The sequence below is a fragment of the Aquarana catesbeiana genome, linkage group LG06, assembly GCF_042186555.1.
Source record: "Aquarana catesbeiana isolate 2022-GZ linkage group LG06, ASM4218655v1, whole genome shotgun sequence".
Lineage (NCBI taxonomy): Eukaryota > Metazoa > Chordata > Amphibia > Anura > Ranidae > Aquarana > Aquarana catesbeiana.
The window spans coordinates 13,376,415-13,490,680 of record NC_133329.1 but is presented as its reverse complement, the minus strand read 5'-3'; the positions used below and the strand labels follow the sequence as shown (position 1 = coordinate 13,490,680).

The 114,266-nt window shown below is 46.3% G+C and overlaps 3 protein-coding genes across 3 annotated transcripts in view; all 3 read left to right on the top strand.

The window, feature by feature from the left end:
* The window catches only part of LOC141148160 (uncharacterized), a 13,916-nt gene extending 6,329 nt beyond the window's left edge, over positions 1–7,587 (top strand). The window contains exons 3-4 of the mRNA XM_073635342.1: positions 657–730; positions 5,282–7,587. Of these exons, the coding sequence (XP_073491443.1) occupies positions 657–730; positions 5,282–5,829 (622 nt within the window). The 3' untranslated portion in view covers positions 5,830–7,587. The remainder of the gene's footprint in view (positions 1–656; positions 731–5,281) is intronic.
* A 7,912-nt stretch (positions 7,588–15,499) lies between these two features.
* LOC141147502 (uncharacterized) lies at positions 15,500–42,350 on the top strand. Its single transcript, XM_073634734.1, has 4 exons — positions 15,500–15,874; positions 28,375–28,495; positions 39,368–39,441; positions 41,496–42,350. Exons 1-4 carry the CDS (start codon positions 15,559–15,561, stop codon positions 42,047–42,049), a joined length of 1,065 nt encoding a protein of 354 aa, XP_073490835.1. The 5' UTR covers positions 15,500–15,558; the 3' UTR covers positions 42,050–42,350.
* Positions 42,351–55,488: 13,138 nt separating this feature from the next.
* On the top strand, positions 55,489–76,128 carry LOC141147501 (uncharacterized). The gene is made up of 4 exons (XM_073634732.1): positions 55,489–56,181; positions 70,762–70,885; positions 74,465–74,538; positions 75,558–76,128. Exons 1-4 carry the CDS (start codon positions 55,866–55,868, stop codon positions 76,088–76,090), a joined length of 1,047 nt encoding a protein of 348 aa, XP_073490833.1. The 5' UTR covers positions 55,489–55,865; the 3' UTR covers positions 76,091–76,128.
* Positions 76,129–114,266: the final 38,138 nt, after the last annotated feature.

The following is a 114,266-nucleotide window of genomic DNA, read 5'->3' as shown; positions in this document are numbered from 1 at the left end:
AGAGAAAAATACATAAAATACAGTAACGACAAAACAATAGAATTGTATGTAATAGCATTAGGTTAACACTTAAGAAGCATAGAACCCATCTGGTAAGTGGGAACACAATGATGTAGGTATAGTTGTGGTCCTCAACATGTTTCGCGACATATGTCGCTTCTTTAGGAGGAATCAACCAAAACATCTAAAGAAAGATACAATCTCATAGTTACAAAATCAAAGAACAAATAAAAAGTCAGTAATGTAGCTAGGCTACCAGTGAACCTTTGATTATGGAGTATTGTGATAGTCAGCGCAACTCACCAATGGAAGCCCAAAATGGCATCAGACGGCATTGGAAACACCTGTTAGAAATTCTGAATAAAGCCCTACAGAACAGACAGTGCACAGTCCACATGGGCTTTGCTGCTTAACTGCAGACAGGAAAGAGAAACTTTTATTCAGGGAAAGACATTGAGCATACCATAGATGCAGCTACAAATGTATAAACGCTGCCATCTACTGGTTAAAGAATATATCTCTACGAAATACTGATGTACAGTAGTTGTAGCACAATTACAATTCTGTATTCCGACAGCATGGCCCCTTTGGTTGAAACTAACTGTATATGCATCAGTACAGCTTTAGAAATTAATGTTTTCATCCCTTTTGTTTAGCGTGAAGCACGTAATTCCCCCCGAGGAAATGAATGAATTGAAGAGCGTTCTTCATACAGCCAGAGAGCTGACTGGTAAGTTCCAACTTTCTTTCTCTGAAATAAAAATTTGGACAAGAATTTTTTAACATAAGGTGACCAATGTCTCAAACCTTCCTCTCTTTGCTTGTCATCCAGTCTTCCCTCTTGATATAGGAAGAAGTATTATTTTTTTCCAACTATCCCTTGTCATCTGTGTATGCAGAAATCACTGCTGCTAATATACAGGAATGGCAATGTCCTGTCCATTGTGGCCACCAACGCTGTCACTTGTCCAGTCAAACATTTTTATTTATTTATTTTGTATAGAATAAAAAGGCCTTAAAAGCTTGGCCAATTTTTTTTTTTTTGTTTGCTGTCTGTGTCTCATTAATTACATCCTATCCATGCAGTACAATAGGAATCAAGGTGGAACTAAACTCTCCCAATCAACACAAACTATTTTTAATCCTTTTGCTGTTAGCATTAATAAATAGGAGGGGTATATTATATTTTCTTGTGTTATATTTTGTTTCACATATCTTCAGCTGCTTGGCCTAGGCCAAAATACATCCCAGAAGTCTTCATGGGAGGAGGGGCTTTTTCAGCGAAGCACACCCTCCTGCCTGCATGCCAGAGCTAAGGACAGTTGGATTCCAGGAAGAAAACGCTCCATTAATCATCTGCCTTACTCAAGATGTCCACTGCTAGAAAATGAGAGGAGGGTGTCTTTGTCAATAAAATAAAGCATGGAGACGCTGATGGATGGGTTGGCTTTGAATACTAAAAATGATGTGTTTTCATAGATTATGAGTGAACGCGGCTCTAGGTCAGTCTCCCATCTCCACCTCCACTAACACACAGACCAGGTTCTGGCCCCGCCCATCACATATTCCAATGGGCAAAAAATAATTCTGGTTGGCCGCACATCCAGTAAAATCACCTTTATTTCAGCAAGTCCATAAAAACATGTCCAAAAACACAGATAGAGGGAAAAAGCATCACCAGCTAACGCGTTTCACGCTCCCTTAGTGCGTAGTCATAGCTCACATACAAATGTCCACTACAGAGATATATATACACATATATATGCAACAATTACTTGTGATTGGAACAATCTGTGTGAAATAATTGGTTTGCGGTTGCCAATAATAATAATAATAATAGGGATGTGAACGCAGAAACTCTAATAAATATAAGAGATATAAAAACATCATAAGAACCATATAAAGAACAGACTGAATACGAAATAAAAATGGAACCCAATTTTTTTAAAAAGTTAGGAAAAATTTGAAAAAAATGTCTATCAGGGTCGCCAGTAGCAAAAGTTTGAAAAAATGGCTATCGGGGTTACCAGTAGCAAAAACCCAGGATGCACATTATTCATTCAGAAAATTTTCATACATCCCATTCATGGTTGAGCCCTGCAGGTTTCCATGTTCCCAGACGGAAAATCCAGAAAACATCCTTTTTACAAAGTCTGAACTTATCACCACCTCTCCTGGGGACGATGACATTTTCTACACCCTATATAGATACAGCTGAGTGGTCACCTGCATGACAACCATTAAAGTGATTAGCTATATTGGTTGAATGTTTCTTGGTAATGTCATAAAGATGGTCATGCAGGCGATCCCTCAACCTGAGGGTAGTACGGCCAACATTCTGAATTTTGCAAAAGGCTGCACGCAGTTGCATATATCAAATACGTAGTGTTACAATTAATGAAGGAAGTAATGTCATAATTTCTGTTGTTACTAATAGAATGCAAAGAGTCTCCCCACTTAATGTGTGAAGAGTAGGGGCAAGTACTAATGCCACATGCAAAAGTGCCTTTGGACTGAAGCACATAGTGTTTTCAGTTTGTGGTGCTCGGTTAGGCCTAGTTTACACTTATTCAAACAGGCTTTGTTAAAGCTCTCTAAACGCCTGTGAAAGCTCCTGTCACTAAATAAAATGGTTAGCTTACAGTCCTTGCTTTTGCTTGGTGATTCGATGAGGCTTTGATGAGGCTTCGGTGGGGCTTTGATGAGGCTTTGGTGGAGCTTCAATGGGGCTTTGATAAGACTTTGATGGGGCTTTGGTGAGACTTTGAGGTGCTTCAATGAGGTTTCAGTGGAATTTTAGTGAGGCTTCAAACAAGATTTGCCATAGACTCCTATGGAGGCTTTGAAGACGTTTTGAAGCACCACTAAAGTTACATGGGGTATAATTTTTGAAGAGAAGCCGAAGCAAAGCAAAAGCAAAAGCAAGGTGTAAGCAGGACTGTACGCTAACCATTTTATTTAGTGACAGGGGCTTTGACTGGCATTCAGAGAGCTTTAACAAAGCATGTCCGAAGCCTTGTTTTGAAGCAAGTGTAAACTAGCTGTTAATGTGCGTTGAAGCCGAAGTAAGTGTAAATGAGCACTTAAAGTGATTGTAAAGGTTTTTTTTTTTTTAAATAACAAACAAATGTCTATACTTACCTGCTCTGTGCAAGGGGTTTTCACAAAGCAGCCCCAATCCCCTTTTCTGGGGTTCCCCAGTGTTGCTCCTGGCCCCTTCTCTTTATCAGGTGCCCCCACGGAGAGCTAATTTCCATGAGGGCACCCATGCAGGTGCTCTCCCGAGTCCTGCTGCTGCGTCTATTGACACAGACAGCAGGACTCGGGCCCCACCATCATATTAATGGGCAGGAATCCAACATGAAGACCATTCCTCTATTGGGAATCCTTGCTTTAAATGTGTAGCGCTACCCCCATAGGAGCCGCTGGAAATTTGCCCAGGTTCATTTTTCAATGATTGTCCCACAGCCAGGCACATGATCACAGTCACTCTTTTCCTCAAAAAACAGTCTAGGGGTGTTGCTGTTTTTGTCGTTTTCATTTTTGGAGCAACTGGGATAGTGTTGAGGGAATTAAACTGGGTACTCCAAAAACAGAACTACTGTATGTGCAGATGGATTACAGTAAACTCCTTTCTGAAAAGCTGAAGCAGAAGTCCTTGCAATTGCAAACTGTGAACTTGTCTTTGTAGTAGAAGCAGTTAAAAGCAAGCTTCTTTCTTTAGTCAAACAAGAGCATTGTCCCCTGACAGAATCAGATAGACTTAGCTCTTCAGGAAACCAACCAATCTCCCCTTTGGTCAACCACACAGCTGACTCTCTAGCACAAGAGGGGTGGCAGCAGGCCCACAGTCTCTAAGATCTCTCACAGCAGTCTGTACTCACAAAGCTCTGGGGAAAGTTTGTTGCCTCCTCCCAACATCCAAGTCACACTTTCCTCCAGTGATACCAGACTAGATCTTCTGCAGACAGCCCCATCAGCCTGTAGTCTCAGCTTCCAAGCATTCAAGTCGACCACCTGAGGCCTCATCACAAATAAGGATGAGCTCAGGTGTGTTCGCAAACAGCACGTGCAGAGCCAGCCAGGAAGTCGGCACTGCAGAGCGCTAATCAAAAACAGTGAGACATTGTCCCGATGCTCGGCTGCAGAGATCGGGAAATGTCTCACTGCTTGTGATTAGCGCTCCCCAGTGCCAACTTCCTGGCGGGCTCGCACGTGCTGTTTGCGAACACGCCTGAGCTCATCCCTACTCACAAACAGTTAGCACAAGCAAGCGTTGACCTGGAGGGAAGCAAGCTCTTCAGGCTGGACTTCCCCTCTGCAGGCAAAGACCCAGCAGCTCTGTGTCTCAGAGTATTTATACAGACTCTCAGCAGTCTTCAGGGCCCTGGGATTGGCCATGGCTGTATCAGTATTCTTGCTGCTATTTGTATTGCTTCACACCTATGTTCCAGAGAGTTCTCCAGCTCTCTGGAAAGCAGAGGAAACAGTCAAAACTAGCAGCAGCTGAAACATTGAACAGACCTAACTAATCGCATACAGCTGCAATGGCTACAGTGAGCACAACTAAATTTACCTAACACAATAATTACTGCCATGCTGGTTACAGTGAAGCGAGCTAAATTTACCTAAATTTAGCTAACAACAAATACTGGAAAGATGTAAAGACCCATGTTCGTGAGTTCGCTCCCCCACTCCCCCCTCCCCCTACCCACCTGCACAAACCCCTCCCGCCCTGCTTTCTACTATCTCTTCCCTGCTGCTCTTAGCACTTTTGGGCAACTTCCTCTTCCCCACTTTACTTTTATTCATCTAGAAAAAGAAAAGGAACGGGGCCACCGGGCTATAGCAACCTGCTTAACCACAGTCAGATACAAGAGACAACCTTGTAGATGAAAGAACCTACATCAGAAACTAAACAGGAAAACCATAGGTAGATATAGAGAAGAAAACCACCTATCTGCTTTGTTTTTTCCAACAGATGACCAAATAGGAAAATGTTGCCACTTAATCAACATCACCCACATGCTGTACCTTTTTTGCACGTACCTTTATCTGTATCTGTATTACTGTTATTTTGAATATACTGTATTGTTGTTGTGGTCTCTGTGGACCTATTCCCCGTTATAAATAAAAAAAAAAAATACAGCTCCTCTGAACATAGTGAGCCAGAACTAATTCTAACTACTCCTAGCACCTATCTAGGAGGGTGCTACACATGTGACCAACACATATGAACTTTTCTATATTTGAATGTAACTCCTTTCTCTTCTCCTTTCAGGGATCTATCCCATTGTGGTTCTCACCCACAAAAACTATGGGAACTTAACTACCGTTGAGTCCTCTTTCAGGGACATGGGCATAGAAAGGATTTTTGCATTTGAAAATTACACCCGTGAAGACAACTTTAAAACCAGAGGAAGACATGAGGAAGTGCTGAAGTTCCTACAGGAAGTTATTAAAGATACTCAGTTTCGGGTAGAACATCAGACACGGAATCCAGTGAAGGAGATGCATGACCGCAAACAGTTTGTCATAAATTACGTTCACCAGAGAGAGAAGAAAATGGAGCAAGAAAATCAGGATAGAAAGAAAGCCTTAGAAAGAGCAATGAGGGAAAAAGAATTAAAAAGACAAGAGGAAGAGTTAGAAAGAGAGAGACAGAGGAGAAGAGAAGCTGAAGAAGCTGAGCTGAGGAAACGGAGAGAAGAGTTGGAGAGGCAGAGATCATTTGAACAAGCCCGAAATAATGAGGAAATCCAGGCACAACAGCAAGCCAAGAACAAAGGAAACAAGAAATTTCTTGGATTGTTTAATAAGAAGAAGTAGAGATCATAAATAAGAATACTCAAAAACATTATAGGCATTCTAGAAAAAAACATATTTGTGCTATATCTATAAGCATCAGGTTGAGGTCTTTCATGGAGTATAAAAAGGGGTGTCTCTGTCTACTGAAAGACACAAGCCTGGTACTGAGTAGTACAGTCTGGAAAACTGTTCTCCACCTCCACAGAATTTTCTACACCTCCATGGAATCTACTGCATCTCCACAGAATATCCTACACCTCCATGGAATCTTCTACACCTCCACAGAATCCTCTACACCTCCACAGAATCCTCTACACCTCCACAGAATCCTCTACACCTCCACAAAATCTGCTACACCTCCACAAAATCCTTTACACTTACAAATAATTTTCTACACCTCTACATAATCCTATACACCTCTACAGAATCTTCTACACCTCCACATAATCTTCTACACCTCTACAAAATCTTCTACGCCTCCACAAAACCTTCTACACCTCAACAGAATCTTCTACACCTCTACATAATCCTCTACACCCCTACAGAACCATCTAACCTCCACAAAACTTTCTACACCTGCACAAAATCTTCTACACCTCCACAGAATCTCCTACACCTCCACAGATGTTTTTCTACAGTTACACAGAATCCTCTACACCTCTACAAAATCTTCTTCACCTACAAATAATTTTCTACACCTCTACATAATCCTATACACCTCCACAGAGTCCTCTACACCTCCACAAAATCTTGTACACCTCCACATAATCTTTTACACCTCTACAAAATCTTCTACGCCTTCACAAAACCTTCTACACCTCAGCAGAATCTTCCACACCTCTACATAATCATTTACACCCCCACAGAACCATCTACACCTCTACAGAATCTTCTACACCTCCACATAATCTCCTACACCTCCACAGATGTTCTTCTACAGTTCCACAGAATCTTCTGCACCTCCAAATAATTTTCTACACCTCTACATAACCCTGTACACCTCCACAGAGTCTTCTACACCTCCACAGAACCATCTACACCTCTACAGAATCTTCTACACCTCTACAGAATCTTCTACACCTCCACATAATCTTCTACACCTCCACAAAACCTTCTACACCTCAAAACCTGGTTCTCTGTCTATTTATCACAGCGCTTCTTCAGTGTCACCTACAACTCTGTCTCCTCCTCTCCATTGCCCCTTTCTGTGGGGGTCCCCCAAGGCTCTGTTCCTGGACCCCTTCTCTTCTCTATCTACACCTCCTCCCTTGGTCACTTGATAACCGCCTACGGCTTCCAATACCACTTATACACTGATGACACCCAAATCTATATGTCTACTCCTCACCTCACTCCTTCAGTCTCCTCTCGCATTACTAACTTACTAACTGACATATCAGCATGGATGTTGCACCACTTCCTTAAACTAAATCTCTCTAAAACTGAGCTATTAATATTCCCCCCCGCCCATGCCAGCCTCCATGACTTTTGCATCAAAATCAACAATGCAACCATCAGTCCCTCCCCTCACGCCAGGGTACTAGGTGTAATCCTAGACTCTGACTTGTCATTTCAGCCTCAAATCCAATCGTTGTCAAAAGTTTGTAGAATTCACCTCCGTAACATCTCTAAAATTCGCCCCTTTTTAACAAATGAAACCATCAAGCTCCTCATTCACTCCCTTGTTATCTCTCGCTTTGACTATTGCAACTCCCTTCTCATTGGCCTACCTCTCCAAAGGCTGCCCCTCTTCAGTCTATCATGAATGCTGCTGCCAGACTTATCAACCTTACCAAGTGTCTACCAACCCTCTACTCCAATCCCTACACTGGCTCCCAATCACCCAGCAAATTAAATTCAAAATACTAACCACAACATACATAGCCATTCACAACTCTGCCCCAAGCTACATCACCAATCTTGTCTCCAAATATCACCCAAATCGACCTCTCCGCTCTTCTCAAGACCTCCTGCTTTCAAGCTCTCTCATCTCCTCCTCCCATGCTCATCTCCAGGATTTCTTCAGAGCCTCTCCCAACCTCTGGAACTCGCTACCTCCATCTATCCGGCTATCCCCTACTCTTGCTACCTTCAGGCGATTTCTGAAAACTCATCTCTTCAGGAAAGCCTATCACGTCTCCAACTAATCTCCTACCACTTCCAACAGCTCATTCCCCACAGTTACAACCTTTTGTACCACCTGCCCCACCCTATTAGATTGTAAGTTCTTCTGAGCAGGGCCCTCTTAATCCTCTTGTATTTTATTGTATTATAACTGTATTGTCTCCCTTTTATATTGTAAAGTGCTGCGTAAACTGTTGGCGCTATATAAATCCTGTATAATGATAATAATAATAACAGAATCTTCTACACCTCTACATAATCCTCTACACCCCCACAGAACCATCTACATCTCCACAAAACCTTCTACACCTCTACAAAATCTTCTACACCTCCACATAATCTCCTACACCTCCACAGATGTTTTTCTACAGTTCCACAGAATCTTCTTTACCTCCAGGGAACTTTCAAAACCTCCACAGAAGCCATCCATGGGTTTTTTCAGTATTTTATTAGCATAACTGAAGCAACAACAAAAGCCTGGAAACTTGAAAGAACTATTTTCTGAACTCCGTATTTTAAGGCTGCTTCTTCGGGTGGATATACCTGCCTGAAATATATAAGGAACATCATAATTTTTTTTCTTCAGATGGACTGCTACGTTTGTTTTACTGTACTGTGTACTTTGTACTAGTGCACACTGCACTGCTACTTATCTAATTAAAGAAATACATGCTATGGGTATTAAAGCTGAACTCCAAGCAAGTTGCTAAATACACATACACAATTTATATAAGAGAGTTGTTTTATCTGCCAAAAGGTTTCCAGTACTGTCCATCCAGTCCTCAAATTTACCAAGCGGCCCCACACAGCACAGCCAGGTAGAAGGCATGACTTACAGTTAAAGCGGACTTCCAGCCGTTTTTGTGTTTATTAAAGGTCAGCAGCTCAAAAAATTGTAGCTGCTGACTTTTAATAAACAGACACTTACCTGTCCCATGATCCCGCGATGTAGCCGCCTGAACCCTTGGTTCTCTCCTTCGCCTCCCCCTGGCATTACAAGTGTCGGCACCAGGCTTTGATAGCTTGCGGCTTCACAGCCAGGTAAGCATGCGTGAGTTGCGCTGCACCTCCTCAATGGTTGCGCAATCTTTTGGGACCTGTGATGTGTCCCAGAAGATTGCAGGAAGGGAGGAGGGGTAGGAGAACTTCCGCTTGAGTCACCTAGGCAGCCCAAGCAGAAGTGGAAGCAGGTACCTCTCAAAACTAAGTACTAACTCCCCCCCACCCCAAAAAAAAAAAAAATGACATGCCAAATGTAGAGGAGTGCTTAAAGCGGAACTTCCCCTTTTAAGTGGAGCTCCGCTTTACAGCTGAAGTTTAGTGCAATTAATAAAAATAAATTATAAAAGCACCAGAGACAGTACTTCCCATGAATGAAGAGTACCCCATGAGCACTTGGCTGCTGTTAGGTTGAAATCTGAAGTCCTCTGCCCCACAGATACCTCCATAGCTGTGATCTTCTGGTGCTGCAGGGATAAACCCCGTCATGCCAAATCTTAATGCCTAAGCCCAATTTTGCAACTTTGACATGTGTTAACAAAACCGTACATATCATCACAACTACTCTGTGCATCCAGGTGGATTATACCGTGTTTTTTCAGGACAAATTGGGCTTTTTTTTGGTGGTAAATGGTAATGGATATCTCCTGATTTTTTTTTTTTTTTATTATCAAAGGAAAAATGGCCCAAAATCGTAAAAAATAATATGTTTTTCTTAACATTTAGCTGTATATTTCCTGCTACTACCATAACCTACAACCAAACAACAACCCAAAATACATTTTCCTGCTCTGGACGATCGCAGTGATATCACATGCATGTATGTTAGTTGATGTTTGTACCCGGAGTACAGCCCAGAAACAATAATGCACATTTTGCTTTTTATATCCTACCTAACACACACTGACACTGATACTAATTTAAATTAAAAAAAAAAAATACAGTCCAAAAAATACTGACCCTGACCTTTTATCGTGGCCTTGACCTTTGACCCTGATCCAAACACTAATGCCCCGTACACACGATCGGATTTTCCGACAGCAAATGTTGGATGTGAGCTTGTTGGCTGAAAGTCCGAACGTGTGTATGCTCCATCGGACAATTGTTGTCGGACTTTCCGCCAACAAGTGTTGGCTAGCAGGTTCTCAAATTTTCCGCCAACAAATGTTTGTTGTCGGATTTTCCGATCATGTGTACACAAGTCCGTCAGACAAAAGTCCACGCATGTTTGGAATCAAACAACTAGCGTTTACAATGGAGATATCATGCACGTCTTGTACGTTCCCAAGTTCATAATTGTTGGCCAACAATTGAGTGACCGTGTGTATGCAAGACAAGTTGGAGCCAAAAACCTTTGAACATAAAAACACGGTTTTGTTGTTGAAAAGTCCGATCGTGTGTACGGGGCATAACCCTGGCACTAACCTGGCAATATATATATTTTTTTTAAAGTTTTTTTTTATTATTATTTTTTTTTCCTAAACACACTTTTTTCTCTCTCTCTGCAAGGACACAGAAAGATACAATGTATCTCAATCATCCATTCACAGAGACAGAAAACACAGGGGACGGGCTTCACAGAGACTGATCACTGTGATTGCCAATCAGAGACTACTACAGCGATCAGGTGACCCAGAATCGGACATTCTGGGTCCTGATCGTTAGAACGGGGCCCGGGGCAGCACGCTTCCAGCACAAAGGGAGATATGCAAATATGCAGGCCCCATGGAAAAAAGCCCAGTCCACATATTTGTGCTACAGCGGTGCCAAGGGGTTAATATGAGTAACTATAGGTGTGTAAAGCACTCCTCAAGTGCTAATAATGCCCACCCTTTCCACTCCTGTGCTCAATTCAGTGGGAACCAATAGGAGGGGGAGGGGGGGTTTGGAATGGGTGGACACAGTCAACACAAGTGTCTTTTAAAAATGCAACCGCTCAAAATTAACTGTAATATCACTGCTATGGGTGTATCTGGGGCAAAGGAATTCAGATTTCAGACCAGCCCCAGCACAGCTTAAAAATACATTCACTAGACTTGAGCTTAAATAAAAACCATGATACTCTCCACCCCCCACCCAGCCTGATAACTGGACAGTGAACAGTCAGAAGCAGATCGATGAAGCCATCTCTCTGCTCACTCTGATCTCTCCTGCTATCAGTATGCTCTAGTGAACATATTTGTAAGACACACCCTTGATTGGCTTTCAATTCTGCCCCTTCCTCTCCTAGTCTGAGTGTTTCTGTACAGGAATTTCCGAGAGGCCAATATCAATTGACATTCAGATACTTACACTCGTTTTAACAATGTAATAATGAACCCAGTTCTGAGTTCATTTGTGTCTTCAGCTTTACATTATGCTCACAATTTGCTGTAGATGCAAATATGAAAGGAGTAGTTGTACTGTGTATGTGAAGCCGTGAATAATGGGGAAATTCTATGGATTAAAATAAAACTTCATCATCTGTAAGTGTTTTACTTCTTCTATACCCTTGATGGATTAATGCAGATGGCATTAAATTGGAGACCTGGACATTGCTGGGATTGTTAAGGATCTGGGGCACCTAGAAGAGAAGAATGCCAAATGGTGGGTGTGGTCAAATTGTGCACAGTGGGAAACGGGTATGGTTTAATAAAATCTGAACTTACTGCATACACTCGCTTGAGCTGGAGACCACAATGGAAGGATTTAAAGGGGTTACTGGTAGTTATTTGGTGGTTCCGCGGGTGGATGGTGCTGCTGGTCCCCTTTTTTTTGGAGGTTCTACTGCTACCTTACTGGTGTGACAGTTTTGTTGCTTCAGGAGAAACAATTTTTGAATTGGGAAGGAGGAACGCCCCATGTCCGGAATAATGCAACTCTTGATGGGAGAACACAATTGTTTATTGACAGTATATATAAAGTATAGATTGAGTCAATGCGTTTCAGGAGATCTGCCTCCTTCTTCAGGGCTGCTGGTATGTACTAACGAAGATGGCTGGGCTCCGTGGTGGTCCTAGAATTACATAAGCTGGCATCACATAAACTGGCATTCTGATCCCACTACGGAGTCCACTCATCTTCATTAGTGTCATACCGACAGAAATTATGGTACCACCATGGAGCTCACCCATCTTTGTTAGCACGTACCAACAGAAATTCTGATATTAACATGGAGCCCACTCATCTTCGTTAGCAAGTACCAACAGAAATTCTAGTACCACAAGAGAAACCACCCATCTTCAATAGTGCATATCAACAGAAATTCTGGTACCACCACAGAGCCCACTCATCTTTGTTAGCACATACCAACAGAAATTCTGGTACAGTGGAACCTTGGATTACGAGAATAATCTATTCCAGGAGAATCCTTGTAATCCAAAGCACTCGCATATCAAAGCGAGTTTCCCCAAAGAAGTCAATGGAAACAAAGATAATTCGTTCCACATTGACTTCTATTGCATGCAATACCACATGTGGCCAGAGGTGGGGGCACCAGAGAGACTTGTAAATACTCGGAGACCTCTCGGCTGCACTCGGAAACCCTCAGAAACACTCGGGAACTGAGTATTTCCGAGTGTTTCTGAGTATTTTCGAATGGCTCCGAGTGTCACCGGCGCCCCCGCACCTCAAATGCAGTACTGCACACCGCAAAGGCTTGAATCCTGCTTGTTTTGCGAGACAACACTTGCAAACCGAGTCAGGATTTTAAAAAAATAGTGCTCGCATTGTGAAACGCTTGTTAACCTTGTTACTCGCAATCCGAGGTTCCACTGTACCACCAGGGAGACCACCCATCTTCATTAGTGCATATAAACAGAAATTTTGGTACCACCATGGAGCCCACTCATCTTCGTTAGCACGTACCAACAGAAATTTTGATATTTCCATGCAGCCCACCCATCTTTGTTAACATTTACCAACAGAAATTCTGGTACTACCACGGAGCCCACCCATCTTCATTAGTGCATATCAATAGAAATTTTGGTACCACCATGGAGCCCACCCATCTTTGTTAGCACGTACCAACAGAAATCCTGGTATCCATTAGTGCATATCAACATCAACAGAAATTCTGGTACCACCAACGAGCCCACCCATCTTCATTAGTGCATATCAACAGAAATTCTGGTACCACCAGGGAGACCACCCATCTTCATTAGTGCATATCAACAGAAATTCTAGTACCACCACGGAGCCCACCCATCTTCGTTAGTGTGTACCAACAGAAATTCTGTTACAACCACGGACCGCCCCCATCTCCGTTAGCACGTACCAAAAGCCCCGAAGGAGAGGGAGGCGGTTCCCTGAAATGTGTTGGCTCATTCTGTGCATTTTTTATACTTTCTTTAAACCATTGTATTCTGCCATCAAGAGTTGCATTATTATGGGCACTGGGCGCTCTCCTCCCTCCCCATTCAAGTTACTGTATACATGGCACTAACATGCCACACTACTTGTACCTAAAAAATATGCTTCAATTCCTGTGCTGGTGGTCAGGAGTACATAACGCAGAGTGCAGGGGTCAGAAGTATGTAACACAAAGACCAGTGTACAGGATACAGCCTAAAAGGGACCCCTCCTCCCAGTAAACACCTACCTAGTACAGACCCTCCCCCATATTCTTCCCCTTCCATAATTTCCGCCTACCATGAAATACAGTGGCGGTGCTTATTGAGGGGAAGTCCTCCCTTTGGTTGTGATACTGCACATTAGATCCAAGGAGGAACTTAGGGGAGACTTCCTCGGCGCTGTACTTTATCTGAAAGTCAAAACAATTTATGGTGCATTTACGCTTTATAGAGAGGGGGCGGGGCCGCATTTCCATGTCTGAATAGACACAGGGAGCTGCGGTTCAGCTCGGGTGCCCCCATATCAAGCTGCTTGCTGTAGGGGCACTCAACAGGAGGGAGGGGCCAGAAGCGCCAAAGAAAGACTCAAGAAGGGGAGGATCTGGGCTGCTCTGTGCAAAACCATTACACAGAGCAGGTAAGTATACGATTTTTGTTATTTTTAAACACAAAAACAAAGACTTTAGTATCACTTTAATGGCACCCTAAACGCGGGTGGTAGTTGTGCCTTTTGCACGTGACGGAATGTGTGAAAAATGTGCTGGGTTCCATGCCAAAAAGTGGTATTTAAGCTTCTTTGTCACGTTTCTAGAGCCGCAGTGCAAGCGACATTTCAGCATTAAAAAAATGGCCAGCATACCCTCTATAAAATCAGGGTGCAATGCTCCACATTAGGTATAGACATGAACTGTACCTGCCTAAACACATCCCCCCCCCCCCACCATGAATCTGCAATCGCAACGTCAAAGCCATTATGTATGAGAAACCCTGAGATGCTGGACTTAGGATTCTGAGCCGCTTCCACTTTTTTCTTTTTCTTTTCAGCAATATGTTCAGGCTTAACTATAATCATTATTTCCCTAGAAAAATTTCCTGAACAATATTTTTTTATTGTAAACACTTCACATTCATATTACAGATACTTTTTTATAATTCTATTGTTTTTCCTGCATGTCACAAATAGAGTTGGACAAACAAAAGTTCGGCCCGAACATCGCCTGTTCGCCCATTCAGCAAACACCCAAATTTTCGGAGCGCTCGGCGGAATGTTTGCCCAGCGCACTGCACAGTGCATTCGAAGCCTGTTGTACCCAAGTTGATCGAATGATCAACTTGGTACATTCAGCCTCCCCAATAACGGTTTGAATGCCGTGTATAGCCAGCCTAATATGACAAGGCTGCTCATTCATTCATACAGTTCAGTGAGTGAGCGTTGTCACCCTAGGACAGGAAGCGGGTTCCTGGCATGATCACCTGATACAATAAAAGTAAAGGACCTAAAAAATAAAACCTAACGCTGCCTTCACATCTAAGGACCCATAAGCTGAAATCTATTACATTTTCATTCATGGGTTTAAAGTGATTGTAAAACTTGAATTGAACTTTTTAAACAATAGACATGTCATACTTATTTTCTCTGTGCAGTTATTTTGCGTAGTGCAGACCAGATCCTCCTCTTCTTCTCAGGTCCCTCACCGGCACTTATGTGCCCCCATGGGAAGCTGCTTCCCATGGGGAGGGCACTCATGCATGCTCGATCCCGAGCTGGGCTGTTTGCATCTATACAGACACACAGCCTGGCTTAGCCCCGCCCCCCCGCTCTATGCTCACAGGTTTTGATTGGCAGCAGCAGAAGCCAATGGCTCCCCCTGTTCTCAGCCAAGCCGGGGGAAAGCCCAGAGTGGGAAGAAGAGCTGCTGCAGACGTGCACAGAGCTGGATCGGGATCGGTTTCAGGTGAATTTTCGGGGGGGGGGGGGCTGTAGAGGAAGCAGTAAGATAGAGTTCCTTTTACCCTTAGAACCACTTTAAATATAATTAAACTGACATGTTAAACAAATTTTAAAGAAACAAATGAAACAAAACAAGGAAGAAGTCCATTGTGTTTTCTCAGAAAGAAGGGCTGTGACGGGAACAACGAGCTCTTCTAAGAAATCATTACACCTTCAATTTTAAGAGAATTTTTTACATACACCATCAGCCCTAAACCAGCAGGAAGCTTTTTAATAATGTCATAAAAGTTGGTGAAACCTTCACTCTCTGCAGTCAGAAGGAAGACTGAACTGGAAGAGGCAACCATGGATATGGACAAGCTTAGATCCGTCATTGATAGTTTTAGCTTTGATAGATGTAAAGGGGGCAACCAGGGCTTCAACCGAATCCTCATCCAGCTGTTTGGGTTGTTGGGACATGGAAAGTCCTCATTCATTAACACCTGTATATATGTCTGGCAAGATGGCGAATACGAGAACTGGGCAAAGGCAAATGAAAATGATGGAGGACTTACAATGCATAGAATTCCACATAAACTCACAAGTAACATTGTGTTGGTGGACAATCGAGGTTCTGGGACAATGAACGCATATGAGACCGGAGAGATCTTCGCCCAGCTTGGTGAGTGTGAGAATAACACCCCACTGCTTTATTGGGTGCTGTAAACCCTAACAACACTGAGGAATGAGGTACTAAAAGAATATTGCGTTAGGTTTCATAGCTACATAGCTTGTCAGGGGGACATATGGACATTTGTTTATTAGGTTCAAACAAAAGAAAAGAAAGAAAAAACTTCCATCATCAGAGCCCTAAACTTGCCCTTGATTTAGAAGCAGGAAGGAAAAAAAATGTCAATGCATAATCCAATTTACTTCACAAAGGGAAAAAATCCTTTGTAATCTCTAAAGGCAATCAGATACTTCCTGGATCAGTAGTCTGCAACATTTTTTATTATAGCTATTAATATTGGGCTATATTTTGTTATTTTATACATTTAGAAACACATTCATTTTTTTTTTAAGAATTATCGGGTTACTAGAACTATGAAGAAGCCCTTCCATATACAGAGATTATTATTATTATATGCGATTTATATAACGCCAACAGTTTACGCAGCGCTTTACAATGTATAAAGTGGACAACACAATTACAGTACAATACAAAAGGTACAGGGGGGCCCGGCTCGTAGAGCTTACATTCTAAAGGGAGGAGGTGGTGGTACAAAAGGTAATAGCTGCAGAGAATGATTTGATGGGGGTGGCTCAGGGACAGTTGTTAGGTGGGTGTGGGATAGGCTTCCCTGAATAAATTAGTTTTCAGGGATCTCCTAAAGGTGGACAGGTTAGGGGCTGATCGGACATACTGGGGCAGGGAGTTCCAGAGGATGGGAGAGACTCTGGAGAAGTCCTGAAGGCGAGCATGGAAGGAGGTAACAAGGGAGCTAGAGAGCAAGAGGTCCTGGGAGGAGCGGAGCGGACGATTTGGGCGATATCTGCAGATGAGGTTGGTGATGTAGCTGGGGGGTGATGTTGTGGATGGTCTTGTATGTTATGGTTAGCATTTTGAGAGAGAGTTGCAGTAGTCGAGGCGGGAAATAATCAAGGAGTGAATAAGTTGCTTTGTGGTGTCATTAGTCAGGAAGGGTCGAATTCTGGAGATGTTGCCGAGGTTAAGGCGGCAGGATTTAGCCAGTGATTGGATATGGGGGCTGAAGGAGAGGTCAGAGTCAAGGATTACACCCAGGACCCTGGCATGTGTGGAGGGACCAATGGTTGTGTTGTTGATATTAATGGTGAAGTCACGGGGGGGGGGACCGTGAAGGAGGAAATATAACAAGCTCAGTTTTAGAAAGATTAAGTTTGAGGAAGTGGTGTGACATCCATACTGATATGTCATTCAGTAAGTTTGAGATCCGTGAGGAGATAGTGGGGGTGAGTTGAGGAGTGAAGAGATAGATCTGGGTGTCATTGGCATAGAGGTGGTATTGGAAGCCATGGCAGGTTATCAACTGGCCCAGGGAAGAGGTATAGAGCGAGAATAGGAGAGGCCCAAGGACGGAGCCTTGGGGTACCCCAACAGAAAGAGGAAAGGGAGCGGAGGAGATGGAGTTGTAAGTGACACTGAAAGCGCACTGAGATAGGTAGGAGGAGAACCAGGACAATGCAGAATCACTGAGGCCAAGGGAGTGTAATTTGCTGAGGAGGAGCAGGTGGTCAACTGTGTCAAAGGCAGCAGAGAGGTCTAAAAGTATGAGTATGGAGTAGTGGTCATTGGTTTTAGCAGTTAGTAGGTCATTGGTGAGTTTTAGTAGGGCAGTTTCAGTGGAATGTTGTGAGCGGAAGCCAGACTGTAGGGGGTCGAGAAGGTTGTTTTCCGTGAGGTAGCGACTCATTTGGTCATGGACAAGGCGTTTGATGAGCTTGGAGGCAAATGGGAGCAGGGAGATGGGTCTTAAGTTATTCAAACAGGTGGGGTCTAGAAAGGGTTTTTTGAGTATGGGGATAACCAGTGCATTAAAACTCTTTTTCTTTATTTCTTGTACATATAGAAGCTGGAATCTTATAGAATACCTTTCCATGTTTTTGGGGGTTTTTTTAAGCCTGGCCTGTTTTTTTTTTTTTTTTTTTTTTTTCTTAACTGGCCTTTTTTGCACTGTCTTTAACCTCCTAAGCTCTTGAACCTTTATACTCATAACAGACCAGAGAAATTGTTACATTTACACTATGTTCCTGTGTATTAAAATCATCATTAACTAAAATATAATAATTAATGCATACATGGTTTTTGGGGGACCAGCAAGGTTTTTTTTCAGCAATATTGTTTTGCATTATTGCAATGTATTTTCTTTGTAATTTATAGATTTTTAAAAAAATTAAATCTATCAACAAAAAGACATTACAAATGTAAACAAAACATTTTTTTTATTTCACACAGTATTAGAATAAAACAAATTGCTCTAAATTTATTTTTTTTTCTATAATGTATCCCCTAAAATTAAAGTGATATTAAAGTTATTTTTTTCTTTTGTTTGTTAACAATAACAACCATGTTATACTTACCTGCTCTGTGCAGTTGGTTTTGCACAGAGCAGCCCAGATCCTCCTCTTCTCCTGGCCCCTCCCTGCTGCTAAGTGCCCCCACAGCAAGTAGCTTACTATGGGAGGCACCCGAGCCAAGCCACAGCTTCCTGTGTCCATTCAGACACAGAGCCGCGGCTAAGTCCCGCCCCCACTCTCCTCATTGGCTCACTGACTTTGATTGACAGCAGCGTGAGCCAATAACGTCCGCTGATGTCTCAGCCAATGAGGAGGGAGAGTCGGGGACAGCCAAGCCTCTCATGCACATTACTGGATAGAGATGGGCACAGGTAAGTATTAGGGTGGCTGAGGGGGGGCTGCTGCCCACAGAAGGTTTTTTCATCTTAATGCGTATAATGAATTAAAATTTTAAAAAAAACCTTCTGATTTTACAACCACTTTAAGTTTTTTTTTTTTTTTTTCAGTTTTGCACATCTTGTTTTTTGAGACCTTGAAAAAAAAAAAAAATTGAGTTTAAAAAAATAAAAATAGCTTAGGGGAAAAGGGAAGTAAGGGTTTGATTAGGGTTCACTAATGGTTAATGGGGGGGTTAAATATAATGTATGTATTTTTTTTATATTATTTTATCTACATATTATTTAAATATTGTATACAATACACTGGTACACTGTATTCCAAAATAACAATTGCAGACTATCTGATACATTGACACAAGTTAAAGCAGAGCTTTATCCATAACAATTTGATAAAAAATAGCAATACATTCAACATTAATATTTATGCTACCAAAATTAGTGTGTGCTGTAACTTGCCTCCAGCATCCATTTTGCTAAAGCCCCAGCATCCCTGAGCAGCAGTAAATCTTTGGGCTATAAGCAGGTCGGCCTGTACAGGAGGGGTGGCTGCCGGGGCCATCTTAATGAGAGGGCACACCTGGGCACTGCCCAGGGGCTCCAGCTGCATGGGGGGCCCCTGCACTTTCTCCAAAGAAGTTGCTCCTTGAGCCCACGCTGCCCCAAAATTGGGGGTCCATGATGGCACTGAGAGTGATGGATACACAGGGGACGCAGGCTGACAGTGGTGCGCCGTGCTGTGCAGAACAATACCTATTTCACAGCCAGCAGGGAGGGGCGGGGCTGGAGTGCCAGTGATGCTCTGACCCCGCCCCATGCAGCTTGAATGCTCAGGACTTGAAGGCTGCGGGGTAGGAGCTGGAGTGGGAGCTGCTGAGTCAGCAGAACTGAGAGCCCACCTGCGGAAGTGTTATTGTGGATGGTGATATGGTGAGCCCAGCTGTCCAACACTATTTGCACTGAAGGGCTTGGAATGCCCGGAGGGATGCTCTCTCCTCCACCCCTTCTTTTGCCTGCATGACTTGATTGGTATAGGCGAGTCCTTGTCACAGTGCTGGAGGTGGGCACATAGCCAAAAGTTCACATGCACTGTATCTCCATTGTAAAGGGGGGTACTACATGGATGGAATAATGGTGCTGGGGGGATATCAAGGGTGTATGGGGGTAAACAATGCTGAGGGGGGATCTGGGGTGTATAGGGGGTATCTTGGGTGGCTATAGTGCTAGAGGTATCAGGAATGTAGAGAGGCCACAGTGTAGGGGGTATCAGGGATGTAGAGGGGTTACAATACAAGGGTATCTTATGGTATATCGTTACAGTGCTGGGAGGATATCTAGGGTGTAGAGGGATCAGAGTGCTGGGGGGATATCTGGGGTGTAGAGGGGTCAGAGTGCTGGGGGGATATCTAGGGTGTAGAGGGATCAGAGTGCTGGGGGGATATCTGGGGTGTAGAGGGATCAGAGTGCTGGGGGGGATATCTGGGGTGTAGAGGGATCAGAGTGCTGGGGGGATATCTGGGGTGTAGAGGGATCAGAGTGCTGGGGGGATATCTGGGGTGTAGAGGGATCAGAGTGCTGGGGGGATATCTGGGGTGTAGAGGGATCAGAGTGCTGGGGGGGTATCTGGGGTGTAGAGGGGTCAGAGTGCTGGGGAGGTATCTGGGGTGTAGAGGTGTCAGAGTGCTGGGAGGATATCTGGGGTGTAGAGGGGTCAGAGTGATGGGGGGATATTTGGGGTGTAGAGGGGTCAGAGTGCTGGGGGATATTTGGGGTGTAGAGGGGTCAGAGTGCTGGGGGATATCTGGGGTGTAGAGGGGTCAGAGTGCTGGGGGGAATATCTGGGGTATAGGGGTCAGAGTGCTGGGGGGATATCTGGGGTGTAGAGGTATCAGAGTGCTGGGGGGATATCTGGTGTGTAGAGGGGTCAGAGTGCTGGGGGATATCTGGTGTGTAGAGGGGTCAGAGTGATGGGGGGATATATGGGGTGTAGAGGGGTCAGGGTGCTGGGGGGATATCTGGGGTGTAGAGGGGTCAGAGTGCTGGGGAATATCTGGGGTGTAGAGGGGTCAGAGTGCTGGGGGGATATCTATGGTGTAGAGGGATCAGAGTGCTGAGGGGATATCTGGGGTGTAGAGGGGTCAGAGTGCTGGGGGTATATCTGGGATGTAGAGGGATCAGAGTGCTGGGGGGGATATCTGGGGTGTAGAGGGGTCAGAGTGCTGGGGGGATATCTGGGATGTAGAGGGGTCAGAGTGCTGGGGGGATATCTGGGGTGTAGAGGGATCAGAGTGATGGGGGGATATCTGGGATGTAGAGGGGTCAGAGTGCTGGTGGGATATCTGGGGTGTAGAGGGGTCAGAGTGATGGGGGGATATCTGGGATGTAGAGGGGTCAGAGTGCTGGGGGGATATCTGGGGTGTAGAGGGATCAGAGTGCTGGGGGGATATCTGGGGTGTAGAGGGGTCAGGGTGCTGGGGGGATATCTGGGGTGTAGAGGGGTCAGAGTGATGGGGGGATATCTGGGGTGTAGAGGGGTCAGAGTGCTGGGGGGATATCTGGGATGTAGAGGGGTCAGAGTGCTGGGGGGCTATCTGGGGTGTAGAGGGGTCAGAGTGATGGGGGGATATCTGGGGTGTAGAGGGGTCAGAGTGCTGGGGGGATATCTGGGGTGTAGAGGGGTCAGAGTGCTGGGGGGATATCTGGGGTGTAGAGGGATCAGAGTGCTGAGGGGATATCTGGGGTATAGAGAGGTCAGGGTGCTGGGGGGATATCTGGGGTATAGAGGGCTCAGAGTGCTGGGGGTATATCTGGGGTGTAGAGGGCTCAGAGTGCTGGGGGTATATCTGGGGTGTAGAGAGGTCAGAGTGCTGAGGGGATATCTGGGGTATAGAGAGGTCAGAGTGCTGGGGGGATATCTGGGGTATAGAGGGCTCAGAGTGCTGGGGGTATATCTGGGGTGTAGAGGGCTCAGAGTGCTGGGGGTATATCTGGGGTGTAGAGAGGTCAGAGTGCTGAGGGGATATCTGGGGTATAGAGAGGTCAGAGTGCTGGGGGGATATCTGGGGTGTAGAGGGGTCAGAGTGATGGGGGGATATTTGGGGTGTAGAGGGGTCAGAGTGCTGGGGGATATTTGGGGTGTAGAGGGGTCAGAGTGCTGGGGGATATCTGGGGTGTAGAGGGGTCAGAGTGCTGGGGGGAATATCTGGGGTATAGGGGTCAGAGTGCTGGGGGGATATCTGGGGTGTAGAGGTATCAGAGTGCTGGGGGGATATCTGGTGTGTAGAGGGGTCAGAGTGCTGGGGGATATCTGGTGTGTAGAGGGGTCAGAGTGATGGGGGGATATATGGGGTGTAGAGGGGTCAGGGTGCTGGGGGGATATCTGGGGTGTAGAGGGATCAGAGTGCTGAGGGGATATCTGGGGTGTAGAGGGGTCAGAGTGCTGGGGGTATATCTGGGATGTAGAGGGATCAGAGTGCTGGGGGGGATATCTGGGGTGTAGAGGGGTCAGAGTGCTGGGGGGATATCTGGGATGTAGAGGGGTCAGAGTGCTGGGGGGATATCTGGGGTGTAGAGGGATCAGAGTGATGGGGGGATATCTGGGATGTAGAGGGGTCAGAGTGCTGGTGGGATATCTGGGGTGTAGAGGGGTCAGAGTGATGGGGGGATATCTGGGATGTAGAGGGGTCAGAGTGCTGGGGGGATATCTGGGGTGTAGAGGGATCAGAGTGCTGGGGGGATATCTGGGGTGTAGAGGGGTCAGGGTGCTGGGGGGATATCTGGGGTGTAGAGGGGTCAGAGTGATGGGGGGATATCTGGGGTGTAGAGGGGTCAGAGTGCTGGGGGGATATCTGGGATGTAGAGGGGTCAGAGTGCTGGGGGGATATCTGGGGTGTAGAGGGGTCAGAGTGATGGGGGGATATCTGGGGTGTAGAGGGGTCAGAGTGCTGGGGGGATATCTGGGGTGTAGAGGGGTCAGAGTGCTGGGGGGATATCTGGGGTGTAGAGGGATCAGAGTGCTGAGGGGATATCTGGGGTATAGAGAGGTCAGGGTGCTGGGGGGATATCTGGGGTATAGAGGGCTCAGAGTGCTGGGGGTATATCTGGGGTGTAGAGAGGTCAGAGTGCTGAGGGGATATCTGGGGTATAGAGAGGTCAGAGTGCTGGGGGGATATCTGGGGTATAGAGGGCTCAGAGTGCTGGGGGTATATCTGGGGTGTAGAGAGGTCAGAGTGCTGAGGGGATATCTGGGGTGTAGAGGGGTCAGAGTGCTGGGGGGATATCTGGGGTGTAGAGGGGTCAGAGTGCTGGGGGGATATCTGGGGTGTAGAGGGGTCAGAGTGCTGGGGAATATCTGGGGTGTAGAGGGGTCAGAGTGCTGGGGGGATATCTGGGGTGTAGAGGGGTCAGAGTGCTGGGGGTATATCTGGGATGTAGAGGGATCAGAGTGCTGGGGGGGATATCTGGGGTGTAGAGGGGTCAGAGTGCTGGGGGGATATCTGGGATGTAGAGGGGTCAGAGTGCTGGGGGGATATCTGGGGTGTAGAGGGATCAGAGTGCTGGGGGGATATCTGGGGTGTAGAGGGGTCAGGGTGCTGGGGGGATATCTGGGGTGTAGAGGGGTCAGAGTGATGGGGGGATATCTGGGGTGTAGAGGGGTCAGAGTGCTGGGGGGATATCTGGGATGTAGAGGGGTCAGAGTGCTGGGGGGATATCTGGGGTGTAGAGGGGTCAGAGTGATGGGGGGATATCTGGGGTGTAGAGGGGTCAGAGTGCTGGGGGGATATCTGGGGTGTAGAGGGGTCAGAGTGCTGGGGGGATATCTGGGGTGTAGAGGGATCAGAGTGCTGAGGGGATATCTGGGGTGTAGAGGGGTCAGAGTGCTGGGGGGATATCTGGGGTGTAGAGGGGTCAGAGTGCTGGGGAATATCTGGGGTGTAGAGGGGTCAGAGTGCTGGGGGGATATCTGGGGTGTAGAGGGGTCAGAGTGCTGGGGGGGATATCTGGGGTGTAGAGGGGTCAGAGTGCTGGGGGGATATCTGGGATGTAGAGGGGTCAGAGTGCTGGGGGGATATCTGGGGTGTAGAGGGATCAGAGTGCTGGGGGTATATCTGGGGTGTAGAGGGGTCAGGGTGCTGGGGGGATATCTGGGGTGTAGAGGGGTCAGAGTGCTGGGGGGATATCTGGGGTGTAGAGGGGTCAGAGTGCTGGGGGGATATCTGGGGTGTAGAGGGATCAGAGTGCTGGGGGGATATCTGGGATGTAGAGGGGTCAGAGTGATGGGGGGATATCTGGGGTGTAGAGGGGTCAGAGTGCTGGGGGGATATCTGGGATGTAGAGGGATCAGAGTGCTGGGGGGATATCTGGGGTGTAGAGGGGTCAGAGTGCTGGGGGGATATCTGGGGTGTAGAGGGGTCAGAGTGCTGGGGGGATATCTGGGATGTAGAGGGGTCAGAGTGCTGGGGGGATATCTGGGGTGTAGAGGGATCAGAGTGCTGGGGGGATATCTGGGGTGTAGAGGGGTCAGAGTGCTGGGGGGATATCTGGGGTGTAGAGGGATCAGAGTGCTGGGGGGATATCTGGGGTGTAGAGGGGTCAGAGTGCTGGGGGGATATCTGGGATGTAGAGGGATCAGAGTGCTGGGGGGATATCTGGGGTGTAGAGGGGTCAGAGTGCTGGGGGGATATCTGGGGTGTAGAGGGGTCAGAGTGCTGGGGGGATATCTGGGGTGTAGAGGGGTCAGAGTGCTGGGGGGATATCTGGGGTGTAGAGGGGTCAGAGTGCTGGGGGGATATCTGGGATGTAGAGGGGTCAGAGTGATGGGGAGATATCTGGGATGTAGAGGGGTCAGAGTGCTGGGGGGATATCTGGGGTGTAGAGGGGTCAGAGTGATGGGGAGATATCTGGGATGTAGAGGGGTCAGAGTGCTGGGGGGATATCTGGGGTGTAGAGGGGTCAGAGTGCTGGGGGGATATCTGGGATGTAGAGGGGTCAGAGTGCTGGGGGGATATCTGGGGTGTAGAGGGGTCAGAGTGCTGGGGGGATATCTGGGGTGTAGAGGGGTCAGAGTGCTGGGGGGATATCTGGGGTGTAGAGGGGTCAGAGTGCTGGGGGGATATCTGGGATGTAGAGGGGTCAGAGTGCTGGGGGGGATATCTGGGATGTAGAGGGGTCAGAGTGCTGGGGGGATATCTGGGGTGTAGAGGGGTCAGAGTGCTGGGGGGATATCTGGGGTGTAGAGGGGTCAGAGTGCTGGGGGGATATCTGGGGTGTAGAGGGGTCAGAGTGCTGGGGGGATATCTGGGGTGTAGAGGGGTCAGAGTGATGGGGGGATATCTGGGATGTAGAGGGGTCAGAGTGATGGGGAGATATCTGGGATGTAGAGGGGTCAGAGTGATGGGGAGATATCTGGGATGTAGAGGGGTCAGAGTGATGGGGAGATATCTGGGATGTAGAGGGGTCAGAGTGCTGGGGGGATATCTGGGGTGTAGAGGGGTCAGAGTGCTGGGGGGATATCTGGAGTGTAGAGGGGTCAGAGTGTTGGGGGGATATCTGGAGTGTAGAGGGGTCAGAGTGCTGGGGGGATATCTGGAGTGTAGAGGGGTCAGAGTGATGGGGGGATATCTGGGGTGTAGAGGGGTCAGAGTGCTGGGGGGATATCTGGAGTGTAGAGGGGTCAGAGTGATGGGGGGATATCTGGGGTGTAGAGGGGTCAGAGTGCTGGGGGGATATCTGGAGTGTAGAGGGGTCAGAGTGCTGGGGGGATATCTGGGGTGTAGAGGGGTCAGAGTGCTGGGGAGTTATTTATTTGGGGTTGAGAATCCAAGGGTGTGGAGGTGGTAACATGATAACAATGGTAGGGGGAAACTTGGTGTGTGTGGGGGAGGGGGGGGGGGGGTTGGTCAGGTGGGGTTAGGAGTGCTGGATGTATATAAGATGTAGAGGGGTTTCAATGTTGGGGGTATCTCACTCTGAGGCCCTGTCAGGCTGGATGGTGCCTCATGATTTTTATTGGTGGCTTTTTTATACTTGTTACAAATGTCCTGAGCATCAATCTAGCAGATGTATTATATGCACAGAACAGCAGAACAGCTTTGTTACTTTATGTATGTAGTATTTTCCCACTGTTTGTTTGCTGTACAGAATGATTGATCATGTAGGTAATGCGGAGCTCCACCCAAAAGGGGAAGCTCTGCTTGTCTGCCTCCTACCTACTTGATGTCTGTTTACCTGCACTGTCTCCATTGTAGGGGCCCCAGAGCATTACTCTGCCCAGGGGCCCATGATGCTATTCAGATGGCCCTGGCGGCTGCCCTGGGCACTGTGGTGTCATGTAAGATGGGGAGGCACCACAAGGACAGTTCATGCTGCTTCAAGCTGACAGGAGTAATGACAGCGGCATTCTAACTTCTGTCAATGTATCGCTGGAAGACAACAAGCTAAATCTGGATAGGAGGAGAGAGCTGGGAGGAGGTGCAGGCTATGATCTCTCTCTTTTCCCTCTAGCTCCTCTTCCTGTTACTGTAGAACTCCTGGATCGAGACTGTGCAAGGCTTGTTTACCTGCCCCCCTCTCTTCCCAGGATCCCTATGAATACTCTGGGATTTGTACTGGGACGAGGGGGAATTCATGTTTAGGGGTAGGCATGCAGCTTAGTGCTTGATTTTTTTGGGGGGGGGTGAATTTTTGCTGACACATAATGCTCATAGATCTGGTGGGGGAAGGCACAGTTTGGTATGTTCGCCCTGAGTGCTAGAAGACCTTGTCCCGCCATTTCTTACAATGCAGGACTGCTTTAAAGTTTTAAAGCGGAGTTCCGCTTAAAAAAAAATAAAAGTTAAAAGTCAGCAGCCACAAATACTGCAGACTGCTGACTTTTAATAATCGGACACTTACCTGTCCCAGGGTCCAGCGATGCGGGGGAATGAAGCCCCACTCGTCTCCCCCTCCTTTCTGCGGCGCTGGCATTGTAACTGTGGGTGCCCGGCTGTGGCTTCACAGCCGGGCACGCACTGCGCATGAGCAAGCCACGCGGCGTGCTGTGACTGGCCGGGCAATTATCTGGGAACTGTGACGTGTCCCAGATGATCGCCGAGAGGGAGGGGGGAGAGGTGATCTCCCTTCTGGTGCCGCGGTGCGCCGGGAGGAAGTGGGAGCTGGAACCCTCTAAAAAGAGGGTATACACCCCCCCCCCAAAAAAAAATGGCATACCAAATGTGGCATGTCAGGGGGTCACCTTCCTTTAAAGGGGAAGTTCCATTTTTCGGTGGAACTCCACTTTAGAGTAAAGCATTAGAATTCCAAATCTATAATCTATATTTATCGAAATGAACAATTTCATAGCAATTTACATTAATTAGAAAAGAAAAACAATCAACATCAAAAGTTATCAACCTAAAGACCTAACGCTCAACCCAATGAATAGTTCACAAACTATATGGGGTGTGTCTAAAAAATTGGTGAACGGTATCAGAAAACAAACAGAACAGGAGATACAAACAAATGAACTTTATTGGCCTTCAAAATAATCGCCATCCTTCACAACACACTTTTGGCAACGTTCATAAAGCTACTGGAAGCTTTCAGCAAAGGCCTCTTTAGGTATCAATTGCAGAACCGCTGTCACACATTCTTGAATTGCCACCATGTCCGCAAAATGTGCGCCTTTCATGAAGGCGCTCAACATTGTCTTGACCTTGGACTTTTGCAGGCGACTCTTTTTGGGTCACCAGAAGACAGTGAACGCCATTCCATCGATTGCCACTTGGATTCTGGATGGAACTGGCAGCACCAGCTCTCATCCCCCGTGACGATGGTTGGCAGGTTTCCATCTGTTTTGCTTTCTGTTTGTCTGTCAGCTGGTGTGTCACAAACCGGGAACAGATCTTACGCTTACCCAAATCTTTGTGGACGATGGTGCGCATCGTTCTCTTGGTGATGCCCAATTCCTCTGCCGTCAATCATAGAGTCAGTCACCGATCTTGTGCAAGCATTTGTCGCACTCGCTCGATCGTGTATGGGGTTCTGCTTGTTGACGGCTGATCCGAACCTGGCTCATCCTAACTCGTTTCCTTCCCATTGCGAAAGCGTTTGAATCAGTCATAAGCACATTTTCTGCTCACGGCTTCCATCCCGTACACTTCCGCCAACATTACATGTGTCTCCATCGCCGTTTTTTCCCCAATTTGTAGCAGAACTTGATGTTCACTCGTTGCTCCTTTGCACTGTGACCCTACCTCTAACACTGGCTACGTTTGGCTGCTCACAGCGGGTTTACCCTGATGGTCACGTGTACTCCACGCTAGGTGGTGCTTTTCGACATGTCTCTGGATGCATGTGCGTGCACCTGGCCCATGTTGCCATTGAGATATCGGACCATTCACCCAACTTTTTAGACACCCCTCGTATATTGAGGAAATAGAATAACCAATCAAAGACAAGCGGTCCAACATAAGAGAACCAGTGTCCTGAGTCATCTACAACTTAAGGAAAAAAAAAATTTGATATCAATGTAAAAATCCATAGTCACCTGTTCCACTGAAGTCAGAGGATATAGGTATGGAAATAGACCGTCATCATGAGGAAATGTGCTGGTGCATGCATGCGCTCATTGTATTCAGGAAAAGGTTTCATCGCTGAATTGATGAAGGTCAAATGGAACGATGGCCAAGCTCAGGGTCCTAGTAAACTTTTATATTTCACTGATAAAATTCAATTTGATTTTTTTTTTTAGGTAATTTGCTTCCCCTGGGAGAAGTGGAATGGAGTCGAGGATTTGGTCTTGTAGACAGGATCGTAAAATCAGAGAAAATAGTAAAGACCTCCGATTTTATTGTACCGGTCTTGGTGCACAGGTAAGGATCACAAAGGTTTTTATGGCCAGGAGTTATCTTCAGGAGAGGTTCAAAAAGATATACTGCATGGCTGTAAAAAAAAAAAAAAAAAAACAGAGTCGGGGACAATCGCTTTCTTGGAGTTTCTTGGAAATTGCGGACAGAGGCAGGTTTGGTAGATCCCCTGAATTTTGGGGGAGTTCCAGATTACTTACATAGAAATATACCTATTATTATAAAAAACAAAACAAAAAAAAAACCAACAATGACATTTTCAATAAGATATTTTCTATATGCGCCTGATTTAAAATGATAATTTCCTTATTTTATGGTCCCATGTATTTTCTTTGTCTCTAGGACAGACACACCATGATACAGTCAAACTGAATTTGTGTTTCTAATAGTAAGCAGCTTTTTGTTACCAGTTTGGCTCTCGCCCTTGTACACCCCTATGGACCAGGTGTACATTTCTGCCATGAGCCTGTTAATTTGTGATAACTTTGTCATTTCCAGAATTACAAAGGAATACATATATATCATGTTTTCTTAAAAAGCAGAAAATGAATAGCTAAGGGAAGAAGGGGGAAAAGGAGTTAATCAGAGCTCAGTAGGATTAACTAAAGGAGTTGATTGGTTCCCGCTGTGTCCAATCACAGTGGGAGCAGTGCTCCGGCGCGCGCGCGCATGCGCCCCCCTTACACACGCAAAAATTTACATAAAAGGTACGTGATTTTGTGCAGCCGGCCCGCCCTGCCGCAGTATATGTACGGTGGGCGGTCTGGAAGCGGTTAAAAAAATTAGAAAGAAAAATTGGAAAAAAAGGTGAGGTTGCTTTAAAGTCACCCTATCAGGTTAGGAAAATGCACATGAAATATATGTATACTGAAAAGTGATATTTTGCCATATCAACCACATGCCGACCAGCGCATGACAATATACATCGGCACAATGGCACGGCTGGGCAAATGGGGGTACAGGTACATCCCCTTTAAGAAGCGGCATTGTGGCCACGTGTGCCCGCTGCGTGCTCCGTGACCGCGGGTCCTGCAGACTCGATCGTGTCACAGAGCGGAAGAATGGGGAGATGCCTATGTAAACAAGACATTTCCCCATTCTGCCTAGTGATATGACAGAGATCACCGCTCCCTGTCATCAGAAGCAGTGATCGCTGTCATGCCAGTGGTAGCCCATCCCCCCCACAGTTAGAATCACTCCCCAGGACACAGTTAAACCCTTCATCGCCCCCTAGTGGTTAACTCCTTCACTCCCAGTGTCATTTACACAGTAATCAATGCATTTGTATAGCACTGATCGCTGTATAAATAACAATGGTCCCAAAATAGTGTCAAAAGTGTCCGATATGTCCGCCATAATGTCGCAGTCCCAATAAAAATTGCTGATCGCTGGCATTACAAGTAAAAAAAAAAATTAATAATAATCATAATGCCATAAATCTATCCCCTATTTTGTAGGCGCTATAACTTTTGCACAAACCAATCAATATACGCTTATTACGATTTTTTTTACCAAAAATATGATAGATATGATAGAAGAATACATATCGGCCTAAACTGAGGAAAAAAAATGTTTTTATATATTTTTGAGTGATTATTGTTATAGCAAAAAGTAAAAAAATATTGCTTTTTTTTCAAAATTGTCGGTCTTTTTTTGTTTATAGCACAAAAAATAAAAAACGCAGAGGTGATCAAATACCAAACAAAAGAAAGCTCTATTTGTGGGGAAAAAAGGACATCAATTTTGTTTGGGTGCGACGTCGCACGACCGCGCAATTGTCAGTTAAAGAGACGAAGTGCCGAATCGCAAAAAGTGCTCTGGTCAGGAAGGGGGTAAAATCTTCCGGGGCTGAAGCGGTTAATATGGCCAATAGAAGGTCATGTCATAAACTTATTTTAATGTTCATGATTAATCTGCTCCACTTAATGGACTGCATGATCAGTAGATGAATGCTGTAAGGTTTAGTTTACACTTGTGGTTGGAGGGGCAGTAAAGATAGGTGATTGAGCCACATTTTGTGCATCCAGGTGGATTATACCTTGTGTTTTTTTTTTCAGGACAAATTGAGCTTTCATTAGGTGGTAAATGGTAATGGATATCTCCTGATTTTTTTTTTTTAATTTACAATCAAAGGTTAAACCTGTCCAAAACAGTAAGACATAAATATATGTTTCTAAATTTAGTTGTATATTACTTGATATTACCATAACCTACCACCAAAGAACAACTCAAAATAAATTCTCCTGCTCCCAATGATCGCAGCGATACCACATATGTATATATTCATTGTTGCTTTTACCCGTAGTACAGCTCAGAAACAACAGTACGCATTTTGCTTTTTTTTCATTCCTACCTAAAAAAAGTCCCATACTAATAAAATGTTTTTAAGGAAAAAAATCCTACCCAAAATGCACTGACCCTGACCTTTGACCCTAACACTAACCCTGGCACTGAAATAGATCAGACCTTTTCTTTATTTTTTACATTTTTTAAAAATATTTTTTACACACTTCTATTTGTTTACAATATCAGGGGTCTCAAACTGGTGGTCCTGCAGCTGTTGCGAAACTACAGGTCCCATCATGCCTCTGCCTGTGGGAGTCATGCTTGCAACTGTCAGCCTTGCAATGCCTCATGGGACTTGTAGTTTCGCAGCAGCCGGAGGGCCATCAGTTAGAGACCCCCTGGCTTACATCTTTCTCTCCTGCAAGAAGATAAAAAAAACGCATGCCTGATCACTGCGATAGGCAATCAGGGGCTATCACATTGATCGGGTGACTGGAAAGCAGAGGTCCTAGGTCCTGATGGTTAGTACGAGACCCGGGGCTGTCAGTGATAGTACGGCCTCTGTGCTGGGAGCATGTTGTGCACTATGACAGGTAGGTAGATATGCGGCCTCACAGATAAAGACTGGGGAAGGGCTGAACACCCCCCAGTTCGGTTCGCATCCAGAACATGCAAACGGACTGAAAGTTCGTGCAAACATTCAAACACCGTTAAAGTCTATGGGACTTGAACGTGAGCAATCAAAAGTGCTAATTTTAAAGGCTAATATGCAAGTTATTGTCCTAAAAAGTGTTTGGGGACCCGGGTCCTGCCCCAGGGGACATGGATCAATGCAAAAGAAAGTTTTAAAAACGTCCGTTTTTTCGGGACCAGTGATTTTAATAATGCTTAAAGTGCAAAAAAAGTGAAATATTCCTTTAAATATCATGCCTGGGGGGTGTCTATAGTAAAGTGGCGAGTGTTTCCCGTGTTTAGAACAGTCCCTGCACAAAATGACATTTTTAAAGGAAAAAAAGTAATTTAAAACTGCTTGCGGCTTTAATGTAATGTCGGGTCCTGGCAATATGGATGAAAATCAGTGAGACAAACGGCTGGGACTGTAGGGACTGTAGGTTTGTTCTTAAGTTGAATCTGTTTGTAATTTGGAACAGGTACATTTTGTAAATGTAGCCCCAGCCAAAAAACCTGTTTTAAAACTTTTTGGATAACATAGGGAAGGGTTATCATCACCCCTGTAACATTTGTTTTGCTGTCGGTGCTCCTCTTCAGAAGATTTCACCTCACTTTCTCTCCCAATGACAATTGGATTTTGAAAATTTGGGGTTTTTAAGGGAAACAAGGATTGGTGATAAATCAGTGGAGAAGACACCTTTTTCCCATATTAACTCTTACAGGAGAGAATTTCCCTTCCCAGGGGAAGATTTCCTCCCACTTCCTGTTGTCTCCTTCCGTTTGTAAGTAGGAGTCGTTTGTAAGTCGGATTTTTGAAAATAGGGGACCGCCTGTATATACTATACGGCCTGCCCTATATACTCAGCATAGGCAGTCTTCAAGGGATCTCACATTGATAAAAAAATGTATCGATTACATCAGCAACAGGTGCTTGGTAGCTGGTGATCCAAGACTGATTCATTTTTATGAAGGTGAGACGATCAACCGAGTCGGTGGACAGGCGCACTCTGTGATCGGTTACAAAGCCTCCAGCAGCACTGAATGTGCATTCCAAAAGAACGCTGGATGCAGGACAGGACAGTAGCTCAATTGCATACTGTGCAAGCTCTGACCAGTGATCCATCCTCAAGACCCAGTAACCCAGTGGATTTTGGGTTGGAAAGGTTTCCAAGTCTGATCTTGCCCCTAGGTATTCCTGTACCATGTAAAACAGACGCTGGCGATGGTTGCTGGAACCGATCATACCTTGGGGCTGCGGACTAAAAAATTGTCTGAACGCATCATTCAAACGGCCACCTTCTCCACCGCTCCTTCTGCGACTGACCGAAGCCTCAGCAACACATTGTCCAGGAGAACCAGGAAATTGTAACCTCCCAGGCTCTGGAAACACATTGGACAAACCTTTCTGCAAGGCCTCCTGAAGATGTTTCATCCTCTGCTCCCTCTGCAATGGCTGGATAAGTTCCGCCACCTTACTCTTGTAACATGGATCAAGAAGGGTTGCCAGCCAGTACTGATCCCTCTCCATGATACCACAAATCCGAGGGTCCTTTCGCAGGCTTTGCAGGGTCAGGGAGGCCATGCAGCGTAGGTTTGCTGAGGCATTCGGTCCAGAGTCCTCTGAGTCACTAAGGACGACCTGATCTGCAGCCACCTCCTGCCAGCCACGTACAAGTCCATGGGTTTCTGGGGCCTGAAAATGATCCCTTGAAGACTGCTGCTGATGCTGAGTGCCAGGCTCCACCTCCATGCTGACACAATCCTCCTCCTCCTCTTCCTGTGTGATAGGCGGGCCTGCAGGAATACTGTCTGGATAAAGGGGGCCTTGAGAGGTAAGGAAGTCCTCCTCTTCCTCCCTCTGTTCTGCCTCAAGTGCCCTGTCCATTATTCCACACAGCGTGTGCTCCAACAGGTAGACAAGAGGGACAGTATCACTGATGCATGCACTGTCACTGCTCACCATCCTCGTGGCCTCCTCAAATGGTGACAGGACAGTGCATGCATCCTTGATCATGAGCCACTGGCGTGGCGAAAGAAAAGCCAAGCTCCCCTGACCCTGTCCCGGTGCCATACTCACACAGGTACTCATTGATGGCCCTCTGCTGCATGTGCAGCCTCTGCAGCATTGCCAACATTGAATTCCACCTGGTGGGCATGTCACAGATGAGGCGGTTCTTGGGCAGGTTGCATTCCTTTTGGAGGTCAGCAAGCAAGCACTGGCATTATATGACCGGCGGAAATACCCACAGACTTTCCTGGCCTGCCACAGAAGATCCTGTAAGCCCAGGTACCTCCACCACCAAATTAAGGATGTGAGCCAAACGAGAGCGGAGAGGAGGTTGGTGCCATTGTCACAAACTACCATTCCTGGCTGAAGCTGGCGTGGCGTCAACCACCACTGAGCCTGCCCCTGCAGAGCTGCCAGTATCTCTGCCCCAGTGTGGCTCCTGTCCCCTAAGCAGACCAACTCAAGCACTGCAGTGGATCTTTTTGCCTGAGTGCTTGCATAGCCCCTAGTACGCCTACGGAGCACCGCTGGTTCCGAGGACAAATCTGCACAGGAAGAGGCCATAGAGGAAGAAGAAGAGGAGGGGTTGGAGGAGAGAGGTGTGGCAGAATCACCACTACCAGCATTTTGGAGGTGTGGTGGCGGAACAAGCTCCAACAATACTGCACCCTGTCCTGCATCCTTCCCAGCTGCCAGCAGGGTTACCCAGTGCACCGTGAATGAAAGGTAACGTCCCTGTCCATGCCTGCTGGACCATGAGTCAGCGGCAATATGCACCTTACCGCTGACCGCCCTGTCCAATGAGGCCAAGACATTGCTTCCACATGTCAGTAGAGAGCCGGAATGGTCTTCGGAGAAAAACATTGGCGCTTGGGTACCTGCCACTGAGGTACCGCACATTCCACAAATTCTTGAAAGGGGGCAGAGTCTACCAGTTGAAAAGGCAGCAGTTGGAATGATAGCAATTTAGCCAAACTAGCATTCAGCCGCTGAGCATGTGGATGGCTGGGAACAAATTTCTCTTGCTGGTTTAGCAACTGGGGTAGGGAACTTTGCCTGCTACAATCGGATGTTTGTGTACCGCTAGCGGATTGCCTGGAAGTGCTTGGGACACCTAATTCTACACCTTCATTCCTCTCAGTGCAGGTCTCTGAGAGGATTGAAGTTATAGTGGGGTTGGAGATCCCAGCTGATGAGGAGCAAGGAGAGGACCGCCTTGTTCTTTGGTGTCGGTCTTTTAAGTACTGTTGCTAACGGCCTGCATGGGAGCTCGACATATGTCTGGTAAAGCATGTGGTGCCCAAGCGGCTGCTGTTTTGGCCACGCTTGATACGCTTCAGACATATGTTGCAAACAGCAATGGTGTGATCTGCTGCACACGTCTCAAAAAAGGCCCACACCAAAGAACTTTTGGAAAAATGCGCGAAGTCAGCAGCGCCCTGCACACGCGGAGCTCTGCGGTGTGATGCAGTCGGTTGCCTGCCCTTAAGCTGGCCCCTGGAGGGCATCCTGCCTCGTTGGAGATGTGCCTCGTCCTCCTCCTCCTCTCTTCTATCTGGCACCCATGTAGAGTCAGTGACCTCATCATCCCTTCCCTGCTCGCCACTGGAGCAAACCTGGCAGTATGCTGCAGCTGGGGCAACATAACTGTCATTTTCTTGTTCTTCTTGGGCGCCCCCTCTCTCTGGGCTCACGTTACTGTCTTCATCCTCAACCTGGGTACCATCATCAGAGCCTTCAAAATGCTGCACATCCTCCTGCAGCATGTACCCTACACTGTGGTCAAACAGTTTGGGGGACTCCTCAGGGCATGATGGTGGGGCTAGGGAAGGAGTGACTGATGACATTGAACCGATAGAAGAGGCCTCTTTGGCAAGCTGCATTGGCAGACAAAGTACCCTGAGCCTGGGAGACAGAGGATGAGTAGGATGAGGATGGCTTGGTCATCCACTCTACCAACTCTTCTGCATGTTGTGGCTCAACATGGCCAGCTGCCGAAAAAAAGGACAAGCGTGCCCACGGCCACGTCCTGAGGATGCACCGTGTCAATGACCAGCACTGTTGGCTGTAGACACAGAGCCTGCTTGCCCTCTTTTAGTGGCCTGCGAGCGGCTGCCTCACCTTGGTGGCCTTCCAGACATACTGTACAATTAGATTAGCAAAACAACGCCTGAAGTTTACTAAAAACAGTACACCAGGAATGGCCTACAGTCAGGTTTAGGCTTGGCTAGGCTATATATATACATATATATATATTATATATATTGTGATGACACCCCGAGTATGAAAGGGGTTAAAGTCATTTAGGACATTCCATACCCAACACAAAGGCAGCTACCGAACACTTCAATCAGCTTAACAAGGAACCCATACAAATAATCCACCCCAAAAATGAGACAAGGTGCTCTGTCTTCAGGGTCAAGCAGGAATCAACTAATTTTTATAACACATGGACACAACAGATAAAATAACTCAGAGACTCCCCCCCCCCACCCTTGGAAAAGAGGGCGGGTTAAACTGTCCAATGACAACGGACACACAGGTCAGGTGTGTTTAACGTCTCATCAGTACACAGTGTTAGCAGGGAGAGCTGTTGAAAGAATCCCCCCTCCCTCCAATGCAATACACATCCTGTGATCCAAGGCAGACAAACAAAATAGAACATTGGAATACAGCCCCACCCAAAACTAGCACAGCAAACAGTACACAACACAATGAGACAGCACACATTATATATACACACATATACAGCATTGAGTCTGACTAGCACAGATCATAGTGGGGTTCTCATTCACCCTGTGCCCCTATTAGTGACTCCCATCACAATGGCATGTCTAGGGTCCCCAGAGTCTGTGTGTCTTGGGGGACATGGACCTAAATCTAAAGTAATGCCAACTCAAGGGTCCCCAGGCATACAGCTCACAAAGAGCACCGTTCCCCCTAATGCCAGGGCCCATAATCGGTTTGCAGAAGGCTGGCATTCAGTCCCCTCCAAAAGCCTCTATCCCGGCTATGTCTGTCACATTTCTCCCCTTTCGGCAGGAGACTAACACAGGAGGAGACCCCAGACGGGTTGACTCCGAAGTTATTCAGTAGTTCCAGTCCCCCAATGCCGGTATCCACAAAGTACCCCAAATAAATTGTTCCAAACAGAGATTTACTCACCCAGCCAACCTCTGCATCTCTCAGAGAACATGCCCGCCGCTGGGGAGAGGCCTGGACTGGCACTTCTCCCTGGAGTCTTTTCAGCCGCTGGAGAGAAGACAGGGGGACTGGGCTTACTCCTTCATGCTGTTGAGGATCTGGGCCGACCGCCCAACATCCCTGGGGTATGCAAGTGGAGACTGAAGTCCCATCCACTTTTGGTAGGTGAAAATCCCCCAGTGCTTGCAAAGCATGGCTGACATCTTCCTGTCCCAGTGCCGCACAATTTTTTGGGGTTGTGTCAGTGAAGACCGAAGTCCCTTCCACTACCACAGGAACTCCCTCTTCTGTTAGTTGATGACAGAGGCTTGCAGCACTCTGCTCTGTTGCCAGCTCTTCTGCTGGATTGGTGGCATCATTCTGGGGTGTCATATGCTGCTGGGAAAGGACCATCTCCTTCTCACCCTGGGCCTCCGGAACCGCTGCAGGTGTAGGGCAGAGGTCTTGGACCCTCTGTCTGGTGGCCAGCGCTTCAGCTGGGGAAGTTCCTTGTAACTCCACAGATACTGCTGTTGGTGCTGGGCAGAGCACAGTGAAGCCCGGCCTTAACACCAGCTCCCCCACCGGAGGCTCACCCGGCTGTTCCTCCCCAGCAGAAAAGTCCATCAAATCCCCTGTGTCTGCAACTGGTGTCTGGGGATAGAAGTTCACAATCTCATGTCCGTGGAACCCAGAAGATGCTATCAATGCTGGGCAGAGGTTAGCAGAGCTCTGCCCTGTTGTCAGCACTTCAGCTTTTGAGACGGCAATCTCCGGAGTTTCCACTGCCGATTCTCTGGCATGCTGCTGAACGCATTCTAGCAGTTTCCTGTATGCCCTTTCCAGATGCTGTTCCTTCCTTAGCAAATAGTCTAGATCAGGTTTAAGCTCTGAGACCCTTGGAAGACTGAACATAGCCTCTCTGTATTTTCGCAGGTCCTCCAGGGTAGGTTCTCCTTCATTGCCATACACAAAACTGAAAGGCTCTCCCACAGCAATCCAGGGCCACCAAAGTCATATCCCTCCGGAGAGCATTCTGTTGTCTCCCCTAAATATTCCTCCTCCACGTGCCATTGCAGAGCCCGATACCGATTGTCCAGCTCTATTTCTTGCTGGACCAGCCTGTCCAACTCAGTCACCCATTGCTCCTGGGGCCGCTCTCCCAGGAATTGCATCCGTAACTCCCGTTGTTCACTGGCCTGCTGCTCTGGGGTTGGAAAGCACTTGCCCTGTTGTGTTGCAGCAAACTGGAGGGCTCTAATCCAGTGTCTTACCCGGATCTTCTGCCTGAGCTCCAGGTATTCATCCACAGACACAGTCCTGGGGATTGCTGAAAGGACGATCCGCAGCAGCCCCGGGAACTTTGATGCCACATCCATATCTCCGCTGGGGTGACTGAAGTCTGCTATGCTGGGCCTTTCGGTTATGTTGGGTCTTTCAGCTCTATCCATTTAGACTAGTTCTGTGATAATGTTACTCTTCTTACGGTTGTTGGCCGGTCGGCCCCGGTTCTCCGGCCACTCCAGGACCTTGAAATGCTTCTTACGAACCCACTCCTTCGTTGCCCAGGCGGTGTGTTTGGGATCATTGTCATGCTGAAAGACCCAGCCACATTTCATCTTCAATGCCCTTGCTGATGGGAGGAGGTTTGCTCTTAAAATCTCACGATATATGGCCCCATTCATACTTTCATGTACACGGATCAGTCGTCCTGTTCCCTTTGCAGAGAAACAGCCCCAAAGCATGATGTTGCCACCCCCATGCTTCACAGTAGGTATGGTGTTCTTTGGTTGCAACTCAGCATTCTCTCTCCTTCAAACACGACGAGTTGTGTTTCTACCAAACAGTTCTACTTTGGTTTTATCTGACCATATGACATTCTCCCAATCCTCTTCTGGATCATCCAAATGCTCTCTAGCACATGGTACAGTGTAGCATGACCGCGCAATTGTCATTTAAACAGCAACAGCACTGAAAGATTAAAATTGGCCTGGACAGGAAGGGGGTGTAAGTGCCCTGTATTAAAGTAGTTAAAAAAAAACCCCATTGGAATCCATGCGTCTGGCACCCCACATGTAGATTAAGGGGCCGGGCACATGGATAGGGGGCGGCGCCCCTGCCCCACTAATGGAGCGGCCGCCACTGTCTTTAAGGGCTCATACCCACATAGCTCTTTAATTTCTTCCTGCCAACAGTACATAGATATGTGGCCTCATGGAAGTGACTTTATTAGGGATGGGCTGTCTGTTTGAGTCAAAGATGAGTTCAACTCAAACATCGGCTGTTCGATCGTTCAACGAAGATCGAACATTATGGGTCATAAGAACCACATTTGAGTGCCGCGGCGCGTCACGCAGTGCATTGCGTCACGCAGTGCTTTGCTGGCTGATGATTGACCCGCATGCTCTGGCCAATCACAGCGCCGTAAGCAAACAGAGCCATAATTGGCCAAAGGTAGGGTGCCTTTGGCCAATTATGGCTCAGGGGGTTAAGTACACATCCCACACTATCTAAGGCCGCCAGCACGTCGGCCCTGTGTAGATGGGGTTAGCGCTCGGCTGATAGGGGGTGGGGGAGACCCAACTGACTGGGAGGGTGCAGGAGACTGACTAGCAGGGCATGTGGCCGCTGACAGATTACCCCCCCAAAAAATATACCACCACCCGCCACTGCCTTAGGCATTGTATGTAAAAAATAATATCTGTTCTCTCTTTATCATCTTATTTTAGTGTGAAGAAAACCATTATTCCTGAGGAAAAAGCGGATCTGAAGGCTTTGCTTCATACAGCAAAAGATTTGACTGGTAAATAAAACTTCCCTTGATGTATTTTATATACAGTTTATACTGTATATCACTATAACAGCTACAGTCTGCCAACTGCTTTTTTTAGTCAAAGTATCTTTCTCTGAGTGAAGTAATATGCCATCTGAGCCAACCTGGTCTGTCTGTAAATAAAGCCATGTGACCGGACAGTTTTTTCTATTTATCACATGACCAGGAATGCTGATTGGGCTGCAAACCTAAACAGTGCAGTATTGAACTAGCTGATTTTGAGCCAGATGATGTCTTAGCAGATGAAACGCGTAGGTTCCATATTCTATCCAGGCCATTGCATGTTACATGCTTCTTTCTTGTTGGATTTTTCATGACAGTCTTTTTATCTCTGCTTATGATTGATGGCCTAGTCATTAAGGGGGTAAAACCTTCCGGGGATGAAGTGGTGAATGTATGCCCAGCATGGTGCATCTTCCAATTAGACCCCTTTCATACTGGGGCGTTTTTCAGGCACTTTTGGGCGAAAAATAACACCTGTAAAGTGCCTGAAAATGTCTCCTCTGCAGAGTGCTTTCACACTAGCAAGCAGCATCTTTCGGGCGGTGGAGGAGGGAGTATACACCCCTCCTTCACTGCCCTGCCATTGGAATCAATGGGCACCGCCGCCGAAGCACCTGCAAAGCCTAAGGCTACTTTCACAGTGGCGCTTTACCTCTGTTATAGCGGCACTTTTCGGTGCTAGTGGGGCACTTTTAACCCCTGCTAGCGGCCAAATAAAGGGTTAAAAATGCCCGAAAAGCGCTGCTGCCCAATCGCCTTGCAGGCACTTCAGCAGCGGTGCCCATTGATTTCAATGGGCAGGGGCGGTGGAGGAGTGGTATATACACCACTCGCGCAACGCCCCAATTATACTGCTTGCAGGACTTTTTCTAACATCCTCCAAGCGCAACACTCCAGTGTGAAAGCACTTGGGCTCTCACACTGGGGCTGCAGGGGAGGTGTTTTTCAAGTGCTTTACAGGTGTTATTTTTAGCACAAAGGCGTCTTCAGACCTTGCTTTGTGCACTGGTGGGCAGTCAAGTTGGAACAGGAAGGGGCCGTCCCCAAACTGTTCCCACAAAGTTGGGAGCATGAAATTGTCCAAAATGTCTTGGTCTGCGTACACACACTCGGAATTTCCGAAAACAAATGTTCGATGGGAGCTTGTTGTCGGAAATTCCGACCATCTGTAGGCTCCATCGGACATTTGTTGTTGGAATTTCCGACAGCTGGATCTCAAATTTTACAATAACAAAATCTGTTGTCGGAAATTCCGAGCGTGTGTAGACAATTCCGACACACAAAATTTCACGCATGCTCGGAATCAAGCAGAAGAGCCGCACTGGCTATTGAACTTAATTTTTCTCGGCTCATCGTACGTCTTGTACGTCACCGCGTTCTTGACGTTCGGAATTTCAGACAACATTTGTGCGACCGTGTGTATGCAAGACAAGTTTGAGCCAACATCCGTCGGAAAAAAATCCAGGATTTTGTTGTCGGAATGTCCGATCGTGTGTACAGGGCATAAGGGTTCCCTTCACTGGAACTAAGGGACCAAGCCCAACCCCTGAAAAACAACCCCACACCATAATCCCCCCCTCCACCAAATGATTTGGACCAGTGCACAAAGCAAGGTCCATAAAGACATGGAAGAGCGAGTTTGGGGTGGAGGAACTTGACTGGCCTGCACATAGTCCTGACTTAAACCCAAAAAAACACCTTTGGGATGAATTAGAGCAGAGACTGCGAGTCAGGCCTTCTCATCCAACATCAGTGCCTGACCTCACAAATGCCCTTCTGGAAGAATGGTCAAACATTCCCATAGACACACTCCTAAACCTTGTGGACAGCCTTCCTAAAAAAGAGTTGAAGCTGTTATAGCTGAAAAGGGTGGTCCAACTCAATATTGAACCCTAAGGACTAAGACTGAGATGAATTTAACGTTCATGTGAAAAGGCAGGTGTCCCAATACTTTTGGTAATATAGTGTATAATAGATACTCTTCTACATTTAACTATTATACTCTTTCTTTGTCTTTCCAGGGGTTTTTCCTATTGTGATTCTCACCCACAGAACATTTGGGAATCTAGTAAATGTTGAGTCCACTTTCAAAGACATGGGCATTGAAAGGATCTTTGCATTTGAGAATTACACTCGAGAAGACCATTTTAAAACAAGAGGAAGACACGAAGAAGTGCTGAGTTTCTTACAGGAAGTAATCAAGGATGCCCAATTCCGAGTGGAACATCAGAAGCGGGATCCGGTGAAAGAGATGCAAGAACGGAAACAGTTTGTTTTCAAATATGTTCATGAGCGAGAGAGGAAGATGGAACAGGAACATTTGGAAAGAAAGAGAGCCTTAGAACAAGCAATGAGGAAGAAAGAGTTACAAAAACAGGAAGAAGAGCTGGAAAGAGAGAGACAGAGGAGAAGACAAGCTCAGGAGGATGAGGAGCGTAGACTAAGGGAAGCAATTGAGAGGCAGAGATTAGTTGATCAAGCCAGATATGAAGGGGAGCTCCGAGCTCAGGAAGAAGCCATTGCCAAAAAAAACAAGAAACGCTCTGGTATTTTTAGCTGGGGGAAAAAGAAATAAAAAAATAAAAGGTGAGGGTCTGGTATGGTGTAGGATCGTCCCAAAGTACATTACAGACCCCTATCCAGGCATGCAGCATGGCTAACCAAGAAAGGGGCATCAAGCATGTTACCCCCCTCCTAAACCATACTAGACCACATGCCCTCAACACTTGGGGGGTACCTTGCAAGATGGGTGCAAAATCTCCTCTCACTGCATACCAACCTGTCCCCATGTTGACAGGGACCGGGGCCTCCTTCTCACATTCCTGACCCAGTGAATGTGAGGGTCTGCCAGAATGGGCTTATTCAATTTTAGTTTATTATATAAATGAAAAAAAAATTGAAAAAAACTTTACTTTCTACTTTTTTTCATAAAACATCCAATAAAATCAAACTTCTTCATACATTTAGGGCAAAATGTATTCTGCTACATGTCTTTGGTAGAAACCAAATTGCATTTATGGGGACACTATTCTATTGGGGACACTAGTATAGTATCTGATCGTGATCAAGATACTGATCCCTACAGACATTGTACAGTAAATAGTTGGATTGCGAGCATAATTAGTTCCAGAAACATGCTTGTAATCCAAAGCACTTGTATATCACAGCAAACTTCCCCATAAGAAATAATGGAAACTCAAATAATTCGTTCCACAACCATTTATTCATAGGTCCTTCAGTTTATAGTCCATACAAAATGATTATAGCAATGTGACCAGGTTGCGTAACCATTAAATGCCCATCCACAAATAGAAGCCTCCGCACGGGGATTAGAAGCAAAATCCAACAGGAGCTCCAGAGTAGAGATTGGCGAAGGGTTCGGCCCGAACAATATGCGGTGTTCGGGGCAAATTCGAAAGCCGCCGGAACACCGTTAAAGTCTATGGGACACTAACATGAAAAATCAAAAGTGTTCAAGTGGCGCGTGTTTCCCGTGTTTAGAACAGTACCACAGCAAAATTTCTAAAGGAAAAATTGTCAGTTAAAACTGATCGGGGCTGTAATGAATTGTTGGGTCTCGGCAATATAGATAAAACTCATTAAACAAAAGAGCATGGGATACCCGCCCTAGTCCATTACCAGGTCCTTAGGGTCTGGTATGAATATTAAGGGGAACCCCGAACCAATATTTTAAAAAAAAATTCCGTGGGGACCCCCACAACCACCGGGCAAGGGTTGTGGGGATGAGGCCCTTGTCCCCATCAACATGGGGACACAGTGCTTTAGGGGATACCCCAAAGCACCCCCCCATGTTGAAGGCATGTGGCCTGGTACGGTTCGGGAGGAGCGCTCTCTCGCCCCCCCTCTTTTCCTGCGTGCTCAGATAAGGGTCTGGTATGGATTTTGGGGGGATCCCTACGCCATTTTTTATTTACATTTTGGCGCAGGGTTCCCCTTAAAATCCATACCAGACCTGGAGGGTCTGGTATGGATTTTGGGGGGACCCCTACGCTCTTTTTTTAAAAAAAAATTGGCACAGGGTTCCCCTTAATTTCCATATCAGACCCAAAGGGCCTGGTATGGATTTTAGGGGGACCCCCATGCCATTTTTTTTTAAATTTTGGTTCGGGGTTCCCCTTAATATTCATACTGGACCCAAAGGGCCTGGTAATGAACTGGGGGGGATCCCATGCTCTTTTTTTCAATGAGTTTTATCTATATTACCGAGACCCGACAATTCATCACAGCTGCGATTAGTTTTAAATGACAATTTTTCCTTTAGAAATGTCATTTTTCTGCGGTATTGTTGTAAACACGGGAAAAATGTGCCACTTTACAGGCATACTATAGACACCCCCCAGGCACAATATTTAAAGGAATATTTCATTTTTATTGTTTCACTTTAAGCATTAAAAAATCACTGTTCCCGAAAAAACGGCCAAATATTTGCATTGATCCATGTCCCCTGGGGCAGGTCCCAGGTCCCCAAACACTTTTTATGACAATAACTTGCATATAAAGCCTTTAAAATTAGCACTTTTGATTATTTATGTTCGTGTCCCATAGACTTTAACGGTGTTCGCGTGTTCGAACAAATTTTTTACCTGTTCGCATGTTCTGGTGAGAACCGAACCAGGGGGGTCTTCGGCCCATCCCTACTCCAGAGTATAAAAGAGAAGAGAGGCGCTTCTAAGCGTAGCAATATGTTGCTAAATGTTGTACTTTCATTAAATGTAACCATATTGCTACACCTAGAGGCGCCTCTCTTCTCTTTTATACTCAGTTGTGACATGACGCTACTTGTCTATCAAGACATCGCTTGTATATCAAGTCAAAATTTATTTCAAAATTTTGCTTGTCTTGCCAAACGCTCTCAAACCAAGTTACTCTCAAACCAAGGTTTTACTGTACTAGTAATGGTGGGGATTAGCGAGTATATTGTGACTGTGATAGTATGGTGGGTAATCTGGCACTAACAGACACTGGATGGGAGGGACACTAACTGACTAACTGACACTGATGTCGGTAGTGGTACTAATACAGCGATCAGTGATAATACTGTACACTGTATTATTGACACTGGCTGGGATGGAGTTAACATCAAGGGGTAATCAAGGGGTTAACTATGTGTGCTGCTTTTACTCACAGATGTGTTCTCCCTGAACCCAGAGTTGATTTCAGGGAGAAGAACCAGCCAGATCGCTGCCTGTGTACAGGACTCTGTGTGTTTGTCAACACAGAACTCTGCGCTGTGATTGGCCTCGGCCAATCAGCAGATTTCAGCCAATATCACTTTGGCTGAAATCTGCTGACAAACTGCTGTGTCCAATCATCCGAACCCAGAGGAAAGGCTGCAAAGTACGGGTGCATTGCCCACCATGGCTGTGCCGCCCACCTGCAGTAAAAGCACTGTGAGTGGGCAGCAAGGAGTTGAGATAAGGGGTCCCCCAAATATCTGGTCCTCCCACTATGTGAATGACTAAGGGGTACTTAACATGGGTACCCCTTGTTATTTATTTACAAAACATGTTAAAATGTAAATAAAAACAACTACACCATGAAAATGTCTTTATTCAAATAAATAAATAAATAAATAAACAATGTCTCACAATGTATACTATATTGTCAAAAGTATTGGGATGCCTGCCTCTACACGCACTTTAATTATTGTTATTTCAGGTAATTTTATAGCGCCATCAATTTACGCAGCGCTTTACATATACATTGTACATTCACATCAGTCCCTACCCTCAAGGAGCTTACAATCTAAGCTCCCTAACTCTCCAATTAACCAATTAACCTCCCAGCATGTCTTTGGAGTGTGAGCGGAAACACACGCAGGCACACTGCTAGGCAAGAGTGCTACCCACTACACCACTGTGCCGCCCGGTCTTAATGGCATACCAGTCTTAGTCCGTAGGGTTCAATATTGAGTTGGCCCGCCCTTTGCAACTAGAACAGCTTCACCTCTTCTGGGAAGGCCGTCCACAAGGTTTAGGAGTGTGTCTATGGGAATGTTTGACCATTCTTCCAGAAGAGCATTTGTGAGGTCAGGCACTGATGTTGGACGAGAAGGCCTGGCTCGCAGTCTCCGCTCTAATTCATCCCAAAGGTGTTCTACTGGGTTTAAGTCCAAGCCATTGAAGTTCCTCGACCCCCAAACTTGCTCATCCATGTCTTTAGCAATACTCAAGCAATATTACTGTCCGTGAACTGAACATTTTAAGGGGTTGACGACTTGTCCGGGAAATAACTCGAGTATAAAAAATTCTGCAGCCCCTGCTCTTTCTGCTAAAAGTGATCCGAGTGGCTGATTAGCCACTCACCGCTTCCCACTGACCATCACACTAATGTATCATGAATTGTAGAAATGATCATTTTAGTAGGGGGTTCCCTGAGACCGGAAAGTTATTTGAAGGGTTCCATGTTGAAAAGGTTAAGAAAGGCTGCTCTAGTACATAAGGGTCTTCAAACTACGGCCTTCCAGCTGTTGCCGAACCGAAAGTCCCATGAGGCATTGTAAAACTCTGACATTCACAGACATGACTAGACATGATGGGAATTGGGAGGGCCATAGTTTGAGGACCCCTGACTTAGAGGAACATCTGGTATGCAGGACTGCTGTGAAACCTGTACTATAAGTTGCCAATATCGGGTTTACTGCTGCAGTACAAAACACAGAGAACCTTCCGTACCTCGGCCATGGTATATCTCATCATGTGTATCACATTTCTCAGGGATCTTTGTGTTGGGTGGACAGATCCAAACTTCCACCAGTAAATAAATGTACACATGAATAGCACCAGAAGTGTTGGCCTGTACTGGTCCACACTATACATGAGGCCATATCAGGAGGAGGCCAAGGGTCTGAGGGAAGTTTCAGAAAGGATGACAGACACAACTTATAGCCCCTCCCCCATACTATAGGAAATGTTGTTATGGCTGGTAACATGAAATAAGAATGTTTGTGATTAGCAGTTATCATCAGAAGTCAACCTTCACACATTCTTATCTTCACCAAGATTGTAATAAAACAGGGATGGTCATGCAAAACCAGTTATCTTTATGGAGGTCTGTAATCTTTGGGTCTTTTACATGAAGTCATAAGGAACTGAACAGAAAAGTACTGGTTGGCTGATCATTGTCACAAAGAAATAAAATCTAGTAGTGAAAGTAATTTTTGTAGACTATGACTTTTATTACTTGCTCTGCCTGTTCAGAAATGTAAATATGGATATGGGCGAGCTGAGGCAGAAGATCCTTACATTTAGCTTTGATAACTTGAAGCCAGAGATTTTCCCAATTCCTTATCCAACCTCTTCAGCCTGCTGGGTCACCGCAAATTCTCTTTCATCAACATCTACATGTACGTTTGAGAAGATGGAGCACATAAAAACTGTGCCAAGGTGGCCAACTCTGACCATGTGTGCATTATCAATAGAGTTAGGTGAACAGTTCGAGCTCAGCAAAAGTTCGGCCCGAACATACTTTAACCTGTTCACCCATTCGGCATACACCCAAATTTACAGGATGCTCGGCGGGATGTTCGCCCGCCGTTTACCCCACAATGCACTCCATGCTTTGCCCAATTAGGGCACAGAGAATAGCTGGTTAAGAAACGGTTGGGGAAGGGATCACCGTTCCAGGTGGATGTGTGGAAATTGCACTCTCCTCAAGGTGAAAGCATCAGGTGCAGGCTAAGCATATAGCAATTAGAAGAGGGAAGGTCTGGACAGCCGCACTCCAATAGAAACACCTTTATTAAGCAAAATAACAAAAGTACAAACCACAGAAGGGTACAGGATAGAAAAACTGACGCGTTTCACACTCTCAACAGTGCTTAGTCAAAGCTACAGCTATGCTATGACTAAGCACTGCTGAGAGTGTGAAACGCGTCAGCTTTTCTATCCTGTATCCTGCTGTGGTTTGTACTTTTGTTATTTTGCACAATAAAGGCGTTTTTATTGGAGTGCGGCTGTCCAGAACTTCCCTCTTCTAACTGGTTAAGGAGCGGGCAGCCAGCCACTGCATTCTTAACAAAGGAAGAGTCATTAGCTGTCAACGTGCTTCCCCGCTTACAGCTGAACAAAAAACAAGAAAAACATTGCCGGCAAAGAAAAAATAAAAAATAAGAAAAATGAAGTGGGATTCCCCCTCCAATCCGTGTTGGGCTCTTTGAGTCTGGCATGGATTTTAAGGGGAATCCCATGCCAAAATGTAAAAAAAAAAAAAAAATGGTGTGAGGTCCACCCAAATTCAATACCAGACCCTTAGATCTGGTATGGATTTTGAGGGGAACCCCCATGACAAAACAAAAAAAAAAGTAGTGTGGGGTTCCTCCATATCCATAGCAGACCCTTATCTGAGTATGCAGCCTGGCAGGCCAGGAAAGGGGAGGGACGAGCAAGCGGCCCCCTCTCCTGAACTATACCAGGCCACATGCTCTCAACATGGGTGGGGTGCTTTAGGGCAAGGGGCTGGTGGTTGTGGGGGTCTGCGGGAATGGGGCTTATTGGAGTCTGGAAGCCCTCTTTAACAAGGGGGCCCCCAGATCCCACCCCCCTATGTAAATGAGTATGGGTACCTCCTAGTATGATGAGTATGAGCATTGTACCCCTACTCATTCACCAAAAAAGTGTCAAAAAGAAAAAAACACACACACAGTGTTTGACAATTACTTGATTAAAAATAAAAAAAATAAAGTCCCCCGATGCAGATCGATCATCGATCATGACACCCACTGCATCACCTGACTCAAAAAAGAAAAGAGTATACAAGTATAGGCGCAGTTAACTGGAAAAAATGGGTGAAAAAACCATAGCACACAGACAATATGTATATGTAAGAAAATTAATGTGTATATCTAAATTAAACATTTAAAAACACACAAATAAATTATATAATGATATATATTAAAAATATATATATAAAAAGTCCAGAGATCCAAATGAGGGAGGAGGAAATCCACAATCAGGGCTGCCTTCAAAAGGGAACTAAAACCAGGTTCCAAAATTCTGAGGAGAAGCACAAAGAGAGAGGCGCCTCTGGGTGCAGACGTAAAAACAGTTAATTCATAAATCACAAGTATAACCCTTTCATGAGCCTATTTTTGACATTTGGTGTTTACAAGTTAAAATCCGTATTTTTTTTGCTAGAAAATTACTTAGAGCCCCCAAACATTATATATATATATATATTTAGCATAGAATCTAGAGAATAAAATGGTTATTGTTGCAATATTTTATATCACACGGTATTTATGCAGCGGTGTGTTACACGCAACTTTTTGATTTTTTTTTTACGGTTTCCAGGTTAGAGTTACAGAGGAAGTCTAGTGCTAGAATTATTGCTCTCGCACTGATGATCGCGGCAATACCTCACATGTGTGATTTGAACACCGTTTACATATGCGGGTGCGACTTCCGTATGTGTGTTCTTTGCTGCGCGAGTTCGCGGGGACGGGGGCGCTTTAAAAATTTTTTTTTTTTTTATTTATTTTATTTATCTTTATATTATCAAATTGCGTTTAAAAAAAAAAAAGTGATTGCTTTTATTGCTGTCACAAGGAATGTAAACATCCCTTGTGACACTAATAGGTGGTGACAGGTACTCTTTCTGGAGGGATCCCCGATCCCTCCTTTGCACTTCAAAGTATTCAGATCGCCGATTTCGGCGATTCTGAATACTGTATATTTTTTTTAAAACCGGCGACATTGGCAGCTGAGTAAACGGGAAGTGACGTCATGACGTCGCTTCCGTGTTCACATTCAAGAGACTGGAACAAAGCCATTTCCGGCTTTGTTCCAGTCTGTCTCTAGCCACCAGAGGCGGTGGATTGTTGATCGGGTCTCCCGGTGGATCGGGAGGCCCGTTGAGAGCGGCGGGAGGCAGTGGAGGGGGGGGACGTCCCCTCCCACTCCCCCGGCATAACAGCCAAGCGGCTTTTAGCCGCATCGGTTGTTATCCCTGGAAAGCCGATCGCCGGCTCTAAAAAACGGTACTGGGATGATGCCTGCAGCTGCGGGCATCATCCCGGTATAACCCCCGAAAGCCGAGGCCGCACATCGCGTACGGTCGGTGGGAAGGGGATAAACAACTCACATTTTGAAAGTCATCAAACAGCATGTATGTATAGAACATCCATCAGAGGGGTGGCCATCAGATCAGACAAAAATGAAAAGAGCTCCGCTTGTGACTAAGGCTACCGCCCTCTGCCTGGTCTGTCGTCTGACAGTTCTTAATTAAGTAAGGAGCAGAGACACCTGGTGACATCACCTGGTGGCACCACCTCATGTGACATCACTGACCAGTGCATTTAGTTAATGTTGTTACTCAAATACGGCCAGTGGCTATATTTAGGCAATACAGTCACCCCCCCATCCCCACCACATTGATTATATAGATTTTAGTGGTTGCTGCTGGTGCAACAGGTGCCTGCAGGCTCCATGTCCAATCCGATGCTGTAGCTATCCCCTGCCTCCTCTACACTGTGAACTGAGCAATCAAAAATCAATAATCGTTCAGCTCTTGGGTCCGCGCTGAGTTCTGCCCTTCCAGTGCTCACTGGAGTGCTGGGCTGTGGAGGGGGTGGGAGCTGCGAGCTCATGCTCTCAGCGGTTTGCTTCGGGGCTGAGCCAGCTTCCAGTCAGGCATCTGGGTACAGAGCCAGTGCACTCCTTTGATCCATAGGAGAATTTTGGCAAGAAGAGCATTGGCCATAATTCTCAGTTAATTCTCACCTTCTGCAGCCTAAAAACTAAAGTGGAACTTTTTTGTAGTCCAGGATATTACACAGAACATGTGAATAGTATAACCAGGCCATAGCGCCATTGATGAAGTCTCTGGCAGAAGCTAAAAGGATAAGATCCCCGATCCAAACTGTGCTCTTCTGAGTTACTTTATTGGATCATCCATAATAGATATATAGCCATAGTGTCTCCACCCAGTGAAACCAACTCCTGCTTAACGCATTTCATCACAATGTGGCTTGATCACTAGGAACACGGTTCTTATTCTTTTACTTTCATCTGATGATAAGCAAGGTCGGGCTTCTTGAACCTGCACCTAAAATCCGGAGATCAGGTGGAGGGGCCTGCCTGGAGTGGGATGTCGGGATGGGCTCTGGCGGAAGTCGCCATTCTTTGCCTTCCATTCCGTATTGAGCCTTAACCTTTTTGGCAAAAAAGTCTAAAGACATGTACAATGAAACATGACAATAGTGATAAAAAAAATCAACCTGAACGTCTCAGGAAACTTTATTTCATCACACGAAAGATAATTATAAAAAGAGGAAACAACTGTAAAAATATTTGTATGTTTGGATAAACTTTGCCATTGTGTTCAGTGAATCTCAATTTTTGTCCTTGCTCCAATATTGCTGGTTCAGTCATCGTTTTCCTCCAGGGGTTCCTTACTCTCAACTCCATACACCTCAACAGAGGATGACCCACATTGGACATTATGGAGGGTCATACGTGTCTGATCAAACTGAAAGATGACAAGAACTCAATCTGAGCTCACTTTTTACTTTTGGGTGGAGTGGGGGGCATCAGAACCAATTTTGGGTGTTTTATGCTTTCTCCTAGATAGACCTCCCCTCGTTTACTGTCCTGATGACAATGATTTTACCAGACAGGAACTAAGAGAAAACCTTAAAGATCAACAGAGACCATACATCCCAACTCTCTAAAATTAGAACAATGCCCCATCTTACGTAGACTATAAAAATAAGTGTATAAAAAAATCTAATTGAACCTTCTTATAATGCAGTTAGTTTGCTTTTTTAACATACAAACAGCTGAAGCAAGGGTTAAAACTAGGGTTGTCCCGATAGCGATACTAGTATCGGTATTGGGACCGATACCAAGCATTTGCGCGAGTACTTGTACTCCCGATGTCCCGATGTCTAATCCAATACCTGGACAGAGGCTGCACGCAACCGGAAGTCATTGGGCGGAGTCGGTGGGCAGAGACAGCATTACAGAGAGTGAGTCCTCACCTGCAGTGGAACTAGCTAGCTAAGCTGGCAGGGGTGCAGCCGCATCAGGATTGGTGACCCGAGCCATCGCATACAGTCGCCATCAGCGGTTGAGCATCCCAACACGCACCTAGGTGCACCCCCGCAGTAAGCCAGCAGCAGACATCTTGTTACGCCCAGCCCATATAGTTCGGGCTGGGTGTAACAAGATGTCTGCTGCTTACTGCAGCTGAGTGCAAGGTGTACCAAAAGGGGTGTCACAGCACAGCATTTCAAAATAAATCCTTTCCTAATGTCATTTATTGCTGCATTTCAGTACCTGCCCATCAGTAACACCTATCAGTGCCATCTATCAGTGCCAGCCACCTGTCAGTGCCACCTATCAGTGCCCATAAGTGCTGCCTATCAGTACCCATAAGTGCCACCTATCAGTGCCAGCCATCAGTGCCAGCCACCTGTCAGTGCCACCTATCAGTGCCCATAAGTGCTGCCTATCAGTACCCATAAGTGCCACCTATCAGTGCCAGCCATCAGTGCCAGCCATCTGTTAGTGCCACCTATCAGTGCCAGCCATCAGTGCCACCTATCAATGCCAGCCATCAGTGCCAGTCACCTGTCAGTGCCAGCTATCAGTGCCCATAAGTGCTGCATATCAGTGCCACCTATCAATGCCCATCAGTCAGTGCCATCTATCAGTGCCACCTATCAATGCCCATCAGTCAGTGCCATCTATCAGTGCCACCTATCAATGTCCATCAGTCAGTGCCATCTATCAGTGCCAGCTATCAATGACCATCAGTCAGTGCCATCTATCAGTGCCCATCAGTCAAACTGTCACATGACATTAAAAAAAAGTATCGGTAATCGGCGAGTACTTGAAATAAAGGATCGGTACTTGTACTCAGTCTTAAAAAAGTGGTATTGGGACAACCCTAGTTAAAACTAACATGTTGGCACCATGTTGGATAGTCAGACTGTTGCTCTCACATGCATGGTGTTCCAAACAACAGAGTTCATATTCTTTGACCAGCACTGCTGATTGGAGCAGTGTGCAGGGGACCTCCTTGCAGTACCAGCATCACACCTTGGATTATGGATGCTTCCCATTGGCTGGTAAGGGTGTCCATCACAAGGGTCCTCAAAGGTGTCTCACAGGTTCTTCTCCTTAAAGATGTAGTGTCATGACATTGTATGGGGAGGGGCAGCACCCGGACTAGTTGGCAGGCCTGGACCTTAAAGGCAGATTGCCAATCTCCATAGTCATAGAAAGAGCCACAGAGGGTTAAATGATGGTTTACTCAGATAAAAGAAATAGTAGGAGGGGGAAAACAAAAAAAAAATATTCAAAATCATTGTACTTTCCTTCAAGAGTTATGATGAGTTTATCTATCAGGAAATCTTTTCAGAACTTTTATAGTCTCTTTTATTTGCTTCCTGAAAGTCCATAGAGAGAGAACTTTGCATCTTGTAGGTTACATAGTGAGTGAGGTTGAAAAAAAAGACACAAGTCCATCTAGTTCAACCATAAAAATAAATCAATACAAAAATAAATAATATCATACAATCCCATATACTCAATCCTATACCCACAGCTGATCCAGAGGAAGGCGAAAAACCCCAGCAGAGCATAACCAAATTTGCTACAGCAGGGGAAAAAATTCCTTCCCGATCCCCCGAGATGCAATCAGATTTTCCCTGGATCAACTTTACCTATAAATGTCAGTACCCAGTTATATTATGTACACCTAGGAAAGAATCCAGACCTTTCTTAAAGCAAGAACCACCTCTGGAGGAAGTCTATTCCACATTTTCCCAGCTCTTACTGTAAAGAAACTTTTCCGTATATGGAAACTGTGAAGTTTCTTCACAGTAAGAGCTGTGAAAATGTGAAATAGACTCCCTCCAGAGGTGGTTCTGGCCAGATCAGTAGATTGCTTTAAGAAAGGTCTGGATTCTTTTCTAGGTGTACACAATATAACTGGGTCCCGACATTTATAGGTAAAGTTGATCCACCCACACATGAACCACTCACACATGAACCACCCACACATGAACCACCCACACATGAACCACCCACACATGAACCACCCACACATGAACCACCCACACATGAAATGTGCACCAAGCCTGGGAGCCAGGGTCTTAACCACTTCCGGACTGCTCACCATCGTTATCCGTCGGTACTTTGAAGAGGAATATCGTTGTTATGGTAGCAGCTAGGTGCCATAACCCCGGTATCCTCTTCTTCAGCGGGCGGTCCTCTTCAAGATAAAAGTGGTCTCTGCAGCAGATTCACTGCAAGATCACTTTTATCGGTGCTGGGAGAGGGCCCCCCCCTCCCGCTGCGTTCCGGTGCCCTCCGCTGCTTACGGCAGCCGTCGGCAGCGGTGGAGGCGAACAGATGTTGTCCCTTGTGTAACATGGAGATGAGTGAGGGGAAGATGGCCCCCACCCGTCTCCATATCATTGCAGAGCGGAAGCGACGTCAAAACGTCACTTCCACCCATAGCTCTTAAAGGGTCATTTTTTTTTTGTATTTTTTTAAATGACATTTTTTTTAATAGCATTTTAGTGTAAATATGAGATGTGAAGTCTTTTTGAGCCCAAATCTCATATTTAAGAGGTCCTGTCAGGCTTTTTTTCTATTACAAGGGATGTTTACATTCCTTGTAATAGGAAAAAAAGTGATACAATTTCTTTTTTAAAAGAACAGTGTAAAAATAAAAAATAAAAGGTAAAATAAACAAGAAAAAAGAAACTAAATTTTAAATGCGCACCGTACCGCCGAGCTCGTGCGCAGAAGCGAACGTATATGTGAGAAGGGCCCGCATATGAAAACAGTGTTCAAACCACACATGTGAGGTATCGCCGTGATAGGTAGAGCGAGAGCAATAATTCTAGTCCTAACACAAAACAAGCAACCTGTAGAATTTTGTAAATGTTGCCTATGGAGGTTTTTAAGGGTAAAAGTTTGTCGCCATTCCACGAGCAGGCGCAATTTTGAAACGTGACATGTTGGGTAGCAATTTACTCGGCGCAACATTATCTTTCACAATATAAAAAAATTGGGCTAACTTTACTGATGTCTTATTTTTTAATTTAAAAAAGTGTATTTTTTCCAAAAAGAAAAGTGCGCTTGTAAGACCGCTGCGCAAATACGGTGTGACAGAAAGTATTGCAACGACTGCCGTTTTATTCTCTAGGGTGTTAGGGAAAAAAAAGTATAATGTTTGGGGGTTCGAAGTAATTTTCTAGCAAAAAAAAAATGTTTTTAACTTGTAAACAACAAATCTCAGAAAGAGGCTTGGCCCTTAAAGAGGAGTTCCACCCAGGGGCTCCATTAAAAAAAAAAAAAAATTAAAAGTCAGCAGCTACAAATACTGCAGCTGCTGACTTTTAATTGGACACTTACCTGTCCCTGAGTCCAGCGATACGGGGGATCGAAGCCCCGCTCGTCCCCACCCCTCCGCTCGTCGGCGCCGGCATTTCAACTGTGGGCGCCGGGCTGTGGCTTCACAGCCTGGCACCCACTGCGCCGTGATTGGCCGCTCAATCACCTGGGACCTGTAATGGGTCCCAGATGATTGACAGGAGGGAGGGAGCAGAGCCGAGCCCTTCCTGTGCCTGGGGGGAAGTGATGTCACCAGCCCAGGCAAAGGAAGAGGCAGACTACGAGGGACCACCTAGCAACAGGCATTTAGAGGTAAGTGAAAAAAAAAAAATATCCAAATTTTTTTTGTTTTTTGTTTTTTAGAATTTTTACAGGTATTTTTGTTTTTTGGGTGGAACCCCACTTTAAGTGGTTAAAGAAACCCAAGATGGCCACCAGAGTCCCATGGGGTAGCATGGATAGCTTCCCTGGTGTCTCAGGAAACCATAAAGAAACCATGTTCACCTTCCTCTCTCTCTGGGTTTCGGTGAAAAAAGTATAGCGCACCTGCCTACATGTCCGATCTCAAAAAACAAATTTTCTTACAAGTATTTTGCTTGCACCCAGATAAGACAGATGAGAACATGATCTGATCAGACAGAGGAACCAGACCTGGATCATGGGGATGGGTGCTGCTGGACCACATAAAACAGATAAGAACTGGACTTGAGTCAGACAGACGGGATGTAACCTGAAAAGACTGATGGGGACCAGACCTGGTCTGTTTAGTTTTTAATGTCATTTTCTATTCTGTACCATTCACCATTGTATAGTCATTTGCATTACAAGGAAATAAGACAGAAGAATACGTTGCACTTGAGTTTAACAAGGGTCATAAAGAAAAAAAAAAAAAACAAGATAAGACTTAATGATGGTTATAAACAAGTCCAACAGTTCAGAAAAAAAAAACAGAAACAAACAAACTAAAGAAGCTCAGAGTGCAGAAGAACCTTCCTGAGAGTGGAGGCTCCACCATGAGCAGCCATGGATATCCAAGACCTGACAGCGATCATTAGGAGATTTAGGTTCACAGACTCAGAGAAAGCTAAGCACGGTTATAAAAGAATCCTCCTCCAGCTTTTTGGATTTTTGGGCCATGGGAAATCATCCTTTATCAACACCTGTAGGTACGTCTTGGATGGCGGGGACTATGTGAATCATGCCGGGGCAGACAGTTCGGACGCAGGACGGACCACGTCACGAATATCCTACAAGCTCACAGAGGACATCATTCTAGTGGATAATCGGGGATGTGGCACTATGAACAGCCATGAGACCGGTGAGATCTTCGCTCAGCTCGGTGAGTTAAATAAATCTTACTAATAAACTACTATTAATACTTTGATGGGTACTTCATGGAATTAAGTCCACAGCCTCAACAAATCAGTTATTACTTTTTGATACCCCAGAACCACCAGATTACTGAGATAATGATATTGACCATGAACAAAAAGGAATTTCTTTAACTTTATGGGGTCCAGAGTTGAAGGTTCAAGAGAAGGAAAAGTGTGCAATGTGTGACTGAAGCTAGAGCTTGTTCTTCCATATACACTATATTACCACAAGTATTGGGACGCCTGCCTTTACACGCACATGGACTTTAATGGCAATCCAGTCTTAGTCCGTAGGGTTCAATATTGAGTTGGCTCACCCTTTGCAGCTATAACAGATTCAACTTTTCTGGGAAAGCTGTCCAGAAGGTTTAGGAGTGTGTCTATGGGAATGTTTGACCATTCTTCCAGAAGCGCATTTGTGAGGTCAGGCACTGATGTTGGACAAGAAGGTCTGGTTCACAGTCTCCACTCTAATTCATCCCAAAGGTGTTCTATCAGGTTTAAGTCCAGCCTATTCAAGTTCCTCCACCACAAACTCGCTCATCCATGTCTTTATGGACCTTGCTTTGTACACTGGTCCAAACCATTTGGTGGAGGGGGTATTATGGTGTTGGGTTGTTTTTCAGGGGTTGGGCTTGGCCCCTTAGTTCCAGGGAAGGGAACACTTAAGGCGTCAGCATACCAAGACATTTTGGATAATTTCATGCTCCCAACTGTGTAGGAAGAGTTTGGGGATGACCCCTTCCTGCTCCAACATGACTGCCCACCATTGCACAAAGCAAGGTCCATAAAGACATGGATGAGCGAGTTTGGGGTGGAGGAACTTAACTGGCTTGCACAGAGTCCTGACCTCAGGCTGGGTTCACATATGTACGAATTTTTGCCTGAATTCACACCTGAACCAAACCCCAAAAAAACGCACAGGACCCTTTTGGAAACGGCACTGCAGCCGCTCTGGACATGTATGAACCGGCGCCATTGAGAGCCAGTCACACTCACATGTCATGTGAATTGGATGCGGTAAAAACACATCCAATTCACTTATATTCAACACCTTTGGGATGAATTAGAGTGGAGACTGCGAGCCAGGCCTTCTCGTCCAACATCAGTGCCTGACCTCACAAATGCTCTTCTGGAAGAATGATCAAACATTCCCATAGACACACTCCTAAACCTTGTGGACGACCTTCCCAGAAGAGTTAAAGCTGTTATAGCTATGGAGCCAACTCAACATTGAACCCTACGGAATGAGACTGGGATGCCATTAAAGTTCATGTGTGTGTGTAAAGGCAGGCGTCCCAATACTTTTGGTAATATATTTTTTTATGTATGAAAACGGTATTAAAGGGATTATAAACCCTTGCGGTTTTTTTTACCTCAATGCATTCTATGCATTGAGGTGAAAATCCTCTTGTAGTGCACCAGCCCACCCAGAGCCCCCCTTTTACTTACCTGAGCCCGATCGTTCCTGCACCGGGGACGAGCATACCAGCTCCAGCTGCTGTTTCTGGTCCTGATTGGATAGATTGATAGCAGCGCGGCCATTGGCACAGGAGCCGGGGGGCGGAGCCGAGTCCTGCTGTCTGTCTCAATAGAGGAGCGCACCCACAACGATGCCCCAGGGAGAGTGGCTCTCCGAGGGGCACTCGAGAAGAGGAGGAGCACTGCTAAGGGACCCCAGAAGAGGAGGATCAGGGCCACTCTGTGCAAAACCAACTGCACAGAGGAGGTAAGTATAACATGTTGTTTTTAAAAAAATAAATAAAAAAGGGGGCTTTAGATATCCTTTAACCAAAAAAAAACATTGGTCAGCTTCTATTTATTAATGTATGTTCAGCTTTAATTACTTAATCAAGTCCATCTAAAACTGATCCTGCCCACCCCACCCCACCCAGGACTGACAATGCTTCTGTCCAAGGGTGGCTCCACTGCTCCTCCACCTAGAATGGAGACATCCTAGGATCGTATGTGTATTACCGGCCAGGTTACCAGGGAAAGATGTTTGTTTTTGGGTTTGAGTTCATACACAGGTAACAGTGGCAGCTGGGGTTTTATTTTATTTTTTTTTGGGGGGGGGACAGCACCTCCCTGAAGCTTACCCCATCTAGGTTGCAGGTGGACAGCATTGCAGGCTCCTATGGGTGGCGGGCAGCAGGTGGGTTGTGGGCTCCTGCAGGCGAAGGGCAAGCGAGGATCCTGTGTCCTCTCCCCTCCTTCTTCATCATGGCAGCTTCCGCCGCATGGCTCCTCCCTCCTAGGTATCCAGTAGGATCGCTTGTCCTTTCAGCAAATCGGGTGACAGATCTGCAGACCCGCTTCCTGATTGGCCAGGAGGAGGATCAGTGTGGCAATAGTGAATATTCAGTCGCTATGGTCACACAACTGGGTGGGCTCAGAGCGCAGAGCTCTGCCCCCCGAGCCCACCCTTTTTTGAAGCCCCCTCCTCCTTATTGGAATCCATGTGTCCAGCACCCTGCATGTAGGTTAGGGGACCGGACTCATAGATGGGGGGTCCGCCCGTGCGCCCTGATGGATGGGCCGCCGCTGACAGGTATGTTAATTCTCATTGGCTAGTTGTATGTCCGGATGTGGGATGCTCATCTCTTTAGCAAGGTCTGCTGTGGTAAGAGCAATATAGAGAATTTAAAGAGGAGCTCCACCCAAAAGGGTAAGCTTCCACTGTCTGCCTCCCACCCCAGTCCGCTGCCACATTTGGCACTTTTTGGGGGAGCGGGTACCTGGTATTGACCCCTCCCCCTCCTCCTCCCCTTCCCCTTTTTCAGCCATTCACAAAGCACAGCGCCCCTCACACATGTGCAGTAGGAGACCCTTAGTCAAGATGGTGGTGCACACACCCGATAGCCAATTAAAAATTGGCTCGGGTGAGGACACCGCTGGATCCCTGGACAGGTAAGCTACAGTATTTGAAGTTGCTGCCTTTTAATTTTTTTCTGAAGTTACCCGGAGCTCCTCTTTAAGAAGAATCTTTTGGAAAACAAAACATTTCTTTACATTAATTTGCTGCACCCAATGAAGAAAAAAAAAAAAAAAACAATTCTATGGGGATGGGGGGTGGTTTCCAGCTAGGAGAGTGACATCATTTTTTATAGTTTAGTAGAAGGGCAGAGACACAAACTACTGCAGGGAATCTCACCATTGTGGGAGGGGCAGAGACACAAACTACTGCAGGAAATCTCACCATTGTGGGAGGGGCAGAGACACAAACTACTGCAGGGAAATCTCATCATTGTGGGAGGGGCAGAGACACAAACTACTGCAGGAAATCTCACCATTGTGGGAGGGGCAGAGACACAAACTACTGCAGGAAATCTCACCATTGTGGGAGGGGCAGAGACACAAACTACTGCAGGAAATCTCACCATTGTGGGAGGGGCAGAGACACAAACTACTGCAGGGAAATCTCATCATTGTGGGAGGGGCAGAGACACAAACTACTGCAGGAAATCTCATCATTGTGGGAGGGGCAGAGACACAAACTACTGCAGGAAATCTCACCATTGTGGGAGGGGCAGAGACACAAACTACTGCAGGGAAATCTCATCATTGTGGGAGGGGCAGAGACACAAACTACTGCAAGGAAATCTCATCATTGTGGGAGGGGCAGAGACACAAACTACTGCAGGAAATCTCATCATTGTGGGAGGGGCAGAGACACAAACTACTGCAGGGAAATCTCATCATTGTGGGAGGGGCAGAGACACAAACTACTGCAAGGAAATCTCATCATTGTGGGAGGGGCAGAGACACAAACTACTGCAGGGAAATCTCACCATTGTGGGAGGGGCAGAGACACAAACTACTGCAGGGAAATCTTATCATTGTGGGAGGGGCAGAGACACAAACTACTGCAGGGAAATCTCATCATTGTGGGAGGGGCAGAGACACAAACTACTGCAGGAAATCTCATCATTGTGGGAGGGGCAGAGACACAAACTACTGCAGGGAAATCTCATCATTGTGGGAGGGGCAGAGACACAAACTACTGCAAGGAAATCTCATCATTGTGGGAGGGGCAGAGACACAAACTACTACAGGAAATCTCATCATTGTGGGAGGGGCAGAGACACAAACTACTGCAGGAAATCTCACCATTGTGGGAGGGGCAGAGACACAAACTACTGCAGGGAAATCTCACCATTATGGGAGGGGCAGAGACACAAACTACTGCAGGAAATCTCATCATTGTGGGAGGGGCAGAGAGACAAACTACTGCAGGAAATCTCACCATTGTGGGAGGGGCAGAGACACAAACTACTGCAGGGAAATCTCATCATTGTGGGAGGGACAGAGACACAAACTACTGCAGGAAATCTCATCATTGTGGGAGGGGCAGAGAGACAAACTACTGCAGGAAATCTCACCATTGTGGGAGGTGCAGAGACACAAACTACTGCAGGAAATCTCACCATTGTGGGAGGGGCAGAGACACAAACTACTGCAGGGAAATCTCATCATTGTGGGAGGGACAGAGACACAAACTACTGCAGGAAATCTCATCATTGTGGGAGGGGCAGAGACACAAACTACTGCAGGGAAATCTCATCATTGTGGGAGGGACAGAGACACAAACTACTGCAGGAAATCTCATCATTGTGGGAGGGGCAGAGAGACAAACTACTGCAGGAAATCTCACCATTGTGGGAGGGGCAGAGACACAAACTACTGCAGGGAAATCTCATCATTGTGGGAGGGGCAGGGACACAAACTACTGCAGGAAATCTCACCATTGTGGGAGGGGCAGAGACACAAACTACTGCAGGAAATCTCATCATTGTGGGAGGGGCAGAGACACAAACTACTGCAGGAAATCTCATCATTGTGGGAGGGGCAGAGACACAAACTACTGCAGGAAATCTCATCATTGTGGGAGGGGCAGAGACACAAACTACTGCAGGAAATCTCACCATTGTGGGAGGGGCAGAGACACAAACTACTGCAGGGAAATCTCATCATTGTGGGAGGGGCAGAGACACAAACTACTGCAGGAAATCTCACCATTGTGGGAGGGGCAGAGACACAAACTACTGCAGGGAAATCTCACCATTGTGGGAGGGGCAGAGACACAAACTACTGCAGGAAATCTCACCATCGTGGGAGGGGCAGAGACACAAACTACTGCAGGAAATCTCATCATCGTGGGAGGGGCAGAGACACAAACTACTGCAGGAAATCTCACCATTGTGGGAGGGGCAGAGACACAAACTACTGCAGGGAAATCTCATCATTGTGGGAGGGGCAGAGAGACAAACTACTGCAGGAAATCTCACCATCGTGGGAGGGGCAGAGACACAAACTACTGCAGGAAATCTCATCATCGTGGGAGGGGCAGAGACACAAACTACTGCAGGAAATCTCACCATTGTGGGAGGGGCAGAGACACAAACTACTGCAGGGAAATCTCATCATTGTGGGAGGGGCAGAGACACAAACTACTGCAGGAAATCTCATCATCGTGGGAGGGGCAGAGACACAAACTACTGCAGGAAATCTCACCATTGTGGGAGGGGCAGAGACACAAACTACTGCAGGGAAATCTCATCATTGTGGGAGGGGCAGAGACACAAACTACTGCAGGGAAATCTCATCATTGTGGGAGGGGCAGAGACACAAACTACTTCAGGGAAATCTCACCATTGTGGGAGGGGCAGAGACACAAACTACTGCAGGAAATCTCACCATTGTGGGAGGGGCAGAGACACAAACTACTGCAGGGAAATCTCATCATTGTGGGAGGGACAGAGACACAAACTACTGCAGGAAATCTCATCATTGTGGGAGGGGCAGAGACACAAACTACTGCAGGGAAATCTCATCATTGTGGGAGGGGCAGAGAGACAAACTACTGCAGGAAATCTCACCATTGTGGGAGGGGCAGAGACACAAACTACTGCAGGGAAATCTCATCATTGTGGGAGGGGCAGAGACACAAACTACTGCAGGAAATCTCACCATTGTGGGAGGGGCAGAGACACAAACTACTGCAGGGAAATCTCATCATTGTGGGAGGGGCAGGGACACAAACTACTGCAGGAAATCTCACCATTGTGGGAGGGGCAGAGACACAAACTACTGCAGGAAATCTCATCATTGTGGGAGGGGCAGAGACACAAACTACTGCAGGAAATCTCATCATTGTGGGAGGGGCAGAGACACAAACTACTGCAGGAAATCTCATCATTGTGGGAGGGGCAGAGACACAAACTACTGCAGGAAATCTCACCATTGTGGGAGGGGCAGAGACACAAACTACTGCAGGGAAATCTCATCATTGTGGGAGGGGCAGAGACACAAACTACTGCAGGAAATCTCATCATTGTGGGGAGGGCAGAGACACAAACTACTGCAGGAAATCTCACCATTGTGGGAGGGGCAGAGACACAAACTACTGCAGGAAATCTCACCATTGTGGGAGGGGCAGAGACACAAACTACTGCAGGGAAATCTCATCATTGTGGGAGGGGCAGAGACACAAACTACTGCAGGAAATCTCATCATTGTGGGAGGGGCAGAGACACAAACTACTGCAGGAAATCTCACCATTGTGGGAGGGGCAGAGACACAAACTACTGCAGGGAAATCTCATCATTGTGGGAGGGGCAGAGACACAAACTACTGCAAGGAAATCTCATCATTGTGGGAGGGGCAGAGACACAAACTACTGCAGGAAATCTCATCATTGTGGGAGGGGCAGAGACACAAACTACTGCAGGGAAATCTCATCATTGTGGGAGGGGCAGAGACACAAACTACTGCAAGGAAATCTCATCATTGTGGGAGGGGCAGAGACACAAACTACTGCAGGGAAATCTCACCATTGTGGGAGGGGCAGAGACACAAACTACTGCAGGGAAATCTTATCATTGTGGGAGGGGCAGAGACACAAACTACTGCAGGGAAATCTCATCATTGTGGGAGGGGCAGAGACACAAACTACTGCAGGAAATCTCATCATTGTGGGAGGGGCAGAGACACAAACTACTGCAGGGAAATCTCATCATTGTGGGAGGGGCAGAGACACAAACTACTGCAAGGAAATCTCATCATTGTGGGAGGGGCAGAGACACAAACTACTACAGGAAATCTCATCATTGTGGGAGGGGCAGAGACACAAACTACTGCAGGAAATCTCACCATTGTGGGAGGGGCAGAGACACAAACTACTGCAGGGAAATCTCACCATTATGGGAGGGGCAGAGACACAAACTACTGCAGGAAATCTCATCATTGTGGGAGGGGCAGAGAGACAAACTACTGCAGGAAATCTCACCATTGTGGGAGGGGCAGAGACACAAACTACTGCAGGGAAATCTCATCATTGTGGGAGGGACAGAGACACAAACTACTGCAGGAAATCTCATCATTGTGGGAGGGGCAGAGAGACAAACTACTGCAGGAAATCTCACCATTGTGGGAGGTGCAGAGACACAAACTACTGCAGGAAATCTCACCATTGTGGGAGGGGCAGAGACACAAACTACTGCAGGGAAATCTCATCATTGTGGGAGGGACAGAGACACAAACTACTGCAGGAAATCTCATCATTGTGGGAGGGGCAGAGACACAAACTACTGCAGGGAAATCTCATCATTGTGGGAGGGACAGAGACACAAACTACTGCAGGAAATCTCATCATTGTGGGAGGGGCAGAGAGACAAACTACTGCAGGAAATCTCACCATTGTGGGAGGGGCAGAGACACAAACTACTGCAGGGAAATCTCATCATTGTGGGAGGGGCAGGGACACAAACTACTGCAGGAAATCTCACCATTGTGGGAGGGGCAGAGACACAAACTACTGCAGGAAATCTCATCATTGTGGGAGGGGCAGAGACACAAACTACTGCAGGAAATCTCATCATTGTGGGAGGGGCAGAGACACAAACTACTGCAGGAAATCTCATCATTGTGGGAGGGGCAGAGACACAAACTACTGCAGGAAATCTCACCATTGTGGGAGGGGCAGAGACACAAACTACTGCAGGGAAATCTCATCATTGTGGGAGGGGCAGAGACACAAACTACTGCAGGAAATCTCACCATTGTGGGAGGGGCAGAGACACAAACTACTGCAGGGAAATCTCACCATTGTGGGAGGGGCAGAGACACAAACTACTGCAGGAAATCTCACCATCGTGGGAGGGGCAGAGACACAAACTACTGCAGGAAATCTCATCATCGTGGGAGGGGCAGAGACACAAACTACTGCAGGAAATCTCACCATTGTGGGAGGGGCAGAGACACAAACTACTGCAGGGAAATCTCATCATTGTGGGAGGGGCAGAGAGACAAACTACTGCAGGAAATCTCACCATCGTGGGAGGGGCAGAGACACAAACTACTGCAGGAAATCTCATCATCGTGGGAGGGGCAGAGACACAAACTACTGCAGGAAATCTCATCATTGTGGGAGGGGCAGAGACACAAACTACTGCAGGGAAATCTCATCATTGTGGGAGGGACAGAGACACAAACTACTGCAGGAAATCTCATCATTGTGGGAGGGGCAGAGAGACAAACTACTGCAGGAAATCTCACCATTGTGGGAGGGGCAGAGACACAAACTACTGCAGGGAAATCTCATCATTGTGGGAGGGGCAGGGACACAAACTACTGCAGGAAATCTCACCATTGTGGGAGGGGCAGAGACACAAACTACTGCAGGAAATCTCATCATTGTGGGAGGGGCAGAGACACAAACTACTGCAGGAAATCTCATCATTGTGGGAGGGGCAGAGACACAAACTACTGCAGGAAATCTCATCATTGTGGGAGGGGCAGAGACACAAACTACTGCAGGAAATCTCACCATTGTGGGAGGGGCAGAGACACAAACTACTGCAGGGAAATCTCATCATTGTGGGAGGGGCAGAGACACAAACTACTGCAGGAAATCTCACCATTGTGGGAGGGGCAGAGACACAAACTACTGCAGGGAAATCTCACCATTGTGGGAGGGGCAGAGACACAAACTACTGCAGGAAATCTCACCATCGTGGGAGGGGCAGAGACACAAACTACTGCAGGAAATCTCATCATCGTGGGAGGGGCAGAGACACAAACTACTGCAGGAAATCTCACCATTGTGGGAGGGGCAGAGACACAAACTACTGCAGGGAAATCTCATCATTGTGGGAGGGGCAGAGAGACAAACTACTGCAGGAAATCTCACCATCGTGGGAGGGGCAGAGACACAAACTACTGCAGGAAATCTCATCATCGTGGGAGGGGCAGAGACACAAACTACTGCAGGAAATCTCACCATTGTGGGAGGGGCAGAGACACAAACTACTGCAGGGAAATCTCATCATTGTGGGAGGGGCAGAGACACAAACTACTGCAGGAAATCTCATCATCGTGGGAGGGGCAGAGACACAAACTACTGCAGGAAATCTCACCATTGTGGGAGGGGCAGAGACACAAACTACTGCAGGGAAATCTCATCATTGTGGGAGGGGCAGAGACACAAACTACTGCAGGGAAATCTCATCATTGTGGGAGGGGCAGAGACACAAACTACTTCAGGGAAATCTCACCATTGTGGGAGGGGCAGAGACACAAACTACTGCAGGAAATCTCACCATTGTGGGAGGGGCAGAGACACAAACTACTGCAGGGAAATCTCATCATTGTGGGAGGGACAGAGACACAAACTACTGCAGGAAATCTCATCATTGTGGGAGGGGCAGAGACACAAACTACTGCAGGGAAATCTCATCATTGTGGGAGGGGCAGAGAGACAAACTACTGCAGGAAATCTCACCATTGTGGGAGGGGCAGAGACACAAACTACTGCAGGGAAATCTCATCATTGTGGGAGGGGCAGAGACACAAACTACTGCAGGAAATCTCACCATTGTGGGAGGGGCAGAGACACAAACTACTGCAGGGAAATCTCATCATTGTGGGAGGGGCAGGGACACAAACTACTGCAGGAAATTTCACCATTGTGGGAGGGGCAGAGACACAAACTACTGCAGGAAATCTCATCATTGTGGGAGGGGCAGAGACACAAACTACTGCAGGAAATCTCATCATTGTGGGAGGGGCAGAGACACAAACTACTGCAGGAAATCTCATCATTGTGGGAGGGGCAGAGACACAAACTACTGCAGGAAATCTCACCATTGTGGGAGGGGCAGAGACACAAACTACTGCAGGGAAATCTCATCATTGTGGGAGGGACAGAGACACAAACTACTGCAGGAAATCTCATCATTGTGGGAGGGGCAGAGACACAAACTACTGCAGGGAAATCTCATCATTGTGGGAGGGACAGAGACACAAACTACTGCAGGAAATCTCATCATTGTGGGAGGGGCAGAGAGACAAACTACTGCAGGAAATCTCACCATTGTGGGAGGGGCAGAGACACAAACTACTGCAGGGAAATCTCATCATTGTGGGAGGGGCAGAGACACAAACTACTGCAGGAAATCTCACCATTGTGGGAGGGGCAGAGACACAAACTACTGCAGGGAAATCTCATCATTGTGGGAGGGGCAGGGACACAAACTACTGCAGGAAATCTCACCATTGTGGGAGGGGCAGAGACACAAACTACTGCAGGAAATCTCATCATTGTGGGAGGGGCAGAGACACAAACTACTGCAGGAAATCTCATCATTGTGGGAGGGGCAGAGACACAAACTACTGCAGGAAATCTCATCATTGTGGGAGGGGCAGAGACACAAACTACTGCAGGAAATCTCACCATTGTGGGAGGGGCAGAGACACAAACTACTGCAGGGAAATCTCATCATTGTGGGAGGGGCAGAGACACAAACTACTGCAGGAAATCTCACCATTGTGGGAGGGGCAGAGACACAAACTACTGCAGGGAAATCTCACCATTGTGGGAGGGGCAGAGACACAAACTACTGCAGGAAATCTCACCATCGTGGGAGGGGCAGAGACACAAACTACTGCAGGAAATCTCATCATCGTGGGAGGGGCAGAGACACAAACTACTGCAGGAAATCTCACCATTGTGGGAGGGGCAGAGACACAAACTACTGCAGGGAAATCTCATCATTGTGGGAGGGGCAGAGAGACAAACTACTGCAGGAAATCTCACCATCGTGGGAGGGGCAGAGACACAAACTACTGCAGGAAATCTCATCATCGTGGGAGGGGCAGAGACACAAACTACTGCAGGAAATCTCACCATTGTGGGAGGGGCAGAGACACAAACTACTGCAGGGAAATCTCATCATTGTGGGAGGGGCAGAGACACAAACTACTGCAGGAAATCTCATCATCGTGGGAGGGGCAGAGACACAAACTACTGCAGGAAATCTCACCATTGTGGGAGGGGCAGAGACACAAACTACTGCAGGGAAATCTCATCATTGTGGGAGGGGCAGAGACACAAACTACTGCAGGGAAATCTCATCATTGTGGGAGGGGCAGAGACACAAACTACTTCAGGGAAATCTCACCATTGTGGGAGGGGCAGAGACACAAACTACTGCAGGAAATCTCACCATTGTGGGAGGGGCAGAGACACAAACTACTGCAGGGAAATCTCATCATTGTGGGAGGGAGAGAGACACAAACTACTGCAGGAAATCTCATCATTGTGGGAGGGGCAGAGACACAAACTACTGCAGGGAAATCTCATCATTGTGGGAGGGGCAGAGAGACAAACTACTGCAGGAAATCTCACCATTGTGGGAGGGGCAGAGACACAAACTACTGCAGGGAAATCTCATCATTGTGGGAGGGGCAGAGACACAAACTACTGCAGGAAATCTCACCATTGTGGGAGGGGCAGAGACACAAACTACTGCAGGGAAATCTCATCATTGTGGGAGGGGCAGGGACACAAACTACTGCAGGAAATCTCACCATTGTGGGAGGGGCAGAGACACAAACTACTGCAGGAAATCTCATCATTGTGGGAGGGGCAGAGACACAAACTACTGCAGGAAATCTCATCATTGTGGGAGGGGCAGAGACACAAACTACTGCAGGAAATCTCATCATTGTGGGAGGGGCAGAGACACAAACTACTGCAGGAAATCTCACCATTGTGGGAGGGGCAGAGACACAAACTACTGCAGGGAAATCTCATCATTGTGGGAGGGGCAGAGACACAAACTACTGCAAGAAATCTCACCATTGTGGGAGGGGCAGAGACACAAACTACTGCAGGGAAATCTCATCATTGTGGGAGGGGCAGAGACACAAACTACTGCAGGAAATCTCACCATTGTGGGGAGGGCAGAGACACAAACTACTGCAGTGAAATCTCATCATTGTGGGAGGGGCAGAGACACAAATTACTGGAGGGAATCTCGCCATTGTGGGAGGGGCAGAGACACAAATTACTGCAGTGAAATCTCATCATTATGGGAAGGGCAGAGACACAAACTACTGCAGGGAAATCTCATCATTGTGGGAGGGGCAGAGACACAAATTACTGGAGGGAATCTCGCCATTGTGGGAGGGGCAGAGACACAAATTACTGCAGTGAAATCTCATCATTGTGGGAGGGGCAGAGAGACAAACTACTGCAGGAAATCTCACCATTGTGGGAGGGGCAGAGACACAAACTACTGCAGGGAAATCTCATCATTGTGGGAGGGGCAGAGACACAAACTACTGCAGGAAATCTCATCATTGTGGGAGGGGCAGAGACACAAACTACTGCAGGAAATCTCACCATTGTGGGAGGGGCAGAGACACAAACTACTGCAGGAAATCTCATCATTGTGGGAGGGGCAGAGACACAAACTACTGCAGGGAAATCTCATCATTGTGGGAGGGGCAGAGACACAAACTACTGCAGGAAATCTCACCATTGTGGGAGGGGCAGAGACACAAACTACTGCAGGAAATCTCATCATTGTGGGAGGGGCAGAGACACAAACTACTGCAGGAAATCTCATCATTGTGGGAGGGGCAGAGACACAAACTACTGCAGGAAATCTCACCATTGTGGGAAGGGCAGAGACACAAACTACTGCAGGGAAATCTCATCATTGTGGGAGGGGCAGAGACACAAACTACTGCAGGGAAATCTCATCATTGTGGGAGGGGCAGAGACACAAACTACTGCAGGGAAATCTCACCATTGTGGGAGGGGCAGAGACACAAACTACTGCAGGGAAATCTCACCATTGTGGGAGGGGCAGAGACACAAACTACTGCAGGAAATCTCACCATTGTGGGAGGGGCAGAGACACAAACTACTGCAGGGAAATCTCACCATTGTGGGAAGGGCAGAGACACAAACTACTGCAGGAAATCTCATCATTGTGGGAGGGGCAGAGACACAAACTACTGCAGGAAATCTCACCATTGTGGGAGGGGCAGAGACACAAATTACTGCAGGAAATCTCACAATTGTGGGAGGGGCAGAGACACAAACTACTGCAGGGAAATCTCACCATTGTGGGAGGGGCAGAGACACAAACTACTGCAGGGAAATCTCATCATTGTGGGAGGGGCAGAGACACAAACTACTGCAGGAAATCTCATCATTGTGGGAGGGGCAGAGACACAAACTACTGCAGGAAATCTCACCATTGTGGGAGGGGCAGAGACACAAACTACTGCAGGGAAATCTCACCATTGTGGGAGGGGCAGAGACACGAACTACTGCAGGGAAATCTCATCATTGTGGGAGGGGCAGAGACACAAACTACTGCAGGAAATCTCACCATTGTGGGGAGGGCAGAGACACAAACTACTGCAGGGAAATCTCATCATTGTGGGAGGGGCAGAGACACAAATTACTGGAGGGAATCTCGCCATTGTGGGAGGGGCAGAGACACAAATTACTGCAGTGAAATCTCATCATTATGGGAAGGGCAGAGACACAAACTACTGCAGGGAAATCTCATCATTGTGGGAGGGGCAGAGACACAAACTATTGCAAGAAATCTCACCATTGTGGGAGGGGCAGAGACACAAATTACTGGAGGGAATCTCACCATTGTGGGAGGGGCAGAGACACAAACTACTGCAGGGAAATCTCACCATTGTGGGAGGGGCAGAGACACAAACCACTGCAGGGAAATCTCACAATTGTGGGAGGGGCAGAGACACAAACTACTGCAGGGAAATCTCATCATTGTGGGAGGGGCAGAGACACAAACTACTGCAGGAAATCTCATCATTGTGGGAGGGGCAGAGACACAAACTACTGCAGGAAATCTCACCATTGTGGGAGGGGCAGAGACACAAACTACTGCAGGGAATCTCACCATTGTGGGAGGGGCAGAGACACAAACTACTGCAGAGAAATCTCACCATTGTGGGAGGGGCAGAGACACAAACTACTTGAGGGAAATCTCACCATTGTGGGAGGGGCAGAGACGCAAACTACTGCAGGAAATCTCATCATTGTGGGAGGGGCAGAGACACAAACTATTGCAGGAAATCTCATTATTGTGGGAGGAGCAGAGACACAAACTACTGCAGGGAAATCTCATTATTGTGGCAGGGGCTGAAGCTCATACATTTGCAAGGAAGTCTCATTATTATCAGTTTCCCTTTTCCAATCTCTCTCTCCTTTCCAGCCAACTTGCTCCCCTTGGATCAGGAAGTTGAATGGAGCAAGGGCTTCCGGCTTGTAGACAGAATTGTGGATGCCGAAACTGAAATCCAGAAATCAGACTTCATCTTCCCCATTTTCCTCTACAGGTAAAGACCTCTTCACAATCCTTGTACAATATGTTATTACATTACATTTATTACATTACCTTACCCAATAGCAATCAGAACCTGTCATTCATATGCATTAGGAGCATACTTACTAACAATTCAGTCTTGGACTCCAGGACACATTTGACTCCGCCAACAGTTCGCCATAGTCCCCCCCATGACAGGTTCATTGACTGTCCCCAACAGGCAGGCAGGCTCTGAGGGCTGAGTTTTTACCACCTCCCCCTGGCTTCTGGAACCTTCCTGAAGGTTCTAGAACTTAGAGGGCAGAAGGACAGGAATCAAGGTATTAATATTTAGGGGATTTTTACTAATCCCTGGGGAGGACGGTACAGAAGGTAGGGAGATGGCCCTTAAATAGTCAGGAGCCTAGCCATGTGGGGAGAAAGTCAAGGATCCAGAGGCTGTAAGAGGACTCCAGGCAGAAGAAGCCAGTGAGACAGTGAACTGGGAGAGAGAAGAAGGAGAAAGAGGAACCCTCACCCTCTTCAGCCTCAGCCAGGCTTGATTGAGACACCCTGGAAGCAAGTGAGACCTGTTCTGCAGAAAGCCTGTGCAGAAGTTGCCACATATGCTGCAGGACTTACAAGCGACTGAGTGAGTAACCTCTACTTATCCACCTCCCCAACCCCCAAAGCCAATAGGGGAGAAGCAGCCAAGTGCAATACCCAGCTAGTCTTCTGAAGGGACAGTCTACAGCTAACCTTGACCCTGAGTGGGGAAATCCTGAGTTTGGAGTCAGATGCCTTTTCATTGTGGAGTCCTATTGCTGTGATCAGCACTGGAGTTGCTTTTTGCCAGTCTGTCTGTAAAGATTCCCATGGGAACACAGTCTGGAGTTCTTTGCTGAGAAGTCAGAGTCAGACGCAGTTTGTCCTTAAAGTTCTACTTTTACTCAGTTCTGGACATCACATATCACCCTAACCCCATCCAAGTTGTTTCCCCTAATAAACAAACAAATAAACAAATGTTTGTTGCCAGGCTGTGCAGACAAAGGAGGACCCAAAATCCAGCAGCCCCTAAGTGGGTAGCACTACACTTATCTGCTCGCTACAATAATATTGCAAAGAGTGGCCCGAACCTCCTTTCTGGTGTCACACGCTGGGACAAGCAAAGCAAGGGTGGATCAACTCTATAAATAAAATGTCTCCTGCCCATAAGCATGATAACCTGGTAAAGGTACAGCCAAAAACTCCATGCCACTGGGGAATTTCTTCTAGCCTTCCTGCCCTCTAAGACACCAGCCTGGTGCATTATCCCACAAATTTTATTGAAATTCAACATAAATTGTATTCAGAAGCAAACTAATAGAAATCGCTCATCAAGCTAATAATCAGTAGCACAAGCTCTGAAGAAGAAGGGGTTGCCTTTGAAATGTGTCATCCATTCTAAGACTCCAGTGAGGTCTCCAATGAGGTCCCCTGTATTCTATACTGAATTAAGGACCAATGGGCTACAGATGAGTAGCTTGATGAGTGATTCCTATTCGTATGCTTATGAGTACATTTTCTGTTGATGTTAAATAAAATTTGTGGGCTAATGCACTAGGCCGATGTGCCCTTATTCATTTGTTTTTTTGTAGTGGATCAACTCTATGTCTGGGGTGGAGTTTCTATCCTCTTGTTTCAGCAATTATACAAAGGTTAAAGAGTATGTAGATGTAGCCCCGTCTACAAGAAAGTGTGCTACTAGAAGTGTAGTGCAGGTAAAAGCATTTGTCTGGCCAGGGATACACCTGGGCCATTGAATCTGAATCAGGGCTGGATGACTCATCCTGGCAGCTCTCTGGTGCCTCCCCCTGGTATCTGGAACATTGGAGAATGTTCTGGAACTGGTGGGCGAGGGTGAGAAAGAGCTACCTTGAATATCTAGAGGCCTTTAGCCAATCCCCAGGTTGGGGCCTGGCAGAAGCCTTTAAATGGACATGGGCCATGCCAGCAAGGGAGAATTGGGTGGAAGATGGAGAAGCAGTGCTGAGGAGAGGCTGTTGGTGGCCTTTGAGGCACCCCTTACCGGGGGGGGGTTACCAAGGCCTGGGTGCAGGGACAGACAAGGGCAGAGACTGTCATCTGTAGCAGGTCTCTCTTGAAGACAGCACTATGCCAAGTCTTCTTCCAACCTTGCCCTGGGGAATCTCCATGTGTATGTGTTAATCAGACAGGGCTGGGGCAGAGAGCCAGTTGGGAGGAATGGGGAGGAAATCAGCCAGGTGGGCTAGCATTCTGCAAGCAAGTGGATCTTGGATAAGTGACCACAGGAAGGCAGAAGGACATGTGTTTGCTGTTTACTCCATTGTGCTACTGTGTCAAAGAGGCTGAGAGTTCCTGCCTGTAATGGACCTTTGCTGAACTAGTTAGTTGTTAGTTGTTAGTTCCTTCAGGAGTAAATCAACAGGAGCTGTACATAAAAGAACCAAGAGTGTGCAGGAGGAAGTGAGAGGAAGAATATGTAAATAGGGAGGAAGTTGTCCCTGAAGTTCAAGTTGTTGTCACACTGGGCATCCCATAATACCCTACCTCTTCCAAGTTATCATCCCCTAATAAAAACAACAAAACAAGCCAAGGACTGTTTTCTGGGTTGGAGTGAATGAAGGGAATGCTATCTGACTGGCTGTGCAGCAGTGGGGAAACCTAACTTGATTGACTCTTATGGGGGCAGTGCTACATATAGACAAAACCTTATTTTTGGGGGTTTTGGATAGGGTAGGGAAGGGTTATAACTTGCTAAGTTATTTTTTTTGTCTGAATCATTAAGGAAATCTCCTTTCACTTCCCGTCCTTTAACATCTCCCAAAGTGAGGGGAATTATCTTCTTATGCCACGTATACACAAACAAACTTTTCGGCCAGACTGGCACGACGGTCTGTCCGACGGACTTTCGGCGGACTTGCAACGGACTCTCTGAACAAACGGACTTGCCTACACATGATCACACCAAAGTCCGACGGATTCGTACGTGATGACGTACTATTGGACTAAAATAAGGAAGTTGATATCCAATAGCTGCCCTAGCGTCGGTTTTCGCCTGTCGGACTAGCACACAGACGAGCGGACTTTTCGATAGGAACTGGGTCCGGCGGAGTTCCGACGTAAAGATTTCAAAACATGTTCCAAATCTAAAGTCCGTCAGATTTTTGACCAAAACATTTCCCTGCAGGTCCGATGAAGCCCACACACGGTCGAATTGTCCGCCGGACTCGAAAAGTCCACTCATGTGTTCGCGGAATTAGATGTCCCTGGAATAGATGTCCCCATTGGAAGATTTTCCCTAACCTCTTGTTTCGAGGGCAACTCTAGAAAGTGGGATTTCCCAAAACGTTTGGTCTTGGTGACATTGTTCACTAGTGCAAATAGAGAAGGCGAGTCATCCTAGTAGGGACACAGGCAGTAATAGACAGAGGATCTAACCCTTCCCCACTCTACCCAAAACTAGTGGACAAAAACCTTTTCTCCAGAGATACACTTTAATGACAGACTATATAGGTGATGATGATGGACATTGAAGATTGCAGCTTTAATCATTTTTTTTTACTTCTTATTTATTCTTCTTTGTACTCAGCGTAAAGATGGGGATTTATGATACAGATATTGAAGATTTAAAGCAATTGTTGGACACAGCCAAGATGCTAACAGGTACTCCTTTAATTTCCTGACACATAAGAGAATTATCACAGTTGTAGATTATTATCTGATTGGTTAGAACAGGGGTCTCCTGACTTTCTAAACAAAGGGCCAATATACTGTCCTTCGAGCTCTAAGGGGGCCAGACTGTGGCCACTGGGCATAGACAATGCTGCATCATTGGTTTTAATGGGAGGAACAGTGCCCCCCTGTTGGTATGAATGGGAGGGATAGTGCCCCATCAAGGAGGAATAGTCCCCTATTGATGGTATTTGTGGAAGGATTGGTGCCCCAATATTGATGTCAGTTGGTGGAATAGTACCCCGAGGGCCAGGTAAAGGCAGGCAAAGGGCCACTCCTGCACCGCAGTTTAGAGACTGCTGGGTTCGAACTTGGGAGGCTTGGGTACAAATTTTCCAACTAGCCAATTTATATTTTTCTCTGATGAGCATGATTTCCTGATCATACTTCATATACAGTCTGTGGACGCTTGCGATACATAATTGGGCTAATTGACAATGGTCAAATATGGTCAATGATGTAAGCGCTGTCCCTTCCCCTTACCTTATATAGCTGATGACATCTAGGGGAGCTGTCATACCGTCGGGATCAGTTGTCAGGTAATTAGGCTTTTTTTTTGTGAGTCGGGGGGTAGGGGGTTACTGCCATGTGCCTTCAATCGAAACCAGGCGTACGGTACAAGAAACTAGTCTTTCAGTTACCCATCGGGCTTCACCAACTTCACTACAAAACTCTTTGGCCATGTCTGTGTGATGGGAACAGTGCCCGGGTAAGAAGCACGCTAAGAATGCAATGTCCAGTAGACACTTCCATATGCCAGCCTATGACAGATTGATGTATCTGATGGGTACATGAATCTGGCACAAGCAATTTGGGTGTGGAGGCCTGGCGGAATTCCAAAGGATGTCCACAGCACTCTATATGAGAATTGATGTGAGAACAGTGACGTGACAGTGAAATTGTACATGTGAAGAAATAAGTAATGGGAATTGTTATGCTTTTCTACACAGGAATTTTCCCTTTCATTGTCCTGACACATAAGACACACGGAGGAATGTCGAGAATCGAAAGGAAATTTCAGGACATGGGTGCAGAAAGGGTTTTCGCCCTTGAAAACTACACCCCTGAGGATCACTTCAAAACCAGGGGGAGGCATGAGGACGTGCTAAAGTTTTTCCATGAAATCATCAAAGAGGCTCAGTTCAAGGTGGAGCAAGTTTGGGATCCGGTGCAAGGGTTTAAAGAGCGCAAGCAGTTTGTTCTAAAATTTATTTATGACCGGGAGATGAAGAGCCATCGGAGCGAGCGAGAACAGAAGACACACGCTGAACAGACCTTCCTAGTCAAGCGGCTGGAAAGTCTAAAATTCCAAGCAGAAGCTCAAAGACAAGAGGACAAAAGGTACTTCGATGAGGAGATGAAGAGGATGCAGGAGACATTTGAAGCTCATAGGAAGAGCGATGCTCTGAGATTTGAGGCGGAGATGAAGGAGTATCAGAGGCAACTTAAGAAAGCTCGAAAGGATGGTTGTAAATTACAATAAACATTTTCAGGCTGATGACATAGCACACACAATGAATTACTAGTAAAGAGGAAGTAAAGGTAAAAAATAATTAAAACACTGCTAGAAAGCAGAGTTTTTATGTCAGAAGAGACATGCAGTCTTCTGCTTCTTGCTTCTAGCAGTTTATATTTTTTGTGTATACTGCATGGTGCATACGTGAGGGAGCGTGCACTATGGCTCCTTCCTGGCATATGTAAGATGCGGAGAATGGATCCGGATGCCGGAGCCAGTGTAACTCCTGTGTTGGTGTGTAGGGGTTACATCATCGGAAGCCACTTAATGGCCGAGGAGGACAAGGGTGGACTCGGAAGTAACAGCAAATGGTGGTGGCTGGGGGGGCAGAGCAGAGGCTAAGAACATATCTGAATTCATATAAAATGTAGAGATATAATATTAGATTATATTAAACGATTCAATTACATTAATAAAATATCAGCATTGTTAGAAATACAATTATCCACTGGTCAGGAGTGGAGAAGGCCACATTTGTAAAGTAGATAATAAATAAATAAATAAATGTGGCGCTAACTCAAAACAGTCATAAATAACAAAAATGTATAAATAATTCAATTCATATATGTAGGCCAAACCGTGAAAAAAAAAACAGTCCAAAATTCATAGATGTACAAAAAAAGTGCAAGTGCAAATATATATCTTCCATTCTCAGATTCGAAAAAGTGCATAAGCGAAAATATATTTAAATATATATGGATAAGTTGATAGAAGTGCAGCAATCAAGTGTAGGAAAGATAGAAAATCTAATAACGTGTAATTCCACCATCCGAAATCCAACAGAAGTGTGCCCCAGCCTCTTACCTCAAATAAAGACCCCAACGGGTCTAATGACGCTTCTGGTAAATGTTATCCTTAATGGTACTCTCCACTCCACTCTTCGCCTAGAGCAGTGGTCTCCAAATTGTGGGCCGGGGGCCGGATGAGGTCCTTTGCTGGCTTTTAGGTGGTCCTTGGTGTACTATTTTATTCACTAATACCAATGAAGGGCACACTTCCTACCAGTGACATCAATGATGGACTACAGTTCCTCCCAAGGACACCAACAATGGGGCCCAATAAAACCAATGATAGGGAACAATTCTTCCCAATGACACCAACAATGGGACCCAATGACACCAATGATGGGGCACAATTCCTCCCAATAACACCAACAATGGGGTCCAATGACACCAATGATGGGGCACAATTCCTCCCAATAACACCAACAATGGGACCCAATGACACCAATGATGGGGCATTGAGTCCCAATAAATGTTATCCTTAATGGTACTCTCCTCTCCACTTTTCTCCTAGAGCAGTGGTCTCCAAACTGTAGCCCGGGGGCCAGATGCGGCCCTTTGCTTGCTTTTAGGTGGCCCTTGGTGTGCTATTTTATTCACTAACAGCAATGAAGGGCACACTTCCTACCAGTGACATCAACGATGGACTACAGTTCCTCCCAAGGACACCAACAATGGGGCCCAATAACACCAAGGATAGGGCACAATTCCTCCCAATAACACCAACGATGGGGGCCAAATGACACCAATGATGGGGCACAATTCCTCCCAATAACATCAACAATGGGGCACAATTCCTCCCACTGACACCAATGATGGGGGATTGTTTATTCCCACTAATGCTGGGACATTTTGTACTCCCAATAGCCACAGTCCACCCCCTCCTAAAGTCTGGAGGACAATAAATTGGCCCTTTGTTTAGAAAGTTTGGAGACCCCTGTCCTAGAGCACCAGACCAGGTAGAGGTAAACTTATCCATATATTTAAATATATTTTTGCATATGCACTTTTTTGAATCTGAGAATGGAAGAGATATATTTGCACTTTTTTTTGTACATCTATGAATTTTGGACGTTTTTTTTTCACTGTTTGGACTACATATATGAATTGAATTGTTTATGCATTTTTGTTATTTATCACTGTTTTGAGTTAGAGCCACATTTAATTATTTATTAGGGACACTTTTTTTAATGTTGGCTGCTACTCTTTGATTTTTGACAATTATGCCCTGTACACACGATAGGATTTTCCGACAACAAAATCCATGTTTTTTTTCCGATGGATGTTGGCTCAAACTTGTCTTGCATACACACGGTCACACAAAGTTGTCGGAAAATCCAATCATCAAGAAAGAGCGCGGTGACGTACAAGACGTACGACGAGTCAAGAAAATTGAAGTTCAATAGCGAGTGTGGTTCTTCTGCTTGATTCCGAGCATGCATGGCACTTTGTGCGTCAGAATTGTATACACGCGATCGGAATTTACGACAACGGACTTTGTTGTTGGAAAATTTGAGAACCAGATCTCAAATTTTGTGTGTTGGAAAATCCGATGGAAAATGTCCGATCGAGCCTACACACGGTCGGAATTTCCGACAACAAGCTCCCATCGGAAAATCCTATCATGTGTACGGGGCTTAATACTTGGTTTGCGCATTCGTTTTTTTGTTCCTGTTTTTCACATTTGTAAAGTAAGTGTCCCTTAAAGGGTAGGTATGCTGCGCATATTTGCTAATTACATTATGGACTCGCCCACTTTACTTCTGCCTCAATAAATCGCTGTACCGCATGCACTCTTCCTGCTCTTTATGACTAAATAGATTTGTTTATGTTGATCAGAAACTCAACAAAGCAAAATGGCCACATGAGGAGGGTGAAACAGAATTCTTTTTGTTTGCTGATATTGTAAATACATATAAGGGGGGGGGGGGGGAGTGTATCGAAAGGCTAATACATATATGTAAATTGGAGTCAATGGGAAAGGTGGTTTTTGGTGACTTGTAAGGGGTTTCTGATAGCTACTGAGAATTATGGGGTTCAGCCTTTCCTACTTTACTTTAAAACAATTTTTTTTAGCTATTTGCACTATAAATATAACCCTGCCTCTAATCCTTGAGATCAAGCAAACTATTTTTTTGTAAGTCATGAGATCACCATGAAAAAGTCATGTGATTCAGGAATGGGACCCTGCTGATTGTGCCCCTATTGGAGGGGGTTCTGTTTATTTACTGTCCTAAATAACACAAAAGGAAGTAAGTGGTAATCTCTCCATAGACAGCTTGTCTCCGAAGGAGGATTTCCCTTCTATTTCTGTTCTAGTTACAATGGTGAGATGTTGGATTTCCTATCAAAGAACAAATTTTTCTCCACCAATCAAAGAACAAACGTATCTCCACCATTTAAAGAACAAAGTTTTCTCCACCAATCAAAGAACAAAGTTTTCTCCACCAATCAAAGAACAAAGTTTTCTCCACCAATCAAAGAACAAACTTCTCTCCACCAATCAAAGAAAAAACTTCTCTCCACCAATCAAAGAACAAACTTCTCTCTCTCTTTATCACGAGCCTGATGAAGGGGTCCTGCACAGCTCTGAAACGTTGCACTGTGTCTTCTGTGATGTGATCTTTGTTCAATAAAGATTTGAACATATTTGAATATCCATGGTGCACTGGTGAATATATTCACTGTGACAGCCAATCACAGTTGTGTAATCAGGCAGACTTACCCACCCCTGTACATAATAACCAAGTTAAAAGGATCCTGGGGCTGGGTGGGCAAGGGTTAGGCTGTATTCAAGTCTTCTTGTATGTATATATTTTTATATGTCGAATGTGATGTCTGTTGTTTCTGTCTTCTTTACCGACCTCTCATGCCTACTATGACTGATGTGTGTCTGCGCTATGTAGATTGCAAGCTCTGTTGTACAATAAACTTTTCCAGGTGTACAAAAACAAAATATTATCTACAGTGGAGTAACACAAACCGACCAATAAGATTTCACCAGTCACTGAGCCAGTAGCAGGAATGAAAAATGCCATTGGTTGGTGTTGCAGTATTGAATGTTTCTTTATATGCCTTGGTGTGTTCTTGTTTTATTTAATGTATTTAATTTCAAAAGTCTTCATTAGGATGTAAATAGTTGATGTGAAAGGTATTTTTCTATTTTTCTGATTTTTTGAAAATAAAGATAATATCTGGAATTATTTGTAGAGGGTATGGCAATAAACGTTATGGTTCCTCATCTCCGAATGTATCCTAACTCTGTTCTCTCCCGAGCCTTCCACGAAGATGGTTCACAAAAAGCAGACATGTGTCTCTGATCAGAAGAGTCAAAGGATATCTAAACCACACAAAAAAATGTCATATATTGCAGATTACCAGTTCTTAGATCTGATGGCTGCATTTTGTTTTTCTTCATTTAAGGGTGTTTTATCTTTATTTTCACCTGTTGATCTTGCCAGTAGCACACTACCTGTCCTAGGGTGACAACAGTCATTTAACCACTTGAGCCCCGGAAGGATTTACCCCCTTCCTGGCCAGAGCATTATTTGCAATTTTGCACTGTGTCGCTTTAGCTGACAATTGCGCGGTCGTGCGATGCTGTACCAAAACAAAATTGACGTCCTTTTTTCCCCACAAATAGAGCTTTCTTTTGGTGGTATTTGATCACCTCTGCAGTTTTTATTTTTTGCGCTATAAACAAAAAAAGAGAGACAATTTTGAAAAAAAAGCAATATTTTTAACTTTTTGCTATAAAAAATATCCCCAAAAAATGTATAAAAAAACTAATTTTTTCCTCAGTTTAGGCCGATATGTATTCTTCTACATATTTTTGGTAAAAAAAAAAATCGATTGGTTTGCACAAAAGTTATAGCGTCTACAAAATAGGAGATAGATTTATGGCATTTTTATTATAATTTTTTTTTTTGTACTAGTAATGACCGCGATCTGCGATTTTTATCATGACTGCGACATTATGGTGGACACATCGGATACTTTTGACACTATTTTCGGACCATTGTCATTTATACAGCGATCAGAGCTACAAATAGCCACTGATTACTGTATAAATGACACTGGCAAGGAAGGGGTTAAACACTAGGGGGGCAATCAAGGGGCTAAGTGTGTCCTAGGGAGGTGTTCTAACTGTGGGGGGGTGGGCTCACTACAACATGACAGATATCACTGCTCTCGATGACAGGGAGCAGTAGATCCCTGTCATGTTGCTAGGCAGATTAGGGAAATACGCCCATCTGCCTGCCTGTGGCATTCTGCCGACGTATATGTGTGTGCGGCGGTCGGCAAGTGGTTAAAGCACTGTTTCTTTCAATCATGAGTGTTGTCACTCTAGGGCAGGACTACAGAACATCTCCTCTTCTCCTTATCTTCATAACATTGGAAGGTGTTCTGTAAAACCTCAGACATGAACTAGGCATGGCTGATCACACTTCTTATGCCGCGTACCTTACGGCCGGACTTGCCAACGGGCTAAACTCCATCAGCATTTCCGACTGAAAGATTTAGAACGTGTTCTATATCTGAGTCCGTCGGAAATGCCGACAGAAAATGGGGCATACACACGGTCGGAATGTTTGACCGAAAGCTCCCATCGGACTTTTTCTGTTGGGAAGTCCGGCCATGTGTACGCGGAATTGTGATATCACTGCAGAAGACACAGAACGGCACTGGATTTTGAAAAGACCAACAGGTACATTCACTTTTCAAAGTGAGACATAGCCAAACACTGTCAATGGTATGCTTAATGGACCAGTAGGGAGATTTCTCCTTTTATTTTTGCAGTGGTCTGTTATTAGCCTGGTACAGCCATCCTACTGTTTTTCAGGCTTATTGATACACTAAGCCAAGCCATAGATTGTGTAATTGAAGAATTGAAAGAAAATTGCTTGATTCCCTATCAACACAGTCAGGGTTTATGGGGGAATCTCTCCAACTGCACTATTGTGTTCTGCTGGTGGGGAGCCTTCTCTGTTGGCAGAATACAATGATCAGTGTCGCTGGCTATAACTGATGGCACTGATCATGCAAGAAAATAGTGACAGGCTGGGTGTGCATAAGTCGATCGATAGATCAGCTTGTGTACAACCTGGGTGCCCATACATGGATCAAAATTTGTCTGGCCCTTGATGAACTAGTTGAATTTCAGTCCATTCTTAACACTGGATCTGGGGTCTAACATGGCACCGGTTCATCGATGATGTGTTTTTTTTTCTGTGGACCGCTATCAGTGTGAATTTGAAGTGGAAGTAAAGGCTAACTCTAAGTATTCTTAAAAACATTTCCTACATCCTCCTTCCACCTATCCTGTATACTCTGTATAAAAAAATATCCGTGTACTTGCCTTTTTTGAGTCGGTCCAGTCACATGATACAGAAGCTCCAGCTCCCCAAGTAAGGGAGCATCCGACAACAGCTAAAAATTCCGGGAGAGGTGATGTCACCCATTGGCTTCCATGACCCAGCTGTTGTTGCTGTTCCCGCCTCTCCCCTGCAGCAGCTGCTCTCTGGCACAGGTAAACTGGAACCACAGAATCACATGACTGGAGAAGCCCAGATAAAAAAAGTGTAAGTGCACACATCTTTTTATACAAGGTATGCAAGATTGGTAGGAGGAGGGGGAGTAAATGTTTTTAGGAATAGTTAGGCTACATTCTCACTGGCGATTAAGGGCAGTGTGAATTGTAATGGCAGGAATATTGTGATCTGGCCAATCAGCGGGAAGGGGGTGCAGGGGGGGGTGGCTGGGAGGTTTGTTTGCCGCCCCCCCCAAAAAATTGAGCACCAGCCACCACTGCTTGAAAACATCATATCACCCTGCCTTAGGTCGCCTTTCAAGATGCCTTGATAGGTGAATGCCAGTCTGGAGGAGTGGGCATTCTTAGGCAGGCTGTATTTAGTCTCCATGAACTGAAATCCAATGAATGAAAGGGATGGGGCCTGGGACAGTCATGCTGGGTAGGAAAGAGCTTTGCGCTGCAAGACATCCTCAAGCCAGGAAATGAGGCGGGGCTCTATCGGACTTGCTGCAGCATCTAATGCACATGGTGAGAAGCTCACAGTGTGCAGTGAAATCAGAGGAAGCCATTTCAGTTCAGGAGAGGAGCCGGTACAACTATGCAAGACGGAAGGGTAGGCCGGAGGTCAGCTCAGACATGTGCTACAAAGATTCTGATGTTTGCTCAGTAAAATTGGGGGAACACTCACACTTTTGCATTACAGTAACATGACGGGATGTGCATGTATTGGGGTGCATTACTATTCTGAATGGCACCATAATGCACAAATTCAGAAAAAAACACGCTCATATATAGATACATATATTATATACATAATAAGGAGGAGGGGCCGATGGAGATGGCAAAATGACGTACCTCACTGCGGCAGGGTTAGGACGGAAGTATACCTTTGTACTCCACAAAAGGTAAGGTTGCTCTGTGAGATTGGGGGACACACTTACACTTTTTGTGTTATGCCCTTTACACATGATCGGACATTCTTACAACGAAATCCTGGATTTATTTCCGAAGGATGTTGGCTCAAACTTGTCTTGCATACACACGGTCCCACAAATGTTGTCGGAAATTCCGAACGTCAAGAACACAGTGACGTGCAACATGTACGACGAGCCAAGAAAAATGAAGTTCAATAGCTAGTGCGGCTCTTCTGCTTGATTCCGAGCATGCATGAAATTTTGTGCGTCGGAATTGTGTACACACAATGGGAATTTCCGACAAGGGATTTTGTTGTCGGAAAATTTGAGAACCAGACCTCAAACATTTGTTGTCAGAAATTCCAACAAAAAATGTCCGATGGAGCCTACACACGGTCGGAATTTCCGTCAACAAGCTCACATCGAACATTTGTTGTCGGAAATGCTGATCGTGTGTACGGGCATTACAGTAACATGGTGGGGTGTGCGTTTATTGGGGTGCATTGTTATTGTATATGCGATCTACCATATGTTAGGTAAATTTAGTAACTTATTCGTTAAATAGGTTAAGTTTGCCTCTGTTCCAGCTTGGCTGACGTTGCGGGTGTTTCCGGACTGACCGGAGGGTTTCGCTGTTATCACTGGTCAGTGTTGGAAGGGCAATGTGTCTAAGCGTATGAGTGCTCTTCTGTCCCGGAGACAACTCGGTGGAGGTGGTCCTCCGAGTTTCATTCTGGGAGAGGGTATTTATGGGACAGACGCCATATTGAGGGGTTTGTTTTACGGCCACCTGCTGGCCCTCCTGGCCGACAGGTATGCATTAGAGAGCAATCTCGTGGTCCTCCGTTCCAGAGGCCCACGCCGTTGCGGCGCAGGGGTGGGCCCAGAAGATTGTCTGGGGCCTACCACAGCAGCCGAGGAATGGTCATGAGCTGTCTATCCAGAAGGGAAGAAGCTGGACAACCGAGGAGATCACAGGGGAGGACCCGTCATGGAAGGATCACGCAGAGTGCTGGTCTGGAGAGGGGCCTGGTGACTCGGTTGGAGGACGTATCCTAAAAAGTAACTATACAGCATAGTGTTGTCGGGTTGGCTTAAAGGTTCAAGCACTGTGACTGACGTTCATTACAGAAAACCAATACATCCTGTGGCAGAGGATCGTACAGGTTTATCCCAAACAAGTCTGTGGCAGAGGCTTTTGTTCGTGCTACGTGCTGGCTGCTAGGCAAGTGAGAGAGGCCTATCCAGGCGGGCAAAGATTGTGTCCCACGAGGGGAGCGCATTCTATTGTAATATCTAAATCCTACCAGGACATTTGTCAAGAACCTTACAAGAAGATATTTGAGTTCCTTCTGCAGTTTCCCTTCTGCCTCTTTCCTGCTACTTCCTTAGTGAATTGTTTAATAAAGCATTGAAAATGTATTCAAGTGTTGGTGCTTGTATCGTCCAGAAGTAAACTCAACGGAACCCTAGACCTGGTGCTGGTGAAACAGAGGGAAGGAGAGTGAAGGTAACAGCCCGCTTAAACCAGCAGCTCCACCGAGAGTTATTACTATTTATTCTGAATGGCACCATAATGCTCATAATCATACATATAATAAGAATTATAATCTTTGCAGCCATGTGTAGACTTTGAGTGCCATTCAAAGCCGGAGGATAACAGATATGGCTGTGTATGGCCTCAGCCAGTGCTGCTCTGGCCATGCCCCCTAACATGTTTCACCCCACCTACCTTGGGTGACCTTGATCAGGTGGGGCAAAACATGTCAGGAAGTGTGGCCAGAGCAGCACTAGCTGAGGCCATACACAACCATTAAGCTGCGCCTTACCCCACGTATGTCCACACTTCTGAATACCGGTAGGGACACCTGTTATCTTCCATCTTTCCTGGCAATGACAGCTGTCAAAGTAATTTTCTGCAGTTTTAATAATTTTCTCCTTTGTAAATATCAGTGCTAAAAAAATCACAGATCTCGGCTGCATGGAATTTTTTTTTTGCATAAGAATGCATTCCCCAAGGTACTACCCTCCCCCTCCCCTCACCCCCCTTGCATAATAGCCCAGAAAATTGGCATTTTTAACTTGACAGGTTCAGCTCCCACTAAAGTAGTTCTAAGGGCAGAGGGTTTATTACCTTAGCCACCTAAAGACCGCCCATATACATACATTTCTTGTGGCAGGGTGACCCTTCAGTGCAAAATCACGTACCTGTGCGTGATTCCTTCTTTCGGATCTGGGTCTCGCATGCACGTCGCCGGAGACCCGTGCCCGATGATCATTCATAGAGAGACAGAGTGGTCTGCTATTAAGAAAGACAGAGATCTTGTGTTTCTGTTAAGCACGAATATGGATCTCTGTCTTCTTACTGTTAAAGCACCTCCCTCACACAGTTAAAAAGCACTACCAGGGAACACATTTAACCCTTTGATCACCCCTGATGGTAAACCATTCCCTGCCAGTAGGGATGAGCCGAACACCCCCCGGTTCGGTTCGCACCAGAACCCGCGAACGGACCGAAAGTTCGCACGAACGTTAGAACCCCATTGACGTCTATGGGACTCGAACGTTCGAAATCAAAAGTGCTCATTTTAAAGGCTAATTTGCATGGTATTGTCCTAAAAAGGGTTTGGGGACCCGGGTCCTACCCCAGGGGACATGTATCAATGCAAAAAAAACTTTTAAAAACGGCCGTTTTTTCGGGAGCAGTGATTTTAATGATGCTTAAAGTAAAAAAAAAAAAGTGAAATATTCCTTTAAATATCGTACCTGGGGGGTGTCTATAGTATGCCTGTAAAGTGACGCGTGTTTCCCATGTTTAGAACAGTCCCTGCACCAAATGTCATTTTTAAAGGAAAAAATCTCATTTAAAACTGCTTGCGGGTTTAATGTCATGTCGGGTCATGGCAATATGGATGAAAATCAGTGAGACAAACGGCATGGGTACCCCCCAGTCCATTACCAGTCCCTTTGGGTCTTGTATGGATATTAAGGGGAACCCCGCACCCAAATTAAAATAAGGAAAGGTGTGGGGCCACCAGGCCCTATATACTCTGAACAGCAGTATACAGGCGGTGCAAACAAGACAGGGACTGTAGGTTTGTTGTTAAGTAGAATCTGTTTGTAATTTTGAACATTTTTAACGTGTTTAGCTCCAGCCAAAAAATCTTTTCTAAGCTTTTTGGAAAACATAGGGAAGGGTTATCACCCCTGTGACATTTGTTTTGCTGTCTTTCCTCCTCTTCAGAAGATTTCACCTCACTTTTTTGTCCCAATGAAAAATGTTTTTTGAAAATTTGGGTTTTTTTGTGGAACAAGGATTGGAAAGCATCAGTGGAAAGGAGAACTTGTTTTCCCATATTAACTCTTACAGGAGAGAATTTCCCTTCCTAGGGGTAGATTTCATCTCACTTCCTGTTGTCTCCTTCCGTTTGCAAGTAGGAGTCGTTTGTAAGTTAGATGTTTGAAAGTAGGGTCCTGCCCTATATACTCAGCAGAAATTTGGGCCTTAGGTGTTGCTGTGGCCACAACACTGTAAGCCCTCACAGGGCCCTGCTGTGAAATATTAGATCAAGAATTGTAATTACATGCCCCTGTTGAACAGCAGCTGAAAAATTAGGCCTTAGGCACTGGTGCTGGTGCCACAACACTGCAACCCCTCACAGACACTCTAGTTGGAACGCAGGAACGAGCCCTGCTGCAAATGATTGCTTCAAAAATTGTAATTACACGCCCCTGTTAGACAGGGGCAGAAAAATTGGGCCTTAGGCACTGGTGCTGGTGCCACAACACTGCAACCCCTCACAGACACTCTAGTTGGAACGCAGGAACGAGCCCTACTGCAAAGTATTGCATCAAAAATTGTAATTACACGCCCCTGTTAGACAGGGGCAGAAAAATTGGGCCTTAGGCACTGGTGCTGGTGCCACAACACTGCAACCCCTCACAGACACTCTAGTTGGAACGCAGGAACGAGCCCTGCTGCAAAGTATTGCATCAAAAATTGTAATTACACGCCCCTGTTAGACAGGGGCAGAAAAATTGGGCCCTAGGCACTGGTGCTGGTGCCACAACACTGCAACCCCTCACAGACACTCTAGTTGGAATGCAGGAACGAGCCCTGCTGCAAAGTATTACATCAAAAATTGTAATTACACGCCCCTGTTAAACAGGGGCTGAAAAATTGTGCCTTAGGCACTGGTGGTGGCGCCCAGAACCAAAAATGTTCTTACAAGCTATCAGCGTGATGATTGAGGAGGAAGAGGATAATTACTCAGGGATAGTCACTCAGCATCAGCATAGGCAGTCTTTGAAGGGATCTGAGATTTCAAAAAAAATTATTCGGTTACATCAGCATCAGGTGCTTGGTAGCTGGTGGTGATCCAAGACTCATTCATTTTTATGAAGGTCAGCCGATCGACCGAGTCGGTGGACAGACGCACCCTGTGATCGGTTACCACGCCTCCAGCAGCACTGAATGTGCGTTCCGAAAGAACGCTGGATGCAGGACAGGCCAGTAGCTCAATTGCATACTGTGCAAGCTCTGGCCAGTGATCCATCCTCAAGACCCAGTAACCCAGAGGATTTTCGGTGGGAAAGGTGTCCAAGTCTGATCTTGCCCCTAGGTATTCCTGCACCATGTAAAACAGACGCTGGCGATGGTTGCTGGAACCGATCATACCTTGGGGCTGCGGACCAAAAAATTGTCTGAACGCATCGGTCAGACGGCCACCTTCTCCACCGCTCCTTCTTTGACTGACCGAAGCCTCAGCAACACGTTGTCCAGAAACAGGAGTTTGTAACCTCCCAGTCTCTGGGAACGCGTTGCACAGACCTTTCTGCAAGGCCTCCCGAAGATGTTTCATCCTCTGCTCCCTCTGCGATGGCAAGATAAGGTCCGCAACCTTACCCTTGTAACGTGGATCAAGGAGGGTTGCCAGCCAGTATTGGTCCTTCTCCTTGATACCACGAATACGAGGATCCTTACGCAGGCTTTGCAGGATCAGGGAGGCCATGCAGCGTAGGTTTGCTGAGGCATTCGGTCCGGAGTCCTCTGGGTCACTAAGAACGACATGGTCCGCAGCCACCTCCTCCCAGCCACGTACAAGTCCATGTGTTTCTTGGGACTGATCCCTTAAAGACTGCTGCTGATGCTGAGTGCCAGGCTCCACCTCCATACTGACACAATCTTCCTCCTCCTCCTCTTCCTCCTCGTCCTCTTCCTGTGTGATCGGCGGGCACGCAGGAACACTGTCTGGATAAAGGGGGCCTTGAGAGCTAAGGAAGTCCTCCTCTTCCTGCCTCTGTTCTGCCTCAAGTGCCCTGTCCATTATTCCACGCAGCGTGTGCTCCAACAGGTGGACAAGGGGGACAGTGTCACTGATGCATGCACTGTCACTGCTCACCATCCTCGTGGCCTCCTCGAATGGTGACAGGACAGTGCATGCATCCCTGATCATGGCCCACTGGCGTGGGGAAAAAAAACCAAGCTCCCCTGACCCTGTCCTGGTGCCATAGTCGCACAGGTACTCATTGATGGCCCTCTGCTGCGTGTGCAGCCGCTGCAGCATGGCCAACGTTGAGTTCCACCTGGTGGGCATGTCACAGATTAGGCGGTTCTTGGGCAGGTTAAACTCCTTTTGGAGGTCCGTCAGCCGAGCACTGGCATTATATGACCGGCGGAAATGCACACAGACTTTCCTGGCCTGCCTCAGGACATCCTGTAAGCCCGGGTACCTGCCCAAGAACCGCTGCACCACCAAGTTAAGGACGTGAGCCAAACAGGGCACATGGGTCATTTGTCCCTGTCGGAGGGCAGAGAGGAGGTTGGTGCCATTGTCGCAAACCACCATTCCTGCCTTAAGTTGGCGTGGCGTCAACCACCTCTGAACCTGCCCCTGCAGAGCTGACAGAACCTCTGCCCCAGTGTGGCTCCTGTCCCCCAAGCACACCAGCTCAAGCACCGCATGGCATCTTTTGGCCTGCGTACTTGCGTAGCCCCTTGAACGCCTACGGAGCACCGCTGGTTCCGAGGAAGAGGCCATGGAGGAAGAAGAAGAGGAGGGGGTGGAGGAGAGAGGTGTGTCACAATCAGCATTTTGGAGGCGTGGTGGCGGAACAACCTCCAACACTACTGCACCTTGTCCTGCATCCTTCCCAGCTGCCAGCAGAGTCACCCAATGCGCCGTGAAACTTAGGTAACGTCCCTGTCCATGCCTGCTGGACCATGAGTCAGCGGTAATATGCACCTTACCGCTGACCGCCCTGTCCAGCGAGGCATGGACATTGCCTTCCACATGCCGGTAGAGAGCCGGAATCGCCTTCCGTGAGAAAAAGTGGCGTTTGGGTACCTGCCACTGAGGAACCGCACATTCCACAAACTCACGGAAGGGGGCAGAGTCTACCAACTGAAAAGGCAGCAGTTGAAGTGCTAGCAATTTTGCCAAGCTAGCATTCAACCGCTGGGCATGTGGATGGCTGGGAGCAAACTTCTTTCGGCGGTGCAGCAGCTGGGGCAGGGAAATTTGCCTGGTACAATCTGACGTCGGTGTACCAAAAGCAGATTGCCCACAAGTACTTGGCTGTGACACACCTAATTCTACACCTTCATTCCTCTCACTGTAGGTCTCAGAGAGGACTGAAGGTCTAGTGGGGTTGGAAATCTCAGCTGATGAGGAGCAAGGAGAGATCCTCTTTGTTCTTTGGTGTGGGTCTTTTAGATACGCTTGCCAACGAACTGCATGGCAGGTCAACATATGTCTGGTCAAGCATGTGGTACCCAAGCGGGAGATATTTTGGCCACGCGAGATACGCTTGAGACATATGTTGCAAATAGCAGCGGTGCGATCTGATGCACTCGTCTCAAAAAAGGCCCACACCAAAGAACTTTTTGAATAACGCGCAGAGACTGCAGCGCCCTGCACATGTGGAGCTTTGGGGTGTGATGCAGTCAATGTGCTGCCCTTAGGCTGGCCCCTGGAGGGCATCCTGCCTCGTTGGTGATGTGCTGCCGCCTCCTCCTCCTCCTCCTCCTCCTCCTCCTCCTCCTCCTCCTCTCTCCTATCAGGCACCCACGTTGAGTCAGTGACCTCATCATCCCCTCCCTCCTCATCACTGGAGCAAACCTGGCAGTATGCTGCAGCAGGGGGAGCATGACTGCCAGATTGCTGTCCTTCTTGGGCACCCCCTCTGTCCGCGCTCATGTTACTGCCTTCATCGAGCTCAGTATCGTCATCAGAGCCTTCCAAACGCTGGGCATCCTCCTGGAGCATGTACCCAACACTGTGGTCAAACAGTTCGAGGGAATCCTCATGAGGACATGGTGGAGCTAGGGAAGGAGTCACTGATGACATTGAGCTGAGGGAAGAGGCCGCTGCTTTGCCAGACAAAGCACCCTGGGCATGGGTGAGAGAGGATGAGGAGGATGAGGACGGCTTGGTCATCCACTCGACCAAGTCTTCCGCATGTTGCGGCTCAACATGGCCAGCTGCCGAAAAAAAGGCCAAGCGTGTCCCATGGCCACGTGCTGATGAGGATGCACCGTCTCCACGACCAGCACTAGACACAGAGCCTGCTTGCCCTCTCTTATTGGCTTGTGACTGTCTGCCTCTCCTTCTTGGCCTTCCAGACATACTAATGGCCTGTAGCTGCACTAAGCTGGGATAGAACACCTGTAATTTTCTTCAAGTAGCTTTATATACTGTAACCAGACAAGCCTGCCTGTCAGTAGGAAGATAACAGGAACGGATCTAGCTGAACACTGTGAGCAGGACGCACTGTACTAAATGTAAATAGTCTAGCTGCCTGACCGTGGTACTAATAGGATCAAATAGAACACCTGTAATTTTCTTCAGGTAGCTTTATATACTGTAACCAGACAAGCCTGCCTGTCAGTAGGAAGATAACAGGAACGGATCTAGCTGTACACTGTGAGCAGGACGCACTGTACTAAATGTAAATAGTCTAGCTGCCTGACCGTGGTACTAATAGGATCAAATAGAACACCTGTAATTTTCTTCAGGTAGCTTTATATACTGTAACCAGACAAGCCTGCCTGTCAGTAGGAAGATAACAGGAACGGATCTAGCTGTACACTGTGAGCAGGACGCACTGTACTAAATGTAAATAGTCTAGCTGCCTGACCGTGGTACTAATAGGATCAAATAGAACACCTGTAATTTTCTTCAGGTAGCTTTATATACTGTAACCAGACAAGCCTGCCTGTCAGTAGGAAGATAACAGGAACGGATCTAGCTGAACACTGTGAGCAGGACACACTGTACTAAATGTAAATAGTCTAGCTGCCTGACCGTGGTACTAATAGGATCAAATAGAACACCTGTAATTTTCTTCAGGTAGCTTTATATACTGTAACCAGACAAGCCTGCCTGTCAGTAGGAAGATAACAGGAACGGATCTAGCTGAACACTGTGAGCAGGACACACTGTACTAAATGTAAATAGTCTAGCTGCCTGACCGTGGTACTAATAGGATCAAATAGAACACCTGTAATTTTCTTCAGGTAGCTTTATATACTGTAACCAGACAAGCCTGCCGGTCAGTAGGAATTTAACAGGAACGGATCTAGCTGAACACTGTGAGCAGGACGCACTGCATTAAATGTAAATAGTCTAGATAGAAGATAACAGGAACGGATCTAGCTAAACTGAATACAGTGTATATATATATATGCAACACCTGGGATGCATATATATACACAATACACTGTAAGTGCAGCTAACTGACTGACTGTTCTGCCTAATCTATCTAACTCAAATCAAATGACACTGTCTCTCTCTCTCTCTATCTCTCAGCACACCGGAACACACACTACACAGGGCCGCCGTGCAGGCGGCCTTATATAGTGTGGGGTGTGTACTAAATGCCCTGAGCCGTAATTGGCCAAAGCCACCCTGGCTTTGGCCAATTACAGCTCTCTCTACTGACAGCGCTGTGATTGGCCAAGCATGCGGGTCATAGTGCATGCTTGGCCAATCATCAGCCAGCAATGCACTGCGATGCCGCAGTGAATTATGGGCCGTGACGCGCCACACGAATTTAGCGCGAACGGCCCATAACGTTCGCAATTCGGCGAACGATCGAACAGCCGATGTTCGAGTCGAACATGGGTTCGACTCGAACACGAAGCTCATCCCTACCTGCCAGTGTCATTAGTACAGTGACAGTGCATATTTTTAGCACCGATCACTGTATTGGTGTCACTGGCTCCCAAGAAAGTGTCAGTTAAAAAATAAAAAATAAAAAGTCCATAAATCTATCTAAATCTAAATTGTGCAAACCAATCAATATACGCTTTTTTTTTTACCAAAAACATGTAGCAGAATACATATTGGCCTAAACTGATGAAGAAATGTGATTTTTTTTTTTTATTGGGTATGTTTTATAGCAGAAAATACAAAATATTGTATTTTTTCAAAATTGACGGTATTTTTTTTTGTTTATAGAGCAAACAATAAAAACCGGCAGAGGTGATCAAATACCACCAAAAGAAAGCTCTATTTGTGGGAAAAAACACCCACTTTCCTGTCATCTTGCTTGATTGTTGGCTCTCTGCTTGCTGCTCACTCCCGAGACTTCACAGAGTGTAGCTGCTCCCCCCTCCCTCCCCCCTCCCTTCTCTCTCCTCCCCTTCCCTCCTCCCCCTCCCTTCTCTCTCCTCCCCTTCCCTCCTCCCCCTCCCTTCTCTGTCTCCTCCTTCATCCCCCCTCCCTTCTCTCTCTCCTCCCTCCTCCCCCTCCCTTCTCTCTCCTCCCCTTCCCTCCTCCCCCTCCCTTCTCTGTCTCCTCCTTCATCCCCCTCCCTTCTCTCTCTCCTCCCTCCTCCCCCTCCCTTCTCTCTCCTCCCCCTCCCTTCTCTCTCTCTCCTCCCTCCTCTCTCTCCTCCTTCATGACCACCCTCCTTCTCTCTCTCCTCCCTCCTCTCTCTTCCTTCCTCCCCCTTCCTTCTCTCTCTCCTTCCTCCTCCCTGCTCTCTCTCCTCCTTCCCCCTTCCTTCTCTCTCTCCTCCCTGCTCTCTCTCCTCCTTCCTCCCCCTTCCTTCTCTCTCTCCTCCCTCCTCTCTCTCCTCCTTCATTCCCCCTCCCTTCTCTCTCTCCTCCCTCCTCTCTCTTCCTTCCTCCCCCTTCCTTCTCTCTCTCCTCCCTCCTCTCTCTTCCTTCCTCCCCCTTCCTTCTCTCTCTCCTCCTTCCTCCCTCCTCTCTCTCCTCCTTCCTCCCCCCTCTCTTCTGTCTCTCCTCCCTCCTCTCTCTCTTCCTTCACCCCCCTCCCTTCTCTCTCTCCTCCCTCCTCTCTCTCCTCCTTCATTCCCCCTCCCTTCTCTCTCTCCTCCCTCCTCTCTCTTCCTTCCTCCCCCCTTCCTTCTCTCTCTCATCCTTCCTCTCTCCTCTCTCTCCTCCTTCCTCCCTCCTCCCTCCTCTCTCTCTTCCTTCACCCCCTCCCTTCTCTCTCTCCTCCCTCCTTCCTCTTCTCTCTCCTCCTTCATCCCCCTCCCTTCTCTCTCTCCTCCTTCATCCCCCTCCCTTCTCTCTCTCCTCCCTGCTCTCTCTCCTCCTTCCTCCCCCCTCCCTTCTCTCTCTCCTCCCTCCTCTCTCTATTCCCTCCTCCCCCTCCCTTCTCTCTCTCCTCCCTCCTCCCTCCTCTCTCTCCTCCCTCCTCCCCCTCCCTGCTCTCTCTCCTCCCTCCTCTCTCTCCTCCCTCCTCCCCCTCCCTTTTCTCTCTCCCCCTCCTCCTCCCCCTCCCTTTTCTCTCTCCTCCCTCCTCCCTGCTCTCTCCTCCTTCCTCCCCCTCCCTTCTCTCTCTCCTCCCTCCTCTCTCTCCTCCTTCACCCCCCCTCCCTTCTCTCTCTCCTCCCTCCTCTCTCTATTCCTTCCTCCCCCTCCCTTCTCTCTCTCCTCCCCCTCCCTTTTCTCTCTCCTCCCTCCTCCCTTTTCTCTTCCTCCCTCCTTTCTCTCCTCCCTCCTCCCCCCTCCCTTCTCTCTCTCCTCCCTCCTCTCTCTCCTCCCTCCTCCTCCTCCCTTTTCTCTTCCTCCCTCCTCTCTCTCTTCCCTCCTCCCTCTCCCTTCTCTCTCTCCTCCCTCCTCTCTCTCCTCCCTCTCCTCCCTCCTCCCCCCTCCTTTCTCTCCCCCTCCCTTCTCTTTCTCCTCTTTTCTCTCCTCTTTCTCCTCTTTCTCCTCTGTTCTCTCTCTCTCCTCCCTCCTCTCTCTCCTCCCTCCTCCCCCCTCCCTTCTCTCCCTCTCCCTTCTCTTTCTCCTCTGTTCTCTCTCTCCTACAGTCTCATCACATGCCGTGCAGAGTCATCACATGCTCATCACATGCCGTACAGTGTCATCACATACCGTAAAGTGTCATCACATGCCGTGCAGAGTCATCACATGCTGTACAGTGCCATCACATGCCATACAGTGTCATCACATACCGTACAGTGCCATCACATGCCGTACAGAGTCATCACATGCCTTACAGAGCTATCACATACCATGCATTGTCATCACATGCCATACAGTGTCATTACTTGTTGTACAGTGCCATCACATGCCGTACAGAGTCATTACATGTTGTACAGTGCCATCGCATGCCGTACAATGCCATCACATGCCGTACAGAATCATAACATGCCATACAGAGTCATCACATGCTGTACAGAGTCATCACATGCCGTACAGAGTCATCACATGCTGTACAGTGCCATTCATTGCCGTACGGGGATGGGGATGATGGGACTGTATAGGAGTACAGTGACAGAGGGATGGTTTGCATGTACAATAAAGGAGACTCTGGGGACATATCAGGGGTCACTTTAGATGTGGGGGAGTTGTCAGTCTCCTATGTACTGTACACAGGTATATTCTCTACACTTAGCACTGTGAACAGACACAGAGCACAGGTCACCATGCTCCTCACCATGTCTCCTATTCTGACACAGTGCTATGTGTAGAGAGATTACCTGTGTTCATTGCTGAACATGAGAAGTGACTCCCCCCCTCCCCCCATCGGCTGGAGGAGACGCTGATACAGACATTGAATGAGTGAGGGGAGGGGGGATTCAAGGGACACAGGAAGGAACCCTTAAAGCCCAGGAGAGAGGTGAAGTCTCTCAGAAAAGAGCTAAAGAGCTTGCAGATAACAGCCAGGGAAAGTTGAGGACTTCACTGTTTGTATCACACTATCTCTGCTTCCGGGTTTTAGTTGGGGACACACTGCCATGGAAACAGAGGCATCTGAAGAACGTGCTCATTCTAGATAGCAATTTGGGTGTGCACCTCTTCACCAAACACACCCACATGTCCTCCAGAGGGAGGGAGTGAAGGAGAGGCTGGATTGTCTAGAGGTTTCCACCCCCTGGAAACTTTTGAACTGAGAAAGAACAGTTAGAGGCTGATTCTGGGTTCTTCAAATGATTATTCTGCAAAAACTAAAGAACTGGGGAAAGAAAGAAATGAACTGCAGGTATGAGGGTAGCATGCATTCCCATACTTCTCCTTTAATACAGTTAGGTACTTAAAACTTCCTGATGAAGCCAAACCAGGGTGAAAAATGCAGAAGCAAGTACCTAAGGCAATTTGGCTCAAGAATAATAAATTTGAATTGCATTGCTTATAATATACTTTTTTATTTTATTTATGTTATAAAAAAATCATTTTTTATGGCTTGTTTGTCTATGGATTGTAATTTTAGCTGTAAATGTTTGGTTTATGCATGGCACCATACAAGTCCTGCTTCAGTTTTAAACAAGTACTTTACATTCATGGGATGCGGTACCTTCCGCGGTACCTTCCGCGGTACCTTCCCTCTAACCCATCTTTACCCACGGTTCATATTATTATACCTAGGGTTGCACTGATACCGATACTAAGCATTTGCACGGGTATTGGTACTCGTGCAAATGTTCTGATACCTGAAACCGTTACTTTCAGGCTTGGTTCTTTCAGCTGTCAGCGGGATTCCCCTGCTGACAGCTGAAATGTATAAATAAAAAAGCCGGCAATCATTGGTTGTTAGGGAGTGGGGCTGTTGATGATTCATTCAGCTGTCAGCGGGGTTCCCTTGTTGACAGCTGAAGTGTAAAGAGAGTCCTGGCAATTGGAGCTGTCAAAAAACAAAAAAGCAGTCCGGCAATGTTTATTAACAACATTGCATGCCTCATATAAAGTCCCACCTTCCTTCTTTCTTATTCAATTATAGGGGATGGAGGCGCTTGGCTCTACATACCTTGCGCCTCATATAAAGTCCCACCTTGCTGCTCTATTTTTATTTTTATCAACATTGCTCATCCCCTGAAACAGAAAGATAAAAAGAAACATTGTTTCTTTTTGTATCTTTCTGTTTATTCAACTACAGATCAAAGGGATGAACTTTGATCTGCAGATGAAGTCAGTTTAAAGCAACCTGTCAATAAAAAAAAATATATTTTTTGTTTTTTATTAAATGTTCCTGTTTAACCCCTTATTAACTCTTATTTACCCAAATCAGCCTTAATTAACTCCTTATTCTTCTTCTCCATTTAATTATTATTTTCCTGCTGATATTTTTTTTTCACTTCTATTTTACAAACTGTAAAAAAACTTTTGTTTGTTTTTGTTTGCTTTGTTTTTTAGTATTTTTACACCTTTAACATATATTTTCATGTTTCACATAAAAAAAGTGCAAAATTTAAAAAAAAATACTTTATTTAATTTGTAAATAACTTTTCAATGCTTTGTACCATTGCTGACAGCTGACATGCAAACAAAACAGTTGCGGTAGGTATCGGTAATTGGTATTGGCAAGTACTAAAATAAGCATCGGTACTCACCGTAAAAACAATGGTATCGGTGCATCCCTAATTATATGATGTTGTCTTTGCAGAATGTGTTTTAATTTCCAAAATATTTCCCTAATGGTGAAAATAGTAAAGAACTGAAGAGTATCGGGTCCCTTCAGAGAATGGATACTATACAAACTGTAACACAATTCTCTTTATTGTTGTCATTTCATCTCTTCTGCTTCTCACCCTCCATATCCTGCCAGACAAATGTATCATTTATATAGACATCAGGTATTGCAGCAGAGGAAATGTTAATTTGGATGTGTTTGATCCTAAAACCTTATTGAATTGTCCATAAAAGATAAAAACTCTCTCTAAAATACCACCAGTCCTGACATGTGTCATCGGAAAAGAGAGAATTATGCCGCGCACACACGAGCGGACTTTTTGATGGACTAGGTCTGGCGGACCGGACTCCGTCAGACAATTCGACCGTGTGCGGGCTCCAGCAGACTTTTTGTTCCCAAAAGTCCGACGGACCTAGAAATAAAACATGTTTCAAATCTTTCCGACGGACTCGAGTCCGGTCGAAAAGTCTGTTCATCTGTATGCTAGTCCGACAGACAAAAACCAACGCTAGGGCAGCTATTGGCTACTGGCTATGAACTTCCTTATTTTAGTCCGGGCGTACATCATCACGTACGAATCCATCGGACTTTGGTTGATCGTGTGTAGGCAAGTCCGTTCATTCGGGAAAGTCCGTCGGAAAGTCCGTCGAAAAGTCCGCCCATGTGTACGCGGCATTAGGGACACGTTAGGAATAAAATGATAAGGAATTAGAAGAGATGGAGGTGGAAATTTTACCACACGGGGATATACATTAGGCATGGGTTGAATCTTGCCCGGTAAGCAGGAACCGACCGAGATTCGAACCGTGTAGGTACAGGTTGAATGTACCAAGTTGATTGATCGATCAACTTAGGTACAACCAGCCTTCCGGATTTTACCTGCGATTATCGTTAGTGGGTACTATAGCCGCTAGCAATAATCACTGTCTTCTCCATGCGGGGACATGACAAAACATGATTATGGAAAATTGTTATGAAATACTTACCGTAATTTTCCTTTCCTGGCCTATCCTCATGTCAGCACATAATGAGATAACTCCTCCTCTGAAGCCCACAGGACCGCCTCTTCCTAGCTAAATAAAAGACAGCCCCCCCACTGAAGTGTTCGAAAACCTAGCCTGCGACAGGCCACTAGGGAGGGAGTCCAATGTTGGCACGAGGATAGGCCAGGAAAGGAAAATTACGGTAAGTATTTAATAACAATTTTCTGAATTCCTGGCCTTACCTCATGTTAACATAGGCCTCCCTCCCTAGTGGCCTGTCGCAGGCTAGGTTTTCGAACACTTCAGTGGGGGGGGGCTGTCTTTTATTTAGCTAGGAAGAGGCGGTCCTGTGGGCTTCAGAGGAGGAGTTAATTCATGATGTGCTGACATGAGGATAGGCCAGGAAAGGAAAATTACGGTAAGTATTTAATAACAATTTTCCGTATTCCTGGTCCTACCTCACGTCAGCACACAATGGGATATAACTGGCTGAATACATGGGCGGGAGAGAACACATGAAAGGAAACATTGTCAACCAAAGAAAAGCTTCCAAAGACCAAAATAATTTATATGTCTCGTCCAAAACTTGGCAGAACTTGCTGACTGCACGCCTAGCTTGTAAAATCGAATGAAGGGCTAGCCATCTCTCATATATCCTTCACTGAAATGGCATAACTGCCCCAAAAGCTGCCACCTCTCCAGTCGAAGGAGCTTGCCCCTGTTCCAGAGCAGAAAGGCCCTCTTCCTTCATGCCAGTCTAATCATCTTGGTAAACCAATAGAAGATGACTCAAGAACTTGACAGTGAAATGAAAAGATTGTCCACCTTTCTCACGTCTTTTGACCTTTGCATGTACACTGTTAGCAACTTGTGTCTTCCTGCTGTGTATTCATTGACTCCATGTGAATGCTTGGGAGGGACTGCCCTCAGGTTTCCTTGGGTACTGGATACCACTTGGAGATGGACGTAGTATCACTAGTTATGGTAAAAAGACACAAAAGGGATCTTTGCTGTCAGAGGAACTAGTTTTACTATTAGGAAACACAATGGAAATGAAGCCATTGGAGTAAAGGATGCCTGTACTAGTGCTTTCAAAACCAAGCCCAAGTCCCAAGAAGGGAACAAGGATTTACTTGGTGGTCGTATATGGATTACAGCCAGCATGAAGCATTTGTTCAATGGCATCTGCAGCTTGAAAAAGAGGATAAAGGCGTAGACCTGTACTTTAATGGAGTTGTGTGCCAGACCAACCTCAAACGCCGATTGTAAAAATGTCCAGGATATTGGCTAGAGCTGGGGACACAGGAGAGAAAACTTTTGAGCAAACAGAACAAACTTCCTTCCTTTCCTCTTATATGTAGCATTCATGGTCTTGTGGTCTTCACCAAGGTCTGAATCACCTCGGATGAGAATCCCTGCACCTCTAGTCTGGCCAGTTCAATAATCAGGCTATTAAGAGTCTCACTGGATTGGGGTGCTGCCATTGACGTTGGCAGAAAAAGATCTTGTTTGACCGAAAACAGGATTGGAGGTGCTGATGGCATCTGGGAGAACAATGAAAACCAAGGCCTCCTCAGCAGGTGGAAAGCACCTGTATGGCATAAACATGTTCTGTTCAAATATTCAGAAGAATCTTCATAATCAAGGGCACTGGAGGAAGAAAAACACCAATGGAAATAAGCCATGGCACTGTGAATCCACCTTCTATCACTTCACCTTTGTACCTTGTATCAAATACCGGAAGCTGTGTGTTCAGTGGACTCTCTATGAGAACTATAGCTGGAATGCCCCATAGAGCCAATGCTAGTTGAGGTAGGTATTATTGGAAAATAATTTGCCTAACTGATCCGTTAGTGGATCCTGCTTTCCCAGTGAGTAGACTGCCATTAACTGCCTGTAATCTGCTCTCTGCCCAGCGAAAAGTTTTGTTTTTTTTTCACAATCAAAGTTTATTGACATCTTATGTAGAATACAAATGACATTGTAACCATTGTCAGTTTATACATAAGAAAATTTATGTCAGCAAACAGTTTAACATTGCACATATTGCATAAGATAATAAAATAACAAAACATTTATTGCTGGTATTTTAGTTTGTTTGAGAGAAGGAGGAGGGGGGGAGGGTAAGGAAAAGAAGGGGGGGGTAAAATAAAAAGAGGGGGAGGGAAAATGCATTGTATGGCAAATAAATCAGGTTTTGACATGTTTAGTACAGGTTATACAGTGCTATGGATGATTTTAGTATTCAGAATCTATAATGGATGTAGATAGTGTAGAGACTATATTGTTGTAGCTCTTAATCTGCTCAAACCCGTATTTTACGGAGTGGAAGTACTCGCTGTCTTATACTCGTCTGATAGTGTGAACAGATACCCGGGTTACCACATCTTATTAAAGTTGGTATTGTTTTCTTTTTTCATTGCTAGAATTTCCTCCATTTTATAGCTATATTGAACTTTGTCCAACCAATCCTTGACCCCTGGAGTGTGGGTGGATTTCCAGTGTAAGGGAATCAAGGTTTTAGTAGCATTTAAGAGGTGCCTGGTCAGTGTCTTCTTGTATTTGCTAAGTGTATATGAGTTAATGTGAATCAGGCAAGCTGCAGCATTTAGATTTATTTTGGTCTCAGTTATGTGTTTTATCCAGAATATTATTTTACTCCAGTAGTCAGGGGACATGTCCACCAGATATGTAGAAACGTGCCAGTATCTATGCCACATCTCCAACAGATATCGGAGGTTGAAAGGGGAACCACTTCCTGGGCTTTTGTGGAGTCACATACCATTGGGTTAGAATTTTGTAGGATATTTCTTGAGTCTTTGTGCTTAGTGGACACTTGTGGGCTAGGATACGGGCTCTTTCCCATTGTGCTTCGCTGATTTTGATCCCCAGGTTTACTTCCCATCTTTCTTTGTGATTCTTGCTTTCTTCAAGGGTTGATTGGGTCAACCAGGAGTATACAAGTGAGGTAGATTTAAGTATCGGGGATCTTTTATAGCAAATATACTCCAAGGGTGTCATGGGTGAGCAGTATGAAGCCCTGTGTTTACTATTCAGCAGGAAATGTTTTAATTGTAGGTAAAACCAGTGGCCAGGAAATGATTCCCCGTACTCCTCTTGAAATGAGTCCAAGTCTCTCAGCTTGTTGCCAAGCAGGCAATGTGATGCTAGAAGCTTGGAGCTATGTTTAGGCTCCGTTGGTTTAGCCCAGGGGTAAAATCTGGGTTGCCAGCAATCGGTGTCAGTGGGCCAGGGATTGAGGCTATTTTGTATCGTATTGCTATTTTATGTAGTGTGTCTATTGTGGTGGTGATCAGAGGGTGTTTTATTTTTCTGGATGTTTTAGAGTGGGTAGTCCAGGGGTAGTATAATAGCTGTTGTTTGTTGTAAGAGAGTTCTAGTTGTACCCAGTCTTTATTATCCCCATGGCAGTGCCAGTCGATAAGTCTGGTGATGTGAGTTGCTATATGATATTTTTTAAAGTCTGGAAGTCCTATGCCACCTTTGTTTTTGGGTGAGGTGAGTAGGCTATGGTTTAATCTAGGCTTTTTGTCTTGCTATAGGAATTTTCTTTGTAGTTCTCTGAGTTTGGTGAAGAAGGTTGTAGGGATATGTTTTGGTAAAGTGTTAAATAAATATAATAGTCTAGGAAGGATCGTCATTTTCAGTATGAAAGCTCTGCCAAACCAAGAAAATAGTTTTGGGGTCCAGTTTTTGAGGTCTTTTGCTATAGAAATTAATAGGGGTTTAAAATTGGCTACATAGACAGAGTCAATGTTTGTTGTGAGATTAACCCCTAGGCATTTGAAATATTTTTGTTCCCACTTGTAGGTAAAGTTTCTTTTTGTCAGGTTCAGTTGATCGGGGCATAGGGTAAGTTTAAGAGCTTCAGATTTGGTTTGATTCATTTTAAAATTAGAAATGTATCCGAATGTCTTGAATAATTTGTTGAGGTTATGAATGGAGACGTGTGGTTGCATGAGGAAAAATAGGAGGTCATCTGCATAGGCTGCTAATTTGTACTCTTTCCCATTTGTTTGGAATCCATGGACATCTGTATTTATATTTATGCTTCTAATGAGTGGCTATAGGGTAAGTATGAAAAGAAGTGGTGATAAGGGGCAGCCTTGTCGGGTACCATTATGAATGCTGATTGGGTTTGATAGGGTGTTGTTTACCTTAACCACTTGACGTCCAGGCCATAGCCAAATGATGGCTACAGTGCGGACCTGAATTTCAGGGAGGCCATCATATGACGTCCTCCCCTTTGCACATTCCCCATGCGCCCCACGCAGGGCGCACGCTGTGATCACCGAGTCACCGAGACTCGGGTGATCACAGATCCGAGTAAGGGGCCAATTCTGTCCCATTACCACGTGATCAGCTGTCTGCAGATGACAGCTGATCACGTGTGTAAACAAAAGCTCGATAATCATTTTTTTTCTCCTCACACTGATAGCGTGAGGAGAAACAAAAGCCAATCACCGGCTTATGTGCAAGGGACATCAGTCCCGAAGAGGAAGGAGGCACATTTGCCTCATCTGTGCCAATCAGTACCTGCCTGCCAGTGCCACCTGCCATTGCCACCTGCCAGTGCCCACAGTGCCCACCAGTGTCACCTATCAATGCCCATGAGTGCCACCTATCAATGCCCACAAGTGCCACCTATCAATGCCCACCAGTGGTGACAATCAGTGCCTCATTAGTTCCACCTAGCAGTGCTGCCTATCAGTGTAACCTACCAGTGCTGATCAGTGCCCATTATTGCCACCCATCAGTGCCCATCACTGCCACCCATCAGTGCCCATCACTGCCAGCTATCAGTGCCACCTATTAGTGCCACTTCTCAGTGCAACCTATCAATGCCCTTCAGTGCAACCCATCAGTGCCACCTCTCAGTGCACACCAGTGCTGCCTATCAGTGCCCACCAGTGCCGTCTATCAGTGCCCACCAGTTCCGTCTTATCAGTGCCCATCAGTGCAGCCCATTGGTGCCCATAAGTGCAGCCCATCGATGGCCATAAGTGCAGCCCATCGGTGCCCATCAGTGCAGACCATCAGTGCCCATCAGTGCAGCCTATCGGTGCCCATCAGTGCAGCCTCATCAACATACATCAATTACTTGTTTGCAAAATTTTATAACAAAACATAAAAAAAATATATTTTTTTTTTTAAATTCGGTCTTTTTAAATTTTTTTAACAAAAAATAAAAACCGCAGAGGTAATCAAATACCACCAAAAGAAAGCTCTATTTGTGGGAAAAAAATAATAAAAATTTAATTTGGGTACAGTGTAGCATGACCGCGCAATTGTCATTCAGAGTGCGTCAGCGCTGAAAGCTGAAAATTGGTCTGGGCAGGAGGGGGGTTTAAGTGCCCAGTAAGCAAGTGGCTAATCTTGGCCCGGGGATTTTGGTATAAGGCTCTTAACCAATTTAGCATGTTGTTTCCTAGGCCTATGTGTGAACATGTTGCCAACATGTAATCCAAGGAAACCCTATCAAAGGCCTTTTCTGCATCTGTAGAGCGCAGAAGGCCTTTGATTTTGGAGCCCCTGACATAATGGATTAAATTTAATGCTTTGATTGTATTGTCCCTGGCTTCCCAACCTGGCATAAAGCCAACTTGTTCTGGGCCAATGATTTATGATAAGAGGGGTTTCATCACATTTGCGAGAATTTTAGTTAGGATTTTTAGGTCCAAATTGAGGAGGGAGATGGGTCTAAAGTTGGCGCAATCCATTATGTCCTTATCTGGTTATGGAACAACAGCTATGTATGCCATTAAGAGGGAGTCAGAGTTATGTTTATGTTTTGCTATGTGGTTATAGACAGACATAAGGTGTTTTTAAAGTAGATATATGAATGTTTTGTAGTATTAATGTGTACCCATCTGGGCCAGGGCTCTTCCCAGCTTTTAGTCCCTTAATGACTTCTTTCATTTCTGCAATGGTGATGGGTTCTTCTAGGTTGTTTATATCATCTTACTCTAGGGTTGGTAGTTTACTACTCTGCAGGAATTCTTTGTTTCTGCCTTTGTACCCATGATATGAGATGGTTTGTGTTGTGGTTTTATGTCATATAGGGCTGAGTAGAATTTTTGGAATAATTCTGCTATTTTTTCGGGTTTATGTTCCAAAGTTCCTGTTTTATTACGTATGGCGTGGACGTGTCTCCCCATGTTTGCCTCTTTTAATGCACTTGCTAAGTATTTCCCACTTTTGTCTCCATGTTCATAAAAGATGTTCTTTTGGAAAAAGAGTGCTTTCCTAGTTTTGAGGTCTAGTATCTGTTTGAGAGAATGTCTGCATTTTGTAAGTTCCTCTTCCAATTTAATGGGGAGGGATTGTTTGTGTTGACTTTCGAGTTTGGCTATTTTGTTGGATAGGGTAATTATTTCCTTCTCTCTTTCCTTTTTTCTTCTGGCTCCTCATTTTATGAATTCCCCTCTGATTACACTTTTATGAGCCTCCCAGTTGTTTAGGGGGTTGGTATCTGATTCTAGGTTGGTTTCAAAGTACTTTTTGATGGATTTGTGTATGTTGTCTTGTATGGTTTGGTCAGTGAGCAGTGCCGCATTAAATCTCCAACTAAAAGTTGTAGGTTTGGGTGGGTTTATTGTAAAGGTGATGGCCGTGGGGGCGTGGTATGAAATGGATATTATTCCAATTTCTGCTTTAGTGACATTGATCAGATCTCTTTGGGATATGAAGATTAGGTTCTTGAGTATATTTTGTGTAGGGGGAAGAAGGTGTAGTCCTTGTAGGTGGGATGTGTGGATCTCCAAGAATCTACTAAAGATAAGGATTGCAGTAATGTTTTGATGCGTTTTAGTATCCTGTATGTGACATGTGTGTAACCTGAGGGTGTATCTTGTTGTGGGTTCAAGGGGATGTTAAAATCTACTCCTAATTAGGGATGAGCTTCGTGTTCGAGTCGAACCCATGTTCGACTCGAACATCGGCTGTTCGATCGTTCGCCGAATTTCGAACGTTATGGGCCGTTCGCGCTAAATTCGTGTGGCGCGTCACGGCCCATAATTCACTGCGGCATCGCAGTGCATTGCTGGCTGATGATTGGCCAAGCATGCACTATGACCCGCATGCTTGGCCAATCACAGCGCCGTCAGTAGAGAGAGCTGTAATTGGCCAAAGCCAGGGTGGCTTTGGCCAATTATGGCTCAGGGGATTTAGTACACACCCCACACTATATAAGGCCGCCTGCACGGCGGCCCTGTGTAGTGTGTGTTCCGGTGTGCTGAGAGATAGAGAGAGAGAGAGAGACAGTGTCATTTGATTTGAGTTAGATAGATTAGGCAGAACAGTCAGTCAGTTAGCTGCACTTACAGTGTATTGTGTATATATATATGCATCCCAGGTGTTGCATATATATATATACACTGTATTCAGTTTAGCTAGATCCGTTCCTGTTATCTTCTATCTAGACTATTTACATTTAATGCAGTGCGTCCTGCTCACAGTGTTCAGCTAGATCCGTTCCTGCTATTTACATTTAGTGCAGTGCGTCCTGCTCACAGTGTTCAGCTAGATCCGTTCCTGTTATCTTCTAGACTATTTACATTTAGTGCAGTGCGTCCTGCTCACAGTGTTCAGCTAGATCCGTTCCTGCAATTTACATTTAGTGCAGTGCGTCCTGCTCACAGTGTTCAGCTAGATCCGTTCCTGCTATTTACATTTAGTGCAGTGCGTCCTGCTCACAGTGTTCAGCTAGATCCGTTCCTGCTATTTACATTTAGTGCAGTGCGTCCTGCTCACAGTGTTCAGCTAGATCCGTTCCTGCTATTTACATTTAGTGCAGTGCGTCCTGCTCACGGTGTTCAGCTAGATCCGTTCCTGTTATCTTCTAGACTATTTACATTTAGTGCAGTGCGTCCTGCTCACAGTGTTCAGCTAGATCCGTTCCTGCTATTTACATTTAGTGCAGTGCGTCCTGCTCACAGTGTTCAGCTAGAGCCGTTCCTGCTATTTACATTTAGTGCAGTGCGTCCTGCTCACAGTGTTCAGCTAGATCCGTTCCTGTTATCTTCTAGACTATTTACATTTAGTGCAGTGCGTCCTGCTCACAGTGTTCAGCTAGAGCCGTTCCTGCTATTTACATTTAGTGCAGTGCGTCCTGCTCACAGTGTTCAGCTAGATCCGTTCCTGTTATCTTCTAGACTATTTACATTTAGTGCAGTACGTCCTGCTCACAGTGTTCAGCTAGATCCGTTCCTGCTATTTACATTTAGTGCAGTGCGTCCTGCTCACAGTGTTCAGCTAGATCCGTTCCTGTTATCTTCTAGACTATTTACATTTAGTGCAGTGCGTCCTGCTCACAGTGTTCAGCTAGATCCGTTCCTGTTATCTTCTAGACTATTTACATTTAGTGCAGTGCGTCCTGCTCACAGTGTTCAGCTAGATCCGTTCCTGTTAAATTCCTACTGACAGGCAGGCTTGTCTGGTTACAGTATATAAAGCTACCTGAAGAAAATTACAGGTGTTCTATTTGATCCTATTAGTACCACGGTCAGGCAGCTAGACTATTTACATTTAGTACAGTGCGTCCTGCTCACAGTGTTCAGCTAGATCCGTTCCTGTTATCTTCCTACTGACAGGCAGGCTTGACTGGTTACAGTATATAAAGCTACCTGAAGAAAATTACAGGTGTTCTATTTGATCCTATTAGTACCACGGTCAGGCAGCTAGACTATTTACATTTAGTACAGTGCGTCCTGCTCACAGTGTACAGCTAGATCCGTTCCTGTTATCTTCCTACTGACAGGCAGGCTTGTCTGGTTACAGTATATAAAGCTACCTGAAGAAAATTACAGGTGTTCTATTTGATCCTATTAGTACCACGGTCAGGCAGCTAGACTATTTACATTTAGTACAGTGCGTCCTGCTCACAGTGTTCAGCTAGATCCGTTCCTGTTATCTTCCTACTGACAGGCAGGCTTGTCTGGTTACAGTATATAAAGCTACCTGAAGAAAATTACAGGTGTTCTATTTGATCCTATTAGTACCACGGTCAGGCAGCTAGACTATTTACATTTAGTGCAGTGCGTCCTGCTCACAGTGTACAGCTAGATCCGTTCCTGTTATCTTCCTACTGACAGGCAGGCTTGTCTGGTTACAGTATATAAAGCTACCTGAAGAAAATTACAGGTGTTCTATTTGATCCTATTAGTACCACGGTCAGGCAGCTAGACTATTTACATTTAGTACAGTGCGTCCTGCTCACAGTGTTCAGCTAGATCCGTTCCTGTTATCTTCCTACTGACAGGCAGGCTTGTCTGGTTACAGTATATAAAGCTACTTGAAGAAAATTACAGGTGTTCTATCCCAGCTTAGTGCAGCTACAGGCCATTAGTATGTCTGGAAGGCCAAGAAGGAGAGGCAGACAGTCACAAGCCAATAAGAGAGGGCAAGCAGGCTCTGTGTCTAGTGCTGGTCGTGGAGACGGTGCATCCTCATCAGCACGTGGCCATGGGACACGCTTGGCCTTTTTTTCGGCAGCTGGCCGTGTTGAGCCGCAACATGCGGAAGACTTGGTCGAGTGGATGACCAAGCCGTCCTCATCCTCCTCATCCTCTCTCACCCATGCCCAGGGTGCTTTGTCTGGCAAAGCAGCGGCCTCTTCCCTCAGCTCAATGTCATCAGTGACTCCTTCCCTAGCTCCACCATGTCCTCATGAGGATTCCCTCGAACTGTTTGACCACAGTGTTGGGTACATGCTCCAGGAGGATGCCCAGCGTTTGGAAGGCTCTGATGACGATACTGAGCTCGATGAAGGCAGTAACATGAGCACGGACAGAGGGGGTGCCCAAGAAGGACAGCAATCTGGCAGTCATGCTCCCCCTGCTGCAGCATACTGCCAGGTTTGCTCCAGTGATGAGGAGGGAGGGGATGATGAGGTCACTGACTCAACGTGGGTGCCTGATAGGAGAGAGGAGGAGGAGGAGGCGGCGGCACATCACCAACGAGGCAGGATGCCCTCCAGGGGCCAGCCTAAGGGCAGCACATTGACTGCATCACACCCCAAAGCTCCACATGTGCAGGGCGCTGCAGTCTCTGCGCGTTATTCAAAAAGTTCTTTGGTGTGGGCCTTTTTTGAGATGAGTGCATCAGATCGCACCGCTGCTATTTGCAACATATGTCTCAAGCGTATCTCGCGTGGCCAAAACATCTCCCGCTTGGGTACCACATGCTTGACCAGACATATGTTGACCTGCCATGCAGTTCGTTGGCAAGCGTATCTAAAAGACCCACACCAAAAAACAAAGAGGATCTCTCCTTGCTCCTCATCAGCTGAGATTTCCAACCCCACTAGACCTTCAGTCCTCTCTGAGACCTGCAGTGAGAGGAATGAAGGTGTAGAATTAGGTGTGTCACAGCCAAGTACTTGTGGGCAATCTGCTTTTGGTACACCGACGTCAGATTGTACCAGGCAAATTTCCCTGCCCCAGCTGCTGCACCGCCGAAAGAAGTTTGCTCCCAGCCATCCACATGCCCAGCGGTTGAATGCTAGCTTGGCAAAATTGCTAGCACTTCAACTGCTGCCTTTTCAGTTGGTAGACTCTGCCCCCTTCCGTGAGTTTGTGGAATGTGCGGTTCCTCAGTGGCAGGTACCCAAACGCCACTTTTTCTCACGGAAGGCGATTCCGGCTCTCTACCGGCATGTGGAAGGCAATGTCCATGCCTCGCTGGACAGGGCGGTCAGCGGTAAGGTGCATATTACCGCTGACTCATGGTCCAGCAGGCATGGACAGGGACGTTACCTAAGTTTCACGGCGCATTGGGTGACTCTGCTGGCAGCTGGGAAGGATGCAGGACAAGGTGCAGTAGTGTTGGAGGTTGTTCCCCCACCACGCCTCCAAAATGCTGATTGTGACACACCTCTCTCCTCCACCCCCTCCTCTTCTTCTTCCTCCATGGCCTCTTCCTCGGAACCAGCGGTGCTCCGTAGGCGTTCAAGGGGCTACGCAAGTACGCAGGCCAAAAGATGCCATGCGGTGCTTGAGCTGGTGTGCTTGGGGGACAGGAGCCACACTGGGGCAGAGGTTCTGTCAGCTCTGCAGGGGCAGGTTCAGAGGTGGTTGACGCCACGCCAACTTAAGGCAGGAATGGTGGTTTGCGACAATGGCACCAACCTCCTCTCTGCCCTCCGACAGGGACAAATGACCCATGTGCCCTGTTTGGCTCACGTCCTTAACTTGGTGGTGCAGCGGTTCTTGGGCAGGTACCCGGGCTTACAGGATGTCCTGAGGCAGGCCAGGAAAGTCTGTGTGCATTTCCGCCGGTCATATAATGCCAGTGCTCGGCTGACGGACCTCCAAAAGGAGTTTAACCTGCCCAAGAACCGCCTAATCTGTGACATGCCCACCAGGTGGAACTCAACGTTGGCCATGCTGCAGCGGCTGCACACGCAGCAGAGGGCCATCAATGAGTACCTGTGCGACTATGGCACCAGGACAGGGTCAGGGGAGCTTGGTTTTTTTTCCCCACGCCAGTGGGCCATGATCAGGGATGCATGCACTGTCCTGTCACCATTCGAGGAGGCCACGAGGATGGTGAGCACTGACAGTGCATGCATCAGTGACACTGTCCCCCTTGTCCACCTGTTGGAGCACACGCTGCGTGGAATAATGGACAGGGCACTTGAGGCAGAACAGAGGCAGGAAGAGGAGGACTTCCTTAGCTCTCAAGGCCCCCTTTATCCAGACAGTGTTCCTGCGTGCCCGCCGATCACACAGGAAGAGGAGGAGGAGGAAGAGGAGGAGGAGGAAGATTGTGTCAGTATGGAGGTGGAGCCTGGCACTCAGCATCAGCAGCAGTCTTTAAGGGATCAGTCCCAAGAAACACATGGACTTGTACGTGGCTGGGAGGAGGTGGCTGCGGACCATGTTGTTCTTAGTGACCCAGAGGACTCCGGACCGAATGCCTCAGCAAACCTACGCTGCATGGCCTCCCTGATCCTGCAAAGCCTGCGTAAGGATCCTCGTATTCGTGGTATCAAGGAGAAGGACCAATACTGGCTGGCAACCCTCCTTGATCCACGTTACAAGGGTAAGGTTGCGGACCTTATCTTGCCATCGCAGAGGGAGCAGAGGATGAAACATCTTCGGGAGGCCTTGCAGAAAGGTCTGTGCAACGCGTTCCCAGAGACTGGGAGGTTACAAACTCCTGTTTCTGGACAACGTGTTGCTGAGGCTTCGGTCAGTCAAAGAAGGAGCGGTGGAGAAGGTGGCCGTCTGACCGATGCGTTCAGACAATTTTTTGGTCCGCAGCCCCAAGGTATGATCGGTTCCAGCAACCATCGCCAGCGTCTGTTTTACATGGTGCAGGAATACCTAGGGGCAAGATCAGACTTGGACACCTTTCCCACCGAAAATCCTCTGGGTTACTGGGTCTTGAGGATGGATCACTGGCCAGAGCTTGCACAGTATGCAATTGAGCTACTGGCCTGTCCTGCATCCAGCGTTCTTTCGGAACGCACATTCAGTGCTGCTGGAGGCATGGTAACCGATCACAGGGTGCGTCTGTCCACCGACTCGGTCGATCGGCTGACCTTCATAAAAATGAATGAGTCTTGGATCACCACCAGCTACCAAGCACCTGATGCTGATGTAACCGAATAATTTTTTTTGAAATCTCAGATCCCTTCAAAGACTGCCTATGCTGATGCTGAGTGACTATCCCTGAGTAATTATCCTCTTCCTCCTCAATCATCACGCTGATAGGTTGTAAGAACATTTTTGGTTCTGGGCGCCACCACCAGTGCCTAAGGCACAATTTTTCAGCCCCTGTTTAACAGGGGCGTGTAATTACAATTTTTGATGTAATACTTTGCAGCAGGGCTCGTTCCTGCATTCCAACTAGAGTGTCTGTGAGGGGTTGCAGTGTTGTGGCACCAGCACCAGTGCCTAAGGCCCAATTTTTCTGCCCCTGTCTAACAGGGGCGTGTAATTACAATTTTTGATGCAATACTTTGCAGCAGGGCTCGTTCCTGCGTTCCAACTAGAGTGTCTGTGAGGGGTTGCAGTGTTGTGGCACCAGCACCAGTGCCTAAGGCCCAATTTTTCTGCCCCTGTCTAACAGGGGCGTGTAATTACAATTTTTGAAGCAATACTTTGCAGCAGGGCTCGTTCCTGCGTTCCAACTAGAGTGTCTGTGAGGGGTTGCAGTGTTGTGGCACCAACACCAGTGCCTAAGGCCTAATTTTTCAGCTCCTGTTCAACAGGGGCATGTAATTACAATTCTTGATCTAATATTTCACAGCAGGGCCCTGTGAGGGCTTACAGTGTTGTGGCCACAGCAACACCTAAGGCCCAAATTTCTGCTGAGTATATAGGGCAGGACCCTACTTTCAAACATCTAACTTACAAACGACTCCTACTTGCAAACGGAAGGAGACAACAGGAAGTGAGATGAAATCTACCCCTAGGAAGGGAAATTCTCTCCTGTAAGAGTTAATATGGGAAAACAATTTCTCCTTTCCACTGATGCTTTCCAATCCTTGTTCCACAAAAAAACCCAAATTTTCAAAAAACATTTTTCATTGGGACAAAAAAGTGAGGTGAAATCTTCTGAAGAGGAGGAAAGACAGCAAAACAAATGTCACAGGAGTGATAACCCTTCCCTATGTTTTCCAAAAAGCTTAGAAAAGATTTTTTGGCTGGAGCTAAACACGTTAAAAATGTTCAAAATTACAAACAGATTCTACTTAACAACAAACCTACAGTCCCTGTCTTGTTTGCACCGCCTGTATACTGCTGTTCAGAGTATATAGGGCCTGGTGGCCCCACACCTTTCCTTATTTTAATTTGGGTGCGGGGTTCCCCTTAATATCCATACAAGACCCAAAGGGCCTGGTAATGGACTGGGGGGTACCCATGCCGTTTGCTCACTGATTTTCATCCATATTGCCATGACCCGACATGACATTAAACCCGCAAGCAGTTTTAAATGAGATTTTTTCCTTTAAAAATGACATATGGTGCAGGGACTGTTCTAAACATGGGAAACACGCGTCACTTTACAGGCATACTATAGACACCCCCCAGGTACGATATTTAAAGGAATATTTCACTTTTTTTTTTTTTACTTTAAGCATCATTAAAATCACTGCTCCCGAAAAAACAGCCGTTTTTAAAAGTTTTTTTTGCATTGATACATGTCCCCTGGGGTAGGACCCGGGTCCCCAAACCCTTTTTAGGACAATACCATGCAAATTAGCCTTTAAAATGAGCACTTTTGATTTCGAACGTTCGAGTCCCATAGACGTCAATGGGGTTCTAACGTTCGTGCGAACTTTCGGTCCGTTCGCGGGTTCTGGTGCGAACCGAACCGGGGGGTGTTCGGCTCATCCCTACTCCTAATATAATGCGACCTTCAGCAAACCATTTAAGTTCGTCTATTATTTTGTGACAAAGTGTAATGTGAGCCTTGTTTGGGAAGTATACGTTAGCTAAGGTGACTGGTGCTCCATTCCAGGTGCCTTTGAGGAAGATATAGAGGCCTTCTGGGTCAATGAGTTGTTGCGTAAGTGCAAAAGGGAGATTGTTTGCTGAGTAAGATGGTGACTCCTTTTTAGCAATAGGGTTTGTGGCGTGATAATCTTTCGTAAAGTGGCTGTTAGTGAGTTTAGGGATATTATTATTCTTGAAGTGTGTTTCCTGGAGGTAGACTATTGCAGGGTTGGCTTTTTTCAGTTATCTCAATATCTCAGCCCTTCTTTCAGGGATATTGAGACCGTTTACATTATGTGATATAATGCTTGGGGATTACCCTAGGAAAGAGTAGGCCATGTAAAAGAACTGAAAAAAAATTAAAATAAAGGGGGGGGTTAGGTGTGGGAGAAAATGTGTCTAAGGGTTGCTCAAGTAAAGCGGTTGGCTCAGTAAAGCCGTATGTGAGTATTTGCTCTGAAATACACTCAGAAGGTGTTGAGCAAGCTGGTGTTTTTTATTACGAATCACCAGTTGTTACTCTGGGGGCTGAGTGGGGGGGGGGTGCACTGGTGGACGGGTAAAGGGTGATAAAAGTGTTAGCGAGTGACAAAAATCTAGTTGGCAATCGGGAGCACTGGAATTTTATATATTTAGTATTTCATTTTAAATTCTTTGACCTTAGAAGTTAATTCTTGAAACTGTGGTTATGTGTAGTGAACAAATCGAACAGTCGGAACTTAAGTAACTTTTTGTTTTTACCTTTTTCCTTTCTTCTCCTTAAAAAAAAAAAAAGGAAAAAGAAGCGCATACCAATATGGTTATTAATATAAATTTTAGACCATTTCTTGCAAATCTTTTGAACCTTAGGGGGGCCCATCTCTGGCATCTGCATCACATGGGATTCGTCTCACCCCATTCTCAGTAAGAAGCAGCCGGGTACAGGCTCCCTGTGTAAGGACGCAACCTGTAAGATGCCATGTAGTTCTAGTGTACCACAATATATATAACAGTACATATTCTTAACCTTTACTTATTTTGTACAGCTCCTAGGAGGCCAGCACCCGGCCTCCCCTATTTCCGGGTATCTGCCACCCCCCATTTCTATTGAGATGTTGCCTGGCACTGACCACCTGTGCAGGAGTGTAACCCATATAGTACAGTGAGGTTCTAGACCAGGGATCCTCAAACTACGGCCCTCCAGCTGTTGTGGAACTACACATCCCATGAGGCATTGTAAAACTCTGACATTCACAGACATGACTAGACATGATGGGAATTGTAGCTCCTGAACAACTGGAGAGCCGTAGTTTGAAGACCCTTGTTCCAGAGTATATCGGACACTCATTAAATTAGTAACAGAACATGTAATCTAGAGTGTAGTATCCATTTTTGTAGTAGTAAATATCGAACAAATGGTACCCTTCTCTGTTTGGGATCTGTGTAATCTTTAAACCTCATCCTAAGATTGTGTTATAGTAACGATTATGTTGAATTAGGGTTTGTGTCTCTCATCTTACTCCATGGCAGTGATACTGAGCCTGAAGATCTTTAAGGAAGAGTTCTTTGGAACTGCACGTCTGACGTAAAAGAGGATCCTC

What these genes read in the sequence shown, in the direction of transcription:
- LOC141147502 (XM_073634734.1), top strand. Translation starts at nt 15,559, where the DNA reads ATGGATATGGACAAGCTTAGATCCGTCATTGATAGTTTTAGCTTTGAT. An exon ending in AGAGATCTTCGCCCAGCTTG is followed by an intron (nt 15,875 to 28,374) that starts GTGAGTGTGAGA and finishes TTTTTTTTTTAG; the next exon opens with GTAATTTGCTTCCCCTGGGA. An exon ending in TACAGCAAAAGATTTGACTG is followed by an intron (nt 39,442 to 41,495) that starts GTAAATAAAACT and finishes TTGTCTTTCCAG; the next exon opens with GGGTTTTTCCTATTGTGATT.
- LOC141147501 (XM_073634732.1), top strand. Translation starts at nt 55,866, where the DNA reads ATGGATATCCAAGACCTGACAGCGATCATTAGGAGATTTAGGTTCACA. An exon ending in TGAGATCTTCGCTCAGCTCG is followed by an intron (nt 56,182 to 70,761) that starts GTGAGTTAAATA and finishes TCTCCTTTCCAG; the next exon opens with CCAACTTGCTCCCCTTGGAT. An exon ending in TTCCCCATTTTCCTCTACAG is followed by an intron (nt 70,886 to 74,464) that starts GTAAAGACCTCT and finishes CTTTGTACTCAG; the next exon opens with CGTAAAGATGGGGATTTATG.